Here is a 144179-nt window from a genome sequence, read left to right on the forward strand (position 1 = left end):
GGAAGGATCTAACTGGGAGGGCTCCCCTCACCACCAGCCAAGCCAGGTCTTGGTGCTTGTTGGTGAGTTCTGGCGATGAGGCATTTTGCCAGACAAGCTGGGCAGTCTGCTCTGGGAACCACGCCACAGGATCCTTGGAGTTATTTCCCTGCAGTGTCTGCAGGACGTTCCATGCTGACCACTGCCCGATGGACTGGTGGTCAAAAGTGTTGGTCCGGAAGAACCTTTCCACGAACGACAGATGGGGCGGCAATGTCCAGCTGACTGGCTCGTTGCGTGGCATCTGCGCCAGGCCCATCCTTCACAACACTGGGGACTGGTAGAACATCAGCAGGTAGTGACACTTGGTGCCCACGTGCCTTGGCTCTACGCTCCGCCTGATGCAGCCACACGAAGGTGGCCATCAGGGTAAGGGCAACATTGGGCACGCTTTTCCCCCATTGTCTGCCGATGTGCATTGTGACCCGTCGCACCCAGTCCATCCTCGACCCTCAGATGAACTGGAAGACGGCCCGGGTGATCCCTGTGGCGTGGGAGGGAGGGACAGGCCACACTTGTGCCAAGTACAGCAACCCCGAGAGCACCTCACACCTGATGACCAAATTATTCCCCGTTATGGAGAGGGAACGTTGCTTCCACAGCTCCAGTTTCTACCCACCTTGGCTATCTGCTCCAGCCAATTCTTGTCACACGCCTCAAACCCCCCCGAACCAGATCCCCAGCATCTTCAAGAAGTCAGGCTTAATGGTGAAGGGGACGGAAGATCGGCCGGGCCAGTTGCCAAAGAGCATGGCCTCGCTCTTCCTGCGGTTCACCCTGGCTCCTGTGGCCGACTCAAACTGGGCACAGACGCTAATCAATCTGCAGACCGACCCTGCATCCGAGCAGAAGACGGCGACATCGTCCATGTACAGGGAGGTTTTGACTTGAATGTCTCCACTGCCTGGCAATGTCACTCCTCTTATGCTCGCATCCTTCCTGATGGACTCGGCAAAAGGTTCAAATCAACAGACGAACAAGACAAGAGAGAGGGCAACCCTGCCTGACTCGTGACCTGACGGGAAAGCTGTCTGATTCCCACCCATTGATTTGGATTGCACTACGGATATCGGTGTAGAGCAGTTGGATCCAATTTCTGATCCCCTCCCCAAAGCCCATTTTGGAGAGCACGTCCCTCATGTACGTGTGCGATATCCTGTCGAAGGCCTTCTCCTGGTCCAAGCTGGCCAGGCAGGCATCCACCCATCAGTCCCGCACATAGGCAATGGTATCTCTCAGCAGCGCTAGGCTGTCTGAGATTTTTCTGCCGGGTACAGCACAGGTTTGGTCCGGGTGCATCACCCGTCCCAGAGCAGACTTGACCCGGTTGGCGATGGCCATAGACAGGATCTTGTAATCTACATTCAACAATGTTATGGGTCTCCAATTCCTTATATCCTTCATCTCCCCCTTCTGCTTGTAGATTAGGGTGATGCTGCCCTTCCTCATGGAGTCTGACATGCTGCCAGCTAGAAGCATGTCGTTGTACACTTCCAGCAGGTCCGGGCCCACCCAGTCCCACAGAGCCAAATACATCTCGGCCGGTAAGCCATCGCTTCCGGGAGTTTTACTCGAGTCAAAGGAACGGATGGAGCCAGTCAGCTCCTCTAGGGTCAGTGGTTGGTCCAGACTCACCCATTTGCTGCCCTCCAAGACCTAAATGTGATCGAGGAGAGGAAGTTCTGGGATGCGGTGCTGTCTGTGGCCTTTCTGTCATACAAATCTGTATGAAAGGACTTGCAGATCCTCAGCATGTCTGTCTGCGAGGATGCTACCGAGCCGTCCTCCTCCCTAAGGCTGTTCATCACAGAGCTCCCCCATGAACCTTATGGAAGAAGAAGCGTGGGCATGTCTCATCCTGCTCCACATGGCGAACCCTGGATCGGAAGATGATTTTAGAGGATTCAGAGGTAAAGAGCCAAGCCTGCTGGCCCTTCAACTGTCTAAGTTCCTCCCTCACATTCACCCCTCTCGACTGCAGAAGGAGCAGTTGCTGCAAATCTGTCTGGAGTTGACACAATTCCCTCTGACTGTCGTGCTGCCGGTCTGGGGATCTTGCTGCAGGGAGGGAGCTTCACCATCACTGAGGTCAGGGAGGTGGTTGGGGGGCGTCTCCTCGTGGTGGATGTAATGCACCGGGGTTCTCCGCTCCGGCTGGTGAATGTCTTGCTTTCTGAACTCCTTTCAAATATAAAGAACCTCTTAATGTTCTCCTTGGTTGCTCCCCACCAGTGTGTCGGGTAGTCAACGAGGGACCTCACCGTTCTCCAACATGCGTAGTCACTCTTTAGCTCCTCAATGTTCTCTGGGGTCAACAGCTTCACGTTTAACTTACACATCTCTCTGCCTGTCTTCTGGTCCTCCTGTAGGTGACAGGAAGCCTGAAGGAGGCAGTGGTCAGTGAAGAACACCGGCGTGAGGTCGGTGTGTCTCACCGTGACGGCCTTCAATGTTAAGAGGAAGTGTATCCCGGATGGGACTGAACCGTCCGATCTTGACCAGGTGAACCATGTCTGGGACCCACCTCCAGGGTCGCTGAAGGCATCGTGCAGCTTAGTGTCTTTTACCGTCTCCATCAGGAGCTTGCAGGTGATGTCCAGTATGTTGTCGGCACTGCCGGATCGTCCAGCCACATCGATGATGCAGTTGAAGACACCGGCCAGAAGGAGCGGCCGGGACGTGACCAGCAGCAGTGGGAGCTGCTGGAGAATGGCCAACCGCTAGCTCCGCACGGGTGATGCGTACACATTAATCAGCCGGAGCGGAGAACCCCGGTACATTACATCCCACACGAGGAGACGCCCCCCAACCACCTCCCTGACCTCAGTGATGGTGAAGCTCCCTCCCTGCAGCAAGATCCCCAGGCCGGTAGCCCGACAGTCATTGCCCACCGACCACACCGACAGTCTGTTGGGCCACCATCGCGACCACCTCCGATAGCAGCGGAGGTGTGGCAGCCCGCACTCCTGCAGAAGAGTCACGTTCGCCTTGACCTTGGCCAGGTACTGCAAGACGTTCACACATCACGCAGTGTTCTTCACACTGCGCACGTTTAATGATGCCAGCTTTAGCTCCATTATCCTTCAGAGTCACTGACCCTCATCTTGTCCACTCATCCCAGCTCTTGCTGACCTCTTCTGTTGCAACAGCCCAGAGATCCAACCACATGTAACTGTATGGGGCTGCAATTACATGTAAGACAGACTGGGTACAGGCAACAAGATTATAGTCCTGAAAGATATTGGTGAACCAGCTGATTTTTACAACAAACCAGCAATTTCATGATCATTGTCACATTTTCTACATCAACACCTGAATTTAAACTGCACAGTAAAGTCCGAATGTATCTTGCCATAGAGGGAGTACAGAGAAGGTTCACCAGACTGATTCCTGGGATGTCAGGGCTTTCATATGAAGAGAGACTGGATAGACTCGGCTTGTACTGGCTAGAATTTAGAAGATTGAGGGGGGATCTTATAGAAACTTACAAAATTCTTAAGGGGTTGTACAGGCTAGATGCAGGAAGATTGTTCTCGATGTTGGGGAGGTCCAGAACAAGGGGTCACAGTTTAAGGATAAGGGGGAAATCTTTTAGGACCAAGATGAGAAAAACATTTTTCACACAGAGAGTGGTGAATCTATGGAATTCTCCACCACAGAAGGTAGTTGAGGCCAGTTCATTGGCTATATTTAAGAGGGAGTTAGATGTTTGCCCTTGGCTAAAGGTATCAGGGGGTATGGAGAGAAGGCAGGTACAGGATACTGAGTTGGATGATCAGCCATGATCATATTGAATGGTGGTGCAGGCTCGAAGGGCCGAATGGCCTACTCCTGCACCTATTTTCTATGTTTCTATCTCTAAATCAATAGTCCAATCCTTGATGTTGATTGACTAACTGAACCACTGCCCTACCGTACAGTAACTAGATGACCAAGTGCTGGTGCTGGGTTGTTAATGTCTGATACTCAATCTGGTAATTAAGAACACGTTATGTTTCCAGAATAAGTGACATGGGCTGGCAGGGCACCATGAGCAGAGACAAGTCATGAGAGGTACAGAAAGACCAAGGAATGGCTGGTGGAAGTGAGAGAGTCATGTGAAAATTGCTCCAGAAATATCTCCAAGCAAATCTGTCAGCAGTAGGGGACCTTCTTCTTCAAATGGACAGCATGTACGAACGTTTCCTATTAGTCCTTGCAATACGGCAACGGATTGATTGACGGTGTTGGTAGTGTAGACTTAGTTCATTTGCAGCTCAATCCCTAGTCTTAGAATGGACAAAAAAAAGCTTACTCCTATGGTGATCAAAGTTGAAAGGACACAGTCAGAGACATTCATGAGGTTTTGATTCTGCTCAGCAAACATTGAAGCAATCTTTCATAACTGAGATCCAGAGTGAGATTTCAGTTTCAAACTCAATGGGAAAACATCTGTCCCAGAGTGAAATTATTTAGAGAACAGCTGTCTTCATTTCAATTTAATAAATTAAAGATAATGAAACGTTTTGAACAGATGTTTGCCTTTCCTGGTTAGGATACCTCTGCTATCAGATATGATCATTGCCGATTACAATCACTTCCTTGGCTGGTCAGCTCTCGAACATTTTAACAGTTATAATACTGGGCAAATGTAATCCACTGCTTCTCTCCGTGACCTGCTCTTTTTTCCTGGTACAAGTGTCCTGAAGATGATATGAAGTAAGACAGTTTGGATTGGTCCCCAAAAACGCATCCTGGACATTCTCCTGTCTTCTGGAAAGCAGAGAATGACAATTACTTCAAAAAACACTGAGAATGAAGAGGTTTTTATACAAATGTTCCTTCTGTTGCAATGGTTACATCTAAATTGCATCTTGTCATAGAAATCAGCAGTGGCAGCAGGCTTTCTATGTAAGTTTAGCAACGTTTTAAGGAAACAAAACCAGGAACAAAAAGAAAAAAGTGCCCGCATGAAAACAGAGTGATGAAGCTTCCTTTCATCCTCTGTAGAACAGGCTCCAGACTCCCAGCATCTGCTATCTCCCATTCTTGTGTCTCAAAGAGATCCACCCCTCACTCCTCCAAACTACATTGTGTTTAGGCCATTTCCTTCAATCTCTCCCACCAAGGCAGCTCCTCATCCCAGGGAATCAACTGGGAAAAGCAAGCATTTCGGATCCCAAAACCACACACTGCTCCACGTGTGGGGGAGAACAAAGCCCAGCTAATCCCAGCAAAGTTTCCTCACTTTGTTTTCCATCCAACCACTTGTTGATAGAGGCCAACACTTCATAAACTCCCCATTCACTTGTTGTACCTGCACATCATGATCCATCATGATCCAGCGCATCCAACTTCACTCTTCTGCTCGGCCACATTTAGGGTTTCTCATCGTTTAACAAGCATCATGTTATTCTATTCTTTCTGCCAAACCATCTGTTACCATTTCGGATCCCAAAATCACACACTGCTCCACGTGAAGCCCCATCAGTCTGAAGAAGGGTTTCGGCCCGAAACGTCGCCTATTTCCTTCGCTCCATAGATGATGCTGCACCTGCTGAGCTTCTGCAGCAATTTTGTGTACCTTCGATCTTCCAGCATCTGCAGTTCCTTCTTGAACACATCTGTTACCATTGGTTCACCATTTAATATATTTCTATTCTGCATAATCCCTTCACCCTTCTCATTGCTCACTGTCCGACCTTGCGTTGTGTCACCAAAATTGGAAATGTTATACTCTGTATTGCAATCTACTGGCCTGCTTAGAGGATGTGCATGGCTTGGAATATAAATTGGAACGACAGTGTTTAAAGGTCTACAGAACATGTGCTGGGGGATACAATGCATAGAATGTGTGTACATGAATATACATGAACTGGGGTTTTTATAGTTTTCCTTTTAGCACAGAATGAGCATTCTGGGTGTACATAGGTTGCGTTATACTGGATCCACTTGGGACATGCATGTCTATAGTGATGGCAGTAGAATGTTTCGGGTGTAAACCGTGCTATGTTGCATCTCTAAACTAAACTAAACATGAGAGATCGATAGAGGGCTGGGCAGATGGATATTGAGTGGTTGTATCTAAGGAGAGGCCACAGCCTCAGGATAAAATGTCGACAAGTTTTAGAATTCTCCCCCGGACACTGCTTGTGTTCGGCCGCTGAGGTTTAAGGACCGTGAGGAATTAACGATGTGTATTGAGAAGATAAGTGATATCAGTCTCATTGAGTAGTGTAGAGGCTCAAGGCTATGTGACTCATTCCTGCTTCCATGGATACAATGTTCTACTCTCCACTTCGCCACTGTTAAGCCGGGTGAATATTGTAGGCCACCGTGGATTAAAAACAAGTTTAGTTCAATTTAATCTTCCCAATATGTGTAGAAAAGAACTGCAGATGCTGGTTTAAATCAAAGGTAGACATAAAATGCTGGAGTAACTCAGCGGGACATGCAGCTTCTCTGGAGAGAAGGAATGGGTGACGTTCCGGGTCGAGACCCTCCCCAATAGTTGTAATGTCAGTTATTACACTTTCTTTGATTCCCGCGTCCTTTTTAGTTTAGTTTAGTTTATTGTCACGTGTACCGAGGTACAGAGCAAAGCTTTTGTTGCATGTTAACCAGTCAGCAGAAAGACAATACATGATTACAATCGATCCATTTACAGTGTATAGATACATGAGGGAATAATGTTCAGTGCAAGGTAAAGCCAGCAAAGTCCAATCAAGGATAGTCCGAGGGTCACCAAAGATGGTAGTTCAGCACTGCTCTCTGGTTGTGGTAGGATGATTCAGTTGCCTGATAACAGCTGGGAAGAAACTGTTCTTGAATCTGGTGGTGTGCGTTTTCACACTTCTATACATTTTGCCTGATGGGGGAAGGGGGAGTGACCAGGGTGCGACTTGTCCATGATTATGCCGAGTCAATGGAATACAGGCTAGCACCATGGACTAAGTCTCAGGCAGCCCAATCAAGGATCATAAATTCACTGTCCAATTGTTTACCTCCAGAAATCACCTCAGTATTTTAATGACCCTGCTAGCCACTGATTGTGCATTTCTAGATTTGTTCTGATTTTTCCTCATCCATTTTCTTTTGCTTCTTTCAGAAAGAGGTCGTTTTGTAAAGTCGCTCACCTCTCAATAACCAGAGTTAAAGCGGATTTGTCACATCGGTTTTTTCCATTAACCAGCTTTCCAATGTCTTCTCATGTGAGCTATTGACCAAAGTTTGATATTATTTGCAACTGTTGATGGACTTTATGCCTTGCATTGTTCTGGGTCCCGAAATAGGGATAAACTCACTAAAATGGTGTTGTTTCAATGAGTAAGTGGTCATCAGATTCAGATTCAGGAAGAGAGACAACGAAATGCATTTCATCCACAGGAAGAGGTGATCCAATGAAGATCAGCGTCTTTGTCTCAATCACTCATTCTTTCCCAATGAACATCTTCCAAAGCACTTTTGCTCTTGACTGTGTGAAGAGGCTTCTTCGCCAATCGGGCATTCTCCCACTCTTCCTTCTTCAGCTTCAGTCAATAGCCGGGTTCCACAACTGGAACTGCCTGCGCCTGGCGTCTGGCTTAGCTTTACTCCCAATGAACCAACGGGACAAGACCCTGGGTCATGTCTCCCCCATGAAGACCCCACAACTAAGTAAGTTATCTTCAAACATCACCGATCAGGGCTGTAAGGTGAGGGACTATTAACCCCACGGCCTAAAGTTGTCAACCCTGACGAGCAGCCGCGCACATCCTAACTTGTATTGACACACGCCAGCGCCGTGGTCATTCACTGTCCAGTTACCACTTAATAAGAACAATTTCAGGTCACCGTGTAAGGAAGACACTCCGCACCCAGACCTTTCCTTAACCGTAATCACCGGAACAGATTATTTGGTAATGAACCGTGGGATCTGGCTCAGCAAAAAATGACTTCCTACAAACAACGACCTTACCAGAAACATTTCGCTTCAGGAGGAGCTGAGGTTGTGAGAGGGGCCATAGGAACGTGAGGCATTTAAAGCCCACGCACTAAAAAGGTTTGATAGGGTTTGGAAAGTAAAGGTAAAGAGATGTATCCGTGATCTGAAATGTACTATTTGTGGGCCTTATTTTACGAGATGTCCTAACAAATTAAATACTTCTGACAACACTTAACCGTTAATCAATTTTTCTTAGTTACTTACTGGCCTTAAAACAAAATGAAACCGGATTGATGTCGCTGCCATGAATAATTACTTGTGTATGCAACACGAAGGATCTATCGTCATTAGATTAGGGCATCTCTGGATTCTGAGTTAATTATAGGCCTTTTAACATGCTCTCTGTCTCGTGTTTCCTGAGTCATCCTGGTGAGTGCAGCAACATTGTAATCCCCTGTGACGGCTGCGCCAGAGAGGCCGCGGAGAACTGGTCAAAGTGACATGATGCATCATCCGTAAGATTCTTTAATCATCTTCTACCGTGTTCTGGCACTAGCTGAGACAAGCAGAAAATATTGCGAAAAGAAAACAGACAATTCCCTTGTTTAAGTGCTTGCACTATATTCAGATGGGGAGATACGGCAGAAGGAATGGACTGGGATAAACGGGCAGCTAGTGATCTCTGCCGTCATTCGGCCCGGCTGTCATACTGGACCGGGCAATGCATCAGGAACAGGTTATCAGAAGCGTATTAGGAGTAGAATATCGGCAGCAGATAAACGGGAGCAGAGTATCGGGAGGGGGATACGGTGTACCAAGAGCAGAGTGTCAATAGCAGTGCATTTGGAATACGGTATCAGGAGTAAAATATCTGGGGTTGTGTACCATTGCAGAGTATCATTGCATCAGGAGCAGAGTATCAGGATCACTGTATCACGGTCATTTAATAGCAGCAGTGTAATAGGAGCAGAGTACCAGTAGCAGGGTATCAGGAGCAGGGTATCAGGAGCGGGGTATCAGGAGCAGAGTATCAGGAGCAGGGTCTCAGGAGCAGAGTATCAGGAGCAGGGTCTCAGGAGCAGGGTCTCAGGAGCAGGGTATCAGAAGCATTGTCATAGGAGTAGAGTATCAGGAGCAGGGTATCAGGAGCAGAGTACCAGGAGCAGGGTATCAGGAGCAGAGTACCAGGAGCAGGGTATCAGGAGCAGAGTATCAGGAGCAGAGTATCAGGAGCAGAGTATCAGGAGCAGAGTATCGGGAACAGGGTATCAGGAGCAGAGTACCAGGAGCAGGGTATCAGGAGCAGAGTATCAGGAGCAGAGTATCAGGAACCGGGTATCAGGAGCAGAGTACCAGGAGCAGGGTATCAGGAGCAGGGTATCAGGAGCAGAGTATCAGGAACCGGGTATCAGGAGCAGAGTACCAGGAGCAGGGTATCAGGAGCGGGGTATCAGGAGCAGGGTATCAGGAGCATTGTCATAGGAGTAGAGTATCAGGAGCAGGGTATCGTTGTATAACGAGCAGATTATCGGGAGTATTGCTATAGGAGCAGAGTATCGGGAGCAGAATATCATGAGCAGAGTGTAATTGTATAACGAGCGCGGTACCAGGAGCATTGTAATAGGGGAAAAGGGGAAGTACAGCGGGATCTGGGGGTCGTTGTTCATCAGTCTATGAAAGTAAGCATGCAGGTACAGCAGGCAGTGAAGAAAGCGAATGACATGTTGGCCTTTAAACAAGAGGAGTCGAATATAGGAGCAAAGTCCTTCTGCAGTTGTACAGAGCCCTAGTGCGACCACACCTGGAGCATTGTGTGCAGTTTTGGTCCCTTAATTTGAGGAAGGACATTCTTGCTATTGAGGGAGTGCAGCGTGGTTAATTCCCGGGATGGCGGGACTGTCATATGCTGAGAGAATGGAGCAGCTGGGCTTGTACACTCTGGAGTTTAGAAGGATGAGAGGTGGTCTCATTGAAGCGTATAAGATTGTTAAGGGCTTGACACGTTAGAGGCAGGAAACATGTTCCCGACGTTGGGGGAGTACAGAACCAGGGGCCACAGTTTAAGAATAAGGAGTAAGCCATTTAGAACGGAGACGAGGAAACACTTCTTTCTCACAGAGAGTTGTGAGTCTGTGGAATTTTCTGCCTCAGAGGGCGGTGGAGGCAGTTTCTCTGGATACTTTCAAGAGAGAGCTGGACTGGGCTCTTAAAAATAGCAGAGTCAGGGGATATGGGGAAAAGGGAGTCAGGGGATATGGGGAAAAGGCAGGAATGGGGTATTGATTGGGGATGATTAGCCATGATCACATTGAATGGCGGTACTGGTTCGAAGGGCCGAATGGCCTACTACTGCACCTAATAGGAGCAGAATATCGGGAGCGGTATATCAGTAGCAGAGGGTAATTGTATAACGAGCAGGGTATCAGGTGCATTGTAATAGGAGCAGAGTATCAGGAGCAGTGTTTCGGGAGCACAATATCAGGAGAAGAGTATAAATGTTTAAGGAACAGTGTATCCGGACCAGTGTACCAGTGTATATAAGTAGGCGTGGACCATGGAACGGGAGTCCAAGTCTTGGCAAAGTAACACTTTTGCCTTCCAGACAATCTTTCAGTCAAAGCCACAGACATCTTCAAATCTCCCTTTACCGACTGCAGTTTTGCAGGCTGTACAGTTAGGATGAGTGCCCAGTGAGACACTCAATGAAATAAATAGTTTGTGTTCCAGCCATTTAACCGCGACCTGATGCTGTCTGTCTGAAGGGAGTGGGGTTAAGAGGGAGACTGCGGGCGGGGGAGCGATTATGTCCGGTGTACACCACCAGTATGTCGCGAGGAGCCTAGTCAGGCAGCACTGGATGCGAGCAGCAGCAACACGATAGTGACCCAGTCTGGGCTTTAGATACAGTATGGGCCGAGGTGTTAACGCTGGCCAGTACACAGCGAGAACTCCCACTATTCATCGGAGTGGTGTTTCTGGTATCCACCTTTAGCTTCGGTTATCATCTCACCTGGCCCTCAGCAGGTCCCCGGACCGTTGCCTGGGCACCGGAGTGGGTTTTGGTGGCCTTTGTAGTGAGGCGAGGGTGTGACCATTTGGAGTAATGCTCGAGGAGCAATGGACCAGATGCCGTGGCATCTAACTGCAGTAAATAAAACGAGGCCAGTGTTTGCAGCGACGAAGCAGTGACTGTTGTGGTTCTCCCGTTCAAGAGCTGGATCAGGTTATCTAGTCCGAGCGCTGATGTTTGGTACCGAATTGCGTTATCTGGCCATGAATCGCCTTTTTGCAACTTCGAGACTACACGATCGTCTCTCTGCTACCTAGATGATGCCATTAGGTTCATCTATGCAGGAAACATGCGTGGGGGCTAAATGTATTGAGAAGCCAAGTTGGGAAACGCAATGGATTCATTTAGAAGTTCGCAGATTCTGGGGCATTTGGCATTGCGACCACTCATCTTAATGGCCCTAATTGATCCAAACCGTGGAGTTAATCACATTGAGAGGTCCAAAGTCACAAGTAAACCAGAAAAGGATAAGAATTTACTTGCTGATCAAGATTACAGCACCAGGAGTAACACGTGAGATCCCTTCAAGCCTGTCCCACCATTGGATGTGTTCACTATTGATCTCTACTGACCTTAACTCCTCTGCTGTGACATTTCTCAAGAGCCCATCTATCAATATTTATCCAATTCCATTTTAAATACTTGCAATGATCCACCTTGCACCATCTTCTGGGGTTGAGAGTTCCATACATTCACCTCTGTCAGAAGGAATATCCATGTATATCAGTTTTAAATATCCGACATGTTATCTTGTGTACATATCCCCTTGTTCAAGCCTCTCCCATTGGTGAAAACAACACAATATCTCCCCGCGCAAGTCCCCTGAGGATCTTATGTTTGAACCAGGTCACGCCTCATTCTTCTAAACCCCTAAGAATACCTGCCCAAACTGTTTAGTTTTTCTTGGTAGGACAAGCGACTCATCTCACGATTTAGCCTGAAGAATCTCCTTTGGACTACCTCCAATGTTACTATATCTGCTTCAGGTAACGGGATGCAAAGCTCTATTGCAGTATTTCAGGTGCGGCCTCCTCTGCAACAAAACGTCCTTTAAACTCCAACCTCTTTGCAATGAAAGACACAATTCTGTTTGCCTTCTTAAACATAGAAACATAGAAAGTAGGTGCGAGAGTAGACCACCAGGTCCGTCGAGCCCGCACCGCCATTCGCTCATGGCTGAACACTAAACAGACACACTTACCCACAAACAGTAGACACAAGACACAGAACACAAGACACTACCCTCCCCCTTATACCGCTATCACCCCTCTCCACCCCAAGAACCTCGTGATCTCCTGGGGGAGGCAAAAAACCGGATAAAAACCCAGGTCCAATTCACCAACCTCCACAGATGGACCATAGAAAGCATCCTGTTGGGATGCATCACACAAATCAGCCTTCAGCCATTTCCTCCATGTACATTTCATGTTGTTGCAAGAAAGCAGCCACCATGGTCCCAATGACCATTTTACACCCCAGTCATCCTCCCTTCTCCCCTTTTCCATTGGGCAGAAGGTGCAAAAGCTTGAAAGCACCTACCACCAGATTCAGAAACATCTTCTCCATACTGATATCAGGCTATACCATAAGATAAGGGTGTAAGACCAATTCTCCAACCTACCTCATCGCAGTTTTTTTAAATCTGCAATTTATCTGTATCTGTAACACTGTAAATCTGTAACACTATATTCTGCATTCTGAGATTTTTCTCTTTGTGCTACCTGTTTTACTTGGGAAATAGCTTGATTGCATTCATGGTATGGTATGATTTGCCTGTTTAGCATGTATACAAAGTGTATCATTGTATCTCGGTACAAAACTCTGTTGTGCAGACTATAATATACCAACATCAAACTCGATCTCCAGAGACCCCACATTCATCTTAGCTACCCTTCCATGTAGGTACAGTGGCACAGTGGTAGAGTTGCTGCCTGACATCACCAAAGACCTGTGTTTGATCCTGACTACAAGTGTTGGCAGTGCGGAGTTTGTACATTCTCCATGTGACCACATAGGTCTTCTCCGGATGCTTCGGTTTCCTCCAACATTCCAAAGACATGCAGGTTTGTAGGTTAATTGGATTCTGTAAATCACCCCAAGTGTGTAGGATAGAGCTGGTATATGGGTGATTGCTGGTTGGCGTGGAATCGGTGGGCAGAAGGGCCTGTTTTTATGCTGTATCTAAAGTAAACTACATTATTTATATATCCATAGAAATGTTCCTTTTTGTTTTTATACTGCATGCAAGTTTACTCTCAAAATTCATTGTCTCCATTCTTATGAGCTTTCAGCTGTTTTCAACAATTTTCTGCAGCTGGATCCTAAAAACCTCCCAGTCCTCTAGTTTTATCACTAACCCCTGTCATAGAATGTTTTTATAGCAATCTAATAGTTTTATGGCCAATGTCACTGATACGAAATATTCAGTTACTGAGGGATTAAATCTCCACTCCCAGAACCAATTGTTTCTGAACATTTGCCCAGTTATTTAACTGTTCTGCTAGCGCTCCAGACCACAATGAATAAAACAAATCGTTTGAATACTCTGGGCTTCCATTCAACAAAAGTAAAATGGAGCAGATCCATGGATTTCCACCTCCAAATCCTTGGAGACTAATGAGGGCCAATCCGTAGAACATGGGAGGATTATGGTTTGAACATAAGCTTCCCATCCTGTGCTCTGACTGCGATGCTCCATCAACGTGTCTCTAGTGGGAGAAATGGCAGAGTTCCGACAGAAGGTCGTTGAGGCCAGTTCATTGGCTATATTTAAGAGGGTGTTGGATGTGGCCCTTGTGGCTAAAGGGATGGAGAGAAGGCAGGTGCAGGATACTGAGTTGGATGATCAGCCATGATCATATTGAATGGCGGTGTAGGCTCCAAGGGCCGAATGGCCTACTCCTGCACCTATTGTCTATGTTTCTATGAAAGGCCAAGAAGCGTCTGCGCACATGGTTCCCATGCTCTCCCAAACCTATTTTCCCGCTTGCCCCTGTTTTAACTGTACTCCAATGAGACAGACTTGTGGTAAGGTGGCCATTAGTTAAAGAAAGCTCTTGTAGCGGTCGGTGTTGGGTCATTTCCAGTCCTGTGCTGTGAGAACGTCCCAACTCTCAGCCACAACTCGTACAGCTTGACCTCACAAGTTATTAAACTGCAGGCTGCAAAGATCCCGCTAGAATAAGCCCTCCAGATACAACTTCCTGTCTGTACCTTATCCCTTGTTTGTGTGTGGCTGCCTTGGTATTATCATTTCAGTTTCTTAATTAAGGAGCAGGATGTTACTGAATGGGACTTATCCAAAATACAATCCAATTGCTGCACAGCCAGACGTGGCTTTAAATTTCGACCTAATGTGAGTTACCTGGACATACATCCAAGTAGTATTGCAGACATTAAAGTAATGAGGTGCTAGCTCCTTCCTATCCAGCTACAGACATGATGTGTTTAAGAAGGAACTGCAGATGCTAGAAAATCGAAGGCATTTTTGTGTACCTACAGACATGATGTGTCCCTTTTGCAGTCTCTGGGAAAGGGACATTCTGACCATTTGCTGAGTGTTGGCCACCAGTTTTGTGACCACTCTCTTGGACACAGAGAGAAACGAGCACTGGTAGAGGTTCTGAGTGAATATCTGTCAGTGGCACCTCTGTTGTCGATGCCTGCCCCAGTGTCAGGCAATTGGGAATCCATGCCCAGGGATCGATGCTCAGAATCAAGACTGCCACTGCCATACACACTGAGGGACAGGCACATTGTCAGAAGTGCCGGTTTTCAGCTGAGGCATTAAGCAAGACTCTGTCTGCTTTCTCAGATGTCTGCAAAATATCGCATGGCGCTATTCCAAAGAAGAACAGCTGAACTGTTCACAGATGGAATATTGTGTGGAATTCTGGTCACCTCAGTATGGAAAGGTCATGATTGCTCGGATGAGGGTGAAGAGGAGATTCACCAGGATGTTGCCTGTGGTGTGGTGTCTCCCCTCGTACCTGACAGGGACATAGATAGGGTAGACAGTGGTAAGTGTTCCCCAGAGCAGAGGTATTTATAACCAGAGTTATACAAAGGGTATAAACAAAGGGGTTTAAGGTAAGGATTTAGAATTTAGAAGGGATGTGAGGAAGCATTATTTTTCACCCGGAGGCTGGTTGGAGTATGAACAACCAAAGAAGCGTGGAGGAAGAGACTCTCACAACTTTTAAGAAGAGTCAAGAAATTTGTGGGTCGGTGAATAGTAAGGAAAGTTGTCTAAGGCTACAGCAGGGTAGAGATCAGATGGAAAGTTGGGCAGAGTGATGGCGGATGGAATCTAATACCAAGTGTGAAGTAATGCATTTTGGGATATCAAGAAGGTGTTTCAAAGGTTCAAAGGTCTTTTGTTGTCACACATACCAATTAAGGTATAGTGATATGCAAATTACCATACAGCCATACAGGATAGGACATTTCCAGTAAATGGTAGGGTATTAAGAAATGTGGATGAATAGAGAACGAGGTGATCAACTCCATAGTTCTCTGAAAATATCGGCAGACTGCTGGGGAGTGATGAACAGAATATAAAGTATTATAGCACAGGAACAGGCCGTTTGGTCATAAGTGATAGGAGTAGAATTAGGCCTTTTGGCCCCATCAAGTCTACACCATTCAATCATGGCTGATCTATCTCTCCCTCCTAACCCCATTCTCCTGCTTTCTCTCCATAACTTATGACACCTGTACTAATCGAGAATCTATCTATCTCTGCCTTAAAAATACCCACTGTGCCGAACATAATGTCAGGTTAAAATAACCTCCTCTTCCTGCACATAATCAATAATCCTTCATTCCCTGCATATCCATGTAACTATCTAAAAGCACCACCCCTGGCAGCAAGTTTGAGGCATCCACAACTCTCTGTGTAGAAAACCGTACCCTGCATATCAACTTTAATTTTTTCCTTTCTCACTTTAATGCTATTCCCTCCAGTCCTTGACATTTCCATCCTTGGGAAAAGGTTCTGACTAACATCCCTATCTATGCTGTCTAAGGAATTTGGCTTGCGTGGCTTCCTAGGTCAGTGCATATAAAATGACCTGGAATGTCAAGATGCAAATTTACAAAACACTGCATACACGGAGTACTGTCTGCAGTTCTGATCAGCACACTACAGGAAGGATGTGATTGCACTGTGGAGAGTGTGGAGGAGATTCATGAGTTTGTTGCCTGGAGGACTGGTTATTGGAAGAGATTGGATTGGCTGGGCTTGTTTTCCCTGGAATGAAGGAGGCTGTGGGATGATCTGATAGATGCGTTTAAGATGATGAGAGGCATAGATAGGGTAGGTAGTCAGACTTTACCATGTAAGCGGTATCAAAAACAAGATGGTATGTGGCCATAAGTTCATGTGATAGGAGCAGAATTAGGTAATTGGACCCATCAACTCTACTCCACCTTTCAATCATGGCTGAACTATCTTTCCTCACTAACTTCATTCTCCTGCCTTCTCCCCATATACCCTGACCCTGTCACTTCACCTGGTTCTGCTGCTTTGCACTGACAATTTAATAACTCTGGCTGATTTAATAATCAGCTGCCCTGGACATTTTATGACTGTTTTTTACTGTATTTAAATGTTGCTGTTTTTACCTGCACTTTTTAACTATTCGTACTGTTTTATCAGGGACTGGATTGTTTTTATTATGTGTGTGAAATGTTTTAAGTTTCATGTGCGATGCTCCGGTATTCCCTGGGAAACGTCTTCTCATTTTGCACTGTACAACCGTTGCTTTGCAAGATGACAATAAAGGTTGATTGATTGATAATCAAGAATCTATCCATCTCTGGTTTATAAATATCCATTGAATTGGCCTCAATAGTCTTCTGTGCGGTGCAGCAGGATTTCCAGGTTTCTGTGCTGTAGAACTCTATGACTCTATGACTGAGTATCTGGAAGAGCATGTGAATCACCATAGCAGAGAAGGCTATGGACCAAGTGCTGGTAAATGGAATTGGTATAGATGATCATGATGGCCAACATGGAAACGGTGGGCCGAGAGGCCTGGTTCTGTGCTCTATGACTGTATATTCTGACATATGACTAATTGGCTACAGTTTTCCCACTATTCCCTTCTGGATAAGGGTAGTCACCTCTCCCATGTTGACACCATTTTTATTTTAATAAAATGTGACAACCACTTATGGTTTTTTAGTAAATCTTGTGTGGGCTGATGTCACTCCAATTTTCACTCTCCTCATTCTATCTATCCCTTCACTTGGCCATCATAATTCTCTGCCCTTACTTCTCATTTTAATCCCTATATCTGTTGCTCCAACTTTCAGTACACGGCATTGGGGGTTCAGTATTGATGTGGATAGAGAACTGTCTGGCAAACAGGAAGCAAAGAGTAGGAGTAAACGGGTCCTTTTCACAATGGCAGGCAGTGACTAGTGGGGTACCGCAAGGCTCAGTGCTGGGACCCCAGCTATTTACAATATATATTAATGATCTGGATGAGGGAATTGAAGGCAATATCTCCAAGTTTGCGGATGATACTAAGCTGGGGGGCAGTGTTAACTGTGAGGAGGATGCTAGGAGACTGCAAGGTGACTTGGATAGGCTGGGTGAGTGGGCAAATGTTTGGCAGATGCAGTATAATGTGGATTAATGTGAGGTTATCCATTTTGGTGGCAAAAACAGGAAAGCAGACTATTATCTAAATGGTGGCCGACTAGGAAAAGGGGAGATGCAGCGAGACCTGGGTGTCATGGTACACCAGTCATTGAAAGTAGGCATGCAGGTGCAGCAGGCAGTGAAGAAAGCGAATGGTATGTTAGCTTTCATAGCAAAAGGATTTGAGTATAGGAGCAGGGAGGTTCTACTGCAGTTGTACAGGGTCTTGGTGAGACCACACCTAGAGTATTGCGCACAGTTTTGAGAGTCAAGAGTCAAGAGTCAAGAGTCAATTTAATTGTCATTTGGACCCCTGGAGGTCCAAACGAAATGCCGTTTCTGCAGCCATACATTACACACAAATAGACCCCAGACACAACATAATTACATTTTACATAAACATCCATCACATAGCTGTGATGGAAGGCCAAATAAACTTATCTCTCCACTGCACTCCCCCCCCCCCCCCGATGTCAGAGTCAAAGTCATAGCCCCCGGCTGGCGATGGCGATTGTCCCGCGGCCATTAAAGCCACGCCGGGTTGTGCGAGGTCGCACACCGGGTCTTGGTGTTGGAGCCCCCGGTGTGCGCTCGCAGAGTCCGCGGCCATTCCAGCCGCGCGGGGCAGTGATGTAGGCCCCGCTCCAGGAGCTCTTCAACCCCGCAACTCGGGCGGGAGAATTCGCCGTTGCAGGAGCCCCGAAAAGCGGTCTCCCTCGAGGGAGCCGCGGGCTCCCGGTGCCGTCGTCCACAGACCTGTCGTTGGAGCCTCCGACTCTCCGGTAGCATCAGCAGCAGCAGCAGCAGCAGCAGCAGCAGCAGCGGCAGCGGCAGCGCTCCTCCACCGCTCCACCCGCTCCGGACTCGGCCAGCTCCGCGACGGCAACGGTGAGTCGGCACCAGAGTCCCCGGCTTCTTCCCGTTGGAGGCCGCTCCTCGTTGCGGCCTCAACGACACCTGAGACCCGACGAGAAAAGGTCGGGTCTCCAGTGCAGGGAGAGATTCAAAAAGTTTCCCCCCCCCCTCCCACCCCACCCCCGCCCCCCCCCACACACACACCCCAACATAAAATAACAAAAAAACTACATTAAAACACAGACAAAAAATAATAAAAACGCGGACAGGCTGCAGAGGCCGCTGCTGGCCAGAGCCGCGCCGCCTACCGGATCTGAGTAAGGACATTATTGCCATAGAGGGAGTGCAGAGAAGGTTCACCAGACTGATTCCTGGGATGTCAGGACTGTCTTATGAAGAAAGACTGGATAGACTTGGTTTATACTCTCTAGAATTTAGGAGATTGAGAGGGGATCTTATAGAAAACTTACAAAATTCTTAAGGGGTTGGACAGGCTAGATGCAGGAAGATTGTTCCCGATGTTGGGGAAGTCCAGGACAAGGGGTCACAGCTTAAGGATAAGGGGGAAACCCTTTAAAACCAAGATGAGAAGAACATTTTTCACACAGAGAGTGGTGAATCTCTGGAACTCTCTGCCACAGAGGGTAGTTGAGGCCAGTTCATTGGCTATATTTAAGAGGGAATTAGATGTGGCCCTTGTGGCTATCGGGATCAGAGGGTATGGAGAGAAGGCAGGTATGGGATACTGAGTTGGATGATCAGCCATGATCATATTGAATGGCGGTGCAGGATCGAAGGGCCGAATGGCCTACTCCTGCACCTAATTTCTATGTTTCTATGTTTCAATCTTGGCTCACTCCTCACCCTCCCTGGCTTGTTTCTCTTTTACATATACAGGGCTTTCTTTCACAAATTCACCCTTTAGCTTTTCCCTAAGAAAAAAGTCCATCCCTTCCATAGCCTCTGTTTTTACAAAAACAAATACAGTTCATGTTGTTCCCCATTGTGTCAAATCCGAGACATGCTCTCAATCATCCAGAAACCACCAGCAAAACACAACTGCTCCTTTGTGGGGAACATTGTCTTCAGGCGGCACAGTGATGGACACATCTCTAACTCAAATTTCTGAAATTAATAATCTTAGAATAAAAACAAGGAGTTAGTCATTGCCTGCCTAGTTTATACTACTTCGTTAAATTTTCATTACATGCTAAAAAAAACAATAGACAATAGATGCAGGAGTAGGCCATTTGGCCCTTCGAGCCAGCACCACCATTCATTGTGATCTTGGCCGATCATCCCCGATCAGTACCCCATTCCTGCCTTCTCCCCATATCCCCTAACTGCTATTTTTAAGAGCTCTGTCTAGCTCTCTCTGAAAGCATCCAGAGAACCTGCCTCCACCGCCCTCCGAGGCAAAGAATTCCACAGACTCACCACTCTCTGTGAGAAAAAGTGTTTCTTCGTCTGCATTCTAAATGGCTTACTACTTATTCTTAAACTGTGGCCCCTAGTTCTGGACTCCCCCAACATCGGGAACATGTTTCCTGCCTCTAGGATGAAAAATTAGTACCAGATATCAGGGTTTGAGAATAACATATTTGAAGTAATCTGAACTGTATTGAATAATATTGCCAATTTTCCCTTTTCTGATTAGTCCTAATGGAACTTCATCGTCAAGTCAAGTCAAGTTTATTTGTCACATACACATACGAGATGTGCAGTGAAATGAAAGTGGCAATGCTCGCGGACTTTTGTGCAAAAGACAAACAACAAAACAACCAAACAAATTATAAACACAATCATAACACACATATTCTTTTACATAATAAATAATGGAAGGAAAAACGTTCAGTAGAGTTAGTCCCTGGTGAGATAGGCGTTTACAGTCTGAATTGCCTCAGGGAAGAAACTCCTTCTCAACCTCTCCGTTCTCACCGCATGGCAACGGAGGCGTTTACCTGACCGTAGCAGCTGGAACAGTCCGTTGCAAGGGTGGAAGGGGTCTCCCATGATTTTATTTGCTCTGGAGTTGCACCTCCTGTTGTATAGTTCCTGCAGGGGGGCGAGTGAAGTTCCCATAGTGCGTTCGGCCGAACGCACTACTCTCTGCAGAGCTTTCTTGTCCTTGGCAGAGCAATTCCCAAACCAGATGGTAATGTTCCCAGACAAGATGCTTTCCACCGCCGCTGTGTAGAAGCACTGGAGGATCCTCGGAGACACTCTGAATTTCCTCAATTGCCTGAGGTGGTAAAGGCACTGCCTTGCCTTACTCACGAGTGCTGAGGCGTGTGATGCCCATGTCATATCCTCGGAGATGTGGACTCGCAGATATTTAAAACAGTTCACCCTATCCACAGGATCCCCATTTATCCTCAATGGAGTGTACGTCCTCGGATGATGTGCCCTCCTAAAGTCCATGATCAGCTCCTTCGTTTTTTTGATGTTCAAGAGGAGGCTGTTATCCTGGCACCAAAGTGCAAGATCAACCACCTCCTCCCGGTAGGCCTTCTCGTCATTGTCTGAGATCAGGCTCATCAATAGAATTTGTTCAAATATCACTATTGGTTTCTCATCACTACCAGTGTGATGAGATTCATGAGTTTAACATCTGGGTGATAAATTACCTGTTACTCTGAAATTTAAAACCTATGCTTAACAGATAAATTATACAACACCTGCTGAAAGATGATGGCTAATGTGTTCCTCTGTTGAAGAGGGTCTGCTAATTCTGCTCCTATCACTTCTGACCTTAAATTATATAGTTAGTGTGTGTGACTCTGCGTGCCGCCTCCCCCGGGGTCACACACACTAACTACCCCCCCCCCCCCGCACTCACGCTAATTACCCCCTTGATATTATATTAATATTATTAATTTGCTCCTTTTACCCCATAACCACCCTATCTACTGACGCATAGCCCCCAACTTGCAGTCACATCTAGAGAGGGGCGGGGGGAGAGAGAGGGTGTGCTGAGAGGGGAGGGGGAGAGGTGGGGAGCAGGGAGGATGGAGGGAAGGGGGTAGGGGTGTGTGGAGGGGAGGGGGTTTAGGGGAGGAATGGTGGGGGATGGGGGGGGGGGGGGGGGGGGGAGGAGGAGGGGGGGGGAGGACCTAAAAAACATTTTAGAACCAAAAGACACATTTTGCAAGCATTGTAGAACCAAAAGAGACACTTTTTGCAAACATTTTAGAACCAATAAACACTTTTTGCAAACATTTTAGAACCAATAGACACATTCTGCAAGCATTTTAGAACCATTTACATTTGAGTAGACATGTGTTCATTGTTATTCACAGCTCAGAGAAACGTGACCCTCTGCCTTCCTCCAGCTTGCAGACACTGATTGAGGCACACCACTTCCTGGTTTTATAGTCCATCCCCCCTGCCGCCAGCAGGGGCAGCAGAGAGAATGGGGAATTTTATAAAATCATTAATATCCCTGTAATTTTTCATCGACGGGAAAAATCCTCAGCACACGTACTGCGGAGGGGGTCTCTAAGCAAGGTGGCCAAAAATGACGGTCGTAGGTGGCGGCGTTCTCACGGAAATCGCAGCACAGATCGCCAAAACCGGTCAAGAACAGACTTTTAGTAATATAGATTATACATAAATTTCACATACATTCTACGAGAAAGTGAAAAGAAAAAGATTGTGCAAAATAAATCAAGACATTAGCGCAAAAATACACAATCAGAAAACAAATCGATAGTTGCGTAATAGGTGGACTGTAATTTTCCATCGTCAAGGTAAGATTAGGATGTGCAGGTTAGTTTAAGGTCCCAATGAAGCTATTCCTAAAACTGGAGGTGTGAAACAGCAGGCTTCTGTTCCTCCTGCCCTGCAGTAGCAGTGAGTAAAGGGCATGACCCAGATGGTGGGGACCTTTATGATAGACGCTTCCTTCTGGAGGCAGCACCATATGTAGTTGCTTTCAAAAAAGATGGCGAGAGTTGTGCGTGTGATAGCCGAGTCCATCACTTTCTGCAGCCTCGTGCATTCCTGTGTGTTGGACTTGCCATATCAGGTCATGATGCGACCAGTCAAGATCTTTTCTATAATGCATCTGTAGAAGTTTGTTAGAATATTCCGTGACATGCCGAATCTCTTTAAACTGCTATGAAAATAGAAGCGTTAGTGCAACTTCTTCAAGATTACATCAATGTGCTGCGCTCAGGACAGGTAATCTAAGATGGTTTAACACTCTCCATCATCAACCAACGGTGCCTGACCTCTCCTCTCTTAAGTCTGATCGTTCCAACATAATCCTCTCGTGCCGAACTCCTGTCATCTGGTTATTGTGTCTTTAGTTCTGTCCTCATTATCATGCCCTATCGGCTGAGTTACCTCGACTGATCTTTTCATTCACTTTTAGTGTAAACCAGAAGGCGGTTGCTTGCACTGATGCTGCCCTCCACTGGGAGACACAGTTACTGCAGGCACATATTTCTCTCTGCAGTGAGGACATTCTCTTCGCTCCATCCACTGCCACATAGGCAATTGCCCAGCCAGTATTTGCCAAAACATACAAATGTGGTCGTATCGTGACCTGATATTCAGAATAAAGTATCTCACAGTCAAAATGTGGTCCCTTGTCCCCACACAGCAGGAATTGTCAGGATTGATTGTAAGGAATCTGAGAATTATTGATGTGCATAAGAATATTGGGGTCCAAATCCATTGCTCCCTGAAAATGGTAATCGATAGAGTGGCAAAGACAAATTATGTGCTTGCCTTCATCAGTCAGGCATTGAATACAAATGTCAGGATATCATGTTACTGCTTTATAAAACCTTGGTGAGGAAACATTTGGAGCATTGCGTGCAGTTCCGGTTTCCCCAATACTGGAAGAATATGGGGTCTTTGGAGAGTTTGGAAGTTGTTCCCCAGGGTGCTGCCTTGGATTAGAGGGTATATGTTGTAAGGAGAGGTTGGACAAACTTGGATTTTTTTCCTGGAGCTTCAGAATCTAATGGTTGCATAGCGGTAGAGCTACTGCCTTACGGCGCCAATCACGGGTTCGATCCTGAGTACAGTGCTGTCTGTACGGAGTTTGTACGCTCTCCCCGTGACCTGCGTCGGTTTTCTCTGAGATACTCAGTTCCCTGCCACAATCCAAAGGCATACAGGCTTGTAGGTTAATTGGCTTGGTATGAATGGAAATTGTCCCTAGTGTGTGTGAGGTAGTGTTAATGTGCGGGGATGGCTGGTCGGTGTGGACCCGGTAGGCCTGTTTCCACGCAGTATCATTAAACTAGACTAAAACTAAAACTAAGGAGAGACCCAATACAAGTACATAAAATTAAGAACTATTGGTTTCTTTTTGATATTGGTTAATGATTTTCACATAAACTGAGAAAATATAGAACTTTGTTTGCATGCTATCCAGTCAAATCACTGTGCACGTGCACAATCAAGCCACACACAAGTGCAACAGGTAGAGCAAACTGAAAAATACCAGAGTGCTGAATATTGTTACAGCATTCTAGCTGCAGAAAAAATGTACGTAAAAACATGCAAAGGCAGGGTGGAAGATTGGGACTTCAATCTCAGCATATAAGAGGACCGTTCAGTACTCTGATAACAGCGAGGCAGACACTGGTGCTGAATTTGCTGCCATCTGCTTTTAAGCTTTCGGATCTTCTGCCTAATGGGAGAGGGGAGAAGAGGGAATAACCAGGATGGAAATAATCATTGGTTATGCTGGCTGTTTTCGAGGCTTCATTAAATTTGCATGTTGATATGGGGGGGGGGTGGATTGTTGCGGCTTGGGGGTGGGGGGCTGTTTTGTGTGATGGACTGGAATATATCAGTAGCTCTCCGCAATTTCTTGTAGTCCTGAGCAGAGCAGTTGCAAAACCAAGTTGTGATGCATCCCATAGGAAGCTTTCTATGGTGAATCAATGTAAGTTGGAAAGAGTCATTACCTGAAACATGGCAAAGAATCATTACCTGAAACATGTGGTTGGTCCAGGATAAATTGTGGAGATATTTACACCTTGGAATTTGAAGCTCCCAACCATCTCCACTTCGGTACCCTTGGTGCTGAATGGCATGTGTACACACCTAATTTTCTGAAATATAAAATAGAGGGCGGATAGAAACGTTTTTCCAAAGTGGAAATGATACAGACTAGAGTGCACAGGTTTAAGGTGAGAGGGAGAAAGCTTAAAAGAGATGTGCAGGGCAAGCTTTCTTTACAGAGAGTGGTGGGTACAACAAACACGCTGCCAAGGTTGATAGAAGCAGATACAATAGTGGCGATTAAGAGGCTATTAAATAAGCACATGGATATGAAGGAGTTTGATTTATGCAGAAATTGCCTCGCATCACATTTGGCACAGATATTGCGGGCTGATATAGTACTGTTCAATGTTAAAAGGGACATGGCATGATTACCCATTACCATGACATAAGTTAATGCAGTCTCTTCAAGGTCAGTTCAGAAAGAGAGAAGTTAATGTCCATGATCTGTAATGTTGATGAGCACTAGTTTGCCCCAACATTAGTTGCTGAAATAGATCGTATGTATGTAATTGAAATTTGGCACAAGCAGAATAGAGTGTTACAGAACTAATTACAGTGATAAATGAAAATTAGAAATTGATTGCCATTGAGATCAAGTAAAATGTATTTACAATTATGGTCAGAAGTATTAGAAATCCACTGACTGAAACTACAGAGCAGCCAAAAGTGGTGCTTATGAACAAGGGCTGAAATGTTGCCTCCTGTGGGGCTGGATAATCAAGTGCACAGAATGCGGTGTTTAAGGAGATAACTTCAGTGGGATTGGAATTGTGAGACTGAGCAACAGTAGAAAAATAGGCTCCACACACTAAAAACAATTGCTTAACACGTTCAGGTGCACCCAACCTTCAGACAAAAAGATCTGATGGACTCACAATATTCATTCTGAATGTATGTTTTTATTCATCAGGATGCAGGCTACACTGGCACCAATAATCTCCCTTCCAGTTGAACCCAGGACTCAGCAATTTATCAGGTGAACTCAGGACAGCTGACAAAGATCCACATTGGAGATTTCAAAGTCACTCAGATCCTGAACAGGCAGGAATGGTAGATTTTCTTTTCCCAAATTATTAATGAACCAGATGAAGTATTTTCAATTCAGTAGTTTCATGATCATAATTACATTCTCAATTTACTTAATTACCTTTAAACTCCTCGCTGTTACAATGCAGTCAATACCTATGCTCCTCGATGAATAGCCCAGGCATCCGTTTACTACTCCAAGTAACAATGCTAAGTTCCCCTAAACTCTGTTGTCTACTCATAGTGCAGCAAACTGTTATTACGGACCTCTTTATAACAGATTTTGGTTATAGCAGACTGTCTCTTTAAGAACACAGGCTGCTAGTTACACTGCGGGATTCATAGAAATTGACAAGCAATTGTTTCTATAGATGCTTAACTCCATTAAACAATGTAACAAACAGCCTTTAGTATATTTTAGCAGAAACACAAATCCATTTTTAGCTGCTAAAAAGAACTTTGTATGCTCAACAAGTTAGTGTCTTTGGAAGGAGAAACGGAGTTAACGTTTAAGGTCGATGCCCTTTCATCCTGAACTCTGGGCGGGCAATTGGTTGTGACAATTTCACTTAGAATGGGACATGGTTTCCTCACCCTGCCACACCAATGCCCCGGACCTTCCATTTTGCTCTCAATCTCTGAATGCAGGAATCAGCAGCAGGGCCAGTGGTTATTGCTATTCCCTAGCTGCTCTGGTCCAGATGTTGTGATGCGGCCTTCATGGGCGGCTGTGCTCCGTGTGGTGATGGAGGTCCCACTTTGATCTTAGTGTCTTGGGCTCCTAGATTCTGATGTTAGTGATGTCGACTGAGGGGTGGGGGTCAGAAACCTTTACTCGGTTACAGTGAACATTTGGCAATAACAGACACCATCACTGCCCTATGGTATATTATACCAAGGGTTTACTGTATAATTAGCACACTTCAATTGGAGAAAGCTCTTGTCAAGTTTTGGTTGGCAAAAATGTTACAAAATCTTAGTTGCAGCCCCTTCATGCTGCTACTAATATGCATGGATCATTGTTTATTCAAATAAATCATTATTTATTTTTTTCTAACAATCATTAATACATTGTGACAGTATTGTTAATGGTACGTTAGCATGCTGAAGACACTGACTTTATTTGGCCTTCTGTAAAGTACCAAATAGTGCTGCAAATTTTATATGTAGCATTTATTGCTGTTCAGGCGAGGAACACGCTCAAACAGATCACGTTATTTACACCGCTTTCCTCTCACACTTCCACTATATTGGCAAGATATCCACGTCACATCACCATCTCCAAATGAAAACTACCAGTTATGATCGTCAAATTTGTCTTCAATGCCCAAAAGGCAGTAAAATATACAATTCTAAAATGAGTTTTTAAAATGTAAAAGCAATTTTAAAAAGTATGTATATAACAAGTACAAATTACATTTGAGTTATCAGCCTTTTAAATCCCCAAAACTGCAACTCAGAAGTTTCATGACACGTCCAGAATGTTTGTGTGATTAGAACTGTTTACACAGAAGCACAGGGTTCAGGTTAAAAATTCCATGGGTTTAATCACCTCTCCCACAAAATACAAATCAAATGAAACCAACTCCACATTACCAGCTTGGCTTCGTAAACTGAACTAAACATTCAACAGCCAGAACACCGCTTCAGGAAACTGTGCTTCAATTGGAGTATTAGGCTGCCAATCAATGAAAAATGAGGAAGCTAAGGAAAGCAATGAGTTGTGTGATTGATCTGTTAACAATTTCAGATTGCACATATAGCATTATGAGTTAGCTGAAAAAAAAAGATAGTGATTTGAACCAAACTGATTCCTTCTTATCCAAGTGAGGACCAGCAAGGCCAGTTCCACTTGGGTAACTCTTCGCATCCTCCACCACCAATTCCTCCAAAATCACGACTGGTGGCAGTTAGAACACAACCAAGAAAAGTGGGCAATTTCTTTTCGATTTTCCTCATGTCCAGCAATGAAAACTAGAGCAAGGGAAGTACCAATGGATTTCTCTTTGGTGCTTCCCAGAGTTGGGTGTAATCAAAGGAGGTGAAACTCAATTGATGGCATGATCAGGAGAAAGACAAAACACACTAAACCCATGGGATATTGCAGCAGCAATGGCAATGCAATGAAGGATTAGGCACACTCCCACACTTGAGGCGTTTGGGGTTTCCTTTCAGTAAATGTCACTTAAATATATAAGTGTAGCGAGCAGAAAAGTTACAAAGTCCACTGCTTGTCCTAGTTGCCAACTTGAGGAGGTCCTTCTGGTATGAGGGAGGTAAAGAAGGTGGTGATGAATGACCACGCGGAAGCCATGAAACCAGGGGGCTCTGCCCCTCCTGTGCTCTCCGTGGTATCGTCCCCACTGTCACCGCTTTCACCACTCTCCCAACTTTCGTCATCCAGACCTTCATCCATGAGCCGTTCCTGGAAAACAGACCACAACCTGTTACAATTAGCACCCAGAGGTGCTGAACGCATTATGTTAACCAATCGTGGTGTGCTGAATTGTTGTACTTTTGTCACCTCACCCCAGGAAATGCCCAAAATGGTTCAACAACACAGACCTGATAAGAGTTAACAGTAACGTTATGTCAACCTGCACATCTACCAATTCTTTAAAGGTGGTATTGTATAAATATCCAATTGAGAATGTGAGATGCTTATGACAGGGTGCCAAGAGGATACATTTTCAAGGCTTTAAACACTCATGCACAATTTCAGCACTAAATTCTACAACTGTAAAACACTTGTCCCTTTCTACCTTGGAAATGCAAGCCTCATTCAGATTGCATAAATTCTTCTCCCCATTCCAATGCCAATAATAAATCAATACCACATTTTCTGTGACATGCTTTAGTAGTTTTTGATTATAGTTGCAAATCCAGTTTCGTGTAGATTTTTTAATGTATTTTTCATCCATCCATCAGAATGTACATGGCATAAACGGAAATGTATCCAGCCATTGAGTACATGCTGGTGCAACTTGGGGAAGTGAGGGTTCGGTTTCAGCTAACTTGTAATGCTTTAGGCGTTTTCTTTGTAATATACCCATCACACATCACATTGGATGGGGTGCTCATGATATTTACACTGTAGCCTCCACTTTCCGCAGGCATAGTGAAGTGGTGAACTGCATGTGCTACAAATTCATACCAGAATGTTTTGGACATATCAGACTGTTACACTGAGGCACATCGTCCAACTCACCATTTCATGAACTTCAAGGGCATTCTCCTCCTGTGCTTCCTGATTGAAGTCTGCTGGTTGATTTGCTTGCCGTCCATTTGGTGCATCCTGCCTGAATGGAAACCATCCAGCTTGATGCCTAATGTTTTACAATGTTCACAGTTACTCAAAGCCAAAGTCCACAGATAACACTTCAAGGCACAGAATTACATATTTAAAAAATAATATTTGATTGCAGATAGTTCCTATTAATTCAATTGTTCAGGGTTTTTTTACATGAGGAGAAGCAACTGATTATTACTGTTACTTAGGTTGCAGACAATATATGAATCTGTGAGTGTATTTTGATTGTTCAACTGAATTAGGTATAAAAGCAAAATATTATGGATGCTGAGAGTCTGATGTAAAAAAAAAGATTGGTGAAAACACACAGTGCCAGGCAGCGGACATGGAGTGAGAGATGGTTCACGCTTCAGACTGTTGATCCTGGGGAACAAACATCTATGCCCAACTGTACCAGCGGTCCACAATTCTATTACTGAAGCAGCTGGGCAACAGATACCAGAATATAAAATTAGGAGTTAGCCATCCTGTTCTGCCACTCATTCACTATCTTTCTGCACTATCCCCACATCCTGATTCCGTTAATATACAGAAATCCACCGACCTTTGTATTGAATTAATTCAGCTCTCTGGAGAAGAGAATTCCAAAGATTCATCATATCTTAAATGAAGAAATCTCTCCTGATGCTGATGCCAGATAACCATCTTATTCTGAGTCTGTGAACACTGGCTCTCGACTGTCCAGGGGAAATATCCTCCTTGCATCAAGCCCTGTCAGAACTTTTAAAAGTTCAATGAGGTCTTCCCATTCTCGGAAATACTGCCTCAGTCTATTCAATAAACAGTTACTGCCTCACAGCAGAGTCACAGGTTCAACCCTGACGTCTGGTATTATTCTCTGTGGAGTGTGCACTTTCTCCCTGTAACCACATGGTGGCTCAGTTTCCTCCTTCATTCCGATGATGTGTGCATAGGAAGGTTAATTTGCCAGTTGATCCTGGTAGGTGGTAGTAAAATTTAAGGGTAGTTGATGGAAATGTGAGGCGAATAGAAAATGGTATTAATGTAAGATAAGTGTAAATGGGCGACTGATGGTTGGCATGGACTGTGGGCAGAAGGGGCTGTTTTCCTGCTGTATCTTCCTGACTCTGACTTTCCCGCTTTGTACATCAAGGTGCACAACCTCATGTTTCGACATTATATTGCATTTGCCACGTCCTCAACACTCTCAGCAAGTCATTTTCCAAGGTGCCTGTTATTACATGCTTCACTGACATTAGGTTTACAGGTCTGCGGTCCCCATTTTCTCTCTCTTCTCCAGAATCACATTAAAGGTCTCCAAGAGCTTATCTAGATCCGAGCACCAACTACCATTATAATAACCAATGGTTGGTGGAGTGGGGTGATGTTTCAATCAAGTATGAATCCCCAGAAACGAACTTACATTAATCATTGTTTCTAATTCCAAATCATCTACAGGTAGTTCTGATTTTCATTAGGAACTCGAGAAACACTTAAAAGTTAAAGTCCTGCCCAACTTGGTGATTTTTTTGGTGACTGCTGGCATCATTGACTGACGTATAGGGTCACCGAAAAATTTGCGGCGTGATTCGGCGTAATGACATATGATGCGTGGTGTTTTTTCAAGTGTCGCAACATTTTTTTGTTGCCGCTGGATTTTGAAACGTTCAATATCTTTTGGCGACATTGAAATCACGCCAGCAGTCGCCGAAAAAAATCGCCAAGTGGGACAGGCCCTTAGCTTTAGAAATTGACAAGCAGGAAAAAAGCTGACTTGAAGAAAACTAATGGGCCTGTCCCACTTAGGTGACTGCCAGGGGCTAGTTTTAATGCAATTCACCTATGACACCTGGTGACAAACTACAACAGCACCTACAACAGCCTACGACAACACCTACTTCAACCATTGTTGCCACTGTCGCCCAAAAAGTTTCAACATGTTTCAACAATTGTTGAAAATGTTGAAACACGTTGAAAATTTTGCTGTAGTCGCCTGTTGTCACCCAAAAAATCGCCTAAATGGGGACAGGCCCATAATTCAATGACAAAACTCTGTTTTCATGGTCAATGAAATTGACTAGCAATTACTTCCATCAACCTGGTGCAATGATGCTCCACTGAAGAAAAAATTGTGTATCTGGGCAGAGAAATTGCAATTGGGATTTAATCCGAGCAAGATTGAAGCACTGCATTTTGGGAGGTCAAAAGCTAGGATCATGTGCAGGCAGAGGAGATTATTTTAAATTGGCATCATGTTTGGCACAGAAACTGTGGGCCAAAGTGCCTGGTCCTGTTCTGTACAGTTCTATGTAAACAACATGACATGCAACCCTTAGTATTGCTAACTTGCAGTAACAAATATATACTTATACTATTATACAAAAGTTGACTTTTTTTAAATCATGCAGGATAAAACATATAGTAAGTCTGAATCTCTGTCGTCCCTCATCCCTTTTCCCCATTGATACATTGTTTTCATAACACAATTTTCTATACTTCAACCATTGTTGCCACTGTCGCCCAAAAAAGTTTCAACATGTTTCAACAATTGTTGAAAATGTTGAAACACGTTGAAAATTTTGCTGTAGTCGCCTGTTGTCACCCAAAAAATCGCCTAAATGGGGACAGGCCCATAATTCAATGACAAAACTCTGTTTTCATGGTCAATGAAATTGACTAGCAATTACTTCCATCAACCTGGTGCAATGATGCTCCACTGAAGAAAAAATTGTGTATCTGGGCAGAGAAATTGCAATTGGGATTTAATCCGAGCAAGATTGAAGCACTGCATTTTGGGAGGTCAAAAGCTAGGATCATGTGCAGGCAGAGGAGATTATTTTAAATTGGCATCATGTTTGGCACAGAAACTGTGGGCCAAAGTGCCTGGTCCTGTTCTGTACAGTTCTATGTAAACAACATGACATGCAACCCTTAGTATTGCTAACTTGCAGTAACAAATATATACTTATACTATTATACAAAAGTTGACTTTTTTTAAATCATGCAGGATAAAACATATAGTAAGTCTGAATCTCTGTCGTCCCTCATCCCTTTTCCCCATTGATACATTGTTTTCATAACACAATTTTCTATAATGAGGTTTCTTATGAAAACACAATGATCGCATTAAAGTAGAATTACCTGTACCTGAAGTCACAGAATTCCAACTTTAAAGACCTGTGCTAACTACACCATTCAAGATGGATGATTGTCTTATTCTTATCATGTTCTACATTATCTATGGCTAACCAAGCTTGCATGGGACTCCGATGGTGTCAGACTGGCAGACTTTCCATATGATTTAGTGTTCTTCCAGTTATTCCAGCTACCTCTGCAAACCTACATTGATGATTGCATTGGTGCTACCTCCTGCACCCATGCAGAATTCACTGACTTCATCAACTTCACCACTAATTTCCATCCTGCACTCAAATTCACGTGGGCCATCTCCGACATCGCCCTACCATTTCTAGATCTCACCGTCTCCATCACAAGATAGACTATTGACCAACATCTACAAACCTACTGACTCCCACAGCTATCTTGACTACACTTCTTCCCACCCTGCTTCTTGTAAAGACTCTATCCCCTACTTCCAATTCCTCCGTCTACGCTGCATCTGCGCCCAGGACGATGTTTTTCATACCAGGGCATTGGAGATGTCCTCATTCTTTAGGGAATAGAAGTTCCCCTCTTCCATTATAGATGAGGCTTTCACTGGGGTCTCCTCGATATCCCGCAGCTCCAGTCTCACTCCCCGTCCTCCCTCTCGTAACCAGGACAGAGTCCCCCTTGTCCTCATCTTCCACCCCATCAGCCATTGCATACAACATATAATCCTCCAACATTTTCGCCACCTCCAAAAGGATCCCACTACTGGCCATATCTTCCCATCTCCACCCCTTTCTGCTTTCCGCACAGACCGTTCCCTCCGTAACTCCCTGGTCAACTTGTCCCTTCCCACCCAAACCACCCCCTCCCCAGGTATTTTCCGCTGCAGTCGCAGGAAATGCAATACCTGTCCCTTTACCTCCCACCTCGACTCCTTCCAAGGACCCAAACAGTCTTTCCAGGCGAGGCAGAGGTTCATTTGCACCACCTCCAACCTCATCTATTGCATCCGCTGTTCCAGGTGTCAACGTCTCTACATCGGTGAGACCAAGTGCAGCTCAGTGATCATTTCGCTGAACACCTCTGCTCAGTACGTCTTAACCAAGCTGATCCCCTGGTTGCTCAGCACTTCAATCCCCCTCCCATTCCCAATCTGACCTTTCTGTCCTGGGTTTCCTCCATTGTCAGAGTGAGGCCCAGCGCAAATTGGAGGAACAGCACCTCATATTTCGCTTGGGTAGTTTACACTCCAGTGGTTTAAACATTGACCTCTAATTTCTTGTAGCCCTTGCTCTCTCTCTTCATTCTCCCCCCCCCCCCCCCACCTTCCCAGTTCTCCCACTAGTCCCACTGTCTCTGCCGACATTCTTTATTTGTCCTATCCCCTCCCCTGACATCAGTCTGAAGAAGGGTCTCGACTCGAAACGTCGCCAATTATTTCTCTCCATAGATGCTGCTTCACCCGCGGAGTTTCTCCAGCATTTTGTATCTACCCACACACATTTAATTCTCTTTTTCATAAGTTATTACAAACTAGTATTGTACATTTTTCAGCAAACCCAACGGGATTTCAGGGAGATAAGAAAATGCAGATGCAAGGTGAGGACCAGGGTAACTGTTTTCGTGTTCTGTCTGGGGGGGGGGGGGGGAACAAGAGAACAGTGTGGGAAAAGGGGAGATACGGATGAGGGGGGTTATCCCCAACAGCAGGGGCACAACCACACTTACCGAAGAAACTGGATATTTTGTGTCCTAAAATGGAAAGCCTCATCTTGGCATCAGATACAGTGGAGATGGAAAAATTGAAAGTAAGGATGGTGTCCTTATAGGAGCCAGGGTGGGAGGAGGTGCTGTCAAGATAGTTGTGTTGTCTGAACCCTGTGACGGTGACAGAGATCGAGAAAGGGGAGAGGTGTCAGAGAGTTATACGGACCCTGGCTGATGAACCAAATGTAAAACCATTTCTGAAATACGGGACAGCAGATTGTGGGAAGTTTATGGTGGACTGAAGAGCTTGTTCCTGTTCTGTACTTTTCTTTGTAAACAGCGTATTATGCGTTCCTCCTACAAGGGAAAGTTCTACAACAATTGTCTTCATCTGGACAGCTTCAAAGAACACACTTTTATTTTAGAATAATAGACAGACATTGCAATCAATTCAAACTGCTGTTGTAACTTGCTCTTTGCCATAGGTTTAGGAAGTTCAGCATGTCCCTTACAACTCTCACCAACTTCTACAGATGCACATAAGAAAGCATTTAATCAGGAAGCATCACAGCTTGGTTTGGGAACAACTCCATCCAAGACCGCAAGAAATTGCAGCGAATTGTGGACTCAGCCCATGCCATCACACAAACCAACCTCCCTCTTATTGACTCCATTTATACTTCATGCTGACTCTGCAAGGCCAGCAGCATAATCAACGACAAGTCACACCCTTGCCACTCCCTTTTCTCCCCTCTGACATCACACAAAAAGTATAAAAGTGTGAAAACGCACACCTCCAGATTCAGGGACAGTTTCTTCCCAGCTGTTATCAGGCAACCGAATCATCCTACCACAACCAGAGAGCAGTGCTAAACTACTACCTATCTCATTGGTGACCCTCAGACTATCCTTGATCAGACTTTGCCTGCTTCACCTTGCACAAGACATTATTCCCTTACCATGCACCTATACACTGTAAATGGCTCAATTGTAATCATGTATTGGCTTTCTGCTGACTGGATGAGCGGACAACAAAAGCTTTTCACTGTTCTTCGGTACACGTGACAATAAACTAAACTGAAACGGTCTACAGAATAGATTGGCATGCAGACACAGAATTGCAGGTGCGGGAATTTTGAAATGAGACAGTAAGTCACAAATTAAAGCAGATAAAGTATTTGTAATTATACTTACAAATACACAAGCAGAATAGCTCCCATCACCATGACAAATCGACTGAAGGAGGAGTAGAAGTAGACAATGCTCAGGAGGATGCCAGCCCGGGAGACAGTGTACATCCAGTCCAGCCAGTCACGATTCAAGTCCTCGTCATTTAGCACCGGGCCCCCCTGTGCATTCATCTGAATATTCTGGTTCAAGGGCCTGTTCTCGGGGGCTGCTGCAATCGGGGCGGCTGGGGCATCATCTGGCTGATGAGGCTCTGGGTTCACTGGCTCAGAGGCCCCCAGAGATGGGGGCTGAACACCAGCTGGACCTGAAAGTCTGGCTGCCGCTTGGCTGGGAAGGAGAAGGGAAAGAAGCTAGAAGTGAAAGCTCTGCATAATCAACACTAGCCTTACCAGATATTCATAGACAGACATTTTCTATTGTATGGCTACAGAGTCCAGTCCAAAAAATCCAGGACTGTGGAAGGACAATGTGGTGAGGCGAGGTGGGGGATAAAAGTCATGATGTGTTTGTATTGTACTTTAACAGGTAGGTGGTGAGCATGTGCTTGTGTTCTTCCTCCAAACCTGAGCAGTGATTTATATCTTGATTTAATGTATTAAATTGTTAAATATAACAGCAAATAATCATTTAATAAATGCAACCTAATTAAGAACAGCTAATTCAATAAATAGAAGCGATGTATATATTTGGACTGTACGACGAGGGACGTTAAGTGAGTTCAGCAAATATATTGGCCTGAGATCTCCAGCCCAATCTCTTAGGCAAAGAGTAATTGAGTTCAATTGCAAGATGGAGACACTCCAAGACAAATGCTGGGGGATCTTTTGGGTTGTTTTATGCAGAAGCTAGCACAGGGGGGTTGAGAGAGACTAGAGGACATGTGGCCAAGGAAAAAGACTATTCCAGCCACAAAGCTTATCAAATCCCATGGCTCAGCCTGCTTTCCTAAAGGAGCAAGAACAAATCAGGAGAGAAGCAGCATCAGGTGTATAGAATGAGACTCCCCAAAGTTGAGTTGCCCAAAGGCACCAGGGGAAGGAATGCTGCACAGTGTATGGAGGAACTTGGAATAGATAAATCAGTCACTGTCCAAGGTGGAACAAACATAAACAAAATAATGTTGTCTTCTGCAGTTACTTTGAAATGAAAAAGCAGGACATCAACGGTAATGATATTAGCATTACTGACAGGGCCCTAAGTGACATAAACCCAGGCACATGACTAAGAGCATGTCTTGCTTGGGAATTTTATGCATGAGAATGTGGCAATACTTCTGGAGAGGTGGAACGGACACAGAAGAAACTGCAGATGCTGGAATCTGGAACAAAAGTAAACTGCAGATTTTGGCAAGTCCAGCAGGACCTGTGGAGGCAGAGGACAGTCAACATTTTGGGTCGAGACCTTGCATCAGGACTGGTTGAGATATGGCGAAAGACCTGTCTTTTGAAAAGCTGTAAATAGAATTTGACTAGTGCAAAAACAAAAATAGGGAAAAATGAGAAACATCCAAAGTGACTTCAAGCAGAAGCAGGAAAATCTTCCAGCTGTTTTATGTCCATTCAATCTCAGTATTTCAGGTGCAATCTAACGGGGCTGATTTATTACAGCATTGACTATCCACAAACTCCATATTTAGATACCCCAAATACCAGTATTCCACTAAATGTGCTTTTATTCTAAATTTCTATATCTTATAGAAACATAGAAAATAGGTGCAGGAGTAGGCCATTCGGCCCTTCGAGCCTGCACCGCCATTCAATATGATCATGGCTGATCATCCAACTCAGTATCCTGTACCTGCCTTCTCTCCATACCCCCTGATACCTTTAGCCACAAGGGCCACATCTAACTCCCTCTTAAATATAGCCAATGAACTGGCCTCAACTACCTTCAGTGGCAGAGAATTCCAAAGATTCACCACTCTCTGTGTGAATTTTTTTTTTCTCATCTTGGTCCTAAAAGATTTCCCCCTTATCCTTAAACTGTGACCCCTTGTTCTGGACTTCCCCAACATCGGGAACAATCTTCCTGCATCTAGCCTGTCCAACCCCTTAAGAATTTTGTAAGTTTCTATAAGATTCCCCCTAAATCTTCTGAATTCTGGCGAGTACAAGCCGAGTATCCAGTCTTTCTTCATATGAAAGTCCTGACATCCCAGGAATCAGTCTGGTGAACCTTCTCTGTACTCCCTCTATGGCAAGAATGTCTTTCCTCAGATTAGGAGACCAAAAACTATGTTGCAGCAATGGTCCCTTATTACCAAAAAAACATTGTATAATTAAGTTTCCCATGGGAAGTAGAAATGTCACATTGGTTAGGATAGCGGTATATGAAAAAGGACAGAGACTCACTCTTAGCTCAATCAATCCTCCTCCATACTGATGCCTACTTCAATGAACATTGAGAAGAACAATGAACAATGATGCCTACTTCAATGAACAATAAGAAGAGTATGGAGACTAATATGGAAAGAATTTCTCAAAAAATTGATAATACTTGCAGTGAGTTAAAAGAACTGAAGAAGCAATATAAGGAATTTGATAAGAGACTAAAGTCAGAGTGTCAGGATTGAAAATGATTACAACAAGAAATTTAAAGGTGTGAAGGATGATATCGGAAAATTGGATGAGATAATGGAAGAGATGGAGAATGAATAAAAGAGATGGTCACGGAAATAAGGAGTTTGAAAAAATCACAGAAAACTGAAGAGGAAAAACTTGGAAGAATGACTGACAAATGTCTGGATCTGGAAGCAAGATCTCGAAGACAAAATCTGAGGATTCTCGGAGTAGAGGAAGGACGACAGGGACATGAATCTCAAGCATGTACTTTCGTTACTGATTTACTCAAAGATGTCTTTGAGCTGTTGGAAGAACCAAGAATAGACGTCGCTCACCGAGTTGGGCATGTTGCAAGAGGAACAAATTATTCAAGACAGATAATTGTGAAATTCCGTGATATCTCTTCAGTGGAATTTATATTGAGAAAGATTACCCATGGGAAGAAGCTGACATACCGTGGGGATAATGTTCGAATCTTCCGCGATTACCCACCCGAGGTAGTCCGGAGAATGAGATTGTTCACACCGGCAAGACACACTCTGAAGGATGTCCCCGAAGTTAGATATGGGATCGTTTTTCCCGATAGAATGAAGATATCTTATAACGGCACTGAACGCTCATTTACAGATCCCAGAAAAGCTTTAAAGTATGCAGAGGATATCGTTAAGAAAACATCGGGGGAAGCTGTCGACAAGGAAGAAGATTGAACTTTTTAATTCTTATGATAGAATTTTGAACTGGTTAAAATGGCCGAGCTTTCCAGACAATTATAAAGCTCATCTCTCTGCAATGTGTCTTTGGAGAGCCATGGCCATATTTCACCTTGAACGAAAAGCTCAAAGTTTAACCCCTTGGTACCTGCTTGTATGGTAGTTAAAGAATGGGATATTATGTAAGAATCCTGGGTGGATATATATGGTAAAGTTTAGATTAGATTAAGATTAGATAAATTGGAAAGACATATATACTTATATAATTGTTAATATGTTGTGTTTTATATTTGGTTTTTTACTTCTTATGTCTTTTCCTGATTTCTTTCGGCTTTCTCTGGCGCTGGTTTGATAAATTCATATAAGAAAAGACAAAATATGAAACGGTATGTAACTTTTTATGAGGCTCTACCAAGGGGCTCAATGTATAACAACATCACGGAGGTCTATACATTTTTTGCCATCATTGATGGCTATTTGTCTTTAAGGTATCTTTTCTTAGATACCTTAATAACACCTTTTTTTTTAAGCACAATCAAGATTTTTTTTTTTGTAAGTAATTGTATATCACATTTTTTTTTTCTTTTTCTAAGGCACTTTACAAGAAGGAGATGCAATATAAATCTAATAACTCGGGATGACCACCCAACTCCCAGAATTCTGAGGTATTTGGTTGCACCATATGATTCAGGAATATTATCTTGATTTACAATGCAAAACGATAGACAAATAAAGAATGGAGGAATTACAAGTTGGCACAAATAAAGAATGGAGGAATTACATTCTGTAGTTGGAATATAAGTGGTGCCAATGAACCAATTACGAGGGGTAAAATCTTTGAAAAGCGACATAATGTTTTTGCAGGAAACTCACATGAAACAACAAACACAAATGAGATTTAAGGCGAAGTGGATAGGCCAAACATACTACTCCTCATTTACTTCTAAATCTAGGGGTATGGCTATTCTTATTAGAAAAGGCATTCCTTTTAAATTAAAAGAATACTATATCAGATAAAGAGGGAAGATACATTATAGTTTCGGGAGAAATTTATACAACCCCACTGACTATGATAAATATTTACGCTCCGAATTTTGACAACCCCCAATTTTTTGATAAAATTATAGATATAATATCAGAGTTTAATTACCAAAATGTGATGATAGGGGGGGCCTTTAACTGTGTTTTAGATTCATATCTAGATAAATCAGCAAAACAAAGGAGGAGTAATTTAAAATCTAAGACTAGTGAACTTCTAAATACATATACAGGTGCACAACCTTTTATCCGAAAGCCTTGGGACCAGACACTTTTCGTAATTCAGAATTTTTCGGCTTTCGGAATGGAAGATTTTTAGCGTAGATTTTAACGGCTGGCTCAGTGGTAGAGTGCTCGGCTCGTACCTGCAAGGTCGCGAGTTTGCGCCTCGATCCCGGCAGTTACTCGATCGCGAGTTTGAGTCTTCAATGTAGTTTTTTCTTGCAGAATAGGAGAGAATAGGGAGGGTTAGGCTGGGATCATTCTCTGCGAGATAATCTTAGTGCGGGAGACAAGTGTAGGAGAGGTGTACTGACTGTGTGGGCAGAACTTTGGAAGTGATTGCCCACCATTCTCAAAAGCCGCTGTGTCTCCCTGTCCCTCCAACTCCAGAGGAATCCGCTCCCCGATGGGCCGCTACGGCGACAAGTGGCAGTTTGCCCACAGCCCAAGCTGCGCCCCCTCATCCGCAACCCGGGTTCCTCTGGAGTTGGAGCGGGGCTGGGCTAGAGTTGTTGCTGGCTGTGAGTCTCTGGGATCTCCGTGCTTGCAGTGGGCCTGGGGGTCGGTGTCCCGATGAGGGGGCGCAGGTCGGGCTGTGGGCGAACTGCCACGTCGCTGTAGCGGCGCATCGGGGAGCGGCTTCTGGTGGTCCTGACGTCTCTCAGCTCCTGTCCAGGAGGGGTGGCCGGAGACGTCAGGACCAACAGGAACCCGCTCCCCGATGCGCCGCTACAGCGACGTCGCAGTTCGCCCACAGCCCGAGCTGCGCGCCCTCATCCGCAACCCGGGTTCCTCTGGAGTTGGAGCGGGGCTGGGCTAGAGTTGCTGCTAGCTGTGAGTCTCTGGGATCTCCGTGCTTGCAGTCGGTGTCCCGTTGGTCCTGACATCTCCGGTCACCCCTCTGGACTGGAGCTGAGACTGAGAACTGTACCGCCCTTGCCCCCACCCTCTGCAACTGCAAACAACCCCACAGTTCCCAGTCTCAGCTCCTGTACAGGGGGGTGGCCAGAGACGTCACAGCCCGAGCTGCGCCCCCTCATCCGCAACTTCAAGACCAAGACGCACCTTGCACACCATCAGCTTCGGTCCCTACGGGGAGCGTGTTCCTCTGGAATTGGAACGGGGCTGGGCTGCTGCTGGCTGTGGGTCTCTGGGATCTCCGTGCTTGCAGTGGGCCTGGGGGCCCGTGTCCCATTGGTCCTGACGTCTCCGGTGATTGGCACTAGCTCCGACGTGAAGACAGTGCAAAACCCCCGCGCCGGTGCAATGGGCGGGGAACTGGAGAGGGGAGGGAAGGGGTCACACACATGGCCTAGAAGCAGAGGGGTGTAGGTGGGGTGAAACTTAAGGGAGCGACAATCTGCTGCTGCCTGCCCGCTGAGTTAAAAAGTTCTCATGCAAGACTCACGATACACTGTGTATCGTGAGTCTACCGTGGGAACTTTTTAACCCAGCGGGCAGGCAGCAGCAGATTGTCAATTATTAACCCTCCCGCGCAATATATCCTCACCTTCTCTTTTATGAATGAGGATTTAGTTCCCCTTTCTTCGAGGACCGACCGGAGGTTCCGCTGTCACCTCTGCGGGCCGCCCTCGGTGAACGTTTTCAAGGACCTTTCTTCAAGGACTGAAAAAATGTCGCTATTCGGAGGTTTTCGTTATTTGGATCGTCGGATAAAAGGTTGTGCACCTGTATAAAAAATACTAATATAATAGATGTATGGAGATCTGCTAATCCAGTTGGAAGGGAATACTCGTTTTACTCTTCGGTACATAAAACTTATTCAAGAATTGATTATTTTTTAGTGGATATGAAATTAATGCCATATACAATCAATCCAACATACCACATTAGTAGTATCTCAGATCGCTCTCCGTTGACATTTTCAGTAACATTTGAGGGAATGCCGGGTAAAAAATCTTTTTGGAGGTTTAATACACATATTTTAAATGACTTACAAGGCTATCAATATTTAAAACAACAAATGAAACTTTTTTTTTTGATACAAATGATACACCAGGTACCTCGCCTTCTTTATTACGGGAAACTTTTAAGGCATTTATTAGAGGAATTATAATTTCATATCAAAGTTTTCAAAATAAAAATAAGACACATGTTGTTAGAACAAGAAATCAGACAGTTAGAGTCAGATAATGCTAAAGATTCCACGACAGATAAACACAATAAGATAATATTACTGAAATTTAAACTTAATCGAATTTTATCGGCAATAGTAATAAGACTATTCCAAATTACAAAACAGGAACATTTTGAGTTTGGTGACAAACCACATAAGCTTTTAGCTCGCCAACTGATAAAACAAGAAAAGGAAAATACTATAACCAAAATTAAATCCGAGAAAGGTGAATTACTAATATTACCTAAAGATATTAATAATAGATTTGCTCAATTTTACCAAAATTTATATACATCTAAAATTAAAATAGAAGATAGCAAAATTTAAATTTTTTTAGATAACTGTAATCTTCCAAAACTGGACCATTTGGAACAAGAGGAACTTGGAGCTCAAATTACAAGCAAAGAAATAAATGAAACAATAAAATAGTTGAAAAATGGTAAGACACCGGGACCAGATGGTTTTAGTAATGAATTTTATAAAAAATTTCATGAGACGATGACCCCTTATTTATTTAATTTATACTCCCACGCTTTTAAAGAAAACAAACTACCTGAAACACTAACAGAATCAACTATTACGCTTATTCCAAAAAAAGATAAAGATTTAGAAGATCTGGGCTCATACAGAGCTATATCACTTTTAAATACAGACCAGAAAATCTTAGCAAGGACTTTAGCAAGAATTTTAACTAACAACATGTTATCTCAAAAATTTCAACTTCAACCAAGGGGTAATAGGCAGGGTTGTGCGTTATCACACCTGCTATTTGCCCTTATGATAGAACCCCTGGCTGAAAGTATAAGAATTCATCCGAATATTCAGGGCTATAATACCAGGGACTCAAAGAATAAAATCTCATTATATGCAGACGATATACTTTTATATATTACAAAGTCACAAAAGAGCATACCAAATTTATTAAATTTAATAGAGGAATTTGGATCTTTCTCTGGATATAGAATAAACTGGAATAAAAGTGAAATCATGACATTAAAACCTCAAGAACCTACACACTTATTGAAGTTCCCATTTAAAATCGCAACAGAAAAATTTAAATATTTGGGTATTCAGATTACTAGAAAACATAAAGCATTATTCAATGCTAATTTTATACCTTTATTAAATAAACTTAATACGCTGATTAAATTTTGGAAAACACTTCCTTTATCATTATTAGGTAGAATAAATGCAATAAAAATGATCTTCCTACCACAATTATTATACCTATTTCAGTCTATACTAATATTTCAGTCTAATATTTTTAAAATTAGACTCTAATATTACTAATTTTATTTGGGACTATAGATCAGAGTTATAAAAAAAAAACACTTATGTAAACCAAAAGAGGTCGGGGGACTTTCACTTCCGAATTTTATGTATTATTACTGGGCAGTGCATATTAAGAATATAATTTACTGGCTGGATAGTTCTACCCAACAGACAGAATAGATAAAAATGGAGAAAGAGGATTGTCATCCTTGTAATATAGGAACGATCTACTTCTCCCCGAAAAAACTGAATAACACAATAAGAAGAACCCAATTATATATGGTACAATAAGAATTTGGAAACAAATAAAAGTATCTTTAAAATTAAGAAATCTATCATTGTTAATGCCAATAGCAAATAACCCTTTATTTAAACCATCTCTTATTGATAAGACATATAACCAATGGGAAAGTCTCGGAATTAGAAGGATCGGGGATATGTACGAAATGGGAAACCTACTATCATTCCAACAATTACAATTAAAATTTAAACTGATAAACAACCAATATTTTAAATATCTTCAGATTTGCGATTTCATGAAAAAATATATACAAGGATATCAAAAAAGAACTCCTGAATTATTGGAAGAAGCAATGAATATTGAAGCTGACTCACAAAAATTAATATCATATTTATATAATAGTATTCTAAATATAGACCTACCATCGACAGAGGTACTTAGAGAAGAGTGGGAACGGGAACTAATGATAAAAATTACGAAGGTTACATGGGAAAAGTACTTGATATATATTCACAAATGTTCGATTAATGTAAGACATAATCTAATTCAATTTAAAATTTTACATAGATTATATTATTCAAAAACAAGATTGAACAAATTTTATCCAAATATATCCGCCATTTGTGATAAATGTCTATCCCAAAATGCAACTATAACACACTCCTTAGTTTCCTGCATAAAACTTTATAGATTTTGGAGTGATATTTTCAAAATATTTACAAAATTATTCAAGATAAGAATGGAACCTAATACTGAAATGATTATATTTGGCGTAATGGAAGATGGGAATAAATTGAACACATCTCAAAATTTATTTTTTAACTATGGTTTAATAATAGCAAAAAAAATTAACACTTAAATTTTGGAAAAATACAATACCAACACTTAAAATGTGGATTGCAAGTATGTTGGACACCGCACATCTTGAGGAAATGCGATTCCTCCTAATGGATAAATCAGACCAATTCATAACGAGTTGGTCTCCATTTGTCGACTTTTTGGAATCATATGGTGCAACACAATTGTAAAAACTAACTGTTTCAGGACTGGACGAGGGTTGGTCAAGATCATAAACAATGATCTTCTTACTTTTTTTTTGTCTTTAATGTTTTATTCTCTTTCTTCTATTTTCTTTTTCTCAACTTTTGAGTAGGATTGAGTGAGGCACCTCTTGACTGACAGGCAAATTACCCAGGATTCTATGACTGCATGAATTGTCTATGTAATTACAGGCTCTTTCCAGCAAGTGGCTCCATGGAACCAGATTCAGCCTGACTACCACTAGGTGCAGAAAGATGTGGAAACTTCCAACAAGTTCAGAGGCAGATGTTACATTTGCAAAATATTTATAAGGGTTTGCTAAGACAAATGTCTTACTTAGACTCATTCAGAATAAGGGTCCCAACCCGAAACGTCACCTAATAATTTTCTCCCGAGATGCTGCCTGACGCGCTGAGTTACTGCAGCATTTTGCGTCTATCAAATTAAAGTCATCTTTGCTGTAGGACTTAGAGAGCCATTTGGTAAAGTCAGAGACTGAGGAAAATAAACAAACACTGGAGGAGCTAAGCAGGTCAGGAAGCATCGGTATGAGGGAAATGGACAGATATTTCACTTCAGGAACCTTCAGAATTCTGAAGAGATGTCTTGACCCAAAACATAGTTTTTTCATTTTCTTCCACAAATGTCGCCTGACCCACCAAGTTCCTCCAGTTTTTTGTTGTTCAAGATTCCAGCATTTGCAGTCTCGTATCCAAATGTATAGACGTCTTCAATATAAATGTATAGACGTCTTCAATATGTCTGAACGTGTTCTGTAATTGGAACCCGCGGCCAAAAACGCAGCAGATTGCAGTATTAAGTTTTTGGTGGTGTTACAAATGACAAATAATAGGACAAGTATAAATTCAGTGTTGTACAATTTCATTTTCCTAATGATATGAAACAGATCCTTTTCTACATAACTGTGTAAGTTCACAGGCCAGAGTAAGAGTACTTACTACTGCAAGTAGTACTGTCGGGCATACATCTGCTGCCACCAGAGCATGTGTTGTGGACTGTACATAGGATATGCAGGAAAGCCAACTGGAATCGCTGGTTGCATTGGAACCTGGTCACCTCCATGTCTGAAAGGAACCAGGCATCACAATTAAACAGAGAAGCAAAACAAAAATCAGATAATTTATGAGCAAGTCCTGATCTACACAGGATTGGCAAGGTGGCATTCTGACTCTTTGATGGGTTGGTTGTATTTTGTACTTCACAATGGATCACCCCACTTAGCTTTGCACTCTTAATTCTGAAATCCAATCAAAGTTAACAGAAACATTGCTACATACAATATTTGATAAAATATTTTGTGCACAACATTCAAATATTCAGCTCCAATCCCAAGGATGGACTACAACCATCAGAAGATCATCTTGTGACTTCCTCTCAGCAAAGTTTGACTTTCACCTTCTCTTTTCCTGAATGCCAAATCTTATTTCATATTTTGCTCAGTAGCCAACTTCTCCACAGCCTTGATCCAGAGATAGTTGCAAGAAATGTATGTATTATTTTATCAGCCAAGATCAGCGACACTAGAGAAGTACCAAAACATTTTCATTTAAAATACACTCGCACCATAAAAAATCCAAAAGCTGAACTCAGGGTTGCGTGGCAGATGTCAAGCCAAAGGTGAAACCAGGAAATTACATCCAAAATAAGCTCAGTGGTGGAATTTAAGTGGGTATTGTGTTGGAGAGTATGAATTTGAATTAAAAACTTCAGCAAATGCAATGTCCATCTAATGAAGATATGGCAATGGCCAAAAATATAATTAAATACAGTACATTTACATATGAATACATATGGAAATGAACATAAGCATTTTTTATTGTGTACCGAACAGAACTAGCTGTGACAAGAAAGTAGTATTTATATGATAGATTGGCTGGATGCAAAGGTGTAGGTTTGAAACTTTTCATGGAGCCTAAGTGAAACCGAAGTGATGAACAATTTGGAACAGCCTCAGGAATCACTTTCAAGTTCCCAAGTCACAGTTATTGGTACTTAGACAATATTACACCACTGTCAGATCACTGTGGAGGGGTCTTCACTAAAACCTACTGTAGTGACTCAAGAAATCACAGCATCATCTCTCATGTGTTCTTCAAAACCATTCACATCAAGCAAACAATCTAGAAAACAGCCATCACCTTTTAACATTCTACCTACCCTTGGATCACATGTGGGTGTCTTTGGCTCTGGGCATGGTTTAAAGGAACCTGAGAAAAACTACGATGCCTCAGAGCCGTTGGATTGGAGGCTGGGGATCCAGTCATTGATTCTTGGCTTGAAGATGGTGAGGCTGTTGTGGTACTTGAATTTTCAGAACTCTGAAGAGAGAATTAAAACTTATATACTTTTAATCAGTAAGGAAAACGTCAAGAGGAATTATTATTTTTAGTCCCATGCACCCTGTCCATTAATTGTTGTTAAATTAAAAGAATAAATCTTTTTCTCCCCACATATGCAAATCCAAATCCAAATCTCCACAATCATATCCAAGTCTTTCTTCTGCCAAAAATTGTATTTGCAGCCAAGCTGCAAATTTCCTTCATAAATTGGGGAAACCTTGTGACAAATTGATGACCCATGCTGCAACATTTCAAGCCTAAAAAGGAAGACCCTTCACAAGAGCAAAATGCTCGAGACAAGTCAGCTACAAGATCAGTCTACCACTCTCACCAATCTCCAGCAAACTTAATGGGGGGTTTACACCTGCTTCTTCCTCTGGCTGGATGTCAGGAAACTGGCCACTTTGTCTCTACATTTCTCACTCATTCCCAATTCAAAAGTAAAAACTCAGCTGGTTCTACAAAAAATGCTGCATGGATAATGGTCTTGTAGAAGCACTGCTTGTAAATGCACCTTTTCAACGTGAGTTCAGCAAACAAATGCACAGATCATAGCGCAAATGAAAATATTTAATGATATTTGGTGTTTCCTATTTTCAAAGATGCGGATTCAACCTATGATGTCGCTGCCAGCTCTGAGAACAGCCCCACTCCTCACATTTCTAACCTATTTTTTTCTCACAGGCCAATCAACGCCTCTGATGCTCCTGTCACTCGCCTCCACACTAGGGGCCAACTCACTGCGGCCAATTAACCCATCAACCAGGCTCAGATGTGGGAATAAACTGGAATACCAGGTAGAAATCCACTTGACCACAGGCCAAACACCACAAAGATAGCACCAGGGTCGCCAGAGCTGAGGAAGAAGTCCCCGTGGCACCTCTGTGCTGCCCGTTCTGTATTTCACACAATAAAAGCATGGCAATAGTTTCCTACAGAAGTTGAAAGATAGTTTAAAGCCAGTAATGGAGAATGAAGCCAAGCATATACCATCTCTTCAACAGCTGTCTTCTCCTTCATACCTGGTTCTTTAGCTAGATATCTCCACCTTAAACCGTAGATTCTTCTCACACTTTCAGATTTCCCTCTGGCCTCTTACAATGTCTTCTTCTTTTCACCACTAACTACCAACATGACATTGACAATTTCAACATTTTCCATGCGGTGCTCCAGCTAATAAAGACAAGTATCCACATGCCTTCTTCGCCTCCCTATCAAGCTGTACTGCCACCATCAGGGATTCTTGGACTCACACATTAAGGTCCCCCTATTCTTCAATATTCCCCAAGGTCCTATCATTCATTGTGCAGTTTATTTCAAAATGCATCACTTCACATATCAGGATTAAATTAAATTTGTGATTTTGAAGAGAGTCAGTTTTTAAAATATTTACGTTAGCAGCTGTGACTTCCAATTTAAATATATTACATTGTGGTTTGTCGGAAGTCAGCAACATTTAGTTACTTCCTGGAACCACGGTATGCATTATCAACGCACGAAACACATCCCAACTTCAGAGCCATGTACCAGGAGCCGAAGATGAAGCAGTACTGATTGCTACAGTTACATTACCGTTGTGCCACTGTTGGGTGCTGTCATTCCATTGTTCCTGTTGTTGAGTTTTGGTGACCCTGAAGGAGTCCTTGACGAGCAGACCAGATGAACCATGTGATACTCATCTTGCTACATTATTCACACAGGTTGAGAGGCGAGGGTGGTGGAAAGATGAAAGAAGCAAAAACAATGTTAAGAGACACCTTTGTTATCAAATCTGAAAACTGTAGTGGAGTGAGTCAACAGCTTCAAGTTCCTGGGCATGCATTATCTGTTCCAGGCTCAGAACATTATAAAGTGAGAGGGAAAAGATTTAATAGGAACCTGAGGGGCAACGTTATCCACATTGAGTGTGGTGGGCATATGTAATGAGCTGCCCGATGAGGTAGTCGAGGCAGGTACTATAACAATATTTAAAAAACATCTGAACAGGTACATGGATAAGGAAGGTTTATAGGGAGATACAGGCTAATACAGGCAGGTGCGACTAGTGTAGATGGAGTATCTTTGTCAGCAAGGGCAAGTTGGATCGAAGAGCCAGTTTCCATGCTGTATGACTATGACTAAAACATTGAGGCAATCACAAATAAAAACTCATTAATGCCTCTGCCTTAGAAGAATAGGGGAGATGTTGCATGTCACCAAATAGTCTATTGAACTTCTTCAGGTGCAAGGTGGAGAGCATACTAACTGGTTGCATCAACGGTTTGGTAACTCAGATGCCCAGGAATAAAGGAGATTGCAGAAAGTGATAAACATCACCTGGTCCATTACAGTGCTGACCATCCCACCATCAATGGAAGCTCTTCTTCACAAAGGTAAAGACCCACACTACCCTGGTCACACTCTCATCTTTCTCCAAACATCTGGAAGAAGGATGAGGGCCTCACATATGTCTCCTCGGTACCCCGCAGCTCCGCTGTTGGTCCCCTTCCCCCTAGTCCTCACCTTTCACCCCATCAGCCGTTGCATACAATGCAAAATCCTCAGACATTTTTGCTACCTCCAACAGGATCCCACCACGAGTCACATATTCCCACCTCCACCCCTTTCCGCCTTCTGCAGCGACTGTTCCCACCGCAACTCCCTGGTTTACTCATCCTTCTCCACCCAAACCACCCACTCCCCAGGTACCTCCCCCTGCAACTGCAGGAGAAACAACACCTGTCCCTATACCTCCTCCCTCGACTCTGTCCAGGGACCCAGACAGTCCTTTCAGGTTAGGCAAAGGTTCACTTAAACCTCCTCCAACCTCGTCTACTGAATCCATTGTTCAAGATGTGGATTCTTATACATTGGCGAGACCAAACGTAGACTGGGCGATCATTTTGCTGAAAACCTTCGCTCAGTCTGCCTGGAACTACCTGATCTCCCGGTTGCTAAACATTTAAAATGCCCTTCCCATTCCCACACCGACCTTTCTGTCCTAGGCCTCCTCCATTGTCAGAATGAGGCAAATCGCAAATTGGAGGAACAGCATCTCATATTTTGCTTGGGCAGCTTACAACCCAGTGGTATGAATATTGATTTCTCCAACTTCAAGTAACCCCTGCATCCCCTCTCTCCATCCCTCCCGCACCCGTCGCACCAGGTTCCCGTTTTCACCAAGCAAACAGCTAACAATGGCCAGTTTCCTTTATCATCATTACTTTTTTGCATATCTTTCATTCATTTGTTCTGTATCTCTCTACATCACTGTCTATATCTCTTGTTTCCCTTTCTGAAGAAGTCTCCACCCAAAATGTCACCCATTCCTTCTCTCCAGAGATACTGCCTGTCCCGCTGAGTTACTCCAGCATTTCGTGTCTACCATCTGGAAGAAGGTTCAGGAGCTACAAACAGTGACCTCGACAGTCAAGTACAGCTTCTTCCTAACAACAATCAGTCGCTTGAACACTGCACATATCCAAGCACTCCCTTAACAGCTATCATCAACTTTGTATTGGTTGCACCATGGACTTCTTTTAGCACTATTATGGACTGGTTACTGATTATCAATTTATTGTATTAATTATCCTAGCTTCATTTGTACATTATTGTTGTAATGGGAGTGTAAAACTATAGCAAGTAAGAATTCCATGTTCCAGTGCCGGTACATCTGGCAACTAAACACTCTTGACTATGCAACGGAATCTAGTCCCTTTGTTATGTGTCTTGTCCTGCGCATGTATTTGGAAATACTGTATGGCAACCGTATTAGTTATCATAATGTGCAAGCATATTTGAAAAATGCAGGCATAAGAATGAGTGCTGCAACATCTTTAAAATTGCAGACAAACCAAGATGGACATATTTTATTTCTATCTGGTGACTATCTTTTGATCACATTCATGGAATATTAAATGACCTTAATGCTACCGCAGGGAGACGTTTAGAATTACCTTTCTGAAAATGTCCTTCAGCTGCAAGTGATCAGGGAGCAGCTTGCCAGAATAGACAAGCCTCTGATCCTTGGAGGACTGTGGAGAGAACAGAAAGTGTAAATTCATTACTGATGGAGGTCAAACCAAAAATCCTAAAAAAAAACGATTTAGTCTTCTGTAATATTCCATTCTTAAACACACCCAAAGAATTACTTAACAAAATTAGCACCAAATTTGAGAAATGGATACCAAAAACAGTAGAAGTCAAGCACAAGCTGGTTGAGAGAAAAATGTTGTTTGGAACATCAAGAGAACACCACTTGAATAAGATCAATCACTTCCATCTCTGCAATATTGATCAGGCTTTTAAGTTAATCAGTTTATTTAAAATGTCTGCGACTCCAACAATGTAACGTTGCCTAATAACGTAAAATGACATTTGCGCAGGTACACGCATACAGATAGTTTAGAGGGACATGGATGTCTTGGTCAGGACGAATGAATTGGGCCAAAATGCCTGTTTTCAGTGCTGTATAGCTTATATGACTATGACAAATTAAATTGGCATACACACTCATGTACTTTAAACACCTATATTAATTTCCTTAAAAAGAAACAATAATTGCTAGTTTACATGCATTTGGTATATCCAATGTCAAGACATCCATATTGCAGGCACCAACACAATATATTAAATGAAATGTGTCAGTGAAACACTGTCTCACTTAGAAAGTGTGTATGGTGCCCATAACCGTGGTCTCCCTTACATTGGGGAAATCAAAGCATATACATCCTTCCAATCCACAGTGTAACCCTGAGCTTCAAATTACTTGTTACTAATTCTCCATCCAACTTCAATCTTTCAGTCTTTGGTCTCTTAAACAGTGGTACTACTATTTGCAAAGCTGTAATAGTAAATGAGAACCAAGATCTTCCCTTCAACCAGACACATTAATGCATTAAGACCAAACACTAGATTAAAATAAAATTCAGATAATCAGCCTTTTGTATTTGTGTCAGAACTGCCTTGTCTTAGTCAAAGAGGATCAACCTTTAACAATCAAAGCTATAATCAGTAGCGCAGTTGGTGCAGCAACTGCCTCACAGAGAGTGCAGTCAGTGTGCAGTTTGTACATTCTCTCTTTGACCATTTGGATTTCCTTCAGTTCTCCGATTCCTCATCCTAAACTAATTTACTGTGGTCTGCTGCCTCTCTGCAGCTGCTGACAGACCGGCTGGGCATTTTCAGGATTAGCTTTCCTTTTACGTTTCCAGCAGCTGCAGTGCTGTAAATAAACAGCTAGTATTTTCCAAGTAGAATTCAGCATGCCAGAGAAAGACATAGCACTTTGACAATCTGGAATTCAATGGAAGTAAGCAGACAGCTGTTCCGACAATATTACTGTTGCACTCACTAGGCTGTGGGCCGAGGAGCTTTATTCCAGTGTTTCGTGACCCAAGTCACAGAACTATATGACATTTTGCACCCTTTATAATGTGAAAAAATGAGATTTGGAGGCTGTACATTCACTCATTCATTCACTCACTCATACCTTCATTCATTCAAATCACTCACTCATCCATTCATTCATTCCTTCATGAAGTTGAGGGCTTAAACTATATGTATCAATAACAAGGTAAATTAAACATTTTCACTAATGCCAGCTTGTTGTAGAGTAATAAGTCTTAATCATCTAATATCGGAGCTGCCTGCGATAACTTAGCGGGAAAAGGTGCTCCGATCGCAGGGCCTATGTATTTAACATAGTGAAGCTGCGGTCTCAATTAAAAAGCGGCCGATTCGCGAACGCGGAGCTGCGGATCTTCTCCGTGGGCGGGGGGGGTTCCTGCTCCATAGACATGGATTTTAAACAATCATCCACATAGAAATTATTCTTCACAGTGGTTATCACTTCTTCTGGAAAGTGAGCTTTGTTGACTGCGGTCGTCTTTAATGCAAAGTTCGCACAGCTTGGTGATGATACTGCTCCAAAGAGATGTACCTTCATCCAGGATTTAAAAAAGATCTTGTTGTGCATCCCCATCAGGCCACCATAGGAATCGCAAGTAGTCAATGTGTTTCTCTGATACTTTTACTTGATGAAACATCGCTCTAATATCAGCCATCAAAACAATTAGTTCTTGTCTGAATTTAATAAGAACTCTAATGAGTGAGTTGGTAATGTCTGGACCTTGCAGAAGTTGACAGTTAAGTGATGTTCCTTTGAAGAATGGAAAAAGTCAAAGACCACCCTCAAGGTCCCTTTCTTCGAGTGATACACCCCATGGTGCGGGATATACCAAAGCTCTCCGTTACATCAATTTAGTTGGTTTGTTGGTACCATTTCAGCATAATCATTGTCAGTCATGTCTTTTAAGAAAGATGTATATTCCTCATGAAGTTTCGTATTCTTGCCAAACTTGGATTCTGGATGCGTTGCTCTGCCATACGACGATTATTTGGCAGACTTAAGGGCCTGTCCCACTATTTGGCAGACTTAAGGGCCTGTCCCACTATCATGCGACGCTGTACGCACCGCCTCGACGCCGTACGCCCGTCGGACTTCGCTCGAACTTCACGTCACTCACTCGATCTCCGTGCGTACGGCTTCGAGGCGGCTGCGGGCTTTAGGTCGTGCTTGCCGCATGGAGTCGCATGCTCGTGGGACAGGCCCTTAAAGCTTTCTTGTTTGAAAGGTAAGACAATAGACAATAGGTGCAGGAGTAGGCCATTTGGCCCTTTAAGCCAGCACCGCCATTCAATGTGATCATGGCTGATCATCCCCAATAAGTACCCCGTTCATGCCTACTCCCCATATCCCCTGACTCCGCTATTTTTGAGCCCTATCTAGCTCTCTCTTGGAAGTATGCAGAGAACCGGCCTCCATCGCCCTCTGAGGCAAAGAATTCCACTGACTCACAACTCTCTGTGTGAAAATGTGTTTCCTCATCTCCGTTCTAAATGGCTTACCCCTTATTCGTAAACTGTGGCCCCTGGTTCTGGACTCCCCCAATATCGGGAACATGTTTCCTGCCTCTAGCGTGTCCAAACCCTTAATAATCTTATATGTTTCAATAAGAATCCCTCGCATCCTTCTAAACTCCAGAGTATACAAGCCCAGCCGCTCCATTCTCTCAGCATATGACAGTCCCGCCATCCCAGGAATTAAACTTGTAAACCTACGCTACACTCCCTCAATAGCAAGAATGTCCTTCCTCAAATTAGGGGACCAAAACTGCACACAATACTCCAGATGTGGTCTCACTAGGGCCCTATAGCCCTGCAGACCTCTTTGCTCATATACTCAACTCCTCTTGTTATGAAGGCCAACACACAGTTTGTTTTCTTCACTGCCTGCTGTACCTGCATGCTTACTTTCATTGACTGATGAACAAGGACCTCCAGATCCCATTGTACTTCCCCTTTTCCCAACTTGACACCATTTAGATAGTAATCTGCCTTCCTGTTTTGCTACCAAAGTGGAAAACCTCACATTTATCCACATTAAACTGCATCTGCCCACACACCCAAACTGTCCAGGTCACCCTGCATTCTCATAGCATCCTCCTCACAGTTCACACTGGCACCCAGCTTTGTGTCATCCGCAAATTTGCTAATGTTACTTTGAATCCCTTCATTTAAATCATTGATGTATATCGTAAATAGCTGCGGCCCCAGCACCGAGCCTTGCGGTACCCCCACTAGTCACTGCCTGCCATTTTGAAAGGGATTTGTTAATCCCTACTCTTTATTTCCTGTCTGCCAACCAATTTTCTATGCTTGTCGGCTCTCTACCCCCATTACCATGTGGCCTAATTGTGCCCACTAATCTCCTATGTGGAACCTTATCAGATGCTTTCTGAAAATCCAGGTACACTACATCCACTGGCTCTCCCTTGTCCATTTTCCTAGTTACATCCTCAAAAAATTCCAGAAGATTAGTCAAACATGATTTCCCCTTCGTAAATCCATGCTGACTCGGGAACGATCATGTTACTGCTGTCCAAATGTGCTGCTATTTCATCTTTTATAATTGACTCCAGCATCTTCCTGGAGTCAATTATGGAACCATAACTTCATACGCGAAGAAATGGCTCGGGGTCCCACGATGTCTAACTAACATCGGCCTATATGGCAAAGGGGTCCTGGAACTACCTCTCACTAGTCTAACAGAGGAATACAAGTGTTCTAAAGTAAGACTTCAGATGACACTGAGGGACTCTAGAGACAAGACCATCAGTGCTGTTGCGCCACCCCTAGTAACTGGCCGGAAGTGGACACCATATGATGCAGTACAGCAAGCTTCATCAGCCCTGAGGCACAAAGACATCGTGGGGCAAGTCCAGCAGGGAAGAGGAGGCTTTGGCCTTACGACAAGTAAACCAACTTGGCGAAAGGCCACAACATCAGAGCGGAGGACATTGGTGGTCGAGGAGGTGCGGCGACAGGAGGAGGCCGCAAGAAGTGCAAAGGCGGTCTCTCTTGCCAAACAGGGGCAATGGATGCAGTGGGAAGGTGTGGAGCGGAGGAAGATCAGCTGGAAAGAACTATGGGAAATGGAAGCAAGCAAGATCAGCTTCATCATCAGAGCGACTTATGACGTGCTTCCAACACCAAAGAACCTCCAGCAGTGGTACGGCGAGGATCCAACCTGTGCCCTCTGCCCAACTCCAGCAACCCTGAAACACATCATGGTAGGCTGCAAGACCAGCCTCACGCAAGGGAGATACACGTGGCGGCATAATCAGGTACTAAAAAGGCTGGCATCAGCCCTTGAGAACAGGCGGTGTGCGACCAACTCCTTGCCTCTGAGAGCAAGCAACCCCCCCCGCCTAAGGGCAACAACCTTTGTCCGAGAAGGACAGAAAACATCTAAACATCCTTCCACCAGATCAGAAGAAGGAAACCTATGCAGGGCCCGTGACTGGAGGATGCTGGCGGACATCGGCCGACAACTAGTTTTTCCACCTTTCAGAAGACTGCTTACATCATAGAGCTCACAGTTCCATGGGAGAACTGTGTTGAGGAGGCCTATGAGCGTAAGAAGCTGCGCTACGCAGAGCTTGCAGCAGAGGCAACGCAGCGTGGCTGGAACACCAAAGTCTATCCAGTTGAAGTGGGATGCAGAGGATTTGTTGCGTCATCTACAATCAGACTGCTGAAGGAGCTTGGAATCCACGGTCAGGCTCTGCGGAAGACCATAAGATCACTCTCAGAGGCGGCTGAAAGAAGCAGCCGGTGGATTTGGCTCAAGCGGAAAGACCCATGCTGGGCCCCAAGTACGTCAGGGTGAATCTTTGGGATGGTTTGACACGGGACACGCGCTGAGGGCTGATCATCCTGCAGCAGGCCGCTCTTGTGGAGGGTGTATAGTGTTAAAAGGCCGAAACACCCAGTGATGCAAGGGTACACTACTGATGATGTGTCCTGTGCCCAACTATCCTGAAGGTTACACAGGCCAAGATATGTGTATCGCCCCCCACCGATGTTGAGCGTCTACCACTCTCAACAATCAACGGATGTCGTGAAATGCTCCCCACTTATTGGCACAAGGGACTTTTAACATCTAGTCCTGTGTATTTGATTCTAATAATCTGGACTCGTCCAGTGACTGCTGTGAAAGGACAGCTGACAACATGGGAAAGTCCACGTGACAGCTTGGAGAGACAGCTGGCAGGAGGGAACAGACCCCACTGGGGCCGTCATGGGCTAGCTACCCATGATAGCAGTCCCCAACGCTGTTTCAGTTAGTTGGAGACACCCGCTAAATGCTACAAAAAGTAAATTAAAGAGAATACCCCTAGAGCCTGCGAGAGCGGGGGCGGAAGATGGCTCACCGATTGATAACACGGTTACAGACCCAGGAACGGAAACGACTACGGACAAGGAGAGCATGGCACATGAGACATTCACAACGGCTGCGGGACACAAACTTCAGGTGTGCATTTGTGGTTGGGAGAAAATTACATCAGTGAAAGGCTTGAAGATCCACCAAGGGAAGAAAAAGTGCTTGAGAGAGCAGAGACATGGGCCTCGCATTGACCAGTACTTCTTACGAAGCAACCAGTCAAATCAGTCGAGTGAAGCACAGCGACGGGACTCAAACCAAAGTTCGCAGAGCATCAGCACCCATGTCACTGAAGAGGGTGATACAAGCACAGAAATGCCGGTGGAGGAGCCCACGCAACAACGACAAAGACCTCCATTGGAGGGTAAGATCAAAGGCCAAAAACCTGGAGTGAAATGGCCCAAACCTGTTGAAAAGAAAGAGTGGGAGATGGTCAACAGTGACCTTATACATATCTTGGAGCAACAAGCGGGCACAGCAGTGGAAAAGCTTGAAAGGATGGGCAACACAATCTACAGCTACGGAGAAGAACGGTTTGGGGTGAGTAAAGGGAGAGGTGGAAAGAAATTACCAACACCAATCAAGTCCAGGAGGCAGCAGGAGATCGAGAGGCTAATCAGAGAGAGGAGGAGACAGTTTGAAAAAGCAATGGAAAAAAAAGCAACTGACGCAGAGAGAGAAGGTATCATGCATGCTACTCCAAGAGGACATCAAGAGCCGATTGGCAACCTTGCGAAAAGCAGAGAACTTGAGGAAACTTCGCAAGAAGAAAGAACACACAAGGTTCACACAAAGACCCTTTCAAGTTCATCAAAGACCTCTTCGCAAAGGAAAAAAGTGGAACTTTGAAAACATCGAAACAGGAATTGGAGGAACACCTGGAAAAGGCCCACCAAGACACGAAAAGGCATGAGCAGTTAGTCATCCCACATGACATCCCGCCTATTCAACCACCTGAATTCAACCTGGACACCAGCCCTCCAAGATGGAAAGAGGTAGAGAACACTGTCCGGCGAGCAAGAGCAGCATCAGCTCCGGGGCCAAACGGAGTACCATACAAGCTCTACAAGAATGCACCGGATGTGTTACGCTTTCTATGGAAGCTCATGAGGGTGGTGTGGAAGAAGCAAACAATACCTAAGGCGTGGCGAAGGGCCGGGGGTGTGCTAATACCTAAAGAAAAGGATGCGTCAGACATCAGCCAATTCCGGCCAATATGTCTCCTCAACGTCGAGGGGAAAATATTTTTCAGCATTGTATCACAAAGGCTGTCCACCTATCTGGTAACAAACAAGTACATTGATACATCTGTACAGAAAGCAGGAATTCCAGGATTTTCGGGCTGCTTGGAGCATACAAGCATGATCTGGCACCAGATCCAAGCAGCTAAGAAGGACAAAAGAGACCTACATGTGATCTTCCTCGATCTGGCCAATGCATTTGGTTCAGTTCCCCATGAACTCCTTTGGGAATCTTTTGCCTTTTTCCATGTACCAGAGCTCATCACCACACTGGTCAAGAGCTATTTCCAAGACCTGCAGCTGTGCTTCACAACAGCTGACTTCAGTACAACATGGCAGCGCTTGGAAGTAGGCATCATGGCAGGCTGCACAGTCTCACCCTTGGCCTTTACAATGGCCATGGAAGTCATCATCAGGGCCTCAAAATGGGTGGTGGGCGGTGAACGAACAAGGGCTGGGCTCCGTCTGCCACCCATCAGGGCATACATGGACGACATGACAACACTAACCACTACTGCAGCATGCACCAAGCGGCTACTTGGAAAGCTGCAGGAGAACATCAAGTGGGCCCGAATGAAAATTAAACCAAGTAAATCTCGAAGCATTTCCATAGTCAAGGGGGTGCTTAGAGACACAAGGTTCTGTATCGGTGACGACCCAATACCAACAGTGTCTGAACAGCCAGTTAAAAGCCTGGGCAGATGGTACAACGCAAGTCTCAAGGACAAAGAGCAGGTGCAACAACTAAGGCAAGAAATTGTCAACGGCCTGAAGAACATCAATCAGACCCTACTGCCTGGGAAACTGAAGCTCTGGTGCCTACAGTTTGGACTCCTTCCTCGGACGATGTGGCCACTGACCGTTTATGAAGCCCCAATAACAACTGTGGAGAAGATGGAGCGAACCATAACTTCATACGCGAAGAAATGGCTCGGGGTCCCACGATGTCTAACTAACATCGGCCTATATGGCAAAGGGGTCCTGGAACTACCTCTCACTAGTCTAACAGAGGAATACAAGTGTTCTAAAGTAAGACTTCAGATGACACTGAGGGACTCTAGAGACAAGACCATCAGTGCTGTTGCGCCACCCCTAGTAACTGGCCGGAAGTGGACACCATATGATGCAGTACAGCAAGCTTCATCAGCCCTGAGGCACAAAGACATCGTGGGGCAAGTCCAGCAGGGAAGAGGAGGCTTTGGCCTTACGACAAGTAAACCAACTTGGCGAAAGGCCACAACATCAGAGCGGAGGACATTGGTGGTCGAGGAAGTGCGGCGACAGGAGGAGGCCGCAAGAAGTGCAAAGGCGGTCTCTCTTGCCAAACAGGGGCAATGGATGCAGTGGGAAGGTGTGGAGCGGAGGAAGATCAGCTGGAAAGAACTATGGGAAATGGAAGCAAGCAAGATCAGCTTCATCATCAGAGCGACTTATGATGTGCTTCCAACACCAAAGAACCTCCATCAGTGGTACGGCGAGGATCCAACCTGTGCCCTCTGCCCAACTCCAGCAACCCTGAAACACATCATGGTAGGCTGCAAGACCAGCCTCACGCAAGGGAGATACACGTGGCGGCATTATCAGGTACTAAAAAGGCTGGCATCAGCCCTTGAGAACAGGCGGTGTGCAACCAACTCCTTGCCTCTGAGAGCAAGCAACCCCCCCCGCCTAAGGGCAACAACCTTTGTCCGAGAAGGACAGAAAACATCTAAACATCCTTCCACCAGATCAGAAGAAGGAAACCTATGCAGGGCCCGTGACTGGAGGATGCTGGCGGACATTGGCCGACAACTAGTTTTTCCACCTGAAATAGCTTCCACCAACCTCAGGCCAGACTTGGTGTTCTGGTCCCCTTCACAGAAGACTGCTTACATCATAGAGCTCACAGTTCCATGGGAGAACTGTGTTGAGGAGGCCTATGAGCGTAAGAAGCTGCGCTACGCAGAGCTTGCAGCAGAGGCAACGCAGCGTGGCTGGAACACCAAAGTCTATCCAGTTGAAGTGGGATGCAGAGGATTTGTTGCGTCATCTACCATCAGACTGCTGAAGGAGCTTGGAATCCACGGTCAGGCTCTGCGGAAGACCATAAGATCACTCTCAGAGGCGGCTGAAAGAAGCAGCCGGTGGATTTGGCTCAAGCGGAAAGACCCATGCTGGGCCCCAAGTACGTCAGGGTGAATCTTTGGGATGGTTTGACACGGGACACGCGCTGAGGGCTGATCATCCTGCAGCGGGCCGCTCTTGTGGAGGGTGTATAGTGTTAAAAGGCCGAAACACCCAGTGATGCAAGGGTACACTACTGATGATGTGTCCTGTGCCCAACTATCCTGAAGGTTACACAGGCCAAGATATGTGTATCGCCCCCCACCGATGTTGAGCGTCTACCACTCTCAACAATCAACGGATGTCGTGAAATGTTCCCCACTTATTGGCACAAGGGACTTTTAACATCTAGTCCTGTGTATTTGATTCCCCACCACCGATGTCAGGCTAACTGGTCTATAATTCCCTATTTTCTCTCTCCCGCCTTTCTTAAAAAGTGGGATAACATTAGCTACCCTCCAATCCACAGGAACTGATCCTGAATCTGTAGAACATTGGAAAATTATCACCAATGCATCCACAATTTCTAGAGCCACTTCCTTAAGTACCCTGGGATGCAGACCATCAGGCCCTGGGGATTTATCAGTCTTCAGTCCCATCAGTCCTCCCAGCACCATTTCCTGCCTAATATGGGTTTCCTTCAGTTCCTCAGTCACCCCAGATCCTCTGGCCACTAGTATATCAGGAAGATTGTTTGGGTCCTCCTTAGTGAAGACCGATCCAAAGTACCTGTTCAACTCATCTGCCATTTCCATGTTCCCCATAATAAATTCACCTTTTTCAGTCTTCAAGGGTCCAACTTTGGTCTTAACTAATTTTTTCCTCTTCACATACCTAAAGAAGCTTTTACTATCTTCCTTTATAATCTTGGCTAGCTTACCTTCGTACCTCATATTTTCTTCCCGTAATGCCTTTTTAGTTATCTTCTGTTGCTCTTTAAAAATTATCCAATCCTCTTGCTTCCCGCTCTTCTTTGCTATGTTGTACTTCTTCTCTTTAATTTTTATACTCTCCCTGACGTCCCTTGTCAGCCATGGTCGCCCCTTACTCCCCTTGGAATCTTTCTTCCTCTTTGGAATGAACTGATCCTGCACCTTCTGTATTATTCCCAGAAATACCTGCCATTGTTGTTCCACTATCATCCCTGCTAGGGTATCTTTCCAGTCAACTTTGGCCAGCTCCTCCCTCATGGCTCCATAGTTCCCTTTATTCAACTGTAACACCGTCACCTCCGATTTACCCTTCTCTCTTTCCAATTGTAGATTCAACTTGACCATATTATGGTCACTACCTCCAAATGGTTCATTAACCTCAAGTTCCTTTAAGTCGTCACGTCAAGAGAGTCAAGAGTCAAGAGTCAAGAGTCAATTTAATTGTCATTTGGACCCCTGGAGGTCCAAACGAAATGCCGTTTCTGCAGCCATACATTACACACAAATAGACCCCAGACACAACATAATTACATTTAACATAAACATCCATCACATAGCTGTGATGGAAGGCCAAATAAACTTCTCTCTCCACTGCACTCTGCCCCCCCCGATGTCAGAGTCAAAGTCATAGCCCCCGGCTGGCGATGGCGATTGTCCCGCGGCCATTAAAGCCACGCCGGGTTGTGCGAGGTCGCACACCGGGTCTTGATGTTGGAGCCCCCGGTGTGCGCTCACAGAGTCCGCGGCCATTCCAGCCGCGCGGGGCAGCGGTGTCAGGCCCCGCTCCAGGAGCTCTTCGACCCCGCAACTCGGGCGGGAGAAGTCGCCGCCGCAGAAGCCTCGAAAAGCGGTCTCCCCCCAGGGAGCCGTGGGCTCCCGGCGCCGTCGTCCACAGACCTGTAGAGAGCCTCCGACTCTCCGGCGGCAGCAGCAGCAGCAGCAGCAGCAGCAGCAGCAGCAGCAGCAACAGCATCAGCAGCAGCAGCGCTCCTCCACCGCTCCGGACTCGGCCAGCTCCGCGACGGCAACGGTGAGTCGACACCTGAGCCCCCGGTCTCTTCCTGTTGGAGGCCGCTCCTCGTTGCGGCCTCAACGACGACTGAGACCAGACGAGAAAAGGTCGGGTCTCCAGTGCAGGGAGAGATTCAAAAAGTTTCCCCCCCCCCCCCCACCCCACCCCCACCCCCCCCCACACACACACCCTACATAAAATAACAAACATTACATAAAAACACAGACAAAAATAATAATAACGCGGACAGGCTGCAGAGGCCGCTGCTGGCCAGAGCCGCGCCGCCTACCGGAAGTCCAAACAATAGTGTCCGTCTATCATCTTAACTGAATAGTTCATAATATCCAAGAACTTTAACTCTTCCCTGGCCATTTTTTCAGATTTCTTACTGGCACTTTCATTGAAGTCATGATTGTATTGTTTGATCAAAAGCTTTTCTAATTTATCAGTAGATATTTGATTAACAGCAGCAGCAGGTTAGTTCTTCTGGTTCCTGCTTTCATTGTTCATTCTCAAGGAGCCATAGATAACGCATCCTAGTAGGGTTTACACAGCAAACGGTCCATCCCCTTGGCTTCTCATAGTCTGTATAGGTTCCAAGTCAAGTCAAGTCAAGTCAACTTTATTTGTCACATACACATACAAGATGTGCAGTGGCAATGCCTGCGGATTGTGCAAAAAATTACAGAATAGAACAGAATCAGTATTTACTTATTAGAAAAAAAACAGCAATTTTAAAAAGACTCAACACAATAGTAAAGTAGTACAGCAAATTAGTCCCTGGTGAGATAAGAGTTTACAGTCCTGATGGCCTGTGGGATGAAACTCCGCCTCATCCTCTCTGTTTTCACAGCATGACAGCGGAGGCGTTTGCCCGACCATAGCAGCTGGAACAGTCTGTTGCTAGGGTGGTAGGGGACCCCCATAATGTTGCTGGCTCTGGATCTGCACCTTCTGATGTATAGGTTCTGCAAGGGGCGAGTGTAGTTCAGCCGAACGCACTACTCTCTGCAGAGCCTTCTTGTCCTGGGAAGAGCAGTTCCCAAACCAGATTGTGATGTTGTCAGACAAGATGCTTTCTACAGCCCCAGAGTAGAAGCACTGAAGGATCCTCAGAGAGACTCCGAATTTCCTCAGCTGCCTGAGGTGGTAAAGGCGCTGCCTTGCCTTGCCTTACTTACCAGTGTGGCAGCGTGTGTTGTCCATGTCAGATCCTCTGTGATGTGGACTCCCTGGTATTGAAAGCAGCTCACCCTATCCACAGTAGCCCTATTTATCTCCAGTGGCGTAAACTTCCTTGGATGTTGTGCCCTCCTAAAGTCCACAACCGGCTCCTTAGTTATAATGACATTCAAGAGGAGGCTATTGTCCTGACACCAGAGTGCAAACTTGATTGTGGAGTTGGAGCTGAACCTGGCCACACAGTCATGTGTGTACAGGGAGTACCGTAGGGAGCTGAGGACGCAACCCTGGGGGAGATCCTGTGTTCAGGGTGAGGGTGTTCGATGTATGTCTTCCTAGCTTGACTACCTGGGGCCTGGCGGTGAGAAGGTCCAGGACCCAGGCACACAGGGGAGTGTTAAGCCCCAGTTCCAGCAGCTTCTCAGCAAGTCTGGTGGGGACTATCGTATTGAAGGCTGAACTGAATGCCTTCAAAGCATTTGTTCTGATAATTAGGTCAATACCAGAATTTATTTTAGGTATCCTGACATCCTTCAAGTAAGACCATTGTCTCAAGTCCTCATGTCTGGGTATATTTTGATGACAAACAGGCATGGTCTCATGTGTAAACACCCCAGACATTGGTATAAAATTGTCTTCATCCAGACTAGATATTTCCAACCTTGTAATCAAGTCAAGTCAAGTCAAGTCAAGTTTATTTGTCACATACACATACGAGATGTGCAGTGAAATGAAAGTGGCAATGCTCGCGGACATTTGTGCAAAAGACAAACAACAAAACAACCAAACAAATTATAAACACAATCATAACACACATATTCTTTTACATAATAAATAATGGAAGGAAAAACGTTCAGTAGAGTTAGTCCCTGGTGAGATAGGCATTTACAATCCGAATTGCCTCTGGGAAGAAACTCCTTCTCAACCCCTCCGTTCTCACCGCATGGCAACAGAGGCGTTTGCCTGACCGTAGCAGCTGGAACAGTCCGTTGCAGGGGTGGAAGGGGTCTCCCATGATTTTATTTGCTCTGGAGTTGCACCTCCTGTAGTATAGTTCCTGCAGGGGGGCGAGTGAAGTTCCCATAGTACGTTCGGCCGAACGCACTACTCTCTGCAGAGCCTTCTTGTCCTTGGCAGAGCAATTCCCAAACAAGATGGCAATGTTCCCGGACAAGATGCTTTCCACCGCCGCTGCATAGAAGCACTGGAGGATCCTCGGAGACACTCTGAATTTCCTCAATTGCCTGAGGTGGTAAAGGCGCTGCCTTGCCTTACTCACGAGTGCTGAGGCGTGTGATGCCCATGTCATATCCTAATGTAATGACTAACGCACTCCTTCTCTTCATTCATGGGACGCAATAGAATCTTAACTAGAAACTAGATCGGTAGCTGACCTACAAGCAACACCTTGAAGCTCTCCATGCTAAAGTCTCGGCGCGGAGCAACCTCCTGCGTTGCTTGGCTGGCTCGTCATGGGGCGCCAGGACATCTACTCTCCGAACCAGCTGGGAACAGACTTCGCCATCTCCTCAATTCACTCTTGCACCGAACACCACAGCCCCACCCGGCTCTGCCACGCAAAGAATGGGTCGCCCTGAACCGTCTCCGTATAGTGCTTGGCCGGTTCAATGCCAACATGCATCGCTGGAGGCTGCGTTCATCAGCAGCCTGCATGTGTGGAGCAGACCAACAACAGCGCAGCACATCATTTTCGACTGTGCTGTCCTCTGCCCCCCTGGTGGAGGGGTAGATCTCACGGCACTCGACAACAGCACATTGAACTGGCTACAGCGCCTGGAGGGCGTTACATAACCTCTGCTGCCTCAAACACAAGAAGAAGAACTTCTCCTGTGATGTCCAGCCTTCTCATCAAGCTTTCTGTACAAAAGGTAGCCGAACTTCCACGATCCAAAAATGCATGTTTGCAACACTGTATTCCCCTTGCTATTCCTTACCTGTACTGGGAAGATAGAGAAGATACAGGTTTCTACCCCAGCCCCAATATGGGCAGTTATCTGAGGTGAGGTGACAGCATCATTAGTAGCTGGCTTCTCCTTCTGTTCTATTTGCTCAAGCTTCTTCTGCTCAGCGTGAAGTGCTTCAGGATGATCTTGCTTGCACTTATCACAAGTTATAGGACTCTTACAGTCTTTAACCATGTGTCCTTTTTTCAAACAACCGAAACAGATTCCCTTCTCCTTCAAGAAATCCATCTTTTCTTTATATTCCTTCTTCCTGAATTTCCGACACCACCTTATGGTGTGGCCAATTTTGTTACATGACAAGCAGAACCTTCTTGGCTTAACAGTAGATGTATCTCTTTCCTTTTCGCCTTTCGTTTCTGCAGGTATTACAGCGGTAGCAAACCTACTTCCCATAGGTCCTTTTCTTTTGATTTAGTACAGGTAGAACCTTTGACAGTTGCAATTGGTTTAGGATCTTGGATGCTCCCATAGCACAAATTTGACATTAACCGTACTTCCTTTTCTATGAAGTTCTCCAGATCAGGAAGCATGGCCTCTCGATTCTCATTTTCCTCTATCAGACCTGCTTTATGAAGTAATTGTATTGTATTGTATTGTATTGTATTGTATTGTTTATCCCTCCACTTTTCTCTAAGACTATAGGGCAGTTTTAGAGCGATAGTTTTCATATTGCTAAAAACATTCATTTCTTGCATGTGGTTGAGATGTTTCATCGAGCTACAACAACTTCCAACAAATGTTGCAAACTCCTACAATGTTTTCGCGTCTTCTGGCTTGACAGCTGTCCAAGCATAGGCCTTCTTCATGTATGCATTGGCGATCTAGTGCTCCTTACCAAACTGTTCTCTAAGCAATTTCCTTGCCGTTCGATAGCCTTCACCAGCAGGATACTTCCGACAACTTCCAACAAGCTCCTTTGGATATCCGCTTGTGTAATACTCCAGAAATTGTAAATGATCTTCATCATCGGTAGTTTTACTCTCCACTCCTCTCTCAAACTGGTCCATGAAAGTCTCATATCGCAAGGGATCACCATCGTATTTAACAATTTTCATTTGAGGTAGAGTGGAAGAGATATTATGTTGAGCTAGAGACTCGCTAATTCTTATTAGATTACACATCAAATCAGACTTCTTCTCTAAATCCCTCCTTGGGCTCAGAGGAACAGTAAATAGGCCTCTGAGAAGAATGCTGGTCTGGATAAGTTGTCACGAGTCCTATGACTAGTTGTTTGTCCCCGTCTGGGTGCAAATGATTGATAGGCAGGCACCTGCCCATGTTGGCTAACTTAAGCCTGTGTATTAGGCCTCTGAAAGGCATACTGAATTGGCGGTTTGTTACAAGCCTTATCAGGAGGCCCATAAATTTGTTGCTTCGATCTAACATCCTGTTGTTGAGGTAAAGCTTTGTCGGCCCGCCATTGTTCTAGTGGGTGTTCAAAGCCGTTTAAATCCCGGTTGTGGATTTAATCCAGCTGCTGTTCCCCTTTGAGCAGTTCTTTTTCTTAAATAAGAGCTCATCCCATCAGATACTTCATCCCATCAGATACATCAGCCGCCTCTTGAACCTTGGCCCTCCAGTATCTCAATCTTCGTCCTGGCTTCTTCCAACTTCGTATCCAGTTCCAACCGTCGTTCTCCCTTTAACTGCCCTCCTTGTTCCTCAACCTCTCTCCTCGTCTGTTCCGCACGTGCCTCAGCCTCTTTCCTCGTCTGTTCTGCACGTGCCTCAGCCTCTCTCTTTGTCTGTTCCAACTATTCTTCCTGTGCTTTAATCGCATGCTTTCTCGTCAAGGCGGCAACTCATAGCGAAAGAGCAGCCATAGTTGCTTGTTTCCATACGAGCAGATGCTCTTGAAATTGAACTGGCTTCTGAACTGGACTTATGTATTGATCTTCATGTTGTAGCATTACTTCATGTTCCATTTCAGTACCTTGTTGCATCGCACTTCCTGCTGCAGCACACGCCGTCCTTTGATCAACTTCAACTAACCATTTCTCCACACTGCCAACGATGCCGTTAAGATATTCAATCGCTTCTTGAAACCACTGATTATGCTCTTTGCTTTCCTCATCAGGCAGTGATAGGCTCAGTAATAAGTCGTGGTTTTGTGCAAACTCAAGGCGGAGGTTGAAGGCGCCCATGATTAGATTTTACTTTTTCAGCATTCTCTTCAAGGCGCATGCGTTCATCCTGGATCTCTATTAAATCAATAACCCGCTTCCAAAGCTTGTTTCTCTCCTTCTGGCATTTTCGTTGGGCTTCTTTGTCCATTGGCTAGATCGTCTTTGTTCCGGCTCTTCTTCGCCTGGCTTATCAGTTGAAGATTCCATGGCTCCCTCTGGTGGCACTCGTTCACCCAGCTTACCTGCTTCTTCTGGCTCCATAAATTAAACAGGTCTTGGCAGACTGTCAAATCTGCTAATTGGACAAACAGGACTTCTTTGGTTTGCTTCTGTCATTATTGATATACATTCTGGGCTGTGTTCCATAAACACCTGAAGAATCCAAAACAAAACTGGACTTTCAGAAAACATCCAATTATTTTCAAAGTATAGAAGTGACTTTAGTTCAGAAAGAATGTGTCTTATCTCAACTTCATAACATACCAAGGAAAAGCACCTGGTAGTCGCTTACTCGCTTCTTGGCTGCCTTCCAAACCTTAGCAGAACTGGCTTCTAGTACATCTCTAGACTCTTTATCAGAGCCTGTAATTTTACATTAATGCAACAAAACAATCAAACCTTCCACAGCATCTCGTTAAGAAGCTGTTCTAATTAAAGCATTCCAGCTTTCAAATTTACAGCATAATACAATAGCTGTTCTACTCACGCTTTCAATCAGTGAAGTTTTCAACCTTCAAATAAGTCGCGTGGCTGTCCATTAACCAATTGACAGGTAGGCTCTAATACCAATCTCTGGCAGAGATGCAAGCTTCTTCAGTTCCTCTTCTACGGAACCAGTTTTCAGTTCCACTTCTACGGAACCAGTTCTTCTGGCAGTAATCTCTCACAGAGATCAAGCCCTCTTCTGCCCCTGTTCTATGGGACCAATCGTCTATCTCCTGGTAGGAAGGTAGCTTTCGACTCTAGATATAGTGACAGGTTTTCATATCGTTTGAAGGAATCTTTCCTTTAAGGGCCTGTCCCACTTGGGCGTTATTTGCGCGTAATTTACGCTACATCATTCACGCGTCACAATGCACGGGTCGTGCCACGCACGTGATGCGCGCATTATGCGCGCATGGTGCGTGTGACGTAGGCTGTGGCGTGCGGTCCCGCACACTGCCACAGGATTTTGGGATGTACAAAATCTTTGCGCGCCATTTGCATGACTCGCAAATGACGCTCAAGTGGGACAGGCCCTTTAGTCACTATGACAGTGGCAGTGATAGCGGCGGCTCCTCCTTCAGCACCCCGCCCGCCCTGATAGCGGCCGCTGCTTGCCCATCCGCTAACTGCAATAACGCTTTCAAAACAAACCCTCCCACACGCCGAGGCCGGGAGGAGGGAGGGAGGGGGAGGCCCCCTTCTGCCGTCATGTTCTCCAAATAGAAAATAAGTCCCTGGTGTAACATCTCATGTCCACTATGAGACAGCTGGCACAGTTCTCTGCTCAAAGCATTGTCATGGCAAGAGTTTCAGATGGCAGAGAAATTACTTCAAGCATATTCTCAAAGCTTCCTTGAAAAGAATCAAGCAACTTTCCTACTAACTCATGACAGCCCCTGCCTGAAAATGAAGAATGTTCTATCCAAGAAGGCACTAAGCAGCTTATGTCTCTAAACACCAAGCAAAAGTGGTCATAGGAACACTTGGCATGCCAAACCACTCACCTAGTCACTATATTCCAGACAAAGCCTGCAGATCACATGAGGCCCTTATGAAACACCTGGAACCCAGATAACTGGAGTGGATTAGAACCCATTCAGTATCACAGATGCCAATCATTTGTGTAAGCTGCCACTCTAAATCTGCCTATTCATTAGAGATAAAAGATTTCATGAAACAGTTTAAATTATAAACAGTAAATCTGTGACTGGGCCAAAATGTAATCTTCCTCTACAAATATCAGTCATTTTATTCAATAGTACTATGCACAACCGCAATGTACAAAAACTGCCTTTGTGTTTTATTATGTAATAGTAACCACACTTCAAAAGTAACTCCTGAGGTGGTATTAAACAAAAAAAAAATCTAAGTGATCCTTCCAAACAAAATAAATTGAATTATCAGATCGCATTAAACTCAAATTTATACAAATTTATTTTAACAAGCAACATTTGTAGGAAGTTTTCTCAACTTTTGGTGTAACCCACCATTGTGGAATTATGAAAACTTTGTGGAATCAAGGTAAAAAAATTGTTTATCTATTGAAAGAAAATATGTTCAGAATTAAAATCGAATGCTGCATTCAGGCAAAGCCCATTGCACAGAATAATTCAATGGCACTTGAGTCTTTTTGTCCAGATATTTGAAAGTCTATTTCCAGACCAAATTAACTTGGTGCACTGTAATTAAACCCATGCCTTGCAAGTTACAGTTAACAAGCATGTCGCATACACTTTCTTTGTTCAGATTTTTACACTACATTAAGAAAGCATTTTACACTACATTAAGAAAGACAATTAAATAAAATTTTGTTGCAAAGGTAAAAGACAGCTGAGGATAGTAGAAAGTATGGAATAGCATAACTAGAGAATGTTTTCTTAATTTGAATGCATGTTCGCCTGTTTGCCACTGTGTTTGCCACTCAGGCCACCTTTGACTCTCAAGTGGACATTAACACAAACACTTCATCCGTTTTGGACTACGTAAAATTCTGCACCGACAATGTCACAACCCACAAACAAATAAAGACCTTCCCTAATCAGAAGCCGTGGATGAGCAGAGAGGTCAGACTCTTGCTCAAGGCTCGCGATGCCGCTTTTATATCCGGCGACGCTGAGGGATACAGCTCATCCAGGGCCAACCTGAAAAAGGGAATCAGGAGCGCAAAACTCAAATACAAACAGCAGATCGAGGAGCATTTTCAAAACAACTGCGACCCCAGACGCTTGTGGCAAGGCATCAAGTCCATTGCCGACTACAATAAAGTTAACACCCCCCTCCCCCTCAGACAACGCCTCCCTTCCTGATGAGCTAAACTACTTCTATGCTCGTTTTGACAGGGACAACAAAACACCAGCCATCAAAGCTGCCCCACCCCCGAATGAACAACCCCTCAGTCTCTCCACCTCTGCTGTACAAGGCGCACTGAACAAAGTGAATGAGCACAAAGCTGCCGGCCCCGATGGCATCCCCGGGCGTGTGCTCAGGGCATGTGCTGGACAACTATCCCTGGTCTTCACTGACATTTTCAACCTGTCACTGGCCCAGGGTGTCGTCCCTACTTGCCTCAAGACCTCAACCATTGTGCCAGTGCCCAAACAGTCAGCTCCAGGGAGTCTCAACGACTTCCGCCCAGTGGCACTCACCCCTGTCATCGCGAAGTGCTTTAAGTGGCTGATCTTGGCTCACCTCAAAGCCAGCCTCCCCCCCACACTGGACCCCCATCAGTTTGCCTACCGGCCCAACAGGTCTACAGAGGATGCCATATCTGCGGCACTACACTCTGCCCTGACCCACCTGGACAACAACAACTCCTACATCAGGTTGTTGTTCATCGACTTCAACTCCGCCTTTAACACTGTCATCCCCGCCAGCTTGATCACCAAACTCAGCGGACTTGGCATCACCACCTGCCTCTGCAATTGGACACTGGATTTCCTCACCAACAGACCACAGTCTGTTAGGATCAACAACCTCACATCCTCCACTCTAACACTGTGTGCTCAGCCCTCTCCTCTACACCCTCTTCACCCATGACTGCGTCCCTAAGTATCGCTCCAAGGCCATCATAAAATTTGCCGATGACACCACGGTGGTAGGACTGATCAGGGACAACAACGAATCAGCCTATAGCGGCAGCCTGGTGTACCAATAATAACCTCATCCTCAACTCAAAGAAGACGAAGGAAATCATCGTTGACTTCAGGAAGACCAGAGGTGGCAGACATACCCCCATCCACATAAACGGGACTGAGGTGGAGCGCGTCTCCAACTACAAATTCCTCGGGGTACACATCTCTGAGGATCTGTCCTGGTCCCTCAATACCACCAAACTTAACAAAAAGGCGCAGCAGAGCCTTTACTTTCTGAGGAGATTTAAGAAAGCTCACCTGTCCCCTCAGGTCCTGTCCAACCTCTACCGCTGTACCATCGAAAGCATCCTGGCCACCTGCTTCACGGTATGGTACAGCAGCTGCACCACAGCTGACAGGAAGGCACTGCAACGGGTGGTGAAAACCACGCAGCACATCATCGGTGCCCTGCTCCCTGCCATGGATGCCCTCCACCGCAAACGGTGTCTGAGACGGGCCGGGAAAATCATCACGGACCCCTCTCACCCTAGCCATGGACTATTTTCCCTCCTCCCATCAGGGAGGCGGTACATGAGACTCAGGTCTCGCACAAGCAGGCTGAGGAACAGCTTTTTCAATAACACCATTACACTGCTGAACTCACAGTCCCGTCACTAGATATCTTTATACTCTCCCATTTGTATACATTTATTTGCCTATGTACCATGTTTAATTCATCCACAGTCCACACATTGTTAACCAGTATTTTTATTTCTACTATCTTGCGCTATGACCAGACGCTAAACTCCACTTCGTTGTACCTGTACTCGTATTCCAGGGTTGTGCAGCCCACAGCCAGGCCCAAGCAGCAGCCACAGACGTTGGGTGAGGGCCTAGTACCATGTAGGCCACGGACAGGTCCGGAGAAGCCACCGACAAGCCGAGTCTTCAGCCCGGCCGGGAGCAGTCAGCCCGGTGGGGGGTGAAAGTAGAGGAAGCCCAGTCGGGAGCAGAGTCACCCCGACCGTGAGCCTAAAAGCGGGCCAGGCCCCGCGAGAGAAGCGGAGAGAAGCCGAAAGCGGAGAAAGCCCAGTCACGGGAGAAAGCCGTCCGAGAGAAGCGGGACACAGCGCTTAGCCAGCCCCGACGGCAGCGCACAGTCCTGATGCTTGGAGCAGCGGGGACTAGCAACAATAACGAGCAGCAACTCACCTTCCGCAGGGTGTCCACGAGAGCCGGCGACGAGCCGAGCAGCGGGGCCCAGCAGAGTGAGGCCGCGCTGTGGAGCCTCGACGGGCGGAACAGCGGGGAGCCAGAGACTTACCTTCCGCAGGGCGTCCATGGGAGACAGCAGCGGAGCAGCGGGAGTCGACTTGGCAGTGAGCCAGTGGAGGCAACAGCAACGGCTGAGCCAGAGGCAGCAGCAGTGGTCTGGAGTGGCCAGCAGTGTTTGAAAGTAAGGTGAGGCCCGGGGGAGCTAGCGAAAGCAGTAGCGGAGGACCGGTGAGGTCAGCAGCAAATGTGCCGGTGGGGACAGCTCGAGAAGTCGAGGATGCACCGGAGTCCATAGGCCGACAAGCTGGACCAGTGAAATCCTTCACAATAAAAGCACTGTTTGAATGTTATGCGTTATTCACTATTCCTTCACAATAAAAGCAGGAATGTTTGAATGTAATGCATTGGTCACTGTCATTAATAGTAAATCTGTATGCATAGAAGGAATATGGTTTAAAATGTTCTAGTTGGCATTAACCTGAAATGTTGGTTATTAGTATAAATCTATTATTATAAGATTAAGTAATAGTCAGTGAGCTGGATAATCTCTTAAAATGTAAAAGGATTAAGTCCAAGGCAGAAAACACAATGAGAGAACACAATATAAGGCACCTGAATAGCAACAGGTAGCATGGCTTTTTAAATGGCAGGGAAGTTGCCTCAGTTAGATTCTGGGTGTAATTTTGAGAAATGGACTGAAGTCTTGGAGGCTTCGTTCATTTCCAATATCACTGTAGAAAAGAAGAGATCATGGTTCATATTAGGCTTAGGAAGAGAGGGTTATCACACATACATTACTGCGGCCAGCAAAGCCCATGGATAAAATGTACAAGGAGTGTAAGGAGGCATTAATGGCTCATTTCTCACCAAAACCTCTAAGGGCATCCAGAGGCATGGAGCCTGAACTAAAGAGGGCAGGGAGTCCCTCAAAGGATAAACGGGAGGTGCTAAGTGACAAACATCAAGAGCAAAGTGACAAAAGTCAAGTGCCAAGTGACGAAGGTCAAGCGCAAAAGGCCAAAGGTAAAAGGCAAAGGAAAAAAAGGCAACGGAAAATTGCCATCCAGAGGGCAACCCTAACTATTCAAGCTGCATTCAAGGGTATGAAGGTACGGAGAGAGATCCAGAACAAACAGAAGGCAGCAACGGTAACACATGCAGCATTTAGAATGCACAGAGTATACTGTCTATACAGGGCAATGAGATTGGCAGCTTTAATAGTACAAACCCATTATAGGGCACACCTTCAAATGGAAAGTGATTGCAAAACTTATATGAAGGTACAGTGTTGTGCTGCTTCAGGCTGCCTACCGAGGGATGGTTGTTCGAAAGCAATTGCGGTGCATGCACAAATCTTCCAAGGTCATACTTTATTATTTATTATCAGATGCATAAACAGTATCAGTATTTCAAGAAACTACACTGGTCTGCCATTGCGGTACAGCAACGATACAGAGCTTGCCAGATAAGAAATGTCCAAGTGAGACATTATAATAGTTTGAGAAAAGCAGTGGTTTGTATTCAGGCCTTCTAGCGCGGGATAAAAGCCAGAGAATCAGTTGAGAAAATCAAGGCAGCACGCCATATTAAGTCATTCATAATGATGTGCATTACAAGAAAACATTTCTTGATGCAAAAGGCGGCTGTAGTCACTCTGCAAGCTGCATACCATGGTTACCGATTAAGGGTACGCTACAGAGCTATGCGACAAGCAGTCATTTTGATCCAGAGATGGTACAAAGCATGCAAAATAGGGCATTCCCAGTTTGTGCAATATCAGTCAATGAGGTATGCAACTATTACCATTCAGGCTGCCTACAAGAGTATGGTGGTTAGGCAGGGGGTTAAGCAAAAGACAGCTACTATAAAAGTGCAGTCAGTACTCCGTATGAGTTGGTATAGGAAAGACTTAAGAAGACAAATAGAGGCACAACAGAAAAGGCTGAAACGATACAAAAGGCTTAAACGATATAGGAAAGACTTCCTCCAACTGAATTATACAGCAGTTATAGTGCAGTCTCACTACCGTGCTTATAAAGCAAGAAAACTATACAGAGCACAAATCAAAGCCACGGTTGTATTGCAAAGACAATATAGATCTTACTTCTTGATGAAGAACCAAAGATGTGACTTAAGTGGACAAATAGATGAACAACAGAAAAGGCTTAAATGATACAAAAGGCCTAAACGATATAATAATAATAATAATACATTTTATTTATGGGCGCCTTTCAAGAGTCTCAAGGACACCTTACAAAAATTTAGCAGGTAGAGGAAAGACATGTAAGGGGAATGAAATAAATAGTAGAGACATGACTAGTACACAAAGTAAAGACAGAATTCAATTCAAAACACAATATGAGGCAATTAATGCACAGATGAAAAGGGAGGGAGACGTGAGGCTAAGGATAGTGAAGAGATGGGTCTTGAGGCAGGACTGGAAGATGGTGAGGGACACGGAATTGCGGATCAGTTGGGGGAGGGAGTTCCAGAGCCTGGGAGCTGCCCTGGAGAAGGCTCTATCCCCAAAACTGCGGAGGTTGGACTTGTGGATGGAGAGGAGACCGGCTGATGTGGATCTGAGGGACTGTGAGGGTTGGTAGGGGGAGAGGAGGTCAGTGAGATAATAGTCCAGTCGGGAGGAGATGAAGGCAGGATGGTGGAGGGCTTTGTAGGTGAGGATAAGGATTTTGTAGGTGATCCGGTGGGAGATGGGAAGCCAGTGAAGTTGTTTGAGGACTGGAGTGATGTGATGCCAGGATTTGGTGTGGGTGATGAGTCGGGCGGCTGTGTTCTGGACCAGTTGGGGTCGGTTGATGTAGGTGGAGCTGATGCCAAGGAGAAGTGAGTTGCAATAGTCCAGTCGGGAGGAGATGAAGGCATGGATGAGTCTTTCAACAGCGGGAGATGTGAGAGAGGGTCTGAGTTTGGCGATGTTGCGGAGATGAAAGAAGGAGGTTTTAATGACATGGCGGATGTGAGGCTCAAGGGAGAGGGTGGAATCAAAGATCACGCCAAGGTTGCGGGCCTGGGGAGATGGGGAGACAGTGGTGCCGTCGATGGTGAGAGTGGGGTTATTGATTTTGCTGAGTGTGGCTTTGGAGCCTATGAGGAGGAATTCTGTCTTATCGCTGTTGAGTTTGAGGATATAGGAAAGACTTCCTCAAACTGAAATATATAGCAATTGTAGTGCAGTCTCACTACGTTGCTTATGAAGCAAGAAATCTATATAGAGCGCAAATCAAAGCCACTGTTGTATTGCAAAGACAATATAGATCCTACTTCTTGATGAAGAACCAGAAAGGTGACTTCAGAAGACAAATAGATGAACAACAGAAAAGGCTTAAACGATACGAAGAACGGTTAAATAAATGTCTGACACCGAGTAAAAAGCTGCTAATAGAAAAGTCTAAAGAAGAGAGGATTGTCGGTCAAGACAAAAGTATGCAGGACCGATTGCGATTAGGCCACTTCACTGTAGTCCAGCATGGAGCCTCCTTCACTGAGCTAATCAGATCACCATGATACAGGAAGATGTAGGCATAATTACCCACCATCCCCACCAATCCATCCCATATTCATTTCTCTCATCCAAAATGCCACCTAATTCTTAATGTCTCAAATGCCCTGAAACTAAATTCCAAGGCCTCAGAACACTTCTGCCCTTTATTCTTACCTTGCAATCTGAGACCTGGCTTCTGACGTCTTAACTACCAGAAATATTCTGCTTTCTCTCAGCCAACAACATCCATGATACATTTTTGTCCATTCATCCCTTAATCTGCATCGTTTTAATTTTAAAGAGGGGAGTTTTGGAAGACCACATTTCTTTTTGCTTGTTGCAATTAAATACTGTTCCCGATCTAAAATAACTTAAAGACTGCTGAATAATCCACAGGATGGACCTTGAGAGCGAATTAAGAAACTTGGTGGCATTGTAGTAGTCCATTGTAGAACCTAGCTCAGGAAAGACAAGTGAGCACTTTAGCTGCAGATGGTCTGAAGTGGAAGCAGATATGGAATAGGGATTAGGTGGTGGAGATAGGGAGAGGATTTGGGCTCACAGAGTTCTGGAAAGTCAGGTTCAAGCAGACATATCCAAATAGAAGCTAAATGCATTTCATATCCAAATAGAAGAATGTATGTGACACGAGTAAAACAGAGTTTATGAAGGACTATTCGAGAAATCAGCTGATGCAGTTAACATTGTCAAAAGCTGCTCTCAAAACAAACTTTTCAAAGTCCTGGTACTGTGAACAAACCTGCTCAACAGTAGCTGACCGAGTAGGACAAAAAGAAAGTGGATAATTATGGTATCCGTCAGAGCTGCACTTTTAACATAACATTTACATTCACATGGGGCATCATATCCATCCCCAGACATGATGAAAACTGTTGTTGAACAAAATAGGTTGAAGGTACTCTTAAAATTCTAGAACAAATAAAAGTTTTAAATATCTTTCTTTCTAACTGTCAAGTTCAACTGCCTCACAAACTTCAGCATCTGATTAGGCTCTAGAAATAGGCTCTTTGGCCCACCAAGTTCATGCCTACCTTCGATCACCAATTCACACTAATTCTATGTTATCCCACTTTTGCTTCCCTACATGCCAGGAGCAATTTACAGTGAGAGGCCAATAGACCAACAAACCCTAACATATTTGGAGATGTGGGAGGAAACTGTAGCACCCAGAGAAAACCGACACACGGTAACACTGAGAATGTGCCAACTCAACACAGACAGCACACAAGGCCAGGATTGAACCCAGGTCGCTTCTAGCTGTGCCACTGTGTCGCCTAATAAAGGAAAGGAACAAGGATATGCCAGTTGCCTAATTTTGAATAAAGCACCCCTCAATATATTCACCCGTTTGTGATAACATTTAATCTACTGACCCTCGTCCTTCAAAGTCAAACAAGTAGTTCAATACCAGAAAATTATCAAGAATTAGACACAAATCAAATGTAAAAAGGCTCTCATAACCTTGCCAAATAGAATACTTTTAATACTTGGAATAGAAAGATCTTGTTCATTTGGTCAATTGACTACTATCCATGTTCACTGCCTCACAACAAACGCGTTTATTTTCCAATGCACGAACATCCATCAGGTTCTCAATTGTGGTTACAGAATACAGCCAGACAACTTTTGGGATTAAATTACATTCTCACAAAAGTCAATTCTACCAAAGGAACGGGCAATGACTAATTACTCAACTCAGAGCAGAAAAATTAGAGAGGCCTGGTATAATTTACTTGCTTCAGTCAACCTAATAAATACTGTAGGTGATAGGTAGGCAGCTTCATTGCATTGGTGCAAACACACTACAGCCTATTAAATCATGCTTTTAACCAAAAATAAATAAAATCCAGCACTGTAATTCCAAGCACAGTGGGGATCAAAACTTAAAATGTGGGGGGGGGGGGTCGGGTGTGGGGGTGGTGTGGTGTGTGGGCAGGGGGGCAGAGGGGAGGGATGTGGGGACAGGGGGGGGGGGGGGGGGGAGAGAGCTCGGAGAAAAGACAGGGAAGAGCCATGGGGGAGAGTGCGATATCACGGGGGAGGGGCAGGAGCCAGTGAGGAGGAGGAGGACCAGAGGGGACCGCGGTGTGATGGGGACTCACAGCGGGCGCAGGTCGCTCGCCACTGGCCGCTTCGCTAGTCGCTCTCCTCCGACGGGATCAGAGTCTCCCCTTTCCGTTTGGCGACATAGGCGCCATCTCCGACTCCGCGCTGGGCTGGGCTGGGCCATTTCCGGTCCCTCCCTCTGAAAATTGTGTCCGGTTGGAGACCTCCGCCGGCCATCCAGATCCTCCCGCAGCTGCAGTAAAGATACGATGGCGTGGACCGTCCTGCAGAGTGACAGTAGAAGGGACCAATCCGCGCGGCGCTGAATGGCAGGAGAGGCAATCGATCTGCGCACGCGCGGTTATTAAGATTTTTAAACCTTGATATCTCTTACCAGCTTCCACCAATCAGAATGAAGCTTGGTGCAATCGCAGCATAGGAAAATGGTGAGTTAAGCTGGTGAAAAGTCGTAGCACTATCGCGTACCATTTTTGCGCAAATAGAATGACCGCCATGCCGGAAGATAACAAGATCAGAGTTTTGATTATGTATAGATGGTTGGAAGAAAAACAGATATAAAGATCCAAGATAGACTACTGTAAATATTGTTTTTTGGCACATTTCTAAAATAGAGACTGCTTAAACACCATTCCGTTTAGGTTTATTGTTGTGCATACTGAGGCACAGTGAAGAGCTTTGCTTTGCATGGTGTCTAATTAAATCAGATAATACTATACATGGATACACTCAAGCCGAACTCAAATACAATAGGTAGAACAAAGCAAATGGTACAGAGTGCAAAATATAGCTCTCAGCATTGCAGCATACCAGTTCTAGAGACAAAGTCCAATACCTGCAATGCAGTAGAGGTGAATTGGATAGTACCCTAACTTTCGAGTTGGATAGTACCCTAACTTTTGAATTGGATAGTACCCTAACTAAATTGCGCTTTCAAGTTTCTGTATCTTCTACTCGAAGGGAGCGGGGGAGATGGAGTAATGTCGAGGTAGCAAAATTTATAGTAGATACAAAGTGCTGGAGTAACTCAACAGGTCAGGCAGTGATCTTCAAGTAGGGTCATGACCCAAAACATCACCCATCCTTTTTCTCTATCGATGTTGCCTGATTCGCTGAGTTACTCCAGCACTTTGTATCTATCTGAGGTAGCACAATTTCTTTATTTTGACAAGTCATTGAAGGCCCAGAGTGCATCAGTGTATGGAGCAAGAAGCTGAGAAACCAAGGAAGCTCTGAATGGATTCTGTCAAGAATGACTTCATAGAAAAGTGGAACTCAGTCAATTCCAACACCTAAACTGATTCAAACGTTGATAATGCTGACGTGAAGAAGGCGAATAGCCACAGAACAGGCAACCATGCAACTTAGACATCAAGACTTAAACGGAACATTCTCCGATAAGATTTACTAGATTCTGCAAAAAAACGCAGAAACTATTCTGCGCTATTTTTCCATTGTCACGCATACTCAACCAGGTAGACGTTCCACAAAGTTTATCCAAGTGAAATCTTCCCAATGGCACAGAAAATCTTAAACTTGAATGGTCGCCTACAAAACTGTATTTCAATTTAAGCGTATTTTACCTGATACCATGCATGTCCACAAAACTGATTATGGTCAAAGCAATAAGTATCAAGGTTCTCTGATTCATTTAATTTCTCAGGGAAAACCAATGTTTGTTTTCCATAAATGGCAACTGATTGTATTGGTTCACAATGGATTTTGAGATTAAAGCAACGTATTTTTATTAAAAAATGAAATTGTAGATGTCTTGTGCAATTTAATACCCAATTTCTTCACTGCACTCGAACATTACCCATGCATGAATGCACAACTTGCATTTTTTTGTTTTGGATTTGAATACTTGCATCGAGCCTCTTCAGCAAACGACTTCTGAACTATTGCCAAAATTGTTAAGCACTATCTCAAATTCCTTGCATGACTCATTTATGGCAATACTAGATGAGAACATACTTAGACAAAAACATTCAAGACCATGCTATGCGTCTGTTTGTCCGTAACCAGAATCTGAGTTGGACAGGATATGACGCTGAGATAGTTGAGTAGCAAGTACCAAATTCAATCATGATAAAAGTTGCAAACACATAGCTAGAGAAGCAAATCTACAATATCCAAGAATTGTAGTGAGTACATGTCGAAGAAACATTAAGGCATGGGGTGGGAGCAGCCTTGTTTCAATGCTTGGAAATTCTGTAAATCAGTGCACAAGATCTTTAGACAGGATACAACGTATAGAAAACAATTTCCATCTATGGTTCGCTTTATTAAGTCAAGTCAAGTCAAGTCAAGTCAAGTTTATTTGTCACATACACATACGAGATGTGCAGTGAAATGAAAGTGGCAATGCTCGCGGATTTTTTGTGCAAAAGACAAACAACAAAACAACCAAACAAATTATAAACACAATCATAACACACATATTCTTTTACATAATAAATAATAGAAGGAAAAACGTTCTGTAGAGTTAGTCCCTGGTGAGATAGGCGTTTACAGTCCGAATTGCCTCTGGGAAGAAACTCCTTCTCAACCTCTCTGTTCTCACCGTATGGCAACGGAGGCGTTTGCCTGACCGTAGCAGCTGGAACAGTCCGTTGCAGGGGTGGAAGGGGCCTCTCATGATTTTGTTTGCTCTGGAGTTGCACCTCCTGTTGTATAGTTCCTGCAGGGGGTGAGTGACGTTCCCATAGTGCGTTCGTCCGAACGCACTACTCTCAGCAGAGCCTTCTTGTCCTTGGCAGAGCAATTCCCAAACAATATCATGGATATTAAGTATCCATCTCTGCCGTAATACCTTCAGACTGCACTTTCACCATCTTGAGAGCCACCTGCTTAGACAGCCACCTCATCTCCGTATGAAATAAGAAAACATTTTTATTGATTCTAATACCTCACTTTCTGATTTTTTTTCTTTATGCATTTTCCCTGTCTTTGGGCATTCAAAATCTTATATTTTAGCCTTTCATTCTTCTAAACTACAGTGGATACAATTTCTTCCCCGAATAGACAGTCCTTTTACATCTCCATTCTCCACCTGGAAGGTATCAAGGTCCCGTGGTTCTTCCTTGAACAGAGGCCCAATTAATACCTCTAGTAACACTCTCCTCTGCCTGGTGGAACTTCAGCATCCTCAACAACTTCTCTTTTGGAATATCGGAAGGTAACCCCGAACTAAACGTGTTTCAGAAGAATTTATTCAATTACGGGCTAATAACGGGAAAAAAGCTTATACTTAAATTCTGGAAAAATGCGCCCACACCAACAATAAAAATGTGGATATCAAATATGTTTGAAACATTACATCTGGAAGAGATGAGATTCCTCTTAGCAGGTAAAGCAGACCAATTCCAAAAGACGTGGTCTATGTTTCTGGACCTATTACAAGTATGAGGTGCAATAGTAATTTAAAAAATAAATAAAAGAATGGTACCAAGACCTGGTAACGGGAGGTAAAACAACAAAAACAGACTTGGTTGGTAGTCCCCTTTCTGCGGAGTTTAATGTTATAATAGAGCGATTGTTCCTACTTCCTTTTTCTTTCTTTTCTAGGGTCTACTTTCTCACTTTACTTCCTTCTCTAACTTCTTTTCTAAGGGGCTTTCTTTTCCCAACACTCTTGCACTTCACGACTCTTGCGCACTTTCTTTACTTCCTTACTTCTATCTTTTTCTTAAAGCTCAAAAAAAATGAGGCGGTACAAAAAATGTATTAAGATATATGTGCTGTGTAGTATTGTAATTTACCGTACTTCTAATAAAAAATAAATAAAAAAATAAAAAAAAACTTCTCTTTTGCTCCTCTGCCTTCCTTAAAGTCAAAGGTGTTAGCCATGGACACTCACATGGGCTCAGTTATGCTTGCTTTTTTCCCCGTTACATTGCATGGTCCATGTTCCAAACGTACACTGGCACCATGCCCCAACTATTTATCCTCTACACCGAATACTGCATCGCTCCTGCACTCATGCAGAACTCGTTGATTTCATTAACGTTAAGACTCACTTCCACCTCAAATTCACTTGGATTATCTCTGACACCTCTCTCCCTTTTATTGATCTCTCTGCCTTCATCAAAGGAGATAGACTGATGTTTACTACAAACCCATTGACTTACAGAGACTATGCCTTCTCCAATCCTGCCTCTTACAAAGATGCTATTCCCTACTCTCCGTCTAAGCCGTATCTACTCCCAAGGTGAGATTTTCCATTCAAGGATATCTCAGATGTCCTCTTTCCATAGTAAATGTGGTTTCATGGATGGATCCCACACATCTCTTCTTCATCCTATGGAACCGCTCTCCTTCCCCCACCCGCAAACAGAATAAGGATATAGGTTCCCTGATCCTTACGTTTCACCCCACCAGCCTCCGCATCTAACACATCATATAACCATATAACAATTACAGCACGGAAACAGGCCATCTCGGCCCTACAAGTCCATGCCGAACAATTATTTTCCCTTAGTCCTACCTGCCTGCAATATAAACACATAACATCATTCTCAGACATATCCGCCACATCCAATGTGATTCTACCACTGGTCACATCTTCCCTTCCCCACCGCATTCCGCAGAGACCACTCCCTACTAAACCATTCTCACCTAAACCAAGCCCTCCTGGGTACTTTCCCCAACTACACATCACATTTGCTCAGGTTTACAGTACATCCTTCTTTTCAACTTATTATACCATTTCCAATTCAAACAATTCTTTCAAGGAGGAAACCTTGCATGCCTCATTATAATCAATCTTTTTAACTCTCAATTATAATTTATCTGTATTGACATCTTGAAAAAAGAAGCTTAAAAATTATAAGAGATTTTGGTCTTCATATTACTGATGGCAGATTGGGAACAAATGTCCCACCCTTTCACAGACTTCACTAAAAAAGAATAAACAATGCTTACTGTCAAGGACAAAGTCAGAGTAAGAAATATGACCTCAGATTCAAGCTCACAGCAAGCCTTGTTGGGGAGAGGACCAAACCATGGGAGACCACAAGCAGCTGTGATGTCATCTCTGACCCACTCTCATTTGCCACCTGGGTATAACGACAAGACCTCATTGAGGAGTAAGTACCAACACAAGTGGCACTGGAAAGCCAGTTCTGCCCACTCCAGAGAAGAACCATGACATTCCTGTTTAGGATAAACACAAAATGTTGGAGACAGGCAGCATCTCTGGAGAGAAGGAATGGGTGACGTTTTGGATCGAGACCCTTCTCTAGACAACCCGTAACATCACCCATTCACAAAATGTCGTGAACACTGCCCAGTCCATCACCGGCTCTTGACTCCCCACCTTCGAAGGGATTTACCAGAGTCACTTCATCAGAGACCCACACCATCCTGGCCACACACTCATCTCACCACTGCAATCGCTAAGGAGGTACAGGAGCCTGAGAACTGTAATGTCCAGGTTCAGGAACAGCTTCTTCCCTACAGCCATCGGGCTATTAAACACTACAACCTCATAAGCTCTGAATTATAATAGACTATTATTATTATTATTTCTATTATTATTATTGCAGTTATTGTTTGATTTTTGAGTATGTGTGTGTGTATATATATATATAAAACATATGTGAGTATGTGTATATATACACACACTGAACTTTTTTTTCCTCTCTCGTTTATCACATTATTTACAGTGTACTATGTTTACATATTCTGTTGTGATGCAGTAAGCAAGAATTTCTGTCTGGGACATATGACAATATGACACTCGACTCTCTCCAGAGATACTGCTTGTCCCGTTGAGTTACTCCAGCATTTTGTGTCTATATTCGCTGCAAACCAGCATCTGAAGAAGGGTCTCGACCCGAAACGTCACCCATTCCTTCTCTCCAGAGATGCTGCCTATCCATCTGAGTTACTCCAGCATTTTGTGTCTATCTGCAGTTCCTTCCTGATCAGGAGTCTGACGGTTGGTAAAGCATCAGCGGTGCCTCAGTAGAGCCCACCCACCTAAAAGGACATGGGACCACCCAAAGAGGGGCGTGTAGGATGCAATCGTGCAAAGGATAATGACAGTTTGGATCACTCAGAGAAGGGGTGAGGAAGGAGGGGCTGCAATCGCCTACAGGGAAGAGGTGGAGACTGCGGGGGAAAGGGAACTCCCCGAGGGGGATTGGTCAAGCGGGTGGTATGCGGGGGCGTCCAAAAGCAGCCTAGGCAGGGGGAAAGTTGACGACCCCGGCGCAGGGGCGGCCCACTCACCGGGCGACTCGGGTACACCCGCGCCAGGTGGTTCTTGAGGCGTCCCACGGTCCAGTCGAGGAAGCAGCGCACCGTCTGGTCATCGTACTTCTGGTTGGGCGCTCTGATCACAAGAGTCACCGGGTTGTCGGCCGCACTCGGCTCCATGGCGCATACTCCCCGTGCGGAACGCTGGCGGCGGCCTGGGCCCGGAGGCCTCACACTCACAGAGCCCGGTCGGCGGCCGTCCCCTCCATGGCTCGGCTCATCTCCCCGCAGCCCCACTTACATGGCGGCGGGCGGGCCCGACGCCACGGCCTCTTGTTTACTGTCTGTCAGCTGTCAGGCCCAAAGTATCTTTGGTCAGGCCCACACCCGCCCGGCTCCGGCTCCGGCTCCGGCTCTGCCTCCGCGCCGCTCCAGTCTCCACGGTGACGAGCATTCACGCGCGCGTGCCCGCTCCGTCCCCTGCCACGCGCAATCGCTCGCGCGCACACGCCGCCATCACCACTGATCTTTGACTGGAGCTGCTTTCCCTGCCGTGACGGCACAATCCGCAGTCAGGTGACCCGCAGAGCGTGCGTGACGCCACAGTTCGCGTCAGCTGATCGCTGGGCGGGTGGGCGGGCGTCAAGTCGGGGATTCCCTTCCCGGAATGTATCAAACATCCTCTCGGTGCAACCCACCGCATCTATACCATCCTATGACCCGTGGTTCCCGTCTAGGATTCACGGGTCACAGTGTAGAATAGATGCGGCGGGCGCACGGAGAGGGAGGGAGGAATAGTTTGTTCTAGCTAAGACCTGGATCACTTCCTCAGGACACTTTGCGCTCGGCCATTCACGCTTCAGGTGGGAAGGACGATTGAGAAAACTCAAAGCGTGCTCAGTCTTTGGAATTTTCTTCCCAAGAGGGTGTGGCACCGGTCACTGCGCATAAATCAAGCCAGAGATTTTCAGATAGTTCGGGAATCGAGGGATCTGGGTTCGTGCAGGAAATGGGCGCTGAGGTGAAAGATCATATTATTGAACGGGTCGAGCGGACACGATGAGCTACTCTTGCCAATGTTTTGATGTTACAATATTTATTTTTTTTTAATGGGGAGCGGAACGATGTTCTGGAGAAACAGCATAGAATGGGACGAGGTGGTCAGCACTTCCCTCCGCAACTCCCTGGTTAGCTCATCACTTCCCACCCAAACCACCCCTTCGCCAGGTACCATGATGCTGTTATTGTCCAAGCCAAGATGACAGCCAAAGTAGACTACCGAGAAGGAAGCTTTTCCTCTTGTTCTATTTGATCTTCCGTTTGTGCACGTCGGGTTGATTGCATTAGTCGAAACAGGGCGGACCACGTGAAGGTTGCAATCTTCCACCCCATAAAAACGCTGTGGTTTGATTTTAAACAAGTTCTTGTCGGGGCCATGGGACCGTTTTATTCCGTCAAAAATGTGTTCCACCAGATATAATTTACCATGGGTAAATTCATCAATCAGGCGTGCAATTAGGAAAAAACAAAGGCTTTTTAACAGAGCAAGAAAATTTGGGTCAATTTCCGCATGGACAGATTTTAAGAAATTTCGGCATTCAATTGAGAGACAAATCGGGACAGCGCATCAAGAATACATCCATGATGTGATAGGGGAAAGTTTAAAATCAGAAGTATTTGGAATCTCAATGGGGCAGACAGTATCTTTGGCAGCAGACAAGGCCGAAGTGTTAAACCTGCAGTGTTGTACGGTTTTACTGAAGAAAACCTAGATGAATTCCTGTCGTTGAACTCACAACAAACTACAAAAATTGTAGATCTTAAGGTAACAACGAACGGGGTGCAGAAATTATTGGAAGAAATAAAACCAAAGAAGGCATCAGGGCCAGACCAGATAGCAGCCAGAGTTTTAAAGAATTGTTCAGCAAGCTTAGCTCCAGTCTTCCAAAATATTTTTCAGAAGATTGTGGAGAACTCCCATAAGATTGGCTGAATGCTAACATTGACCCAATCTATAAAAAAGGAGATAGGAAAAATCCTGCAAATTATCGCCCAGTTTCACTGACCTCCATACCATGCAAGATTCTCGAACATATAATCCACCGACATATTATGGACCATATTGGTTTCCACAAGGTACTAACAAACCACCAACATGGCTTTAAACAGGGTCGATCATGTGAAACCCAACTGGCGGGACTCATAGATGATCTAGCCAGGTCACTCGATAACAAGGGTCAGACTGACCTGATTATGTTAGACTTCAGTAAGGCTTTTGATAAGTTTTCCAATAAGCTGCTCCTGTACAAGCTCAACCATGTAGGAATAGACTGCAACCTCTTAAAATGGATTGAGATTTTTTTTGACAAGGAGAGTTCTCTTGGAAGGAGAGACGTCAATTGAAACTTCTGTGACATCTGGTGTCCCACAGGGGACTGTCATTGGTCCATTGCTCTTCCTACTGTATATCAATGACATTCCAAATGCAGTTTTGTCCAGAGTTCAACTCTTTGCAGATGATGCCATCAATTCAATTCAACTTTATTGTCATTGCACAAATACAAGTATAGGTACAACAAAATGCAGTTTAGCATCTGGTCATAGTCATAGTGCAAGATAGTAGAAGTAAAAATAAAAATACAAAGTTGGCATACAGTAAAAGTTAAAAAAAATACTGGTTAACAATGTGTGGATTGTGGATGAATTAAAATGATACATAGGCAGATAACTGCATACAAGTGTGAGTGTCTAAGGATGGCTAGCTTCGGGACTCCGAGTTCAGCAGTGTAATGGTGTTGTTGAAAAAGCTGTTCCTCAGCCTGCTTGTGCGAGGCCTGAGGCTCCTGTACCGCCTCCCTGATGAGAGGAGGGCAAACAGTCCATGGTTAGGGTGAGAGGGGTCCTTGATGATTTTCCCGGCCCGTCTCAGACACCGTTTTCGAGGGAGGGCATCCATGGCAGGGAGCGGGGCACCGATGATGTGCTGAGCGGTTTTCACCACCCGTTGCAGTGCCTTCCTGTCAGCTGCGGTGCAGCTGTTGTACCATACCGTGAAGCAGGTGGTCAGGATGCTTTTGATGGTACAGCAGTAAAAGTTGGACAGGATCTGGGGGGACAGGTGAGCTTTCTTGAGCCTCCTCAGAAAGTAATGGCGCTGCTGCACCTTTTTGATCAATTTGGTGGTATTGAGGGACCAGGACAGATCCTCAGATATGTGTACCGCGAGGAATTTGTTGTTGGAGACGCGCTCCACCTCAGTCCCGTTTATGTGGATGGGGGTATGTCTGCCCCCTCTGGTCTTCCTGAAGTCAACAATTACTTCTTTCGTCTTCTTAGAGTTGAGGACGAGGTTATTATTGGCACACGAGGCTGCAAGGTTCTGGACCTCCTCCCTATAGGCTGATTCGTTGTTGTCGCTGATCAGTCCCACCACCGTGGTGTCATCGGCAAATTTTATGATGGCGTTGGAGGCATACTTAGGGATGCAGTCATGGGTGAAGAGGGAGTAGAGGAGAGGGCTGAGCACACAGCCCTGTGGCACGCCGGTGTTCAGTGTTAGAGTGGAGGAGGTGAAGTTGTTGATCCTAACAGACTGTGGTCTGTTAGTGAGGAAATCCAGTGTCCAATTACAGAGGGAGGTGGTGATGCCAAGTCCGCTGAGTTTGGTGATCAAGCTGGCGGGGATGACAGTGTTAAAGGCGGAGCTGAAATCCATGAACAACAACCTGATGTAGGAGTTGTTGTTGTCCAGGTGGGTCGGCAGAGTGTAGGGCTGCAGATATGGCGTCCTCTGTAGACCTGTTGGTCCGGTAGGCAAACTGGTGGGGGTCCAATGTGGGGGGGAGGCTGGTTTTGAGGTGAGCCAAGATCAGCCGCTCAAAGCACTTCGCGATGACGGGGGTGAGTGCCACTGGGCGGAAGTCGTTGAGACTCCCTGAAGCTGACTGTTTGGGCACTGGCACAATGGTTGAGGTCTTGAGGCAAGTAGGGACGACACCCTGGGACAGTGACAGATTAAAAGTCAGTGAAGACCAGGGATAGTTGTCCAGCACATGCCCTGAGCACACGCCCGGGGATGCCATCAGGGCCGGCAGCTTTGTGCTCATTTACTCTGTTTTTATAGAGAGATTAAAAGACCAGAAGACATTTTGTCCTTACAGACGGATCTGGATGCTCTCTGTCAGTGGGGAAAAACCTGGCAGATGTCATTCAATACAACCAAATGTCATACCATGCATGTCTCACACAAGATGAAACCACTTTTATCGGAATACAACATGGGTAGCCATACATTGCTTACTGTCGACCATCACCCATATCTAGGAGTCGAATTAAGCAAAGATTTAAGTTGGGCGACGCATATTAGTCAAGTGTCCAACAAAGCAAATAGAACTCTCGGCCTACTCAACAGAAATGTTCACGCATGTAGTACATCTGTCAAAGAGAATGCCTATGTCCTTGGTCAGGCCCAAATTGGAGTATTGTGGAGCCGTATGGGATCCTTTCAACAACTGTAACATCACCCTGGAGAAAGTACAACGCCGAGCAGCCCGCTTTGTATGTAATGACTAATCAAGCATGAATCAAGCATGAATAATATGCTGACTTCTCTCGGATGGGATACCTAGAGAGCCGCAGAATCTGGCTAAGACTTATTGCAATTTACAAGGAGATTCACAAAATCACGCCATCAAATCTCCCGTCATCCCAGAGCACCAACTGCCATGAAACAAGACAAAATAATGGTCCCTACATCTTCAACTGGCTAAATTTTAATAAACTTTGCTACCAATATTCCCTTTACCCAAGGACGATAAGGGAATGGACTAGGTTACCACCCAACACACGTGCTGCTCCAGATGTTAAGTCATTTAAAAAGGGGATTGAGCAACTAGATCTCCTCAACTTGGTTGAAAAGGCTCACTTCAAAATGTAATCACTATTCTACTCACTCCAACCTGCGCGAGATAACCACTGATGAGGTGTTTGCGCAGTAATCAACCAGAACCAGTACCCTCCCATGCAAAAGGCACCTTCCCATGCAGGAGATGCAAAACCTGTCCCTATACATCCTCCCTTGACTCTGTCCAAGGACCCCAACTTTCAGGTTAGGCAGAGGTTCACTTGCACCTCCACCAACCTCATCCACTGTATTCGTTGTTCAAGATGTGGACGTTGGCAAGGCCAAACGTAGACTGGGCGATCGTTTTGCTGAACACCTTCGCTCAGTCCAAGACTTACCCGGTCTCCCGCAAAACACCTTAATTCTCCTTCCCATTCCCACACTGACCTTTCTGTTCGTTTAGCCTCCATTGCCAGAGTGAGGCTAAACGTAAACCGGAGGAACAGCATCTCATATTTTGCTTGGGCAGCTTATAGCTCAGTGGTGTGAATATTGATTTATCGAACTAAGTAACCTCGGCATTCCCTCTCTCTATCCCTCCCCACCCAAGTCGCTCCAGTTTCTTGGTTTCACCCAACAAACAGCTAACAATGGCCAGTTTCTTTTATCATTGTTTCTTTTATGCATATCTTTCATTTATTGTTCTATATCGCGGAGCTGCGGACTTACTTACCATCGCGGAGCTGGCCGAGTTCGGAGCGGGAGGAGCAGTGGTTGCGCGCTGCTGCGACCCGACCCAGGAGATTCGTAGGCTCCAGCCGCCGGCCCGGTGGACAGTGACACCGGGAGCCCCACGGGTCCCTGCTGGGAGACCGCTTTTCGGGGCTTCCGCAACGGCGACTTCTCCCGCCCGAGTTGCGGGATTGAGGATGACCTGGAACGGGGCCTTACATCGCCCGGCGCGGCTTTATAATTGCCGCGGGACTTGTTAGCGCACGCCGGGGGCTCCAACACCAAGACCCGGAGCGTGGTTTTGCATCACCTGGCGCGGCTTTATAATTGCCATGGGACTTATTTACCATCGCCCACCGGGGGCTTTGACTCTGACATCGGGAGGAGAACGAGGAGTGCAGTGGAGAGATAAGACTTTGCCTTCCATCACAGTGAGGAGGAGATTCACTGTGATGGATGTTCATGTAAATTGTGTGTGTCCTGGTTCTTCATTGTGTTGGTGTGTGTCTTGGTTCTTTTCTTGTATGGTTGCAGAAACCAAATTTCGTTTGAACCTCATGTGAGGTTCAAATGACAAATAAATGGTATGGTATGGTATTTCTCTCTACATTATCGTCTATATCTCTGGTTTCCCTTTCCCATGACTTTCAGTCTGAAGAAGGGTCTTCATCTACACTTCACTTTGCCTCAGGAAAGCAGCCAACATAAACAAGGACCTTTTACATTCTGGTTATTCTTGTTCCCTTTCCTGTCAGGCAACACATATAAAAGTTTGAAAACCAACCAAAACATTCAGTAACAGCTACTTCCCCGCTGCTATCAGACAACTGGATGGTCTTCTCATAACCTAAGGGTATAGACCGAACTACCAACCCAACTTATTGTGGCTCTTGCAATTTTTTAAAGCACATTTCCTCTGTAAATGTAATGCCCAATGCAACATTCTGCCTTTGGTACTCTTCTCATTACCTGTTGTACTTGTGTAATGGCTTGATTGTACACATGTATCATGGGATTTGAATGGATAACATGCTAAAAAGATATTTCACTGCATCTCGGTGCACTCCACAATAATAAATCAATATCATTACCAAATCTAGAAACAAGGAACCCGGAAAAGTCACCTAATCATGTTCTCCAGAGATGCTATCTGAACTGGGTCCTTGACAATGGATTCCAGGATTTCCCAATCACGGATGATAGGTTAACTGATCTACATTTTCCAGTTTCTGCTTCTTTGGATTGTGGCATTCAATTTTCAGCATTCCAGTCCTTTGAGATCTTCAAGCATTTCCTTTAAGATCCTGGAACATTGGCTTTTAGCCAAGGTCTCATTTCAGCCTTTGGCTTCGTTAGTTCATATGGCACTTAATTTCTAGTAAAATAAACAATTTTAAATTCCACCCTCCTGTTAGTTTTCAGCTTAAGCTTTCACTGTTGTTTTACTTTTCAACCAATCCAAATGATAATTTAGAATCTATAATTTTTATTGGTGCATTAATAATTCTCAGTCTTAATCTTGTGTTTTCTTTAATTACTCTCTACCTTTCTATATACTTATAGAAGTTCAAAATATCTGCAAATTACATCATTTGCTTGTTTCCAGTCATACGTTACCTTCTTCCACTTTATTTGTTTTGTCTTCCTATGGTAGTTTATAAAAAACCTCTCAACTTCTAATCTACCTCCAGTCTTCATCATATTGTATAACTTTTTTTAATTTACTAACCTTAACTTCCTTAGTTCACCACATATGGGTCATCTTTTGTGTAGGGCCTTTCTCACCATAATCCATGAACTATCATCTTCACTTTTTTGCCAATTTACATTAATCTATTTTCACAAAATACTTTAGCCACTTTTGTCTCCATACCACCAGAACTGCCTTTATTAAAATCTTGACCAATAGCTTCCTATCAGATTTTCTCATGTTGTGCTTACTCTTTCTTGAGGAATTATTTCCCATGAGATAATTGATTAGTGCTATCTTATAAATAATATTAAATCTAAAATGACACTCAAATATTGTGGCACTAATATCCTGATACATAAAGCACAAAGGTTAGCATATAAATAAAGCATGTAACTAGGAAGGCCATTGGTATGGTAGCCTTTGTTGCAAACTAGACTAAGTGGGACACGTTGGGTCCCATGTTCACACGGGAGGGCTGGTCCCCAATGCAATATTCCACCTCTCCACCAATTCAAATATTGGTGGCCAGTGGGGGGGGGGGGGGGGGGGGGGGGGGAGCTTTCTCGAGTGCTAGTATGGGTGTTGTGGGCTGAGGGGAATAGTTTCCAGAAGGCTAGTATGGACATTGTGGGCCGAATGGATTCTTGGGCTGGCAGCTCAATCACTCGTCTGGTGTGCTGGCAGCTCACTCACTCACGGCTGGTGGGCAGGTGACTCACGGCTATTCCTTGAAATTCCATTTCAAGCAGGGTGCAAGGCCACCAAATTCAAATGCAGTTTCATACCATTTCAAGCAGGGTGCAAGGCCACCAAATTCAAATGCGGTTTCATACCATTTCAAGCAGGGTTTAAGGCCACCATATTCAAATGCAGTTTCATACCATTTCAAGCAGGGTGAAACCACCATAAAACCACACTCACAATTCAGTAGACATTCAATGTGTTCAGTTGTTTCACAGCTCAACAGAGAGTTGTGACCTCTCCCTACCCCATCTTGTCATCCACGCCACACTCCTGGGTTTTATAGTCCCTCCCCCTCCCATCAGAAGGGGCGTGACCTTCATGGCGTGATTGACAGGAGAGAGAATCTCAACATTTTTTAAACAGTAATAGGCCTTTTATTTTTCATCAATGGGAGAAATCCTCTTCTGCGCAGCGGAGGGGGACTCTGAGTAAGATGGCCAAAAATCACAGCCGTAAGTGGTAGCATTTTTTCTAAAATCAATATGCAGTGCAAACAGGAAGTGGTCAAGATGAGACTTTTAATTATATAAATGGTATTGAATATAAAAGTAGTGTTTTTATTGCAAAAACATTAAGACTGGAGTAGTGCACTGATTTGGAATGGTATCTTTGCATTGGCAGTGCAGAGAACCTGGGTTGGGGTTGATTCCTGGAATGAAGGGGCAGACGTCGTTGAGCAATGAGCAGATATTCATTGGAGTTTAGAAGAATGAGAGGTGATTTTATTCGAATGTGAAAGATCCTGAGGATGATTGACACGGTTGGTGCTGAGATGTACAATCTAGTGGTGGAGTTTAGAACTAGGGAAATGGTTTCAAAATATGGGTCACTCCTTTCAGGTCGATCTTCTTTCATGGGTCATGAAAGTTTGGAATTCTCAACCGTCATAAGATCATAAGTGATAGCAACAGAATTAGGCCATTCGGCCCATCAAGTCTACTCCACCATTCAATCATGGCTAATCTATCTCTCCCTCCTAACCCCATTCTCCTACCTTCTTCCCATAACCTCTGACACCTGTACTAATCCATGAGTTGTTGAATATATTCAAGGCAAGGATTGACAGACATTTGGCCCACAACTAAGTCACAGGGCATTGAGGGAGTGGGAAAGTGATGTTGATATTGGATCAGCCAGAGTCTTACTGAATGGCTAACTCCTACTCTCGTTTCAGAAGTTGTTATGAAGCCAGCTAACAATTTTTTTAAATCTCCCTACCAGTCCTTAAGCAACTTATAATTCATATAATTATTTTGGAAACAGAAACAAACACTTTGGCACAACTAGTCCATGCAAACCAAGATGTCAATCTGTTCATCTAATTTTCCTTGGTTTGGCCCACATCCCTTAAAACCTTTCCCATCCTAATTATCTTAAAAATCCTCTCCCAAATCCAAATTAGATATTTCAGACATCTTTCCCACTCTATCTATTTGTTACTTTCAGGGAGGTGCGTGAACCCAAGATCCCTCTGTACAACAATGCTGTTAAGAGTCTTGACATTAACTATATACTCTCCCCTTACATTCGATCTCTCAAAGTGCAACACACCACACTTATTCGGATTAAAACTCCATCTGCCATATCTCCACCTTTTTCTGTAGAAGATCTATATCTCGCTGTCACCTGCTCAAAACACTCAATCAAGTGTGTACAAAACTCAATTTAGTACATTGATGCATGACCCACTGATTCCTACAGCACTTTGTTCTTTGTTCAAGATTCCAGCATCTGCCGTCTCTTGTGTCACCATCTTTTCCAGTCTCTCACTGGGCTTGTAGCTGAAAGACATTAAGGCAAAAAGCAGCTGCAAACCATTAGGCTGTCAATTCAGGAATGGAAGGAGAAAGTAGAGGAAAAAAAGGTTCTGAAAAAATCATTTCAATAATCCAGATCTGACAGACCATCATTTGTGCTTTCCTTTTACTATTTATGGAGTTGCCTGAATAGATCCCTGCTTTAATTTTTTGACTGTTGATTGTCTTTCAACATAGACATCTTAATAATCTCCACACATAAAACGTGGAGAAGACAATTTAACTTGTTGATGGAGTGGATAAAACTCTGCAGTGATGTTACATATTCAGATGTCACATCTGTGACTGAGGTATTGAAGATGTTCCCCTATTATGATGTCATGTATTTTTGTATGCTGCCTAGCAACAGACTGTTTCAGAAGGATTTACTGGAGAGGAGCCCCATCAGTATTATCCAATGGCTTGAAAATGAGGTTCAAACTATTCTCACATTAATGCATGGCTTCCTAGAGTAGGATTGGGAACAAATGATTTCCGGGGATTCAGCTGCCATGGATCTTCTCACTGTTTGTCAGTGATGATTGCCACATCCCTTCAGCGTGCGAGCTTTGGAAACACAAAGCAGACAGACACGGATCCAGGATTTCCTTTCGATAGGTTTAAGGTTTGTGTATTTGGTCATTCTTAATTGATTTTCAAAGGTGTTATGAGACATCCCTGTGTCCCATCCATTACAGAGGACCAGCAACAGAAACTGCCGTGAACATTTTTTGTACGTTTGCAAACTGCAACTGACACCCAGATTGTTACCAGGGCAACAAGGTTAAATTAACACCAGAAACTACATAAACTAATTTTACATTCTCAGAAATACAAAGTGTAAGGAATAGGGAGAGGAGAGCTTAAATGCTTTTTTTTTTTAACATTTAGAAATAAATTGGTTATGTAGCTAGAAACAGTGTTCCTGGGAAAGACTTTTTAAATTCAGAGCTGTGGCATTCAGGAGAGAAGTTTAGAAATTCTTCTTCAAACAGTGGTGGTGGGAGGGTGAATCAGGGGCTGCTGAGGCTTGATCAATTGGTTGTTTTTCTGGTCAGTTATACAAACAGATGTGGATCCAAGGTAGGCGAAGAAGGATGCATAAGATCAACTTTGATCTCAGTAAATGACGAAACAGCCATGATCTGCTTAATACTGTGTTCTTGCAGATTCCCAAAATAGATCAAATGAAGTTCATTGGGCTCACAACATCAAATTCTGGTTTTCATGACAATGATCTTATCTCTGAGGATTTTAGCTCAACCAAAGTACAGTTCAGAAGACACTGGGTACCTTCCATTGAATGAGTATCAAGAATAGATATTGAAAGTACTCTCACTATGCTGAGAACAAATCCCATCCTACTGTCCACTCTCGACCTGGCATCCCCAGAGGAAATGGCTGTGGAGCAATCAGCAACCCTTGATTATATTTATGCTTTAACGTTCACCTACGCAGTTCAACATGGGCTAGAGATTCAGTTTGCAGCCTGAGCTAATTACACTTCTCTGTAAGCATATCGCGTACTCAGTTATGCACAGGTGGCCTGGACAACACACAAAATTGATGGGCAAAATAAGAGCAACTGTCTCATCAGATAAAGGGTCTCAGACCTGAAAGGTCACCTGTTTTCCTCTCCACAGATGCGGCCTGACCTGCAGAGTGTTTCACCATTTCATTTCAGATTTCCAGCAACACACTTTATTTAAGATTTTCATCTGGCCCACCAGATCTGCCCCAATCTACAGTGGGCATGGCATGAAGGCCCACACCTCATTTTGAAATCTGAAGCACCAGATATCCAAGCACATTGACGTATCAGTCCTCTGTCCAAGATTCAAGATTCAAGATTCAATTTAATTGTCATTTGGACCCCTTGAGGTCCAAACGAAATGCCGTTTCTGCAGCCATACATTACAAACAAATAGACCCAAGACACAACATAATTTACACAAACATCCATCACATCGCTGTGATGGAAGGCCAAAAAACTTATCTCTCCACTGCACTCCCCCCCCCCCCCCCCCCCATGTCAGAGTCAAAGTCAAAGCCCCCGGCTGGCGATGGCGATTGTCCCGCGGCCATTAAAGCTACGCCGGGTGGTGTGAAGTCGCACACCGGGTCTTGGTGTTGGAGCCCCCGGCGTGCGCTCGCAAAGTCCCGCAGCCATTCCAAGCCGCGCGGGGCGGTGATGTCAGGCCCCGCTCCAGGTGCTCTTCAACCCCGCAACTCGGGTGGGAGAAGTCGCCGTTGCGAGAGCCCTGAAAAGCGGTCTCCCTCCAGGGACCCGCGGGCTCCCGGTGCCTCCGTCCGCCAGACCCGCAGTTGCAGCCTCCGAATCTCCGGAGGTCGGGCCGCAGCATCAGCAGCAGCAGCGCTCCACCACCGCTCCACTCGCTCTGGACTCGGCCAGCTCCGCGACGGTGAGGTGAGTCGTCGGCACCAGAGTCCCCGGTCTTCTCCTGTTGGAGGCCGCTCCTCGTTGCAGCCCCAACGACAACGGAAACCCGACAAGAAAAGGTCGGGTCTCCCGTGCAGGGAGAGATTTAAAAGTTACCCCCTCCCTCCCACCCCACCCCCACCCCCCCCACACACACACCCCAACAAAAAATAACAAAAACTACACAGAAACATAGACAAAAATAATAAAAACGCGGACGGGCAGCTGAGGCCGCTGCTGACGAGAGTCGCACCGCCTACCGACTTTACCGATGAGGACTCCCCACTCTGCTCAATGATTCTTTACTCCAGCCAGATACCACACAAAGAGGAAACATAGATGCTAGAATCAGGAGCAAAATAGAAAGTGTTGGAAAGTATATGGTTAATGGCAAGTTCCGAAAAACAGCATAGAAGTACAGAGGGATCTTGGGGTCCATGTCCATATCTCCCAAAAGTCGCAATATAGCAAATGGCAATGGCAAAGAAGCTGTATGCTAGAATATATAAGATGCTCGCCTTCATCAGTCAGGGCATTGAGCATAAGAACCAGGATGTCATGTTGCAGTTTTATATGACTTTTTTTAGGCTGCATTTGGAGTATTGTGTTCAGTTCAGGTCATCCCATTACAGGAAGGCTATGAAGCCTTTGGAGATGGTGCAAAAGAAGTTAACCAGATTGCTACCTGGATCATAGGGTATAAGCATAGCAACATGCTACCTGGATTGTAGGGTATAAGGACAGCAACACAAGGAACTACTGATGCTGGTTTACAAAAAGACACAATGTGATGGAGTAACTTTGTGTGCCAGACAGCATCTCTGGAGAACTTATAGATAGGTGATGTCTTGAATCAGGACCCTTCATTAGACTGATTGTGGGGGGGGGGGGGGGGGGGGGGGGGGGGGGGGGGTTGGAAGCGAGATGGGGCAGGACAAAGCCTGGGTGAGTGAGGTTTTGATAGACAGATATTTACAGAAGGTGTGAGACCAAAGGTTTGAAGAGTTGCAAATTGTGTAGCTAGCAGAAGGACTGTTGGTGGAAGGGGAGAAGGAAGGCAGAAATAGGTGCGAGTCCAGCTGGGGCACACGGCAGAAGAGGGTGTGTATTTTTTAGTTACCTAAAACTGGAGAATTCAATATTTATACTTTTGGGTTGTAAGTTACCCTAGCAGAATATAAGGTGCTGTTTCTCCAGATTGTGTGTGGCCTTGTTCTGGCAATGGAGGATGCCCGGGGCAGGAAGGTCAGTATGTTAATGGGAAGAGGAGTTAAAATGGGTCAGCAACTGGGAGATCCAGTAGACCTTTGTAGACCGAGTGCAAGTTTCGTCAAAATGCCCACTGAGACTACGCTTGGTCTTACCAATGTATTGGAGGCTCCATCAGGAACACCAAATGCAGTAGATGAGGGTAGAGGACGTTCATGTGAACCTCTGTCTCATCTGGAAGACTGCTAGGTCCGTCAAGGGGGGGGGGGGGGGGGGGGGGGGAGAATATAGGGACAAGTGTTACATCATGTGGTTGCAAGATAAAGTATTTGGGAAATAATGGTTTGGGTGGGAAATATGAGTGAACCAAGGTGTTGCGGAGGGAGCGGTCTATGCAGAACGCAGAAAAAGGGTGGGGATGAAAATATGTGATTGTTGGTGGTATCACGTTGGAAGGGACATACATTTTGGAGAATGATGTGTTGGGAGTGGAGGTTGGTGGGGTGATAGATGAGGACCAGTGGGCCAGACAGCATCTCTGGAGAACTTATAGATAGGTGATGTTGGAACTTTGTCGTTCCATTGGGCGGGGGGGGGGGGGGGGGGGGGGGGGGGGCAAGAGCTAAGAGCTAAACGAATGGGACACTGAGGATATGCAGGTGAGGGATCCATCTATAACAGTAAGGGGAACCCATATTCACGGAAGATCAAGGGCATCTCGGATGTCCTACAATGGGAATTGTGGTAGACATTGAAATTTAGAGTAGGGGATAGTCTCTGCAAGAGACAGGGTGGGAGAAAGTGTAATCCAGATTACTGGGAGTCAGCAGGTTTGTAGTAGACATCAGTGCAGGATGTAATCCTGATGCAGTTGACGATGTAGGGGAGATAGAATTGGGCAATGGTGCCATTGTACATTGGAACAAGGACTGTTTGATGTAACCAACAAAAAGATAGGTACATACAGCTGGGGGCCATGCATGTGCCCATTACTACACCTTTAACTTGGAAAATGTAAGACGAGTTAAAGAAGAAGTTGTTCAGGGTGAGGACAAGTTCCGCCAAGTGGTTGGAGAGTGTTAGTAGCGGGAAATTGAGTGGGAGCAGGGACAGGTGTTACATCTCTTGCAGTTGCAGGGGAAAGTACCTGAGGAGGGATGTGGTTTGGGTAGGAAGGGAACATAATTGTCCCTTTTCCAGGAAGAATCAGAGGGCATTAAGACCTTCCTGGTGGAGATGGAAGTGTATAGGGACTGGGCATCGATGGTAAAGGTGAGGCAATAGGGGCCTGGAAATTGAAAGTTGACGAAATTAAGGGCGTGTGAGGTGTCTTGGATGTTGGTCAAAGGGGATTGGACAAGGGTGGGTAAGGTGGAATCAAAGTATTTGGAGATGAGTTCAGTGGGACAGGAGCAGGCAGAAACAATGGTCTGCCAGGGTAGTTCTGTTTGTGGATTTTGTGAAGGAGAAGCAGGCAGTGAGGGGCTGGCAACAATATGATTGGAGACAGCGGAAGGGAGATTTGCCTTGAGAAATTGAAATCATAACCAGTCACCAGCCCCCCCGGACACTTATTATTATTTATTCAATTCATTTGCTATGTTGCTCTTCCAGGGAGATGCTAAATGCATTTCGTTGTCTCTGTACTGTACACTGACAATGACAATTAAAATTGAATCTGAATCTGAATCTGAATCTGGTAGACGATGGTCTGGTGTTCGTCTGTGGGGTCATGGCCTAGTGTTTGGTATGAGGAGGTGTCCAAGAGCTGGTGCCTGGCCATTGGTATCCCCTTGTATATTCTGGCTTTGAACAACCTCACAAAATAGCAGCTTTGTCAAAAGTGAGTTCCATTTTATAATCCACGTTAATTCTGCCCAAACCTATTCTTAAATGCCCTGTTATGACTCCCTTCATAAAAGACCTAATAAAGTGAGCACTCTCAGTGAAGAACCACTTCACTAATGTACAGACATACATTCATTGGCTTCGGGAAAGTGTAAATTATCCCTAGTGTGTAAGATAGTGCCAGTGTACAGGGATCACCGGTCGGCCAAAGGGCCTCTTTCTGTGAAGTATCTCTAAACTAAACTAAACCATTTTCCTTTTTCATACTGACCTTAATTAACCATGAACTGATATGTATAGCATGGTTCAGTTCAATTTACTACTGAGAACTGTCTTGGAAGTTTTTCATGGAAACATCTCCTTGGATTTCCAACTGCTAATCTTAACGGCTATAGGCTCACTCTCACTCTCTCTGTTCATGCCTGGGACATATTCTTCAAATACTTATCTACCACTGTTAATCTTATCCCAGGAGAATGCACCACACACCACGGGGAAGCAGAGCACAAGTGAGACGCTCTTCCACCATCAGCTGCTGACAAGGCATTCCACTACAGCTCTTATCCATGGTGAGCACAGTCATTCTGCACCAAATATAGGTGAGTGTGATACACTAAGAATCAACCAATGTATTCTTCCTGCACCAGGATGACCAAACCAGAATCCTCTCAGAGTTGTTTCTCTAATCTCTGGAGAGCTGAATCTTCTTGCCTGAGCACTGCACTTTCAGTGTTCTCTGAATAGCAAAGCATAGGACGCAGTAAGTGCCCACAGTTGATGTCAGGACATTGGAATCATCCCAATAATCTTTTGGGCAAGCGAGCTGGTTCAGATGGGAGTTAGTCAGGAGCAAATCATGCTAGAATTTAGAAGATTGAGGGGGGATCTTATAGAAACTTACAAAATTCTTAAGGGGTTGGACAGGCTAGGTGTAGGAAGATTATTCCCGATGTTGGGGAAGTCCAGAACTAGGGGTCACAGTTTAAGGATAAGAGGGAAGTCTTTTAGGACTGAGATGAGAAAATCATTTTTTACACAGAGTGGTGAAACTGTGGAATTCTCTGCCACAGAAGGTAGTTGAGGCCAGTTCATTGGCTATATTTAAGAGGGAGTTAGATGTGGCCCTTGTGGCTAAAGGGATCAGGGGGTATGGAGAGAAGGCAGGTACAGGATACTGAGTTGGATCATCAGCCATGATCATATTGAATGGCGGTGCAGGCTCGAAGGGCCGAATGGCCTACTCCTGCACCTATTTTCGATGTTGCTATGTTTCTAAATCATGTCTGGCATTGCACAGAATCACAATTGCCTATTATTTTTGCTGAATAGACTGTAAAACTGAACTGGATGATACCACCTGGAGTCACGGTGCTGTATGCACCATCTAATATTCCTCAAGAAGTAAACTCAATAGTGATTTTGCATTGTTGTCTTGAAACTAACTGTACCAAAATAAATAAAATCCCAGCCCTCTTGATGAAGTACCAACGATGGTAGAAACAAGGAACTGCAGACGTTGATTTACAAATAAAAAAAGACACAAAATGCTGGAGTAACTCAGCCGGTCAGGCAGCTTCCCTGGGGAACATGGATAGGAGATGTTTCGGGTCAGGATCCATCTTCAGACCCGCTGAGTTACTCCAGCACTTTGTGTCTTTTTTTTTAACTAATGATGAAACATGGAAAAATGAGGGACCTTGGCAGTTTGTGTCCACAATATGAAAGACAGCCAATGTCACGAAGGCACAGAGTTGCTGTCCAAACAATTGTGCATTAGATCAGTGCCATGGCTGCATAACAGGTTTTATGTTTTAATGCCCTTATCTCATATCTTTTGTGTTCTTCTGTTCAAATTCTCTCTCCCTAACGTCCATGAATTAAGCCAGCAGTCAAAGGCCTAATTTCCAACCTGTGAAATGATCATAGTCATAAAGCTATGCAGCACAGAAACAGGCCTTTTGGCCCAACTCTTTGCTGACCAAGTTACCCGATCGAACAAATCTTTTTTTCCTGTACCTGGCCATTTCCCTCTAAATCTTTCCTATCCATGTACATGTCCAAGTAGTTTTTAAATGTTATAATTGTATCTGTCCCTCTCTACCTTCCACATAATCTGTGAAACTGTTGCTCCTCAGATCCCATATAAATCTTTCCTTTCTTACCTTAATCCTTTTAGTTTTGGATTCCCCTATCCTGCAAAAAAGACTGTGGGTTATCCATGCCCCTCATAATTTTAAATACCAGTATAAGGTCACCCTCCAGCTTCTGGCACTCCAGGGAAGAAAAGACCCAGCATTTCTTTAATAGCTCAAACTTTCCAGACCCGGTAACGTTCACTTCAATCTTTTTGGTGTCTTTTCTTGCTTAATGACTTCCTTTCTTTAGCAGGGCAAACAGAATTGCACATTTGGCCGTGTATAGCTTGATATTTCTGTACTCATTACTCCAACCAATGAAGGGAAGCATGTTAAATACCCTCTCCACCACTTATTTACCTATGTCGCAACATTTGTGGAACTATGTACGTGCATTTTAGGTCACTGTGTAAGAAGGAACAGCAGATGCTGGTTTAAACCTTGATCTGAAGAAGGGTCTCAACTCGAAACATCACCCATTCCTTCTCTCCAGAGATCTGTATGTCCCGCTGAGTTGCTCCAGCATTTTGTGCCTATTCCAGGTCACTCTGTTCTACAATATGCCCCAGGGCCCTCCCATTTACTGTGCAAGTATCTTCCTACTTTGTCTTACAAAAATGCAACAACTTACACTTACCTGAATGACACTCCAAAGTCAAATTCATTATTCAGCAAATAAACTTCCAGGAAACTATCCAATATTACAATCTACTCACCACACTACAATGGAAGTTTATGTGTTTTGGCTGGGCACCAACAGATTAATAGCACTTACAATGACAGAACAAAGCTTCAGGTAAACATTAAAGTTGCTGGCCTAACCAACTGCAATCAATCAATGTTGGTATATTAAACTCCTTGTACTTGAGAAAAGCCAAGTGATTGGGTGTATTGCTGTTGGCTTAAATGATTGATAACTTAGTCAGCACTAAATAGAGAAAAGTAAATTGATTGGCAAATTGTACTATTATAATGGTACTCAAAAAGGATCTGAAGTTCAAAAGCAGGGATTCTCAAGTATTAAAAGGTGCAGGTAAATAACATGCAAGCACTAAAGCTGGAAAGCTTTTCTCGATCAAATTAACAATGAGGTTCCTAATCATTCTTTTTCCTTACACTTGAGGGAGCTGTGGCTTGTCTCCACAACTAGAGGCTATAGATCAAACACCATTTGACAGATCGTATATACAAAAGATATCAGTATCTCTGTGCTATCCTGGAAGCAGTTTGCATCCAAACCCATGCAAATGTGGCTTGTACCAGATGAATATCATACCAGATTATATCCCACTATTTATAGCCTTGAAACAAAGTACTTTAAGGCCACGTTCATCATTTCTGGGGACTTCAATAAGGCCAACCTCAAAGATATGCAACCAAAATATTATCAACACATCCCCTTTTTCACTATGGGGCCCATACACCCTTGAGCACTACTCAACAACCATCAACGATACCCACCTTTCCATCTTCCGCCTGTATTTTGGCAAATATGATCATTTGGCTGTTCTCCCTACTTACACTCAGAAACTGAAGCAGCTGGATCCGGTACAGAAAGTGCTGGTCTAAGGAAACAGATGAGGCTGAAGAAGGGTCTCGACCCGAAACGTCACCAATTCCTTTTCTCCAAAGATGCTGCCTGTCCCGCTGAGTTGCTCCAGCATTTTCTGTCTACCTTCGATTTAAACCAACATTTGCAGTTCTGTCCTACACAGTTTGTGAGCTCTGACATGGCTGTTCTGAGTTGGTGGACTGAACCATATTAAAGGACTCAACCTAAATGGGTATAAGTGTGCAGAAGACTGCATGACAAAGAGGGAAATCTGAGTATTCCTGAACCTGAAACCATGGATGAACTGTGAGATCCACTCCCCCGTGAAGAGAGTCTGTGGCATTCAAATGGGATGATCCCACCCTGTACATAAAATCAAGGTAAGACCTTCACAGAGCCACCAGGTATGCCAAGAAGCAATTCCGGACCAAGCTAGAGTCCCAGATTAACTACTCGAAAACCTGCCGATTGTGGCAAGATTATACTATAATGGGCAACAAAGCAAAGTTGGGCAGTATCACTGGTAACCACAGATTACTCCCCGACAAGTTTGATGTATTTTGTGCTTGTTTTGAACAGAAAGTCAGTGGAATGATTTTCTCTGCCTGACAGCTTCAGGTACATCTGTACCATTGTCACTGCCGCAGATGTCAGATTAGCCTTCCTGAGAGTGAACACATGGAAAGAGATTGGCCCAGATGGAGCCCCTGGCCGTGTCTTTAGAACGTGTGCAGACCAGCTAAAAGGAGTAATTGCATGTGTCTTTAATATCTTTCTAAGCCAATTTGTGTTTCTCACCTGCATTAAGACCACTATCTTCCCAGCGCCAAAGAAAAGGTTTATGTACCTTAATGGTTACATCCGGGTGCTCTGACATCCACTATCATGAAGTGCTTGGAACATATGTATAACAAGGACCTCTGTCGGACTCCCACTTATTGATCATATCTCTGCCTTCGACATCATAATTCCAACTAACGTCGTCTCCAAACACCTGGTCCAAGGGTTTGCAAGAGGATACTAGATTTCTTAATTATTGTCCACAATCAATAAGCATAGTTGACAAAACATCCTCCATGATATTTCTCAATAAAGGCTGCATCCTCATCTTCTTTCTACAAACTCTGCCCGAACTCAATTTATATTGCAGTTGACATCACCTTGGTGGGCCGCATCTCGAACAATGATAGGTTGGAGCACAGGAAGGTGATAGAAAGCTTTGAAGCATGGTGTCAGGCCAACAACCCCCACCTCCAATCTCAGCCAAACAATGGAGCTGGTCATTAACCAGGAAACGGGGACTACAGGGTTCAATGGTGCTAAAGTGGAGATGGTCGAGAACTTCTCGTGCCGAGGTGTAAATATCACCAACAATTTGACCTGGTCCAACCACATGCGCTACAGCCATGAAAGCATACCATTGCCACCACATCGCCAGAAGATGAAGAAAATTTGGCACCTTAGAACGCATCATAACTTCTTCATTACATAATTCCAGAGGATGACGATGAGATGAGAAAATGTCCATGTTCTGCTGACTTTAAGTGTTTCATAAAGGTAATGTGGTGAGATACATCCATGGGAGTGGTCAGGAAGGACAAAATAGATGTTTATTTATAGTAAGACAGATAGAAGCAGAAAATGCTGCAAATGCTCAGCAGGTTAGCACCTTTGCGGACAAAGAAACAGAATAAAGTTTCAGAGCAATATCTTTCTTCAGAAGAGGAAAATGTAACAGATAAATTACATTTTTTACAAGTGTATACAGTGCCCTCCATAATGTTTGGGCCAAAGACCCGTCATATATTTATTTGCTTCTGTATTCCACAATTTGAGATTTTGAATACAAAAAAAATCACATGTGGTTCAAGTGGACATTGTCAGATTTTAATAAATGCCATTTTTATATATTTTGGTTTCACCATGTAGAAATTGCAGCAGTGTTTATACATAGTCCCCCCATTTCAGGGCACCATAATGTTTGAGACACAGCAATGTCATGTAAATGAAAGTAGTCATGTTTAGTATTTTGTTGCATATGCTTTGCATGCAATGACTGCTTGAAGTCTGTGATTCATGGACATCACCAGTTGCTGGGTGTCTTCTCTGGTGATGCTCTGCCAGGCCTGTATTGCAAACACCTTTAGCTTACGCTTGTTTTGAGGGCTAGTACCCTTCAGTTTTCTCTTTAGTATATGAAAGACATGCTCAATTGGGTTCAGATCGGGTGATTGAATTGGCCACTCGAGAATTGACAATTTTTTTAACTTTGAAAAACTCCTTTGATGCTTTAGCAGTATGTTTAGGATTATTATCTTGCTGTAGAATGAACCGCCTGCCAATGAGTTTTGAATCATTTGTTTCAACTTGAGCAGATATGAGTATATACACTTCAGAATTCATTTTGCTACTACCATCCCCAGTTGTACCATCAATGATGATAAGTGAGTCAGTACCTTCAGCAGCCATACATGCCCAGACCATAACACCCCCATACAATGTTTCACAGATGAGGTGGTATAGCTATGTGAAGAGAAAGATTAGTTAAAACAAATGTAGGTCCCTTGCAGTCAGAAACAGGTGAATTGATCATGGGGAACAAGGACATAGAGGATCAATTGAATAACTACGTTGGTTCCGTCTTCACTAAGGAAGACATAAATAATCTGCTGGAAGTAGCAGGGGACCGCGGGTCAAAGGAGATGGAGGAACTGAGTGAAATCCAGGTTAGCCGGGAAGTGGTGTTAGGTAAAATGAATGAATTAAAGGCCGATAAATCCACAGGGCCAGATAGGCTGCATCCCAGAGTATTTAAGGAAGTAGCCCCAGAAAGAGTGGATGCATTAGTGATAATTTTTCAAAACTCTTTAGATTCTGGAGTAGTTCCTGAGGATTGGAGGGTAGCTAATGTAATAAAGGGAGGGAGAGAGAAAACAGGGAATTACAGACCAGTTAGTCTAACATCAGTAGTGGGGAAACTGCTAGAGTCAGTTATTAAAGATGGGATAGCAGCACATTTGGAAAGTGGTGAAATCATTGGACAAAGTCAGCATGGATTTACGAAAGGTAAATCATGTTTGACGAATCTTATAGAATTTTTCGAGGATGTAACTAGTAGAGTGGATAGGGAACCAGTGGATGTGTTATATTTGGACTTTCCGAAGGCTTTCGACAAGGTCCCACATAACAGATTAGTATACAAACTTAAAGCACACGGTATTGGGGGCTCAGTATTGATGTGGATAGAGAACTGGCTGGCAAACAGGCAGCAAAGAGTAGGAGTAAACGGGTCCTTTTCAGAATGGCAGGCAGTGACTAGTGGGGTACCGCAAGGCTCAGTGCTGGGACCCCAGCTATTTACAATATATATTAATGATTTGGAAGAGGGAATTGAATGCAACATCTCCAAGTTTGCGCATGACCCGAAGCTGGGGGGCAGTGTTAGCTGTGAGGAGGATGCTAGGAGGCTGCAAGTGACTTGGATAGTCTGGGTGAGTGGGGAAATGCATGGCAGATGCAGTATAATGTGGATAAATGTGAGGTTATCCACTTTGGTGGCAAAAACAGGAAAGCAGACTATTATCTAAATGGTGGCTGATTAGGAAAAGGGGAGATGCAACGAGACCTGGGTGTCATGGTACACCAGTCATTGAAAGTAGGCATGCAAGTGCAGCAGGCAGTGAAGAAAGCGAATGGTATGTTAGCATTCATAGCAAAAGGATTTGAGTAGGGAGGTTCTACTGCAGTTGTACAGGGTCTTGTTGAGACCACACCTCGAGTATTGCATACAGTTTTGGTCTCCAAATCTGAGGAAAGACATTATTGCCATAGAGGGAGTGCAGAGAAGGTTCACCAGACTGATTCCTGGGATGTCAGGACTTTCAGATGAAGAAAGACTGGATAGACTCGGCACGTACTCGCTAAAATTTAGGAAATTGAGGGGGGATCTTATAGAAACTTACAAAATTCTTAAGGGGTTGGACAGGCTAGATGCAGGAAGATTGTTCCCGATGTTGGGGAAGTCCAGGACAAGGGGTCACAGCTTAAGGATAGAGGGGAAATCCTTTATGAACGAGATGAGAAAAACATTTTTCACACAGAGAGTGGTGAATCTCTGGAACTCTCTGCCACAGAAGGCAGTTGAGGCCAGTTCATTGGTTATATTTAAGAGGGAGTTAGATGTGGCCCTCGTGGCTAAAGGGATCAGAGGGTATGGAGAGAAGGCAGGTACGGGATACTGAGTTGGATGATCAGCCATGATCATAATAAATGGCGGTGCAGGCTCGAAGGGCCGAATGACCTACTCCTGCACCTATTTTCTATGTTTCTATGTTTCTATGTATGCTTTGGATCTTGGGCAGTTCCTTCTCTCCTCCACACTTTGCTCTTGCTATCACTCTGATATAAGTTAATCTTCATCTTGTCTGTCCACAAGACCTTGTTCCAGAACTGTGGTTGCTCTTTTAAGTACTTCTTGGCAAACTGTAACCCGACCATCCTATTTTTGGAGCTAACCAGTGGTTTGCATCTTGCAGTGTAGCCTCTGCATTTCTGTTCATGAAATCATCTGCGGACAGTGGTCATTGACAAAACCACACCAGACTCCTGAACAGTGTTTCTGATCTGTCGGACATGTGTTTGGGGAATTCTTCTGTTGTAGCGGCACCTAGTAGTGGCCTGGGGAAGCACAAACCCTTGCAATTGGCTGACGAGGACACATGATCGCGGGAGTGCTTTCGGGAGTGAGACCAAGCGTAGACCAAGCCTATTGCAAGCTGAGCGGAGGTGTTGGGCGAAGCGATCGCCAAGCCTACGCTTGGTCTCACCGATGTAGAGGAGCTGACACCTAGAGCTCTACATTGGTGAGACCAAGCGTAGGCTTGGCGATCGCTTCGCCCAACACCTCCGCTCAGTTCGCAATAACCAACCTGATATCTCGGTGGCTCAGCACTTCAACTCCCCCACCCATTCCGAATCCGACCTTTCTGTCCTGGGCCTCCTCCATGGTCAGAGTGAGGACCACTGTAAATTGGAGGAGCAGCACCTCATATTTTGCTTGGGCAGTTTACACCCCAGTGGTATGAACATTGACTTCTCTAATTTCAGGAAGTCCCTGCTTTCTCCCTCCCCTTCCCAGCTCTTTCTCAGCCCACTGTCTCCTCCCTTTTCTTCTCTTCCCGCCCCCCCCCCCCCCCCCCCCCCCCCCCCCCCCCCCACCCTCACATCAGTCTGAAGAAGTGTTTTGGCTGAAACGTCGCCTATTTCCTTCACTCCATAGATGTGGCCTCACCCGCTGAGTTTCTCCAGCATTTTTGTCTACCTTCCATTTTCCAGCATCTGCAGTTTCATCTTAAACAAAAAACATTTATTACTGATTCGTGAAGACACAGGACACTGCAGATGCTGGAATCTTCAGCAAAAAACAAAGTGCTTGAACAACTCAGTGGGTCAGGCAGCGTTGTGGAAGAAAATTGAGAATTTACGTTTCAAATCCAGACCAAATATGTTATCTGTCCATTTTCCTCGATAATAGACCTGCTGAGTCCTTCCAGTACTTTTAGTTCAGCACTGAATCCTTCCGGGTTCAATATCACTCATGACCACAAGGGGGGGATAAATAACAACCATTTGATCATACCATCTGCACCAACTGAAGCTCACAGGTATATCACAGCAAAGGTCTGCCCAAAAGTCTCATATTAAACCAGTTTCTTGTGAATAAAAATAAAGACAACTGAAGCTACATGCTAAACTAGTTCAGAACTTGGCACAATTTTGGGAATTTTTCTCATCACACTAATTATGAAAGCATTTTGTAATAAACGACGGGGTTTTTCTGAATGTTTAAGAAAGAACTGCAGATGCTGGACAAATTGAAGGTAGAGAAAGATGCTGGAGAAACTCAGCGTGTGAAGCAGCATCGATGGAGCGAAGGAATAGGCGATGCTTCGGGTCAAGACCGTTCTTCAGACTAATGTGGGGGGGGGGGGACGGGAAGAAGAAAGGAAGAGGCGGAGACAGTGGGCTGTGGGAGAGCTGGGAAGGGGAGGGGAAGAAGGGAGAAAGCAATGACAACCTGAAATTGTAGAAGTTAATGTTCATACCACTGGGGTGTAAACTACCCAAGCGAAATATGAGCTGCAGCTCCTCTAATTTGCGGTGGGACTCACTCTGGCCATGGAGGAGGCCCAGGACGGTAAGGTCGGATACGGAAAGGGGAGTTGAAGTGCTAAGATCAGGTCTCACCGATGTAGAGCAGTTGACACCTAGAGTAGCGGATGCAATAGATGAGGTTGGAGGAGGTGCAGGTGAACCTCTGCCTCACCTGGAAAGACTGCTTGGATCTTTGGATGGAGTCGAGGTGGGAGGTAAAATGACGAGTGTAGCATTTCCTGCGGTTGCAAGGGAAAGTACCAGGGGAGAGGGTGGTTTGGATGGAAAGGGACAATTTGACTAGGGGGTTTAAGGAGGGAGCGGTCATTGTGGAATGCATACATTTCCAAAGTTGGTTTAAAATACAAAACAATTGTGAAGTGTGTCTATCTGTCAAGTCATTCTGTAAAACAAGCTTTCAGAGCATCCACCTCCACAGATATTGCCTGACCTGCTGACCAGAATATTGTTTCAATTACAGATTTCTGGCATGTACATGCAGTATCCCAGCTTTTTAAACATTTCAGAGCAGCTCCATTATCATTCATTTACGTATTGATAAGCCATTTATATCATAGGAAATGTTAGTATTTATTATCCATCCCCAATTAGCCCTGGTCAGTGGAGGCAGTTAGGGTTCAACTACCTTTTGTAGGTGACCTGATCAGATCAGGGTAACAAATGTCCTCCTCGGGAAAACATGACTGAATCAGACAGATTTCACTGATAACATAGAGAGGATGGGGTCTCCGTTGCTAATTCTAGTCTTTCAATAAATCTATATATATAATAAATATAAAATATAATATAAATGTAAAATAATATATATATTACAATAAATATGTTTATATATTTAATGACAGTATATGAATTTATGTTACCCAGCTTTAATGGTAAGATTATACCCCACATCTCTGGAGCAATATAGCTTCCAATTGCTGGTCTTGTAACCCAACCAGTTATTTTGCTACCATATTCCATGATCTCGGTAAATACATACAGCATTGAAGAGGCCATCAGACAACAGTTATGCCTTGCCTATACAAACTACTGCAGCCAGTTAGCTCAGCTGTACAAATCTGTTTGCGGCAATGAAGCTCAAGGTTATGTTATTCCATGGGGTATCGTTTGCCAATGTTACGGCATCAGCACAAAAAGCCAGAAAGACAAAACAACATAGGAAATGGATAGTTGGAAAACCCAATATTGGAACAAATTTCATCCGTTTGTTTGATGACTGACAAGCTGCAAAAATATTTCAATTTTTCTTTTCAATTATTGACCAATCAATAAAATCAGTGTGGCTAGGGGCTTGAAAAGTGCAGTTCTATTCCATGCCAGGCACCTATTTGCAGTAATGCTCTGCAAATTAAGGGAATCATTAGTGATGCATAAAATCAACAGTAGAGTTTTTTTAATGGCAAGCAAAAAAGGATTCTATAAATATTAGCATATAATTGTAGTGTGAAAAGGGTGCCAATTATTTGGTAAGATTTATTGCCTGAGACAGGATTTCCAAATCAAAGATATAAAACAAAAATGAACCGTGAAAGGGTGGGGGTTGCGGAAGTGGGCTTATATACTCATGAATTTTAGTCCAGCAAAACTGGGTAAATGCATTCAGTCATGAGGCTAATGGACAGCTGCTTTCCAACTGCTCATTTCAAGATTCAAGGCAGAACTCAGCAGCATCCAGTATGTTTCAGAATATAAGACATCAAACGTGCCAAGAGCCTCAGCAATACTGTGCAAATGATTTTCTTCAAGGACAAAGGAAGTGGTGTGTGACAGTCATCCTGTTTGAGACCCAGAACAGAACAGAACCCAAAACACACTCCTGCCTTGCTGCTGCCCAAAGGTGTTATCATCACCCTTTAGAAGATGCAAAATGAGCTTTACAAATCTCATTTCTCATGATAGTTAAACTGAATGGTAAAATAACAATTAAAGCACAAGAAAAATAAGAGATTATTTAGAGACATTGATATTACGTAGTTTTGTATATAATGGAGCAAACCTACCAAAATAAATTGAAGAATGTATTGCATTTAAGTGGCTTGTACAACTGGAGCAATGAAATACGAATTTCATATCTGGTACATCAGACATTGATTCTTGAACCTTAGGTGTTTTGAATGTTCGTTAAAAATGGTGAAGTAATTTTAAATGTGGGCATTGATATAAATGAGGCAGCCCATTGCAAGATCCCACAACCAAAATGACAAGATAATGCTTCAGTGGGGTTGACCTTGGAATAACTGTGCTACGTTAACAGGAAAAAACTCCCTGCTCACAAAATATGTGATTGCCGCATCTATATCCAGGGGGAAGGCACTCAAGGGTTTTGATATTCCATCTGAGATAGTCCAGTATTCTTGGAAGAGTGGTGCTGAGGGAGCATCCCACTGTGGGGTGGGTTGTATGAGGGAGATGTGCGCTATGTGTGGGGCAGTATTGAGGTATAGCTGCATTGTTGCAGGGCATTACTGAGGGAACACTGTGCAGAGGCTGAATGGATGGCAGACGTAGCACTAAAGTGCAGATGGCAGACATAAATAAAGTGCTGTGGAAGGTTTGCAGGTCCCGCATGCCTTTTGTCACCTCAGCTCCCTTTTGTCACCTCAGCTTGATGCATAAGAAGATCCAACAGACTCTCCTCAGGACAAGTCAGGTTACCCATGTCCCATGCTCTCTTCCATAATGCACCACTCCGTCAGCACCACTCCCTCATCAGTTCTGGTTGCCCTGCTATATGAAGGGTGTCATAAATCTGGAAACAGTACAAAAAAGATTTATGATGCTGATCTGCGACTTATAGAGGTTTATGAGGGGAATTGATAAGATTAACAGCCAGTCTTCCCCAGAGTTGGAGACACTAAAACAAAAAGGCATACAGTGCCCTACATAATGTTTGGGACAAAGACCCATCATTTATTTATTTGCCTCTATACTCAACAATTTGAGATTTGTAATTAAAAAAAAATCACATTTGGTTTAAAGTGCACATTGTCAGATTTTATTAAAGGGTATTTCTATACATTTTGATTTCATCATGTAGAAATTACAGCTGTGTTTATACATAGTTCCCCTATTTCAGAGCACCATAATGTTTGGGACACATGGCTTCACAGGTGTTTGTAATTGCTCAGGTGTGTTTAAATGCCTCCCCACTGCTGGTATAAGAGAGCTCTCAGCAGTTAGTCTTTCCTCCGGTCTTTCCATCACCTTTGGAAACTTTTATTGCTGTTTATCAACATGAGGACCAAAGTTATGCCAATGAAAGTCAAATAAGCCATTGTGAGACTGAGAAACAAGAATAAAATTGTTAGGTACATCAGCCAAACCTTTGGCTTACCAAAATCAACTGTTTGGACCATCATTAAGAAGAGAGCACTGGTGAGCTTAGAAATTGCAAAGGGACTGGCACGCTAAGGAAGACCTCCACAGCTGATGACGGGTGAATTCTCTCTATAATAAAGAAAAACCACCTGTCCGACAGATCAGAAACACTTTTCAGGATTCTGGTGTGGATTTGTCAATGCCCACTGTCCACAGAAGACTTCATGAACAGAAATACAGAGGCTGCACTGCAAGATACAAACCACTGGTTAACTGCAAAAATAGGATGGCCAGGTAACAGTTTGCCAAGAAGTACTTAAAAGAGCAACCAAATCTGCATGTGGACAGATGAGGTGTAGATCAACTTATATCAGAGTGATGGCATGAGCACAATATGGAGGAGAGAAGTAACTGCCCAAGTTCCAAAACATACCACCTCATCTGCGAAAAAACACGGTGGTGCCTCGGCCTGTATTGTTATGGCCTCGGCCTGTATGGCTGCTGAAGTTACTGGCTCACTTATCTTCATTGATGATACAACTGCTGATGGTGGTAACATAATGAATTCTGAAGTGTATAGGCACATCCTGTCTGCTCGTGGTCAAACAAATGCCTCAAAACTCATTGGCCGGCAGTTCATTCTACAGCAAGACAATGTTCCCAAACATACTGCTAAAGCAACAAAAAAGTTTTTAAAAGCTAAAAAATTGTCAATTCTTGAATGGCCAAGTCAATCGCCCGATCTGAACCCAATGAGCATGCCTTTTATATGCTGAATAGAAAACTGAAGGGGATCAGCCCCCAAAACAAGCATAAGCTAAAGATGGCTGCAATACAGGCCTGGCAGAGCATCGTCAAAAAGAACTGGTGATGTCCATGAATCTCAGACTTCATGCAGTCATTGCATGCAAAGGATATGCAACAAAATACTAAACATGGTAACTTTCATTTACATGGCATTGCTGTGTCCCAAACATTATGGTGCCCTGAAATGGGGGGTGGAGGGGGGAAACTATGTATAAACACAGCTGTAATTTCTACATGGTGAAACCAAAATGTATAAAAATGGCCTTTATTAAAATCTGACAATATGCACTTTAATCACATGTGTTTTTTTCTATTACAAATCTCAAATTGTGGAGTAGAGGCAAATAAATAAATGATTGTTTTTTGTCCCAAACATTATGGAGGGCACTGTAATTTCTAAAGGTGAGAGGGGAAAAATGGCCTTTAAAAATCTGACAATATGCACTTTAGGTTTTTTTCTATAACAAATTAAATTGCAGAAATAAATAAATGATTGTCCCAAACATGGAGGGCACTGTAGGTGTGGAGATAAGATTTAAAAGGGATCTTAGCTTTTAGAGGTCGTGTTATGTGGAAATAGCTGTAGAGGGTGTGGCTGTGGCAGGTAACATTAACAGATACTTGGATAAATAGGAAAGGTTTGAGGAGGCAGAGGAAACTGCAGATAGTAGAATCTTGATACAAATTACTGGAGGATCTCAGCGGGCCAGGCAGCAGCTGGGGAGGGAATGGACAGGTGACATTTCGAGTCGTGACTCTTCTTCACACTGATCAGTGGTCTGTGTTTCTCCAGCATTAAGGCTCGAGGCTTGCTCGGTTAGGCCATTTGGTCGGCGTGGTCGAAATGGGCCTGTTTTCGTGGTGTTTGTCTGAGCCGGTGCTTGTGAGAGTGTGACACTGAGCCCCTGTCCCACTAATGCCCCTGTCCCACTTGGGAAACCTGAACAGAAACCTCTGGAGACTTTGCGCCCCACCCAAGGTTTCCATGCGGTTCCCGGAGGTTGTTAGAGGTTGCAGCTGGTTGCAGATAGTGGAAGCAGGTAGGGAGACTGACAAAAACCTCCGGGAACTGCACAGAAACCTTGGGTGCGCCGCAAAGTCTCCAGAGGTTTCCGTTCAGGTTTCCTAAGTGGGACAGGGGCAGTCTGTCTGTCACCGACAACATCGACATCCTCCTCCTTGCGCAGTCAGAGTAGCTGCATTCTGCCTTGGGCGGGAGGGCGGGGTGGAGCAAAGATATTAGAGGAGCAAGGTAGACCACTCCTGCGAAATCTAATGGATTGACGTGTAGTACGCATCAGAACGCAACGGAACGTCACTTCTGCCATTTTAGGAATAAGACCCCGATCTCCGTTATGCCTCTCGCAGTTTAATCCACGTCAGTCCATTGGATTTTGTAGTTTATCGTGTTCTCTTAGCCTTCATTGTTAGACTATTATTATCTTTGTTTATAATAAATAAGGTGCTCCTTTTTTTTTTAATTAAAAAGGGAAACTGCGTATAAAATGAGCAACAATGCTCAATGAAAGGTCTCTCATGTTTCTGGCTTGTGTGAATGTGGGAGTAATGAGAGTTAAGCATGTTTTCCTAGAATGTAAAAAGTACAGCGTAGAAAGAAAAGTATTTAAGAGGGAACTGCAGATGCTGGAGAATCGAAGGTTACACAAAAAAGCTGGAGAAACTCAGCGGGTGCAGCAGCATCTATGGAGCGAAGGAAATAGGCAACGTTTCGGGCCGAAACCCTTCTTCAGACTGAATAGACGTTGCCTATTTCCTTCGCTCCATAGATGCTGCTGCACCGCTGAGTTTCTCCAGCTTTTTTGTGTAAACTCCGAAAGAAAAGTATTGTTTGTTAGACTGACAGGACTTGGAGTTGAGGCTTTTTCTGTTTCATCTTTGTTTGGACACAGTGAGAAACATCAACTGATATCCAGAGCTGTTCTTCAATTCCTGCAAGTTACAGGACTGTATGTAAGAATTTAGTTCAAACTTTGACCTGTGGTGGGCAGTAATACGCTTAGCAGCGTCTACACTGCCGGGATCCTATAAGAAGAAGAAGTATGAAAGGTGTCTGGACCATATTCTATGACCTTTTGTTTAATCAGTGTTGTGGGGGGACGGTATGTGTGTGAGTGGCAAGATAGAGATAATAGATTTCAATAGCTCCTCTATAATCTTTGGGCTGGAGCTCCTCTGGGATCTTTGGCTGCAAGGGCCAGATTCGCCTACAATACCCAGAGCGCTTTGCAGCGGACGACATCGCGTGCGCGTGCGCGTGCCCTGGCCGCCGAGAGAGTTCTCGTGAGAGTTGGCGCTAGGCGGTGATGTAGAGCACACAATGTCGGGCTGTGACAGGTCTTCGGCCGCCAGCATGGGTGAGTTGTACCGGCGGCAGATAGACAGACAGGCAGGCAGCGCCTCGCCCCGCACCGAGCCCACCCGCTCCCTACGGCTTCGCTTCAGGGTCTGGTGAAGCTGGGCCCGCAGGCGGGTCTCTACTCGGCGGTCGCGGGGCCGGTTAACAGCGCCTCTGGGAGGGGCCGGGCCGGGCCGGGCCCGTTGCCGATCGATCGGCGCGCCCTCGGGCCTGGGAGTCTCCCGTTGCCCCTCACGGCGCTCGGCGCCGGGCCCCGCATGGGTGGGTGGGGGGAGGAGAGCCGGCCGGCCGGGGCAGAGCAGGGGGCAAGGGGCAAGGTCCCGGAGCAGCGAGCGGGGATGTGGGGCCCACACAGTGGCCCCCGCCGCCCATCCTTTGCGCGCCATGTCTCCGGCAGCAGGAAGGGACGACTCTGTACTCTGTGCCTCACACCAGCCTAACGAGTCTGGCTCCGGGAAGACATTCCTCCCTCCCAGTTCAACGTAGAAGCGATCTCATGAAAAACACACATTTTAAACTGGATTCCTAATTTGTCACGGGTTTTCTAAGTTGTTGGAGTGTGTATCTTTCTCGTAAAGTCCGGGTTGCGGTTAGCTTAGTATCTTTAACCATTTACATTTCTGTGAATGATTTAGTTGATTGTGAGTTACATATCTTTTTATCTGGTAATGACATGAACGAACACTGGAATGCTTGATAATTTCGTTGTAATTAACACCAGAATAAATGTAATATTTTATTATGTTTAATAAATTGGCAGAAATTTGGTAGGAATGCAGTTGACATTTTGATTCATGATACCTTCCCAAATAGGAGGCCATTTGACTCTTTGAAGGGCTCTCCAATTAATTCCCTGAAACTTTCCTGTTATCTGATATTTTTTGCTCCTCAAATATTAATTTTTTTTTGTAAAATCCCTGTTGAATGCCCTTTCATTGACTGTTAAACATGTTCATCATTTTTTTAAACTTTTCTTTGGGTATCCCTACTGATCTTAATTGCTCTTTTTGATGATAATGTTTTCTACCATTTCTCAAGCTCTTTTAGCTTTGAATGCCCCTAATTTTGCCCATGGGTTTTTGGTCTAATGTTGCAGACATACTGAGGAGAAGCAAGAGGGAGTAGTCCACTTGGACTGTTGCGCCTGCACTGCCATGTCATGATTTATTTGCTCATCAGATTCAAATCGTCATTTTGCATCCATGTCTACCCACTGTAACATTGTAACGCCTTATCATGGATGTGTCTACTTCTGACATACAAAATATTATAGGTTCTGACTCCACCTTTTGAGTAAGATAGTTGCAAAGATCCATAACCTTGTAAATGTTTACCAGATCTTTTCTTATGCACTTAAGCTATCTCTATTTCTTATCACCTTTTATCCATCGTTCCATGTAAATGTTGTCCTCTATCCCAGATATATATATTTGCAATTCCTCTGCAACTTCAAAGCCTTGACATCCTTGTTGAAATGTCATCATAAACTAGGAAAATTGAAGCTGAGACTCAATCTTTGGTTTAAAAAGATTGTCGAGCCTCTTGGCGCATCTGCCAGCTCGTAAGCTTATTGAATTCTAATCATTTTGTTGTCATCAAAGGCTTCATGTGGGAGTTGCTCAACACATGATAGCTAATATCCAATAAATATAAGAAGGGTTTCGGCCCGAAACGTTGCCTATTTCCTTCGCTCCATAGATGCTGCTGCACCCCGCTGAGTTTCTCCAGCTTTTTTGTGTACCTCCAATAAATATAATCTATCTTTTGAATTATTTTAAAATAATGCCTGGATCTAATTCAAACAGTTTAATCCATACTTAATCTATAAATATCTGTAAACTTTGTTCCATATCTCCTCAAGCAATATTATATGCAAATATGATGGAGAGTTGCTGAGTTGTCGCACCTCAGCCAAGCATTTCAGACATGGCAAGCAACAGTACTTCCTTTAGTTAACATCGATAAAAGGAATCTTTAGACATTCTGCTGCAGTTACTGGTTTATTTCAGGCAGCTGGAGGTTAATGTACATTTTCAAACCCCATCTTTTGCTGAAGGCGATACAGATCATAATCATACTTTATTAGCCAAGTATGTTTTGCAGCATACGAGGAATTTGATTTACCATACAGTCATACCAATAAAAAGCAACAAGGCACACAAAATAGATTTTGACATAAATATGCTTATTTCAAATTTTAAACGCTTGTATTCTAGGGCCATCCTAACACTAAATAATGATCGTGCAAGTGTAACATCCATGCTTATTAACCATTAATCTTTTGGCATTCATAGTTCTAAATTCAGAGCCCCTGATTTTAATGTTATTGTACTAAAAGTATTCCAATTGAATTTTTATCATTCCACCTCATATAATCAACAGTGGTACTAATGTACTAAATGGCCTAAGAGTTAAAGTTGGTGAATTAGTCATTATATGCAACATGAATGAAAACAAATTCCTAGGTTATTGTCTCTTGTTTTCCTTTGACCAAAAATTATAGTTTCAATTGAGTTCATTTTGTACAATACAAGGTACTTTGGTTTAGTTTAGAGATACAGCGCGGGAAACAGGCCCTTCAGTCCACCAAGTCCATACCAACCAGCGATTTCTGCACACTAACACTATCCTACACACGCTAGGGACGATTTAGGATTATACCATGCGGATTAACCTACAAACCTGTACGTCTTTGGCGTGTGGGAGGAAACTGAAGATCTCTGAGAAAACCCACGCAGGTCATGGGGAGAACATACAAACTCCATACAGACAGCACCCGTAGTCAGGATCAAATCCAGGACTCTGGCCCTGTAAGGCAGTAGCCCTACATTATGCTACCATGCCACCCATGTTCATAGTTATGAAAAGCTTTGGTAGCTCACCAATACGGATGATAGATGAGGCTATTAACCAAGGAGCCTTTGTCATCCATCTGCCAATCAAACCTCCCTCACCTGTCATTTGCCAGATTTTGACCTTCCCCATATCATTTACCGCTTTCTCTCCCGCTACAATCATCTTAAAAGACAAAAAAATGTATGTGTCTCCTCAAAATTGGTACTTGTCTACATGATATGCAATGTATTTGTTTATGTACCAAAATGCTGCCTGCAGTGGTAACATTTTTAATTGTGCTATTGGATAAAGGTTTTACAGCTGCAGAAAACACAAACTAGCTGCAGCAGTTTTAAAATGGTTTCTTTTTGGCATACTTGTACCAGCATTAGACAGTTTATTATAAGCCACCTCTTTTTAGTTGTTTGTGACCTCAAAATATGATTTCTGTACTTGGAGGCATTTAGAGTCTTAAAGCTCCCGCACCCATTGGTAGCATATTTCAGATTGGAATGAATTTCTTATTTCAAGTTCCATTACCAGAAATCCTTGCTCTAATACTGCCAGTAAAAGTGAACAACGTCTATGGTAGTTCTGCATTTGCATTCTGGACATCTATTTTTAGAATTAAGTTCTTATTATTAAGCTAATGTCACAGTGAATTCTTCTGCTGGTCAATCAATTTTTAAAGTTAAAAGAGCATATTGCACAATTATATAAAAAGTACCAACCATTTTTCTAATTTGGGGTGAGATCTGTTCACCACAGCAACACTTTAAATGTAAATAAATGGCACTAGAAAGAAATGTTACTCCAGCTACGTTTTTGTTAGGTTATATTGGAATGTTACCTTGGATATTCCATAAAAATAATAATAATCTTTATTGTCATTGTACAAGACAACGACATTTTGTTGGAGCAGTCCTCCAGCTGCACAGGAATATGAGTATTAAAATACATTTAAAAAAGAACTATTAAAAAAAATGCAAGGTGTTGATATGGTAGAAAGGTTAATTGAGATAATCTACTGTTGAAGTACTTCCTATTCTGATCCATGCAAGAGTTTGTTTCTTGTAAAGCTAGGAAGGTACAGCCAGTACAGTTAAATATGATCAATAACTTTATTGAACTACTGCAGTTAGGGGTGAATATCTGGACATTTCTCTTTACATGTACTAGACTTATTTCACAGAATAATAGTTATATACTTAGAGGTGGGCACTTTGGCCCAACATATTCAAGCCAACCACAAAGCCTCATCTAAAATAGACACATTTGGCCCATATGCCTCTGAACCTTTTTGAGATATTGTGATTTTTTACTCGGTGGGCGATGGGCTGAAGGGCCTGTTTCCAGTCAGCAAGATGGCGCAGTGGTAGACTTACACGTCAGAGACCCGGGTTCGATCCTGACTACAGGTGCTGTCTGTAAGGAGTTTGTACGTTCTGCCCGTGATCTGCGTGGGTTTTCTCAGAGATTTCCGGTTTCCTCCCACATTCCAAAGACCTACAGGTTTTGTGGGTTAATTAGCTTGGTATAAGTGTAAATTGTCCCTAGTGTGTGTTAATGTGCGTGGATCGTAGGTCTGTGCGGACTCGGTGGGCCGATGAGTCTATTTCCACTCTATATCTCTAAACGAAACAAACCCATTCCTTCTCTCCAGAGATGCTGCCTGTCTCGCTGAGTTACTCTGACATTTTGTGTCTAAACAAAACTAAATCCAGAGATATGGTTTTCACTTCGCAATCTAGGTGACAAATAAACTTGGTCTATAGACAAAAATGCTGGAGAAACTCAGCGGGTGAGGCAGCAACTATGGAGCAAAGGAAATAGGCTACGTTTCGGGTCGAGACCATTCTTCAGACCTTGGTTGGCTCAGTGCTTTATCTTATGTGTTTTCCACAATGTAATTGCTTCCCCCTCCCCCTCTATTGTGATTGTGCCTTTAGATATTGAGGTCGAGCTTTGGAATTCTTTCCCGAACCTCCTGCCTTAGTTTTTTTTCTCTCCTTGGAACCATCTTATTTGGTCAAGCTTTTCATGTGCAAAAAAATACCTTGCCTGCCGCCATTAAATTTGATAACACTCTTGTTACACCTGAAAGAACGTGATTGCAAAGTTAAATTAACTTTGTTCCTCTGACAAACCTTGTGCTTGGTCACAGCTAGGACTTGAATAAGGATCACTTATCCAATTGCCATAGCCACAGCACAATAGTATACAGTAAACCCTTGTTTTAATGGTTCCCTTTAATACAGATATTTAAGAGGAACTGCAGATGCTGGTTTAAACCAAAGATAGACACAAAACGCTGGAGTAACAGCGGGACAGGCAGCATCTCTGGAGAGAAGAAATGGGTGATGTTTTGGGTTGAGACCCTTCTTCAGATTGAAAAAGACCCTTCCTCGGACCCTTTTAACAGATTTTGGTTATAGAGGAAGGACTTGCCAATGCCACCCCGGCTCGCACCTCCTACCCAGCTTTGGCTTTCGACACCACCACCCAGTTCGCAAGGTATACCTGCGAGCCTTCCTTCACTTGCAGCGTTTCCCCTCTCACTAGCTGTCACTTCTGTCAACCCATTGCTTTGTCCACTTGGCCTCTTTACTGCTGCCTCTTCCTCCTTTTGCCGTTGCTCTGCCCACTCATCCTCTCGCTCACTCCACTAGCCCCGCAACCTCCATTTCTTGTCGTTTTGGCCATGGCTTTTCTTTCCCCCCCCCGGTCCACTCTATTCACCGCCACCTACTCCCCTGGAGTCATTGACATACTAAACCTTGGGAGTGGACAATGCGACGGCTGACAGGAAGAAGGGGTACTTGGTAAAGAGGGGACGGAGCCCCACAGTGACCAAGTATGACCTCGATGCCAAGGGCCTGATGAAAGTGCTGCCATCAGAGGAAACAACGTGAACAGCAACAACAGCCGCCTCAACCAGATCATGCAGCAGCTGGTAAAGAAGGGCTTGCTGGTTTAATCCAGTGGTATTGGCGGCTAGTTTTAAGGTGAAACGACATGGTGTTGGAGTAAATCAGCAGACTGAATCATCTGAAGAAGAGTCAACATCACTTCATGTAAAGTACTTTGTGTCCTTTTTTTATATTGATCATCATCTGTAGTTCTTTGTTTCAACTACATACAATGATAATATCTTACTCGGTTATAGTGGACTGACACTCACAAGCACCATTCCTCCCCCATGATCTGTTGTATTTCCATGACAAAAGCAAATGACTATAGATGCTGGTATTCTAGAATGAAACCAAAATGTTGGAGATGTCTGGTACACAAAAAAGCTGGAGAAACTGGGTGCAGCAGCATCTATGGAGCGAAGGAAATGGGCAACATTTCGGGCTGAAACCCTTCTTCTGACTGATGTTGGCATGATGAGAGATGTCTGTTGGCATATCAGAGAGAAATGGCGGGGAAACATAATCGACTTGAAATGCTAATTCCGTTTCTATCCACACGTATGCTGTTTGACCTACTAAGCATTTACAGCCTTTTCTGTTTAAATAATATAATATACCACCATTCCGCCTTGTTATATTTTGTTTTTCAGTTCTATAATAGGAGAGGTTTAGATTTGTTTGCCCAGTTCATGAAATATTATGAACAGTATAATGACAATATGGTAGCAAATCAGCTATTTGAGACAAGAGTAACTGGGGGTTAAAGAGTATTTTTGCCGTTTCAGTTGATGAGAAATTTCAATATCTGAAATTCTGGATATAATTTATGGTGGGGTAGTGGGCGAGAGAAGTACTAACTTGTAAAGTTAGATTAGGGTGCATTATTTTGGATGTAAAGCCAAGCTGAAGTTACTTAAGTGGACTTGAATGGTTATAATACTCAAATCTAGCCTGATTTGTAAAATAATAGGAACTATATTGATGATGTCACCTGAACAATCAGACTGGGTGCTGTGGAGAAGTAGATGGGAAGACATTTGGTGGTGACTTGAAAAACATATTTATGCAGTGAATGATTGGTATATAAAATGTGCTACCTGCAAATGTGGTGGAGGCAGGATCCAAGGTAGTCCCCAAGAGGGAATTGGATAAATATATGGTGTGAAGAATTTATCAGGTCATGGAGAAAATGCTGAGGGATGGAACAAGAGAGTTGGCATGGACAATGGGTCGATCGACCTCCAAAGCGCTAACAATTTATGATCTACAAATAACATCTTTGCATCTTAGAAATAGTCTAGTCCATGCCAATATTATTATTCCACAGAAGCCTTTACCCTTCATTTAACTTTGGCAACATTTCCCTTTGTTTCTTTTTCTTTCTGCTTCTCTGGATTCCCTGAAATGCACCAACGGTCTTTACATTCCCTGATTGACTGTGTTCTGCCGCACGCACCCCTCTCCTCACTCCTGTTATGTTACTTCTCCACCCATATCATTTTTCTTTTCCACTCCCATTTTGTTCCTTTGATGCCTCTCATAATCCTTTCCAAACCTTTACGCTGCTTTCTTTTCTTCTTCTCTTTCTGGATGCTAGTCTCTGACCCTTCACCATCTTTCTTCTGGCCAGTTATTTCCTTTATGACATTTGCACAGAATAGTTTTCATGGGAGATGGGGAGTTAGTTTATTCTGGCAATCGTATTGTGTACTGTTTTGTGGCATTCTGATAATGTTAATAAATGAACATTCTGGAACTGGCAAAATGTGGAATGTTCTCAATGTTTTATGAGAAGTTCCGAATTGCACACAGCGAAAAGCCTGGAACAGCAGCAATGTTTGCAGAATGCTGGAATGAAGAGTACAGCTGGACCAAATCTTAATTGAGTTCTGGTGTCAGTTAGTGTTCTCCATAATGTTTAGGTACAAAGACCCATCATTTATTTATTTCCCTCTGCACTCTACAATTTGAGATTTGTATAAGAAAAAAAATCACATATGGTTAAAGTGCACATTGTCAGATTTTAATAAAGGTTATTTTTATACATTTTGGTTTCACCATGTAGAAATTACAGCAGTGTTTATACATAGTTCTCCCCCCCCCCCCCCCCCCATATTTCAGGGCACCATAATGTTTGGGACACAGCAATGTGATGTAAATTAAAGTAGTCATGTTTAGTATTTTATTGCATATCCTTTGCTTGCAATGACTGCTTGAAGTCTGCGATTCATGGACATCACCAGTTGCTGGGTGTCTTCTCTGGTGATGCTCTGCCAGGCTTGTATTGCAGCCATCTTTATCTTATGCTTGTTTTGGGGGCTAGTCTACTTCAGTTATCTCTTCAGCATATAAAAGGCATGCTCAATTGGGTTCAGATCGGGTGATTGATTGACTTGGCCACGCAAAAATTTACTTTCTTTGGTTTGAAAAACTCCTTTGTTGCTTTAGCAGTATGTTTGGGATCATTGACTTGCTGTAGAATGACGTTTTGAGGCATTTCTTTGAACTTGTGCAGATAGGATGTGTCTATACACATCATAATTCATTATGCTATGACCATCAGCAGTTGTATCATCAATGCAGATAAGTGAGCCAATACCTTCAGCAGCCATACATGCGCAGACCATAACACCCCCACCATCGTGTTTCACAGATGAGGTGGTATGCTTTGGATCTTGGGCAGTTCCTTCTCTCCTCCATACTTTGCTCTTGCCATCACTCTGATATAAGTTCATCTTCATCCCGTCTGTCCAGAAGACATTTTTCCAGAACTGTGGTTGCTCTTTTAAGTACTTCTTGGCAAACTGTAACCTGGCCATCCTATTTTTGCAGCTAAACAATGGTTTGCATCTTGCAGTGTAGCCTCTGTATTTTTGTACATGAAGTCTTCTGCGGACAGTGGTTATTCACAAATCCACACCTGAAGAGTGTTTCTGATCTGTTGGACAGGTGTTTGGCGATTTTTCTTTATTATAGAGAGAATTCTTCTGAAATCAGCTGTGGAGGTCTTCCTTGGCCTGCCAGTTCCTTTGCGACTAGTAAGCTCACCAGTGCTCTCTTTCTTCTTAATGATGTTCCACACAGTTGATTTTGGTAAGCCTAAGGTTTGGCTGATGTCTCTGACAGTTTTATTCTTCTTTCTCAGTCTCAAAAAGGCTTCTTTGACTTTCATTGGCACCTTTGGTGCTCATGTTGATAAACAGCAATCAAAGTTTCCAAAGGTGATGGGAATACTGGAGGAAAGGCTAGGTGCTGAGAGCTCTCTTATACCTACATTGAGCAATTACAAACACTTGTGAAGCCATGTGTCCCAAATGGTGCCCTGAAATGGGGGGAATATGTATAAACACAGCTTACAAGACAATGTGCACTTTAACCACATGTGATTTTTTTTTCTTTTTCTCGCTCTATTACAAATATCGAATTGTGGAGTACAGAGGCAAATAAATAAATTATGGGTCTTTGTCCCAAACATTATGGAGGTCACTGTAGATCTGCCTCTTAAGTAAACAGTTCTTGTAAAGCTTTGGTTGTGATCTTGCAGAAACATTTTCAGGTCATGTCAATTGTGCCAAATTAAGCAACAACTTACGCTTTCCCTTGTCTTCAAAGTGCTGATGTTTGGCAGATTACATTCTACTTTTCATCTTCATTCTAGGTCATGTTCTGTTTGTTAGTGAAAGAGAATGTCAGTTTTAGTTTTAAGACAGAATATAAATGTTTAAGTTGGCAGTTACATTGAGTACGTAGTAAATGAGTTCAAGCAGTGCAGGATTTTAGTTGGATTTTCTTTTGTTTCCATTTACAGCTTATGTACTAAAGAACTCTTAAATGTTGTAAATTGCTTATCCTTGGTTGTCTAGTTTGGAATTTTTTTTTGCTGACTACAAAAACAAAATTTCTCTGGCCATGAATGTAACGGATGACTTTGTGTAGGAATTGAGTAGACATTGCGCAGTTCAGTTCTATCTTTTTTTTAAAAATCTGGGTTCATATTTTGTCTGAAGTAGGTTCCGAATCTAAAACGTCATCTGTCAATGGTCTCCAGAAATGCTGCCTCTAACCCACTGAGTTACACCAGCATTTGTGTGTTGATATTTTCATTAAGTTTCCAATATACAAATGGAGAAATTATACTTGCATTGTGCATTACTATTATAGTTAGGCAAATACCAAAGAAACCTCACAATTTACACAAGTTATGGCACTATTTCATACAGAAATATATAATCCAGGTTAAAAACTATTAGACTTTAGGATCGGCACAGAATGATGAGGGATAGTCGGCATGGCTTTGTGTGGAGGAAATCATGACTCCCAAATCTTTTTTTTGGAGAGGTTACTGTGAGGATTGATGAAAGCAGGGCAGTGGGCATTGCATATATGAACCTTAGTAAGGCATTTGGCAAGGTCTGACAATGTAGGTCAGTCTGGAAGGTAATTTTGCATGGACTCAAAGGTGGCCAATTGGATTCAAAATTGGCTTGGAGGAAGGTGTATGGGTAGTTGTGGAGGGTTGCTTTTCTGATTGGAGACCTGTGACTGGTGGAGTGTGGCAGGGGTTGGTGCTGGGTCCCCTGCTGTTTGTGTATGAATTCATTATGTGGATGACATTATTATAAAATTTGCAGATGATACCAAAATTGGTGATTCCAGCAGACAGAAGGAGATCTGAGTTTACAACACCATCTCAATTAGTTGGGAAGGTGGGCCAAGGAATGACAAATGGAATTTGACTCTGGGTGGTGTTGCACTTTGGTATGCCACATACCAGGGCGAAACTTGCACAGTAAATGATAGAGCCCTACACCGTGTAACAGACAGAGAACTGGGCGTACAGGTGCATGATTCCTTAAAAATGGCAAAACAGATGGTCAGTGTGATGAAGAAGGCATTTGGCATGCTTTCTGTTATTGGGAAGGGTATTGAATACAAATGTTGGCACATAATAATACAGCTGTATAAGTCATTGGTGAGACCATGCTTTTGGTCAAGCTTGGTGTTTGATTCTAGTCGCCTAGATATAGGAAGGATGTTGGGACGGGTGAATAAGAGATTCAGCAGGATGTTATCTGGGATTGCGAGGTTAGGTTAGAGGGAGGTTAGATAGGGTGCAACATTTTCCTTTGAGTGTAGGAGGATGCGAGGCGACCTTATTAAACTGTAGAAGATCATGAGGGGCTTGGATAAATCTCAACAATCTCAATCTTTTTCTCAGAGTCGATGATTCTAAAACTAGAGGGCATAGGCTTAAGGTGAAAGGAGAGTGATTGAAGAAGGACCTTAGGAGGCGGGGGTGGGTGGCATCATTTTCACTCGGTCTCACTGTGCATAGAATCGGTAAACCGCCAAGGCCAGCTGGTACCCTTCGTTGCAAATCATAACTGTGCTTTCTATACACTGACCTTTCTGTCCTTGGCCTCCCCCATTGCCATACACAAACTACAAAAACATCACCTTGTATTCTGCTCCGGAAGTCTGCAACCCAAGGGTATGAACTTTAAATTCGCCAATTTTTAATAATACCTCCCCATCTCCCCTTTTTCCTCCTCTCACCCTGACCTGCCGTATTTCTCCCACCACCCACCACCCAGATCACACTATAGCGAGCAAGATAGTCCACATGATGAAAAAGACGTAGTAGGGTCATGGGTAATCTTTGGCCCCATTTCCGTAACTGGCTTCCCTCTCCGCACCAAAGATCCCATAGCGGATCAAAGATGCTAGTGCGAAGACTGATTTCGGTTACAGAAACATCCTCGTTAAAATCAAAGATCTTTGGTAAAAATCTTCTCCTCATTTTCTTTCTGCGTCTCTGCCTCACAATAAAAAGCAACAAGATGCCTATGTTCCTTCCACAGCGTGTGGAAAGTCTGGCCCGGATTAGCACGGCTGGGTAAAGTTGCGGGGACGTTTGCAATGTATTTTTATGTAATGTTGTCCCTTGTCTGGGCCTTGAGTCCGAAATAAAGTTTATCATTATACGTAAAAATCTGGAGAAATATATATATGTGTGTGCGTTATATGATTATATACATCTATATCACATTCATATATGTGTGTTCTTTCCTACACAATCTAATCAGTTGTATGGTCGCTGAATAAAACCATCCATCATTTGTTAATCTTGCTCAAAACACATTTTATTTTGTTAAATGCTTAATTTAGATAACCCCACCATTACAGACAGATCTCATCCACTCTCTGGCTATTGGGAAGACCAGACACATTTTATTGTTGAAAAGCAACATTAACAACATTCCAGGAGTAGAGCTACTGCAATCTTCATATTGCTATTATTTTACCAAATACCGCAGTTGTATACAGTGTGATTGGATGAATGACAGAGTGCAAGTTTAATACAAACATCAACTCAACCACAGCACATAGATTCTTTTACATAATAAATAATAGAAGGAAAAACGTTCTGTAGAGTTAGTCCCTGGTGAGATAGGCGTTTACAGTCCGAATTGCCTCTGGGAAGAAACTCCTTCTCAACCTCTCCGTTCTCACTGCATGGCAACGGAGGCGTTTACCTGACCGTAACGGCTGGAACAGTCCGTTGCAGGGGTGGAAGAGGTCTCTCATGATTTTGTTTGCTCTGGAGTTGCACCTCCTGTTGTATAGTTCCTGCAGGGGGGTGAGTGAAGTTCCCATAGTGCGTTCGGCTGAACGCACTACTCTCTGCAGAGCCTTCTTGTCCTTGGCAGAGCAATTCCCAAACCAGATGGTAATGTTCCCGGACAAGATGCTTTCCACTGCCGCTGCGTAGAAGCACCGTTGTATCATCTGCATACTTGATGATGGTGTTAGTACCATGTACAGGTGTGCAGTCGTAGGTGAAGAGGGAGTAGAGGAGGGGGCTCAGCACCTGTCATTTGCCAAGCTTTGCTCCACAACCATTTCTTCCGCCCCCCCCCCCCCCCCCCAGTTTTTGCCCCTCTACTCCATTGATCTGAAGTAGCGTCTCACCCCGAAGCGTTTGTCTGTCCATTCCCCACAGATGCTGCCTGATCTGATGAGTTACACCAGCATTTTGATTTTTACATTGAAAATCAGGTGTCCTCATTGCCAGCGTAGATCTTAATAGTCATGTGCCACAAATCTAGCTACTACTCTGTGGCTCTTTGGTACTGAAAAACAAACGTTGGAAATTCTCTACTGATAATATACATGGTTTAATGTATGTTAAACTGTTACCAATATTGCCAAACCTTGGCTTTGCTCTTTGATATATGTGATGTTTTCCTAATAAAATGGAATGTTCACTGTGATAGACAAAATAGAAATGTTATGTCTGCGTTGCTAGGAGTCTCAGTTTGGATTCTGAAGCTGCTTAATTTTTCCCAGACTTGTAGCTGATTCGAAATCACTACATGAATAAACAGATAGTACTAGATAATTTTCCCCTGTGAAATCCATGTGGTCATCAATAAATCATTTGCTGGCAATAAGTTGAAATGCTGAGGACGTACTGAGTTTGTGAAATGTGGAAACTTGCTCTGGCACAGGTTGGATTCAAAACTGTTCTTGGGAGTGGTAATATGTTTTAATTTACTATGACTTTTCCCTATAGTTCTTGAATTTGAGTTTGAGTTTAGGTTATTGCCAAGTGCTGTGAAAAACCTTTGTTGCATGTCTTTCTTGAGCATGTCTTCCGCTGTAAGTTTTCAGATTTTGTAGTTCAAACAAGATTTTGAGCGAGGGATGTAAGTTTTGTTAAACCTTGCCAAGAAGAGAAAAACTAGTGATGATGAACTTGCCTTCCATCGAACTTTCCATCAAACTGAACATAAAAGGCATGCTAATATTCAAAGTTTGTGGTTACAAGTGAAATTTGTCGTCACAAAACCGACTTCAGATATTCAACCTCTTCTCCAACCTTAACCTTGAATGTAAATTTATGAAATTCTCACTTTGAATGAAGTTGAATAGACCAAGGCAAGGATAAAATAATTAGATCACAAAGGTTCATTGCTTGTACACATTTCATTAGTTTTCAGCTATCAACACATTTCAGGCTAAATTAATTTAGCAAAATTTCTAACATCTTGCATTGTGCTTTAATTATCCCGATTTTTCTGATATAACAGGTATCTGTATAACGTCAAAGTCAATGTCAGACGGAGAGACTAGTGAAATGTTATTAATTTTAGCCCACTGCAATAAAGAATTGGCTGATGAGGGTGAAATAAATTCCTCTCAAGCTGCAAGCTCCTTTGCTCTATAAAAATTATGTGAGCAAAATTTAGCTGTGCAGTATCATAAATGATTAACTTCTGTGTGGAAGAAATTTGTTTCACACCATGCATTTGATTTGTATTTAAAGGCTGGCCAGTTAACGCACTGATTCAGTATGCAGCAGTGTGCTTTCTCTTTAAGGAACTTCTGTTCAAATTTTAAACGTTTCCTTGGTGCATCCTTCCCCTAATCTGGATGCGTGAAATATTGGTTTTAATCAATATCCCAACTGTGGGACTCTGAGGAAGGTAACACATTTAATTAAACATGGTTCAATTGGAAAAAGCAAAGGATGGTACAGACTTTTATTATTTTTATGTGATTTGTGCTGTGAATTATGAGTCACTTTATGTCACATTAGTTATGAGAAGCAAGTAAATAAATTCTAAAGTGCATGTGTAAATAGTTGTATTTGTGAATCATTTGATTTGTATCAATGGTTTTATTTTGTTTAAATACAGAATAAATAATGTAATTATATTTGAAGTCTCTAACTGTTTATCTCTTTTTTGTTTCATGCTCTGCGGGGGATGATGCTGGTTATTATACTGCATCTTTTAAATCTTCACAATGCCATTTGGATATGTCATTACTCTATGAAACCCTGGATTAACAACAGCGGTAAGTATCTGAAACCAAGTTATTTTACCCAACAGTATGTGGAATTGTTTGGCTTCCTTGCCACTTTGTGTAAAATTAGAACGTTTGCCGGATATAAACTCAATTTAAGTTTTAGCTCTCCTACTCTTGAGATGGTGGTTGGTGTCAGTGAAATATTAATCGATTCTGCTGCAAAAACTAATTAGTATTATTATGTTACAGCAACAAAAGAATCTTGAAGGATATGTGGGGTTTGCCAACCTTCCCAATCAAGTGTACAGAAAGTCTGTGAAGAGAGGATTTGAATTCACATTGATGGTTGTGGGTAAGTGATTCAGAATGTATTGAATTTGGCTACTAATGTTTTTGTCAAGAAACTGGTGAAAGAGATGGTATTAGCATAGAGATGCTTTGTACAGGCTGTAATTTTGAACTGAAAACACTAAAATGTCTTAAGTTTATTTCCTCAACAAATTAATTTATCTGCTGTTAGATCAGATTACCTAAGACTAAGGGGAAAAGTCAGTTCTTCATGTGTGGTTGTCGACTGAGAACAGGTTCATGCTTGAGCCCTCAAGTAAAGTAGGCTTATCCTGTCAATTGAATAGTGCCCACAGGAGCTGTATTTTGAGGTAGAAGGAGAAAAGGAGAAGAAAACCGAGGGAGAAGTTAGGAGATACATACAGTGCCCTCCATAATGTTCGGGACAAAGACCCATCATTTATTTATTTGCCTCTGTACTCCACAATTTTGAAATTTGTAATAGAAAAAAAAATCACGTGGTTAGTGCCCATTGTAAGATTTTAATAAAAACCATTTTTATACATTTTGTCACCATGTAGAAATTGCGGCAGTGTTTATACATAGTCCCACAATTTCAGGGCACCATAATGTTTGAGACACAGCAATGTTGTGTAAATGAAAGTAGTCATGTTTAGTATTTTGTTGCATATCCTGTGCATGCAATGACTGCTTGAAGTCTGTGATTCATGGACATCACCAGTTGCTGGGTGTCTTCTCTGGTGATGCTCTGCCAGGCCTGCATTGCAGACATCTTTAGCTGATGCTTGTTTTGGGGCTAGTCCCTTTCAGTTTTCTCTTCAGCATATAAAAGGCATGCTCAGTTGGGTTCAGATCGGGTGATTGACTTGGCCACACAAGAATTTACCATTTTGTAGCTTTGAAAAACTCCTTTATTGCTTTAGCAGTATGTTTGGGATCATTGTCTTGCTGTGGAATGAACCGCCGGTCAAAGAGTTTTGAGGCATTTGTTTGAACTTGAGCAGATAGGATGTGTCTATACACTTCATAATTCATTATGCTACTACCATCACCAGTTGTATCATCAATGAAGGTAAGTGAGCCAGTACCTTCAGCAGCCATACATGCCCAGGCAATAACACCACCACCACTGACACAGGTACATTTTCGTGCCTTATTCTTGGGTAAAAAATAGTCTTCATTGCTGGGAAGTACGGTACTTAAAAGAGCAACCATGATTCTGGAAAAAGGTCTTGTGGACAGATGTGACAAAGATTAACTTATATCAGAGTGATGGCAAGAGCAAAGTATGGAGGAGAGAAGGAACTGCCCAAGATCCAAAGCATACCACCTCTTCTGTGAAACACGGTGGTGGGGGTGTTATGGCCTGGGCATGTATGGCTGCTGAAGGTACTGGTTCACTTATCTTCATTGATGTTTCAACTGCTGATGGTAGTAACATCATGAATTCTGAAGTGTATAGACACATCCTTTCTGCTCGTTTAAACAAATGCCTCAAAACGCATTGGCCTGCGGTTCATTCAACAGCAAGACAATGATCCCAAAGATACTGCTAAAGCAACAAAGAAGTTTTTCAAAGCTAAAACATGGTCAATTCTTGAGTGGCCAAGTCAATCAGCTGATCTGCACCCAATTGAGCACGCCTTTTATTTGCTGAAGAGAAAACTGAAGGGGACTAGTCCCCAAAACAAGCATAAGCTAAAGATGGCTGCAATACAGGCCTGGCAGAGCATCGCCAGACAAGACACCTAGCAACTGGTGATGTCCATGAATCGCAGACTTCAAGCAGTCATTGCATGCAAAAGATATGCAATAAAATACTAAACATGACTACTTTAATTTACATGACATTGCTGTGTCCCAAACATTATGGTGCCCCAAAATGTATAAAAATGGCCTTTATTAAAATCAGACAATGAGCACTTTAACCATGTGGTTTTTTTTCCTATTACAAATCTCAAATTGTGGAATACAGAGGCAAATAAATAGCCTCTGTCTTGCCAACAGAATTTTGATGAGCCTCGTGGTGTGGTTTCCATTTCGCCACTTCAAAAGATAAAAATCATCTTAAATTTGCTGTTCTCCCATATTGTCTCAATAGTTTTTTTTGTAGTGCTTGGCATTATTTCTACTAACAAGGCATCTAGCTTCAAGAGGAAGGGAAAAAGTACAGAAACACCTTGAATGGGACTATAAAAGTATAAAAAAACAAAATGATGGGAACACTTGGTTCTGATGAAGGATCTTGAACCTGAAACTTGTACAGACTTTATTTGACCTGCTGAGTTTTTCCAGCATTATCTTTGTAGATTTCCAGCATCTGCACTGTGGATTTCCTATGAACAATGGTTTACATGGAGCACAAACTGTGGCAGAGATCAGTTGGGTGGCAGAAGCCCTGGTTTGAGCTCTATTATTTTTGGGTATATAATTTTGGGCATTATTGGACCATAAAGAACATCAGTGGTTGAAATTGATATTGTGGGCTATTGACAGTACTTTGAAAGTTAAGTGGAGCAGATAACCATAGTGGTGCATGATCTGAAAATGGGGGATTAGGCAGGCTGGCGTCATCACTGTTACATAAATGGTGTCTGTTCTGTTTGACATGTTTATCTTAATCTTTGAGATGGGATAATTAATTTATTATGTGGGAACTTGAGACATGGCAAACTAATTTGGTGGTTTGATATATTCATGTAAATGTAATGTATATGGTGGTTGCTAAGTTATTGATAATTGCCTGGAGTAACAGCATTGTGAGTGGAATCTTAATACATACAATGGCAATGTATTTGTTTATTGTTGCCTGTGCGAAGATATATCGGGGAGTGCAAAAGGATAAATAAGAGTGCAGATTACATTTGATTAGACTATTTTGGGCTATTTGTATGTTTGTATATACATATCAAAATAGGTCATTAGTGATTGCAATTTATAGTTTGAATATGCTCTTTCTCCTGTGAAGAGTCAGAATGCAGAACTTTTGACAATAATTGAGGTGAATAACGTTATTTAACAACAAGCCTTTTTCTTGAGATTGGCATTTAATATCCATCTAACTCTTTTAGAGGTGGTGTGGAGCTCTGACTTGGATCACTGCAGTTTGTGTAGGAAGGTTCCCCCACAGGGCTTTTAAGGCGGATATTACATTTGTTACACAGTACCAAGGGACAGTGCGTTTCCAACTCTGAATGATTTCAGATTTGATGCAGTCATATTTCTAAATTACGCTTTGTTCTTGTATGGCTTGTACGGAAGTGGTTCCGAGTGCTATTGAAGAAACCTTGCTGAATAATTGTGGCCCATCTTCAACATGGCATGGTATGATGAAAAAATTGTAGGCAATGAATAAATGTTTAAGGTGGCAGATGGGATTGCCAATCAAGAAGGAAGTTCTGCCATGTTGTTGGAGGTATATTGATCCAGCCAGATGGAGAGCATTCTATCATACTGTGGGGGTTCATAGCAGTTTGTGGAAATGTTTAGAAATTAATGATGAATCTCGCACCACAGGATGATCAACTTAGGATCTGCTCTTAAAACTATATTATTTATAACTGTCTCTTGTCTATGTCGTTCTTGAATGTTAATCTGAAGGAATTCTGCAATAGCATTAGCAATGAATGTCATTGATCGATGGTTTGACATTTGTTGGAAAATGGTAATTGATTGGGACTTGTGAAACATGACTTAACATCTGTTAGCCTGTGCCTAGATGTTGCCCAGGATTTGCCATGCACGCATGCTCTTATTTTCTGAGATGTTGCAAATGGAATTAAATGTTATGCAAAAAGAAGGTACTTAGCCCATTTCCTCAGTGCCATCTCCCAGCGAACCAATCCCAATATATTTTTTTGTATGATGTAAATTTAAGCCAAAATTGGCTGATATAGTATTTGGTACAACTGCATGATCGTGTAGCTAAAACTCAACATGGAAACTAAGCAATGTGGAAATCAATGCTAATGTGAATAGTTCTATGCAAAGTGATTTTAGTTGAACATTCCATTTAGCTCAACTGCCATTTTTGCAAATTTATGGGGAAGGGCGAGAAATTGCTTTTTAAAAAAGTTGCTTGAAATATTATTATGGTACACAAGGTTCTAGTTTATTTCTGGCCTCAGTGCTTTTGGGTGCATGACAATACTGGAGGTTAGTTTGTGACCTGAACTGGCCCCTGGATCGCTGCTGGATTTCCAGTTATGAAGGTGATGTGATCAGGCTGCAGCTATTTGACAAGCAAAGTTCAAATTATAGCAGCTTGCAGATGAGTTTGGTTTATTGTCACTTGTACCGAGCTACAGTGAAAAACTTTTGTTGCATGCTAACAAGTCAATGGAGGGACAATACATGATTACAATCGACCATCCACAGTCCATCATTGTCTCCTATTTCCATCACTCCATAGATGCTGCCTCACCCGCTGAGTTTCTACAGCATTTTTGTCTACCTTTAATTTTCCAGCATTTGCAGTTCCTTCTTAAACATCCACAGATACTTGATGAAGGGAATAACGTGAATAACATTTAGAATAAGATAAAACCAGTAATGTCTGATCAAAGATAGCTCAAGGGTTTCCAATTAGTTAGGTATCAATTCACCTCATCAACTTCACCACCAAATTTCATCCTGCACTCAAAATTACTTGCACCATCTCCTACACCTCCCTCCCCTTTCTTGATCTCACAGTCTCCATCACTAGAAATAGACTGTTGACTGGCGTCTATTACAAACCCACTGACTCCCACAACTTCCTCGACTACTTCTTCTCACCCTGCTTTCTGCAGAGACTATCCCCTTTTCCCAATTCCTCCGCCATCTGCGCCCAAGATGAGTTGTTCCATAATAGAACATCCGAGGTGTCCTCATTCTTTAGTGAACGGGGGTTCCCCTCTCCCATCATAAATGAGGCCCTCATTCGTGTCTCCTCAGTACCTCGCGGCTCTGCCCTTGCTCCCCCTCCCCCTTGGCGCGACAGAGTCCCCCTATCCTTACCTTCCACCCCATCAGCCGTTGCGTATATCACATAACCCTCCAAAATATCCGCCACCTCCAACGAGATCCCACCACTAGCCACATTTTCCCATCTCTACCCCTTTCCTCTTTCTGCAGAGACTGTTCCTTCTGCAACTCCCTGGTTAACTCATCCCTTCCCACTCCCTCCCCAGGAACCTTGCCCTGCAACCGCAGAAGATGCAACACCTGTTGCTATACCTCCTCCCTCAACTCTGTCCAGGGACCCCGACGGTCCTTTCAGGTTAGGCAGAGGTTCGCTTGCACCTCCTCCAACCTCATCTACTGTATCCATTGTTCAAGTTGTGAACTTTGAGACAAAACTCAGACTGGGCGATCATTTCGCAGAACACCTTCGCTCAGATCGCGTGAACCAACCTGATCTTCCGGTTGTTGGACACTTTAATTCTCCTTCCCATTCCTACATGGACCTTTCAGTCCTCTGTCTCCTCCATTGTCAGGGTGAGGCTAAACTCAAATTGGAGGAACAGCATCTCATATTTTTGCTTGGGCAGCTTACAGCCCAGTGGTGTGAATATTGATTTATTTCACTTCAGGTAGCCCCGGCATTCCCCCTCTCTCTCTCTATCCTTCCCCCACCCAAGTCACACTAGCTTCTCATTTTCACCCTACAAACAGCTTACAATGGCCTTTTTCGTTTGTCATCGTTACTTTTTTGCATATCTTTCATTCATTGTTCTTTATCTCTCCACATCACCTGTCTATATCTCTCGTTTCCCTTATCAGTGTTGTTGGGGACATGCCGAAGGGGCTTTGGTGTGCTCATCCTGGTATGTGATGGAAGTAGATGCAGATATTTATAAAATCTAAAAAGAGCAGCGCAGTGGTAGAGTTGCTGCCTTACAGCACCTGAGACCCGGGTTCGATCTTGACCTAGGGTGCTGTCTGTACGGAGTTTGTACATTCTCCCTGTCATCGCGTGGGTTTTCTATGAGTGTACCAGTTCCCTCCTGCACACAAAGATGTACAGGTTTTCTAGGTTAATTGCATTTGGTAAAAATCTTGAATTGTTCCTAGTGTGTAGGATCGTACTGGGTGATCGCTGGTCGGCATGGACTCGGTGGGTTAAAGAGCCTGTTTCCATGCTGTACCTGTAAAGTCTGAAAGTAAAGTCTAATTGAATTTTGGATTTTTCTCAGTCCAGGATATGAAAGGCATGATAGATGTGCTGCTGTAAGTTATGAAAGAATCAGGCAATGTTAATAGACTTTCCCCAGCAGAGAGTGAGGGACAACTTTGAAGCAACTCTAATTTAGACTTGAGCTGTTAAAGTAAAAGTATTGAGATTCGATAAATTGATGAATAAAGGAAGTGATTGTATAGGGGATAAGAAAGCAGGCTGGGTAAGTATGTGGTCTGAGTGAATAACAATTACAGTGAGTGTTGTTTGTCAATATCAGCAGCGTATTTGATGCACTTACAGCTAAGGTCAAAGGGTGGATCTGGGAAAGACACTAACTTTTTTGTTCTTGTTATTACATTCACCTTAATCGCCCAAAATTCCAGGTGTGCAAAGTCCAATTGTAAATTAGGTCTCGAGGTAAGAACTGCAGATGCTGGTTTACGCCAGTGCTGGAGTAACTGAGGAATCTGGAAAACATACAGAGGTGACATTTCAGGTTGGGACCCTTCTTCAGGCTGATAATGAGACTGTAAATTAGATCTAATCATGAACTGAAATCTTTCTATTATTGTCCATTTAACCGAGTACTTTTCTGGCCTCTAACGCTCAGCTGCTTATCTCATAACTAAAAGAAAATGTAACTTGGGTTTGAATAGGCTGTCAAAATCGCTGGACTTGCAAAACTTGCTGAGCCATGTGAAACTGATTTGAATAGTTTTGTACAAAGGAAAACTTACCATACCCATGTGTGCGGCTGAGACCTCATTCCTGATTTTCAGATGTCCTCAGGATAGCCAAACGCGTTCACTCAACACTGCCTTAAAGCAGCCAACCACATTCCAGGTGTAATATTTTAAAGGATGAATGAAAGTCAGAAAAATTAAATTCTATGTTGATACTTTTTTTCCTTTTTATAGATTAAATCAAAATTTCAGGATTTGTAAACATTTATGCAAGATCCACTGCTTAAGAGTGGACTGGGGTGGGAGATTGCAACCTTCACGTGGTCCACCCTGTTTGTACGAATGCAATCAGCCTGTCGTGCACAATCAAATAAGATCAAATAGAACAAGTTGTCCTACAACTTTAGGCTGTGCACGCCATATGCAAGAAGAAGAAGAAGAAGAAGAGTGGACTTTACCTAAAGTGGAGTGGATCCGTGGCAGCACAGTGGTGCAGCAGTAGAGTTGCTGCTTTACAGTGTCAGAGACCCGGGTTTGAAAACTATGGATGCTGACTGTACGGAGTTTGTATGTTCTCCCTGTGACTGTATGGGTTTTCTCCTGGTGCTCAGGTTTCCTCCCACATTCCAAAGACATGCAGGTTTGTAGTTTAATTGACATATGTAAATTATCCCTAGTGTACAGGATAGATCTAAAATATGTGGTCGGTGTGTACTTGTCGAGCTGAAGGGCCTGTTTCCACATTATCTCTGAACTAAACTAAAGAGATATGGAGGTGTAGGAAAGAACTACAGATGCTGGTTTAAATCAAAGGTAGACACAAAATGCTGGAGTAACTAAGCGGGACAGACAGCATATCTGGAGCGAAGAAATGGGTGATGTTTTGGGTCAGGACCCAAGACTCCAGCATTTTGTGTCTACCTAAAGAGATATGGACATATATTGGCAGGGTCCGGAGGGATATAGACCTTGTGCAGCAGATGTGGAGTTTATTTTGGCATCATGGTTAGCAGAGATATAGTGGGGCAAAGGGCCTGTTGCTGTGCTGTACTGTTATGCAAGCAAACTGTGCCTTGCCACTTGTGACAATAAAGTATTCCATTCCATACTGTTTTGTTTTATATCACTTATATTGATTTAAAGAAATACACATTCAATAAGAATCTGAATTCACTTGTGATATTATCTTTTCTCCAGTGCAATAATATATTTTTCTTGGCACTGATTTCTGCTTTTTGGGTGGAGAAACTTCCTGCATTTTTAGATTGTAAAATGTCACATTTCAGATGTTAAATAACTTAAATGAAGCAAAACAACAAGGAATATTTCCTGTTTGAACAATAGATGCTAAATGGTTCTTGTGTGGATTATGGATTTATTCACAGGTTCATCGTGAGAGGCTGTTTATGATTTGAGTGGCTTGTTTTTAGTTGTGCATTAATAATTGTGACTGCTGAAGTGCTTCTTGGTGGCCTTCCTCATACCTATTCAATGAATATTATGAGCTAGAAGGACAAAGTGATTACCTATGATATGTATCATTCCAGCTGAGAAAAAGCAAAATGTTTTCTACCCATAGGAGAAATAAAGGAGTGGGTCATTCAGTTCATTGATCTTTGCCTACCATTTTATCGGGTCGTACATGATCTGGATTCAATTTGTTCCATTTTCCTTAATAATCAGAAATAGTAGAAATAGTATTTCACGTTGACCTACTTTGCATCGGTAAGACATGATCTTTTTGGAAAGTGAGTTCCAAGTTTCCAATAAATTGAGGGGGAAAAAGTTCTCCCTGGTTTCTAACTCTCCTTTTTAATGTGATAGAAGAAGACCTTCAGATTCATGTGGAGGAAGGAACTGCAGATGCTGGTTTACACTGAAGATGGAGACAAAATGCTGGAGTTGCTCAACGGGACAGGCAGCATCTCTGGAGAGAAGGAATGGGTGACATTTCAGGTTGAGGCCCTTCTTCAGACTGAAGAATGGCCTCGATCTGAAACGTCAACCGTTTATTTTATCCAGAGGCATTGTCTGTCCCAGCATATTCATGCTGGCTTGCACAAGAGGAATCCCATTATTTCACTTCCTTTATTTATTATGCAATTTATTTAATATCATTTTAGTGTGAAATTGTGTGAAATTGGACAATAGAACAGACTTACTCCATCCTACACCCCCTCGTCCAATCTCTTCCGATCTGTGTCCAAGATACATCACACACCCTTCGTCCCTTTAATGGCCGGCTTTCTGACCCCCCCACTCCCTCATCTTTACTATGGACGTTCAATCACTCTACACCTCCATCCCTCACAAGGAAGGCCTTAAAGCCCTCCGTTTCTTCCACGACCACAGAACTAGCCAATTTCCCTCTGCCAACACCCTCTTGTGCCGCAGAGCTTGTCCTCACCCTTAACAATTTCTCCTATGACTTCCCACTTCCTCCAAACCAAGGGCATAGCAATGGGCACTCGCATGAGCCCTATCTATGCCTGCTTCTTTGTAGGGTACGTTGAACAATCCCTGTTCCAAGCATACACTGGCCCTATTCACGAACTCCATCTCTGTAACAGTGACTACTTCATCGGGGCTACCTCATGCACTCGTGCAGAACTCATGGACTTCATTAACTTCACCACCAATTTCCATCCTGCACTCAAATTCACTTGGACCATCTCCGACACCTCCCTCCCCTTCTTTAATCTCACCGTCTCCATCACAGGAGATAAATTATCGACTGAGGCCTATTACAAACCCACTGACTCCGCCAATTATATTCCCTCCTCCGCCAGCCAGCAGGAAGGTGCTGGGCTGAGCGGTGCAGGTGCTTCAGACGGCGGAAGGGGGTCTCCGTCCTCCTCCCGGCCTCGGCGTGTGGGGGGGTTTGTTTTGAAAGCGGAGTGGCACGCAGCAGCCGCTATGAGGGCGGGCGGGGTGCAGGAGGATGTGGAGCCGCTGCTGCTGCTGTGCGGGCCCGCCATTCGCTCTGATCCTCCATCACCCTGCACTACAGGCATCGCCGACCCGAAACGTCACATTCTTTTTCTCCAGAGATGCTGCCTGACCCGCTGAGTTGCTCCAATTTTTTGTGTCTATCTTCGGTATAAACCACTATCTGCAGTGTCAAGCCGGGCTTTTAGGTTGCCCGTCGGGACTTTAGGTGGCCATTGGCACCTGGGCAACTGTTAATTTCGTAGATCGGGCGATCGTTTTGCTGAAGTCCTTTGCTCAGTCCGCCTGGTCTTCCGGTTTCCAAACACTTTAATTCCCCGTCCCATTCCTGCACTGACCTTTCTGTCCTAGGCCTCCTCCATTGTTGGAGTGAGGCTAAACACAAATTGGTGAAACTGCATCTCGTATTTCGCTTGGGAAGCTTGCAACCCAGTGATATTATGATTGATTGCTCCAATTTCAAGTAAATCCTCCGTTTCCTCACTCTCCATCCCTTCCCCACCCAAGTTGCACTTGATTTTCATTCTCACTTAGCAAACGGATAACAATGGCCTGTTTACTTTATCATCGTTACATTTTTGAATATCTTTCATTCATTTGTTCTATACCTCTCTACTTCACCATCTATCTCTCTCATTTCCCTTTTCCCTGACTCTCGTCTGAAGAAGGGTCTCGACCCAAAATGTAAGGATATTGCTTCTCTCCAGAGATGCTGCTAGTCCTGCCGAGTTACGCCAGCATTTTGTGTCTATCTTTTGCCTACTGAGGAATTTGAGTTATGTGAATTACATTAAAATGGAATAAGAAAAGAAAAGGTTGAAACTGTACAGGAGAGTCCGTGCAGTGTGAAAAAGTTAATATTTCAGTTCCCGAGAAATGGAAGAGGTTCGAGCATGTGTATTATCTGCAAACTGCAATGTAGTTGTTGTCAAGGCTATTTCAGCAGCTATTTTTTAAGGCCTGTGCCGTCTAGCATTAAAAAATGAAGGACAATAGGGAACTTTGCCATCTTTACTCAGAGAGTGGTAGCTGTGTGGAATGAGCTTCCAGTGAAGGTGGTGGAGGCAGGTTCGTTTTTATCATTTAAAAATAAATTGGATAGTTATATGGATGGGAAGGGAATGGAGGGTTATGGTCTGAGCGCAGGTATATGGGACTAGGGGAGATTATGTGTTCGGCACGGACTAGAAGGGTTGAGATGGCCTGTTTCCGTGCTGTAATTGTTATATGGTTATATGGTTACCATATTTTCTTGACTTGGAAATATGTTAATTCCCTCATTGCCATGGGGTCAAATGCTGGACCTGCGTCCATTAGCAAATAGAATTGTCTGCTCTGCCATTCAGAAAGAGAGAGGTTGATCATGTGTTTCTAGATCACCTTTACATCTGAATCTCATTTCTATGATTTGCTATAGTATTCAAAAATCAAAAAATCTCGAGTACAATTGAAGTAAATAGAACAGGTAGTACTAGTACTGTGGGGATTCTGTGCCACCAAAACAATACTTGACTCGTGCTATTTGATTAATTTTTTTACGGTAGTTTTCTGGGAATTTCTGGGGAAAAAAATATTGTGGAAGGCCGAGTTGTCTTGATGAAACATAATTAAGCTTAATGATCTGAATGAATATTACCTGGGGATAATCATGATACGCACTTAACTTAAAGCAAAAGACTGGAGGTGCTTGAAATCTGAAATAAAGTAGAAACATAGAAAATAGAGCGGGAGTAGGCTATTTGGCCCTTCGAGCCAGCACAGCCATTCAATATGATCATGGCTGATCATCCAAAATCAATATCCTGTTCTGGCTTTTTCCCCATATCTCTTGATTCCTTTAGCCCTAAGAGCCAAATCTAACTCTCTCTTGAAAACATCCAGTGAATTGGTCTCCTCTGCCTTCTGTGGCAGAGAATTCTGCAAATTCACAACTCTCTGGGTGAAAAAGGTTTTCCTCATCTCAGTCTTGGCCTTCCCCATATTTTTAATCTGTCACCCCTGGTTCTGGACTCCCCCAACATCGGGAACATTTTGCCTGCATCTACCCTGTCCAATCCTCTAAGAATTTTATATGTTTCTATGCTGAAAATGCTGCAAACACACAAAGCGCTATCAAGTCAAAACCTTTTTGCTTTGTGCTTGATCCTCTGTGCTTCTGAACCCTCCTGTCTCATCATGCACTATTAAAGTGCATAGTAGCCGGGCTTTGTGGTTTCCTTTGCTGTGTGAAATTTCCTTTAAAGGAAATATGCAGAGTTAATCGTCATCCAATTAAGCCTGTCTTACTTGGGTTGAAGACCTGTTGATAGTGGAAAGATTAGGCTTCATATTAAGCCATTTCATGTACTCATTGTATGCTCTTTTTAAGAAGTGATTTTTATTAGCCTTTTTATTAGCATCCTGTTCATTTTTTATTTAGTAAGAAGATTGAAGGTTTTTATTACAGCAAAGTTTTATTTTCTGCAGTAGCTTTCATGTGGTCATTTGAGGCGCTTGGAAGATGGGAATAAAATGGCATACCCACTGAGGAATATTCAGGGACTTGGAAAAGGCAGTGAATTGTACCAAGGATATCAAGAGGCTGGAGATGGAGCTGGAGCTGGAACCTTATTAGCCTTCATCAGAGGCTGTTAGATGCATGCAGCTCTTTAACTAAATCCAAACCCAGATCTACTGAAATAGAAAATTAAACTTGGAGCTTTGCTTGAAACTTTGGCAATTTGTTTTTCAAGTCCCTGTGGTTACAGCTTACAATTTTATCTTGGTAAAGACATTTTAGTTTGTTATAATTCAGATCAGCAAAATATATTGTAAATTAAAAAAAAATAACGTTTATTTTCATTATGTAAAAGTAAAATTAGGAAAGGGTGAGGCGGATAAGCTTAGTCTTTTACAGCAAATGGGAGATTTGTGGGAAAGGTGTTGTAAAGGGCCTGTCCCACTTATGCGACTTTTACAGGCGACTGCCGGCACCCGTGACAGTTCGCCGAAATTTTCAACATGTTGAAAAATCAGCAGCGACCAGAAAGACGCTACGACTTGTAGACCTCTCACGACTGTAGGAGACCTCCCACGACCATACAGCCTGTATGGTTGTGAGAGGTCTCCAGAGTCTTTCTGGTCGCCGCTGAATTTTCAACATGTTGAAAATTTCGGCGACCCATCAGGGACAGGCCCTTAACTAGCAATTTCAATTCACAATATTTCAGTTCTAGGAATTAATGTTGGGTTTCAAATAATTTTAAAGAACTATTAAGCATTCTGTTTTCGTAACATCTTTTAAAGGACACTTGCATCTGAGCAATGTTCAATGTGAAAATAATTTGTCTCCTTTTATTCTGAAATTCTGCTCATTTAGCGTTTTAGCAGTGAGACAACTAAATATATAATAGCATAACTTTCATTTGTGGTGACTTCTGCAAGTGATGCACATTTCATAATCTATCTCACCAGTTGCAGGTTATGTGGGTTGTCCACCAAAGAATGCTGCAAAATATTTTCATCCAGCTTTGGCTGTTTTTCAGATCAATCTGTTACCTTTTAGATGACATTTGCTTCGCTGTCAAATTAAAACCTAACTCATCGTGGCCACACCTAACATGACCAGAGTCCAAGAGCATGTGATTTTTTTTCTTTGTGTCTCAAATTTGGTGGATTGGCTAGATAGCCATGGATGACAATAACATTTGATTGCACTGTGGCATCTTCTCCAGTTAAAACTCATGAAAACCTTTTGTTTTTTAATTTTTTGAATGGTTCTGTGTGGTTAAGAAGAATGGTATATTTTTAATGATTTTTGTCCAGCTGTATGAATAAATTGTGTAAGGATTGGTTAATTTTTCCTTTGGCCAAGTCATTGCAGTGATATTAACACAGTGCAAAATAATTATGCTGTAAGCTGATTTGTGCAGGGACCAGGTAGACACCAAATGCTGAAAGTAACTCAGCGGGTGAGGCAGCATCTCTGGTGAAAAGGAATGTGCGACGTTTCGGGTCGAGACCCTTCTTCAGACCACATGGTAAAAGCTGTGCTGAGTTACGTCACTATTTGTAGAACTAAAACAGAAATCGCTGAAATCAGGTATTTGTACTGGTTTCAAATAGAATTTTGGCAAGAAGATTGTTGTCTTGAGGCCTTTCATTTTATTGTTTATTTCAATGTTTAAGCATCATTGTCAATTTTTTGTCTTTATTTCCCCTGAAACATTTTGCTCTGTGAATTCGGATTTGAA

The 144179-nt window shown here is 43.8% G+C and overlaps 2 protein-coding genes across 3 annotated transcripts in view; one reads left to right on the plus strand and one right to left on the minus strand.

The window, feature by feature from the left end:
- Positions 1 to 27090: 27090 nt before the first annotated feature.
- On the minus strand, positions 27091 to 84147 carry herpud2 (HERPUD family member 2). The gene is made up of 8 exons (XM_055634668.1): positions 83651 to 84147; positions 50367 to 50444; positions 48004 to 48114; positions 46250 to 46410; positions 45031 to 45156; positions 34853 to 35176; positions 28778 to 28895; positions 27091 to 27994 (listed from the first exon to the last, which is right to left on the minus strand). Exons 1-8 carry the CDS (start codon positions 83795 to 83797, stop codon positions 27806 to 27808), a joined length of 1254 nt encoding a protein of 417 aa, XP_055490643.1. The 5' UTR covers positions 83798 to 84147; the 3' UTR covers positions 27091 to 27805.
- A 45915-nt stretch (positions 84148 to 130062) lies between these two features.
- LOC129696615 (septin-7) overlaps positions 130063 to 144179 on the plus strand; it is a 105722-nt gene continuing 91605 nt past the window's right edge. For both annotated transcript variants that reach the window (XM_055634669.1, XM_055634670.1), the window contains exon 1: positions 130063 to 130198. In XM_055634669.1, coding sequence (XP_055490644.1) covers positions 130087 to 130198 — 112 coding nt within the window. In that variant the 5' untranslated portion in view covers positions 130063 to 130086. The remainder of the gene's footprint in view (positions 130199 to 144179) is intronic.

Source organism: Leucoraja erinacea, chromosome 4 (genome assembly GCF_028641065.1).
Source record: "Leucoraja erinacea ecotype New England chromosome 4, Leri_hhj_1, whole genome shotgun sequence".
Taxonomy (NCBI): domain Eukaryota; kingdom Metazoa; phylum Chordata; class Chondrichthyes; order Rajiformes; family Rajidae; genus Leucoraja; species Leucoraja erinaceus.

Coding starts and splice junctions, on each gene's coding strand:
- herpud2 (XM_055634668.1), bottom strand. CDS start 83,797: ATGGAGCCGAGTGCGGCCGACAACCCGGTGACTCTTGTGATCAGAGCG. Junction 46,411..48,003: donor CACCCAACAGTGGCACAACG/GTAATGTAACTG, acceptor TTCTCTCTTCAG/AGTTCTGAAAATTCAAGTAC. Junction 28,896..34,852: donor GCTATTCTGCTTGTGTATTT/GTAAGTATAATT, acceptor GTAAAACATTAG/GCATCAAGCTGGATGGTTTC.